The sequence below is a fragment of the Budorcas taxicolor genome, chromosome 15, assembly GCF_023091745.1.
Source record: "Budorcas taxicolor isolate Tak-1 chromosome 15, Takin1.1, whole genome shotgun sequence".
Classification (NCBI taxonomy): Eukaryota; Metazoa; Chordata; class Mammalia; order Artiodactyla; family Bovidae; genus Budorcas; species Budorcas taxicolor.
Window position 1 is genome coordinate 34,493,806 of NC_068924.1, and position 125,584 is coordinate 34,619,389.

General features: G+C 48.8%; 4 protein-coding genes across 4 annotated transcripts; 3 read left to right on the forward strand and 1 right to left on the reverse strand.

Moving 5' to 3' along the window:
* The first annotated feature begins 1,743 nt into the window (after positions 1–1,743).
* Positions 1,744–82,491, forward strand: ABCC8 (ATP binding cassette subfamily C member 8). Its single transcript, XM_052652230.1, has 39 exons — positions 1,744–1,891; positions 3,146–3,287; positions 6,909–7,030; positions 14,060–14,226; positions 15,855–16,097; positions 16,991–17,179; positions 25,001–25,165; positions 28,357–28,512; positions 34,159–34,293; positions 34,614–34,776; positions 44,284–44,324; positions 45,495–45,640; positions 48,153–48,258; positions 48,397–48,513; positions 48,893–48,968; positions 49,709–49,814; positions 58,544–58,579; positions 60,338–60,373; positions 61,083–61,181; positions 62,233–62,317; positions 63,291–63,371; positions 65,140–65,277; positions 66,792–66,917; positions 67,839–67,938; positions 68,161–68,402; positions 68,494–68,666; positions 69,739–69,808; positions 70,867–71,024; positions 72,727–72,819; positions 76,827–76,929; positions 77,480–77,593; positions 77,921–78,041; positions 78,194–78,324; positions 79,130–79,208; positions 79,404–79,512; positions 79,900–80,003; positions 80,782–80,915; positions 81,732–81,794; positions 82,315–82,491. Exons 1-39 carry the CDS (start codon positions 1,744–1,746, stop codon positions 82,450–82,452), a joined length of 4,755 nt encoding a protein of 1,584 aa, XP_052508190.1. The 3' UTR covers positions 82,453–82,491.
* A 4,365-nt stretch (positions 82,492–86,856) lies between these two features.
* On the forward strand, positions 86,857–89,780 carry KCNJ11 (potassium inwardly rectifying channel subfamily J member 11). The gene has a single exon (XM_052652579.1). It carries the CDS (start codon positions 87,559–87,561, stop codon positions 88,723–88,725), a length of 1,167 nt encoding a protein of 388 aa, XP_052508539.1. The 5' UTR covers positions 86,857–87,558; the 3' UTR covers positions 88,726–89,780.
* Positions 89,781–95,306: 5,526 nt separating this feature from the next.
* NCR3LG1 (natural killer cell cytotoxicity receptor 3 ligand 1) lies at positions 95,307–109,661 on the reverse strand. The gene is given in 6 exon segments (XM_052652777.1): positions 95,307–95,533; positions 95,536–95,639; positions 96,366–96,501; positions 98,066–98,392; positions 107,665–108,012; positions 109,426–109,661. Coding segments are annotated over 6 exon segments (1,242 nt in total). The 5' UTR covers positions 109,526–109,661.
* On the forward strand, positions 102,868–104,523 carry LOC128060377 (eIF5-mimic protein 2-like). Its single transcript, XM_052652778.1, is given in 3 exon segments — positions 102,868–103,260; positions 103,262–103,950; positions 104,053–104,523. Coding segments are annotated over 3 exon segments (1,155 nt in total). The 5' UTR covers positions 102,868–102,949; the 3' UTR covers positions 104,208–104,523.
* Positions 109,662–125,584: the final 15,923 nt, after the last annotated feature.

Here is a 125,584-nt window from a genome sequence, read left to right on the forward strand (position 1 = left end):
ATATACATATTCAGTATGACTATAATCAAAGGAAACATACAATTTTATTTCTTGATTTTTCACCTGACATTGTCTCATAAGCTTTTCCCACGTGGTTACATACATGCACTCAGCAATCACTTTTTCTGTGACTGCCTTCACCCATGTTAATTAACTCCTTTCACCGGTGCTGGACATATACCGCCACCAACTTTTCACTATTTTGGCTAATACGGCAGGCCTGTTTCAGCTTCATGGAGATTCCCCAAAGTCAGAGACTGTCCAAGGACTTCAGACTCTGATCTCCTACCCTTCTAAGCTCTTCACTCAGCCCCCCTGCCTTCTGCTCTGGCGCCTGGCTCTGCCCTGGCCTCTCTCAAGGCCTGAGGCAGAGCTGAGGCCCTGCTCAACAATGTTCTGGAAAGGCTCTGAGCCTCAGAGTGGCCTCAGAACAGGCTCAGAGAGGCTCAGAGGAAAAGGGACTGAAGAGTCCTTCCTTGATGACGCCCCAGCTCCCCCTGAGAATACATGCTTTATATTGCAAACCTCTAACTCAGAAAATTCTTCTAAAATCTAAGCCAAAGTCCCCTTTGTCTTCTTTCTTCATAGGACATAAACTGTTTTTGACCACAGACCTATGAGAATTTTTCCAAAAAGCCAAAAAGACATAACACTGTCTTTACAATTTCACAGGCTTAAGGGTTCTTGAGCTCCTTAAGCTTGTGTGTGTCAGGTTAAGGCTACAGCTTGTGTGCATGCTCACTCAGCCATGTCCAGCTCTTCGTGAGCCCATGGACTACAGCCCGCCATGCTCCTCTGTCCATAGGATTTCCCAGGCAAGAATACTGGAGTGGGTTGCCATTTGCTATTCCAGGGGATCATCCCCACCCAAGGATTGAACCCAAGTCTCCTGTGTCTCTTGCATTGGCAGGCAGATTCTCTACCACTGAGGCCCCAAGGATACAGCTGAGGGTGACATTGTCTTTCCACCTCTCTTGGCTGCCTTCCATTGCCTTCACTGGATACAGTGAGACCTTGGGTCAGTCATGTAAACTCCCTGAGCCTCAGTTTCCTCATCAGAAAAATGGGAGAGATTATAACCTGTACTTAGCAGGAGTATTGGGAGATGCCCTTTGTGAAAGAGTGGGGTAGGCTATAAGGCACCTGTGAACATCCAGCCCCTGGAAGGACTTCTGAAAACAATCGAACTGTCCCCCTGGATTCTGTTTTTCAATGCTTTTCCTATTCATGTGGGGTGGGATTTGTCCCACTCTGCCTCCATCAGGACCCTCAGATCTAACTTCATCCACCAGCACCAGGCCAGGTGAGCCCACATTTCAGACCCAGGGCAGTGAGACTCCTACAGCACTCACTCCGGACACACGAGGCCCCTCCTCTCTTCTGCACCCCTCAGCCTCCCCCCCAGAATCAAGCGCGCGCACCCACCCAGCCAGCCTGCCTTCTCCCATGCCCCAGCGTGCGCGCGCAGCGGGGCACCCACCAGGCGGCCCCCCGCACAGCACCTCGCGCGGGCGCCGCAGCTGGAACTCCCGGTCCCAGCGCAGCCGGGCGGGTCTGGCCTCCCGCCGCCCCCCGGGGGCCCGCAGGTCGCGGAGCAGGGAGGTGGGGGTGGGGGCGCGGGAGCGCCGGCGGGGCGGGGCCCGCGGGGTGGGGGCGGGGGCCTGGCTACAGGGGACAGAGCGCGCGAGGCGCGTGGAGCCAGCTGCAGCCGCAGCCGGAGCCGGAGCCCGAGCCGGCGCCGCCATGCCCCTGGCCTTCTGCGGCAGCGAGAACCACTCGGCCGCCTACCGGGTGGACCAGGGCGTCCTCAACAACGGTTGCTTCGTGGACGCGCTCAACGTGGTGCCGCACGTCTTCCTGCTCTTCATCACCTTCCCCATCCTGTTCATCGGTGAGCGCTCTGGGCGAGCGGCGGAGGAGGGGAGGGCGGAGGCCGGGAGGGAGGCGGAGGCGCTGCGTCCTGCCGCTCTCGGTGTCCCCTTGCGCGCGGGCGATCGCCGCTCGCCTCCCTCCGGGGTGCTCTGTACGATGCCCCTCGGTCCCTGCGCTCGCATACCCGCGCAGCCCTCACTACTGGGATGTCCCTGAAACCGCGCCAACCACAACGGACGCTCCTGACCCAGGGGACCCCCAAGTTTTGCCACCGCGGGGCTAGAGCCGGAATGGAGAAAGGGGGAGGCAGGGGGTCTCTTTCCGTGCTGGAAAGGTCGGGAGGCGGTCGGGCTATACTCTCAGAGGCGCTATGCAGGGAGCCGGGTCACCCCTCCCCCAGGGCACCCTCCTCGTCAGCCGCCACTGGGGCCAGGGAGGAGAGCAGCCTGCGCCTCGGAGGCTGGGATGGAGGCCCTGCGAGCCCTCGGGCTGAGCCGGACAGTGGTGGTCAGCAGACTCCAGAGATCCTGGGATCCCACTCGCCCCGAGGGAGAAGAGGCTCTGCTTCCCCAGCCAACCCCATCCGGGCGCGCGTGTGCCTAGAGGGCAACTTCTCAGGCTCCTTGCAGAGCCCATCCGACTTAGCAGCGACCCCGGAGGCCCCCAGCGTCCTGTTTGAAAACCCCCTGCAGAGCTGGGTGGAACCTCCCGGGAGGTTTTCAGTGCCTCTTTCCTGAGGTTCCTTAATGTCTCTCCAAGACCTCGAGTTTCTCAAGCTGGCTAGCTCTGTCAACTCACTCTGTCAACCCTGCTTCCCCCTAAACCTGTTAATTCCTTCTAATTAAGAAAAAAATAAAGCAAATCTTAACATTCATACACAGCTTTTGGGAAGAAAGGAATAATTGTCACAGAATTAAAAAGAGGATGCTGCAGAAGCAAAAAGTTGTTAGTTACTGACAATTAGGAAGGAAGCTATGCTCACAGATACATCAAAAATTGTACCAGCATTTACACTGTTGCTCTCATCGAGATGGTTTATTTACGCTGTAGTTTGTCACATGAAAAGCCAGATATAAAATGGGTACCTACACATATGGGCCTCCATGGGTCTGGGCTTCATGCAGACATTTAGTTCAAGTGAACAGACTGGGGCATTGTCCTGGGTACACTCCTCATCCCCATCATGGGCCCAGTGCCTAAGCACTTTCCTGGGGTTCATGAAACCTCCTCCAGGTGAGCCAGGCTTCCTGCCTCTTCTTGTGTCTCCTTGCAGGATGGGGCAGTCAGAGTTCCAAGGTGCACATTCACCACAGCACATGGCTCCACTTCCCTGGGCACAACCTGCGCTGGATCCTGACCTTCATGCTGCTCTTCGTCCTGGTGTGTGAGATCGCGGAGGGCATCCTGTCTGATGGGTGAGTGACTCGCAGAGAACCGAAGAGAGCGGGTCTCTTCCAGGGTGCCTCCCGAAAGGCCCAAGGAGACCCCAGCTCACCTGTATTCCATGAGCTGATACGGTTTCATTTGCTAATAAATTCAACAACCGTTTACCTAACATACGTGTGCCGGGCTCTCTGTGCCAGGCACTGGGCACTGAGAATCATGCCCTACCTGTATCTGCACACCAAGACCCAGTGAAATAATCCTAGAATTTATTAGAGTACCATAGCTCCTGTAGTTATACTCAGCCTCTCCCACAGACTGCTGGAGTTACCTTCTCAGGGCAAAAAATCACTCTTGCTTGAGATCTTTCCTTGGCTCCCAGTTGTTTTCAAGGTCCCAAGTGCTTAGCCTGGCACCCAGGTTCCTCACAGTTGGCCCTCCCTGTCTCGAGCCTCATTCCCAAAGGCGTTCTCCCCATGCCCACCTTTCCCAGGGCCTCACAGCATACTCTCCACACCTCTGCCACTGCACAGGTCATACTCTATGTTCTCATCTGTATCTATTTGCAAACTCTTTCCCCCTTAGCTAGAAAGGCCTCAGAGTTGGAAGCTGCGTTTTACTCATCTTTGTATTCACCGTGCAAGGCACATGAGAAAGTTCCATAGACTCTTAGTGACTCCTTAAGAGAATAAATGAAATAATCTTGCAAGTACTCTGGGAGGATAAAGGAAGGCAGATTGGGCAAGCTTCATGGTTGAGGGGCCTTCTGACCTGAATCTGGAAGGATGACTAGGGTTCTGAGGAGCAGAGGAATTCCAAAGAGGGTGGGAACAGTGAAGCAGTGCAGCGGGGCTAGTGTGAAACACACCAGAGCTGTGAAAGCTGAGGCTTGGACACTGAGGGCATCTCCAGGAAGGTTTCCAATGCCAGGCTGAGTTTTGGAGTTGAATTTTGCAGGCAGTTTAGAAGCGATGTAATCAGCACAGCACTTGGAGGTGAGAACTTGAGGGCAGGGTGGCAGCAGTGAGTAGCTGGAGGTAGAAACAGCACCTAGGAGGTGACTGCGGTAGTCTAGGTGAGAGATGACTGCAGCTGAAAGTGGTGTGTCAGCAGTTGGGGGTGCAGACAAGGAGGAGGTGAGCAGCCTTCGCATTAAGAAAGAAAGACTCCCTGGGTGAAGTGGTGGTGGAAGGTGGTGAGCATTTGGCTTAAATAGCTGAGGTCCAACCCTTCTGAGCTGGGGTTAGACTATGCCCAGATTCCACTCCTGCCAACCCTGGCTCCTGGAGTCGGATGGCAGGGGGAGGGGATCGGGGATCCCCACCCTCATCGATACACATACTCCCTCACCCTCCGTTCCCACTGTATCCTGGCTTCAGAGATAATCTCTGTGATAACTGCTTGCCTTGGGCTTCCTCTGAAGCCCAAGGGATGAGCAGGACAAGAATGCATACTGCCACATAACTAGCAGGTGAAAAGTCTGCCTCCTGCCTTCCATCCCAGCACCCTTTCCAAAACAGCGCAAATGCCAGAGAGGGGAGGGCTGCCTTGTGAGCCCTGGGGCCAGAAGATACTCACTGGGCTATAATGAACAAAGCAATGGAAAGGAAAACATCATTTCTGTAGAGAAGGTAGACCTCGGTCTTCACCAGCATATCTGCTATGCCACGTACCAACTGTGGGGCTTTGGACGAGCCACTCAGCCTTCCTGGGCCTCACTTTCTCTACCTGTGAAATGAGCTTCATAATCCTTGCCTGACCTGCTTCATAGGAGAGTCCAGGATGATATTAGAGCATGGAGAGGGTGCAGAGTGCAGAGTGGCAGAGCCCTGGGCAGAGAGCACACTCCCAGGATGTGGGAGACTGGAAAGAATCAGGCTGGGGACTCCTTCCTGCTGGCTGTTCAGCAGTCCCTCCTGTGTGGGCAGCACCTGTATCCCAAACCTCTCTACGCTCAGTGCAAATCGCCATCAGCTCCCCAGAGGGTGGGTCAGCTCCTCAGATGGGCACTTGTCGCCTGGTGTCTGCTGGTTTCCATCTGTAGCCTACACCCCTGGGCAGGCAAGCATGAAAGAGGGACATGGGAAGGGAGTCAGACTGGAGGAGAAGCCACAGCCCCTGCCTTCTGACACCCCCAATCCACCCACCCTGGGTTTACAGACTTGCTGGGAAGTCTACAGGGCAGATAAGAGAGGGGGTGTTAAAGCAGTGGTCTTCAAGTATAAGCCTCTTTTGGGCTTCCCAGGTGGTGTTAGTGGTAAAGAACCTGCCTGCTAATGCAGGAGACATAAGAAACATGGGTTTGATCCCTGGGTAGGGAAGATCCCCTGAAGGAGGGCATGGCAACCCATTCCAGTATGCTTGCCTGGAAAATCTCATGGACAGAGAAGCCTGGCAGACCACAGTCCATGGGGATACAAAGAGCCAGACACGAATGAAGTGGCTTAGCACATATGCAAGACCTCTTATACTGATGAATTAAGGTATAGGGCTAACCTATAGGGCTTCTTGTCTTCCTTTAAGGATTATTTCTCTGTGGTGCTCTGAATTTAGAACAGCCAAAGGTTTTTAGGTTATTTAGAAAAATTTTTTCTTAACATGGAATGTTTTCCCAGACCAGCATAAACTGGAAAAAGCCCTGTAGAAACTTTTACCTAATTTGTTACCTAAGTCAGTATGTATTATTCAATAAAGCAGCCAAAAATCTGTTTAAGTCATGTCATAAAATACTTATTTCAATTATGGCTATTCATTGTCATTTTATCTTATAAAATATTTATTATTTCTACCTTCTACTGCAAACAGAAGACTGTATTTAAACTTATGAAATAACATTTTAGATGTCACTTAAAATCTATGCAGGAGTACAGAGTTTTTCAAAATTCTTTCTTTTTAAAAAATGTTCTATGTATTTCTTTTAAAAATATTTATTTGATATATATTTGTCTGTGCTGGGTCTTAGTTGCAGCATGGGGCCTCTAGTTCCCCGACCAGGGATCAAGCCCAGGCTCCCTGCACTGGGAGTGTGGTGTTTAGCCACTGAGCTGCCAAGGAAGTCAGTTCAGAGTTATTTCAAGGAGTACAGAGGCAAGAGTTTTGAAGGCCCCCTGGGCAGGGTGTTGGCTGTTCCCAGCGTCCCCACTAGTGACTGCCTTGTACCTCCTATAACAGTGTGAGGACCTTGTGCTGAGACTATCCACTAATCAAGGCTTGAAGAATCTCAACATTTACAGTCTCATTTACCAAGAAATCCAGAGGCCACTTTTTTTAGTTGGTGTGGTGGCTTAGTGGTGGCATCAGGACCCCAGCTTCTCTGCATTCTGGTTTCAGGGTAGACGCTTTGCAGCTGTGACTGCCAAGGCCAGCTTCCCTCTGCCAGATTCTGTAAGCGTGAACCCAGGGAGAGAAGACCATGAATTTCAGAGCCTGGACACCAAACCCTCGTAGCATCTCCGTGTGATCGCCTGGGCCCCTTATTTGATAGACGTGTTTGGGGTACTGCCAAGCAGAGCTGCCAACATATAGCGGCCACGCGTGTGTTCTGGAGGCCACACTGCATGCTGCGCCCTAAACATGAGACCTGGGCTGCTCTGTCGGGGTATGGTGCAGCTCACCCGCATCTCCTCTCTCCTTCTCTCTTGCCCTCCCCTCAGGGTGACCGAGTCCCGCCATCTCCACCTGTACATGCCGGCCGGGATGGCATTCATGGCCGCCGTTACCTCTGTGGTCTACTATCACAACATCGAGACCTCCAACTTCCCCAAGCTGCTGATCGGTAGGGGAGCGGGAGGGGTGAGAGGGGGAGGGAATAGGGACTTCCATTTGTTCCTGAGCCAGGCGCTGTTCTAGGCGCTAGAAGTGGAGAAAAATCCCTGCCATTGTGGAGCCTCCAGTCTGGTGGAGGAGACCTACAAAGACAGTAGACAGACAAGTCGTGATGATGCTAAGAAGAACACGAAGTATGCTAAGGGGCAGAGAGGGAAGGCCGTGCTGCTGTCTGTATAGGATGCTTGGAGGAGGCCTCTGGCAAGAGTGGGCACGCAGACTTTGTGGGCACGCAGACTTTGGGGGGTAGATGTTTGCCGAGGTCCAGCCCCGGTGCATCCAGGGAAATCAAAGCGGAGACGGTGTCAGTGTCTGAGGAATTAATTGCTTAATTAAAGATATGGAGGGAGATTAGAAAGAAATAGTGTAGTAGGAAAATTAGAGAAAAGAGGCTGAATAACTTGGTTTATGCGGAGAACCAATAAAACTCCGAGACAAGGAGTTTGCACCACCTATGTAGGCCACCAGCGCCCGCTTGAATAGCGGAGGGTGCCCTGCCTTGGGCTCCCTCTTGCGTGGGTCTTAGAAGCCAGGGCAAGTAAGTAGACATGGCGAGCCTCCACGCTCCAGATGGGAATTCAGCCAGAAAAGAAGAGATCAGGAAAGAACAACACGGGGGAAACCAGTCTTTCCAGGAACTGGTCCGTTTCTTTATTTTCCAGGTCCACTTTTATACCTTTAGTTATACATAGAGATAAATGCAAGAAACAGAGTCACGCAGGGTCAGCTGCTCCGACCCTTATCAGCATATCTTTGTTCTTACAAGGGTCTTACATTTGTTCATGATATCTTCTGGTCTGGAGACCAATCAACATTTTATGGCCCCACCTGTCTTTCTATGGATAAAGGTTAATCGATCAGAAAACTTGTTTCCCCTTAAGACCTATTTAGTCTTGAGATAGTGATAAAGTTACATTTTTACAAAGCAAGGATGCAGTGATTTATAACAAAGAAAGAGGAGTACAGTGATCTATAACAAAAGAGAAAATTCATTAACTCAAAAAGTCTAGTATTGCTAACATCAAAACTACTATATTTCTTTTTCTGCATTCCAATTACATTGATTAACATACTCCCAGGTGCCTAAGGATATGGAGGCCTGGCAGCAATCATTAACTCAGCAATGAAACCCCTCACCAACATAATTTCTAACTAACTCGCTAATACTATACTAATAATTTTCTAACTTCTCAAAAGAATCTGTTTTTAGAAAGTTTAAAGCATCTTGTGCCTCTCACAGTTGGGAGGCTGTAAACAATCACATGTGGCCGGATAATCCTGTCAGGCAGGCTAGAGAGCCATCAGAGGAGTTTTTGGACCACACCCAGGAGATTTATTAACTGGAGTCCTAAGTTAACTCCTTTACAGAGAGAGGTGGTGGGGGATAGCCCCCCCTAATGTCAGAAGTGTAGGTGAAAGGCATAATGCAGGAAGGCAGGCAAACTCTGGTTTTGGGGCAGACGCACGAGCAGATTTACCGAGGCTCCCTTGAGGCCTGACTCGCCTTTGCCTGTTGGGCCCCTTAACCTCATGACCTTTGCCACGGGCGGGACTCCTCATGCCGGCTCCCGGCAGATGTTGCATGCAAATGGTAAAGCAAGTTCAAAGCCCTTTCTGATAGGAGCACACTTGTCAAAGAGGCTGGTGTGGGCCAAGGCAAATGTGAGGAGAATGGTTGAAGGTTAGGTCGGGGGCCAGGAGAGGAACAGAAGACTCCAGGCTCTGGGCCTGGGCACCTGCGTGAGCAGTGTGTTAGTGACCACCGTGGCAAAGGAGCTGGAGTTGGGGTGTTTAAGCCACACTGAGTTGAAACAGCCAGCTCAAGTATCAGGCAGGCAGATAACAAGTTGGGCACTCAGGGGAGGTCCAGGGCAGTCATGGCTTTGTAGGTGGCATGTAAAACTTGAGCCCAGATGTGGTAAGCTTTAGCAAACAGAAGGGCCCCAGGACCAGAGCCTGCAGTTTGCCAATGCTTAGGAGTGCCCGCTTAGACCTTCTGACACCGTGTGGCCGGGGTCCCAGGCAGAAACAACAGTGATGACTGCTGACCTTTACTGAGGCTGCACTGTGTGCCAGGCTCAATGCTGAGCTTCCTCCATGCATCATCTCACTTAACCCTCACTTCACTCTCCCTCTTGTACTGTTGCTGTCCCCATTTTACAGACGTGAACACTGAACTCAGAGCGGTTACACATAATGACAGCGAACACTCATTTAGCACCTTCTATGTGTCAGGCACAATCCTAACCATTTTACATGTGTTAACGCCATTTAATACTTACAACAGCTCTATGAGGGAGGTACCATTATTACTCTTTTGCAGATCAGGAGACCAAGACTTGGAATTTAAGTGGTTTGCTCTAGTCTCCCCAGCTAGTCAAGGGGTAAAACCCAGGTTAGAACCCAGGAGTCTGGGACCCAAGCAGGCTGTTAAAAAGAATGAAGCTGTGTGTCTAAAAGTCCTCAGACTGTGTTGGACCCGAGGTATAAATCCACAGATCTTCCTCTGTGTGGGGCTCCATCTGCATGTCTAAGGCCGGGCTGTACATCTTACTGTTAAGCTGTGGTCAGACTGTTAAGCTGTGTGTCATTAAGTCAGACCATGAGTTTCAGAAGTCAGCATTAATTGACATCTGGAGTGAGTCTGGAACCTGCTATGATAAGCCAGAGACAGCCTGGTGTCATGAGTGGGGAGGGGGTGCTTCCCAAGCCTGGCTCAGGCCTACCTTCCTGGTAAGGTGGGAGCTGCACTCCATCAGGATCGTCCAAGAGATGTCCTCACCCCAGTGGCCCCTGTGTGAGTGTGGTTGGGGGACTGAGGGGCAGCAGGTGAAGAGATGTCAAATTCAGGCTTCAGAGAGCCTCCCGCACCAGTGTCTGAAGCAGCTTCTCATGCACAGAGACCCCTCCCTAATCGCCAGGCCCGGCTGACCAGTGCCCCGGAAACACCCTATTTGGGCATCTGGCAAGTTCATTTTGTCATTCTCCAGAAAGCATATAATATTCTCTCCCTAAAGCACAAATTGGGCTTCCCCTGGCTCAGCAGTAAAGAATCTGCCTGCCAGTGTAGGAGACAGTTTCAATGTCTGGGTTGAGAAGATCCCCTGGAGAAGGGACTGGCAACCCACTCCAGTATTCTTGCCTGGGAAATTCCATGGACAGAGGGGCCTGGCAGGCTACATTCCACGGGGTCGAAAGAGTCAAATACGACTTAGTGTCTCAACAACAACAATGAAGCACAAATTACCACCCTTGGAGGGACCAGTCCTTCTCCAAGGAACAAGGACTAACTCCATCCATTCCCCTTAGGTAGAGTTTTGCTGGAAACTCTTAGGTAGAGCTGGAAGTTCTAGAACAGGGGAAAGTGAAGAGGATGCACCCATGGGCTGCAGGGCAGTGAGTATTAGAGAAAGAACTGTCCTTCTGTGGAGGCTACTGTCTGGTCACAGGTCTGGAGTCCTGCAGAAAGTGAACCGTGATGCAGCTTACAGTGTCCCGGGAAGTAACCTTGTTCATGGACCTGGGTGAGATCAGGAGGTGTTCTATGAGAAAGTCATGTTTGAGTTGAAAACCGAAGGATAGGTAGGACCTAGTTGGGGAAAGGGACAGGGAAATGCTTCAGACAGAAGGCGTGGCATGTGCAAAGGCCCAGAGGCAGAAGAAAGAAAGCACATTAGGAAATCTGGGGTAGGGGAGGGAAGGAGTTCTAGAGTGTGGAGGGTGGAAGGGAGCTGAGCTGTGAAGGCTAGAGTGGCAGATGGGGCGGGACCTTGAAGGCCACACCACAGGCGTTAGTCTTTATCCCAAGGACAATGGGAAGCCGTTGAGGATATGTATCATAAAACTTACCTTAATCACTTTTCAATGTATACTTCAGTGGCAATCAATACATTCACCTTGTTGGGTAACTATCACCACCATCCATCTCCAAAACTCTTTCATTTTCCCATTAAACAATATGCATTAAAACTGTATGCATTAAACAATAACTACCCTCAACCCTTCAAAGCTGGCATTCTACTTTCTGTCTCTGTGAATCCGACTACTTTAGGCTCCTCATTTAAGTTAAATCGTACACTATTTTGTCCATTCGTGACTGGTACATTTAACTCTGTTTTATATTCTCAAGATTCACTCATTTGTAGCACGTGTCAGAAAGTTCTTCCTTTTTAAGGCTGAATGACATTCCATTGTGTGTGTGTGTGTGTGTATATATATATATATATATGTTCCATTGTGTATATATACATACTGTTGTATATATATTATATATATACCATATTTTGTTAATACATTCATCCATAAGCAGTTGGGTTGCTTCCACCTTTTGGCTACTACAAATTATGCTGTTATGAGCATGGGTGGGTTGAGATCATATTTCATTAAATGTATTGGTCTGTGGAGGGCGAGAGGGGAAGTGGGGAAGCCCTGAGAAAGCTCTAAAGGTAGTCCAGGGGAGACACGATGGTGGCAACCCAGGTGGCCACCCGGATGGACAGAAGTGGATGGATTCAAGACAATTAGAAAGTAAAACAGAGTTTGGTAATAGGTAGGATGTGGGGGAGAGGGAGCGGAGAGAGAAGGAAGGAGCGGAGGTAATGAGAATACAGAGGGTTTCTTTTATCATTTTACTTTTTAAACCTTTTATTTTCTATTGGAGTATAGTTGATTAACAATGTTGTGGTAGGTTCCGGGGAATTCCGTGTTTAAAGCTCAGCAGCAGCCCCCGTGTTGTTTTTTCCCCTCTCCCGTTCTCTCAGACAAGCCCTAAGCTTTCACCCAGCGCTGCTGTGTCTGGCCATAGGCTGAGGGCTCAGCACTGTAGGGTAGGGCTGTGGGCTTAGTCCCGGGCCCACCGCTAACTCCCTGTGTGGCTTTGGGCAAGACGCTCAGGCTTTCTGAGCCTCAGTCTCCCCGAGCCTCAGTCTCCCCATCTGGACAGGAATAGTAAGTCCCTGGCTGAGACCTAGGGTTCTTATGAAGATCAAATCAGTTCATATCTGTCAAGCATTGGAGGCTAGACCAATCTGAGACGTATTTACAAGTCTGGTCCCAGTAGGAAACCCTCACGAAGGCCTCCAGAGCTTCTGGTGCCTGGGATAGAGTCTGTTGGGAGAGTATGGGTGTGGAAGCAGAGGTATGGCATCCAGCTAGGGGATTCCTTGTGACCCGGAGACCAGGCTAAGCTGAGAGACACCATCCAGACTTGAGGGCTGGGACCAGAAGCAGACACTCCTGCCCTCTATCCTGATGTTCTCACTCGGGGACCTGAGACAGGTGGCATTCACCCCCTCCCCAATTCAGTGTCATAAGCTAGTTTCCAGCCCAGAGCCAGGCTGAGACAGACTGCAGCTTTTGTCCCCAAGAGATGCCCTGACATTCATGTCCAGGCCCACCCAGGGATGAAAGGCAGGGTGATGGTCTTCTTCCCTCTCTGTGATTCCTCTAGAGAAGAGCTCTAGGTATTCAGGCTGACCTTATATCATATGTAAGATCCCATATGTCATATATCGTAAACCATATGACTCTAGGGACTAAGGGGGAAGGGCTTCCTGTGCTAAAGCACTCCCTAAAGGGGGACTTAATTACTGCTCTCTTTGGTTGTCACCAGTAAGCTAAAACTGGCTGGTTTATTGGTGGATTTGAATGGGGCAGATAGGAATTTAGAGGATAGACTCCACCGATGGCTTCTGATTATTTATGGTCCCAGGTCTGAAGTCTGGAGGTAATAAATATATTAACACCTGATATCCAAAGAGCACCTAGTGTGTGCCAGGCTCACTGTGCTAAATGCTTTCCATACATTGTTCACAACAGCCTTTGAGGTAGTAATATTATTATTCCCATTTGTGGATGAGGAAACTGAAGCCTAGATGAGTTAAATGACTTTCCCAGGATCATGTAGCTATTAAGTCACAGAATCTGAGCCCAAGCGTATCTGGCTGCAGGCCCAGCTCTAACCACAATATGCACTGCCTCACAGGACTGTGACTCACTTTTTTGTATCCCCCACTCCCCAGGCTCCCTGAAGAGCATCATTGTGCCCTCCTGGGCTCTGGGCAAGGTGGGCCAGGGACCTAGGCCTCCACCTTCCCTCTGTCATTAGCTTGCAATGAGCTTGGGCAGGTCCTCCTCTCTCTGGGCCTCAGCTTTCTCATCTGTAAAATTAAAGGACTAGATTGAAGGACCTTTTAGATATTCCCAGACTGGGGATTCCACAAGGAAGCCATTATAAGGTGGAGCCTACATGTATTAGGCATTAGGCTAGCCCAGTTATGCCACTTAATGTCTGTGTGACCTTGGATCAGTTACTAAACCTTTCTGATTCCTGTGTCTGTTTAATTGAGGGTGATGGCAGGACTTTGCTCACAAGGCTTTTGTGAGAAATAAATGAGATAAATATGTTTAAAGTGCTTATTTGACACAGTGCCTATAACTTAGCTAAATTCAAGAAATAATTTCACTATTTTTCTTCTTATTTATTATAAAGGAAAATTTGGCTGACCACCTAGACTTGTAGGATTATAATTATTTCTGAACATGCCTGTCATGAATGTTTTAATGTATGCACATTACTTCTCTGGTAGCTCAGACAGTAAAGAATCTACCTGCAATGCAAGAGACCTGGGTTCAATCCCTGGGTGAGGATGATCCCCTGGAGAAGGGCATGGCAACCCATTCCAGTGTTCTTGCCTGGAGAATTCCATGGACAGAGGAGCCTGGTGGGCCACAGTCTATAGGGTCACAAAGAGTCAGACGTGAATGAATGACTAACACCTTCACTTTCACTGTCCCAAAATTATATACTCTTATATTCATACACACAGACATCTCTCATACTGAGTGTGCTTGGCCACAGGTACACCTCCTCCTTGACACACTTTTCTGTCCTCTTGCACACACTTGTGCACACGTGAGTGCACATGCATGCACATACGTGCACACACGCCCTCCGTGCTCTCTCGCCTCTCCCTGGCAGCCCTGCTAGTCTACTGGACGCTGGCCTTCATCACCAAGACCATCAAGTTTGCCAAGTTCTACGACCACGACATCAGCTTCTCACAGCTGCGCTTCTGCCTCACGGGGCTGCTGGTGATCCTCTACGGGATGCTTCTCCTCGTTGAGATCAACGTCATCAGGGTGAGGGTAAGCAGGCCCCCCTGGACTGCCACCCACCTGCCGACACACCTGGGCCAGGGCGGTGCTGCTGACCAGGGTCCTGCCCCTGGATGTGGGCCACCACCCTGCTTCTTAGACAGGTCCTACAAGGAGTCAGCTTCTTTTACCTGTCCTCAAAAGGAGAGTTGAGGCCAGTGAGGGATGTTTCAGGAGGAACGTTCCATCCAGCCCAGCAGCCCTCCACCCCAGGCTTTCAGGGGGAGAGGAGGTGACAGCCAAGGCTATAGGGTTCGGGTTTAATAGAGAGGAAATGAAACTTCAGGTTCTGGCTTCTCTGAGTTTGATTTTTTTTTCTTTTTGAGGTGGGGGGGGCTTGTTTTATTTTAATGTATTCATATAATTACACATGAATTAGTAAATGTGGTAAGTGTGGCTGCATACATATCTTTTGAGTTTTGGGTTTTGTTTTTTTTTTTATCACTTTGGCTTGCTCCCTTTCCCTCTCTGTGATTCACACCTTCCCCTCTCTCAACCCGTCCCTCCCCAGGTAACCCAGATTAACATTCTAGTATGTGTCCTTCCATTCTTTTTATTAATATATTGTGCTACATACTTGCATCTGTTAAGGATATCTCCTTAACATAAATAGGTATTGTTTCTTTCGATGTTTGTTTTATAAAAATGGGATCATATTATATATAGTTTTTACATCTTGCTTTTCTCATCTATCAGGTATCTCTTAGGATACCCTCCAAGTCTAGTATGGTTAATTTAGTTTTCTTAATGGCTGCCTAATATTCCATCATGTAACTGAGCCATTACCTATTGATGAGCATTCACTTTGTTGCCAAATTTTTGCCATTACAAATAATGGCATATTAAACATACTTGTATCTATGTAAAGCTACTTCTGTTTCTATGGGAGGGAATCCAAGGAGCAGAGTTGCTGGCTCAGAGGGCCTGAGTATTTGAAATTTTAATTGTGCAGATTGCCTTTCAGAACTGCTGTGATCTACCAGCAATGAATTAGAAAGCCCTTTCCCTTCCTCCAACCAGCAATGTGGGCTATAGCCATTTCTAATTTGGACCAGTCTGATGAGTGTGAAGTGCTACTTTAATTTGCATTTCTCTGATTCCTCTGCTTTTAGTTGGTGATTTGCAGGGTACACAGGCTTTCATATTCTCTGCCTCCACTGACCCTTGCAGCATCACCGTGATACAAGTAAAATCCCCTTTTAAGATGAGACATTAGATGAGGTTTGTCCAAAGATACCTTGCTAGTAAGTGGGGGGGGGGGGGCAGAATTCGAACCCAGGTCTGCATGGCTCCACATTCTACAAACCCTATATGAACATGGTGGTTTCTTCAGATTTGTAGGAGAGAGAAGATGGCATATGGGAGACTCCTGCTCTTGCCCAACACAACCTAGCCCAGGGGATTCAAAGTAGGACCTCGATGAAGAGTTATGAGTCAGGAGGCCCTGGCACTGGTGGTCAAGAGGAGTTGGGGGGTTCTTTTTCCTGGGAAGAGGCAAATGATGGCCCGACCTGTTAGAAGTCAAGGGTGGGACGACACAATCCCAGGTCTCTGCTGGGACAAAGTAGAGGTGATGAGAAGTTGCACTTACCCTTCCCTGGTGTCCCATGTGCCCACAGAGGTACATCTTCTTCAAGACACCAAGGGAGGTGAAGCCCCCAGAGGACCTGCAGGACCTGGGGGTGCGCTTCCTGCAGCCCTTTGTGAACCTGCTGTCCAAAGGCACCTACTGGTGGATGAACGCCTTCATCAAGACTGCCCACAAGAAGCCCATCGATCTCCGAGCCATTGGAAAGCTGCCCATCGCCATGCGGGCCCTCACCAACTACCAGCGGCTCTGTGAGGCCTTCGATGCCCAGGCGGTCAGTGGGGGCATGGTCACACTGTCCGTTCCCTGCCCTCTGGTTTAGCGTCACAGACAGGGAGCTCAGAAAGCATCAGGTCAAACCCCTGATGGGACAGTGGGGAAACTGAGTCCCGTGAGGGAAAGAGGCTTGCCCTAAGTCACACAGGGAACCAGGGAGAAGTCCAAGACTGAAGACCCATAGGACAGTTGCAGCTGGAATGGTCCTCATGGTTTAGATCACCCAGTCTAACACTTTCATTTTCCATGTGGGGAAATTGAGGCTCTAAAGGGAGGTAACCCTACTGGATTTCCCGTGTCTTGTGGTCTTTCTTTTGGAGCTCAGTGACTGTACAGCTGGGGATGGTCACCCATTTGGAAAGCAAGGGCATTAGTGACCTAATCTTTGCAGTAACTCTATGAGTTAGGCCAGAAGGCATCTCCTCATACCACTGATGAGGAAACTGAGGCCCTGAGAAAGGCCATGACCTCCCCAGAGCTAGCCTACCTCTGGCAGGTGGCAGAGCCGGTCGCCTGACTCCCAGTCCGGTGCTCGTTCACTGCCTCTGCCCTAGCATTTCAGAGGAAAACACCAGGACAGACACGGTGGCATTGGACTGACATATGCCCCGCCCTCGTCATAGCACTATGCTCACCGCACAGTCCCTGCCCAGCCATGTGACCTTGATCCATCACCTGGCCTCAGATTCCCTATCTGGACCACATTAGGTCTCTATGTGGACCCACACAACCATGCACTTGGTGGCTCCATAATTTCTTCCCTGAGTCCACCTTTTTGCAGCAGACGTGGCCACTGGGTTTCTCTAGGCAGCAGGAGCTAGGGGTTCCCTGGGAGGCTGGGCCCTGCAGTGAATGGGCCCTCAGCCACTCTGACTCTGTCTCTCTGGGCAGCGGAAGGACATGCAAAGCACACAAGGTGCCCGGGCCATCTGGCAGGCCCTCTGCTGTGCCTTCGGGAGGCGCCTGGTCCTCAGCAGCACGTTCCGCATCTTGGCTGACCTGCTGGGCTTCGCTGGGCCACTGTGCATCTTTGGAATCGTGGACCATCTTGGGAAGGAGAATGGTGTCTTCCAGCCCAAGGTAGGCTCCCAGGGGGAGAGCAGGGCACCCTCGGCAAGGTTTTCACTCACTAGTGAGAACAGGCAAGAGGTTGATTTGTGTGAGAGTGGCTGCTCAGGGCAGTTCCTCACCATGCAGAGCACTTAGCAATATCTGTCTCTAGGAGATGTCTGCACCTGGTCAGCAGAAATGCTAGAAGGTAAGCTTGTACCTCTAGAGAATGTATGGTGCCCTACGCTTTTGACTTAGCAACTAAACAGCAGCATACCGTAATCACCATAATACTTCTCTCGGTTATGTCATCATTCAGAAAGTTGCAGGAGGTATCTAAAGCTTTTATTTGTTAGTTTTTAATTCATGCTGTCTTAAGACTCTCAATGACTTTAATGGGATCTCTCTTCTCCGGTTTTGTATGCGCACAGAACTTGAGGCTCTGCAGGACCACTTTGGTGGCTGCTGTTGTGGGGAGGAGAATGGGAAACCTCCATCTGTGGGGCTTTTTCTCCCTCCACTCCAAATTTTGTTAAAAGCTGCCCCAGTTTTATTAACATGTTAGAACTTCCCATTAAAATTTCTTTTAAAAAAAAGAATCCCGTGTCTTAAAAGTAATTGAAACCCACTGGACTAGATGATACCCAATGGCCTTTCCGGCTCTAAAGATGCTACAAACTGAAATTTGTCAGACAACAGAGACAGAAAATGTTTCTGGGGTTTGCTTCCCTTCCTTGGGGCAATAGCATTCACTCTGGGGATGAGGGTGGAGGGCCTAACTCTTTCATGTTTCTTTGCGGCTGCTGAGCTTTGTTGTTGTTCAGTTGCTCAGTCACATCCAACTCTTTGGGACCCCCACAGGCTGCAGCACGCTGGTACTTCCCTGTCCTTCACTATCTCCCAGAGTCTGCTCAAACTCATGTCCATTGAGTCGATGATGCCAGGTTTAGATGGCCACAAAATGGAAAACTTTTCGCCTCTCATAAGATTCAGAGTCTTATTTCCCCAGCAGGAACATCATTATAACCTTTTAACCACAAATAGACAGTCCAAAAATGATGCAGGTAATTACTGATTAGGGATCTGATTACTAATTTACGACTTCCCCTTGTGTAGTATTATCCGTCTCATGGGTTCCAAAACTGCAGATACCATTTAATTCCCAGGAGGTGCATATGAATTTTTTTCCAGAGACATAATTAATCAGCTGAGCACTTTTGGCCAGGAATATGAGACACTCTTAAGTCTGTCTGATTTACTCAGCAAACAATTATTGAGCCGTACCATGTGCCAGACCTGGGTAAGACTGTGAGAGTATAGAGACAATGGTTATGATGAGGAAGATTAATAATAACAACCACTGATTGACTGCTTAATACATATCCATGTGTTATCTCTTTGAATCCCTAAAACAGCCTTTTAGGGTAAGTTTTTTTTTTTTGAAACAGCATTTTGAGATATAATTGACAAACCATACAACTTATAAGGTAAGTATCTTTAATCCCCATTTTATAGATGAAGAACTTGGGGCTCAAAGAGGTTAAGTAACTTTCCCTAGGGTCTCTCAGCTAGTTAGTGACAGAGTCAGGATTTGAAATCAAGTGTCTTTTACTCCATAGTCTGGGCACTTACAATCATGATGTTAAATTGATTGTTATCAAGTCTTCATCTCTGGCCTCAAGGAATATGGAACCAAATGGAAGAGAGAGAAATCTAAATAAAATATTTTAAGTGTGCTAAGTCGCTTCAGTCATATCCAACTCTTTGCAACCCTATGGACTGTAGACCGCCAGGCTCCTCTGTCCATGGGATTCTCCGGGCCAAGAATACTGGAGTGGGTTGCCATGCCCTCCTCCAGGGGATCTTCCCAACCCAGACTAACCTGTGTCTCTTATGTCTCCTGCACTGGCAGGCAAGTTCTTTACCACTAGTGCCACTTATGTGTTAAATACTGCTACTTGGAAGTAGACACAAGGAACTATGGGAAAAGGAGTAATTAACTCAGCCAGTGATCATGACAGCTTCGAAAAGGAGAAGATATTTGAATGGGGCCTTGACAGATGAGTAGGAGTTACCTAGGCTAAGATGGGTAGATTTCTTATTCATTTAAGGATGTGAGAACTATTAACTTGGAAATAAATTTCATGAAAACTTTACAGTACTTCACAATTTTTTCACTTTTAAAAATGTTTATATAATGCATCAATTTCTTTAAAAGACTAACATGAGAAAGCCTTAAAAAAAAAGAAAAAAGATTATTAGGACTCTTTTTGCTTATTTAGACTTCAGGGGTTCTTGAGACCTTCTCTGGCTTTGAGCTGCTGAACATTATTTGGCCCAAATGGCAGGGAAGAGACTGTTTCTTTTGTAAAAAAGTGTCACCTTCAGCTTCAGTCTAACCTTAAATGAAAAAAAAAAAAGAAATGTTAGTTACTCAGTCGTGTCTGACTCTTTGTAATCCCATGGATTGTAGCCCGCCAGGCTCCTCTGTCCATGGGATTCTCCAGGCAAGAATACTGGAGTGGGTAGCCATGTCCTTCTCCAGGCGATCTTCCTGACCCAGGGATCAAACCCAGGTCTCCTGCACTGCAGGCAGATTCTCTATATCTGAGCCACCAGGGAAGCCCATGGGGGATTCCCAGATACTCCAGACTGATAAGCGTGCAGCAGTATGGAGCCGGTTGTTAGCACTAGGGGACAGTGACACCAGCCAGAGCCCTTATCAGCTTGCCCACATCATCTTCTTCATCCTGTGTTTCCCTAAACTCTTACACCAGTCCCCTAAGAACTCTGGGGCCAGATGTATCAGAGACACGGTGAGAACAACACTTAGAATACTAGTTCATTTGAGCGTTAGCGTTGCCTTCTCTCTCTGTTTGTACACAATCCCTGGGATTTGCTGCCCTCTCATTGGAATGCTCTTGTCTCAGTTACTTGCCAGCACATAAATCGCCAAGACAGATGGCCCTGCCTCAGTGGCAGCAGGTCTTATCAAATTTAATGTTTGTTCCCGGCAGCCCAAATGCAATCAGCAAATTACAGACATAGAAACAAGAGTTGAAAGTAAATATCGTCTCCAGTGTCAGCAACAGAGGGTCCTCAGTCGTGTGGTTGCCTGGGATATGCCCTAATTCTCATGTAGTGGGGGAAAGTGAAGTGAAATTGCTCAGTCGTGTCCAGCTCTTTGCGACCCCATGGACTGTAGCCTACCAGGTTCCTCCGTCCATGGGATTTTCCAGGCGAGAATACTGGAGTGGGTTGCCATTTCCTTCTTCAGGAGGTCTTCCCGACCCAGGGATGGAACTCAGGTCTCCCGCATTGTAGGCAGACGCTTTGCTGTCTGAGCCACCAGGGAAGGTATAGTGGGGGAAAGGGGTCATTTATTGAAGTTATTTGATTCACCACCACCCCCTGCCTCCCAGTGGCTCTCACCCAGAGAGACAGGTGCTATCCTGGTCTTCATGAACAGAGAAGGAAGCTCCCTAGCTGTGTTTAACAACCCTCTCCCTGAGAGAGCCCTTCTTCCCGTTCAACCTGGATCCATCCTGCTGCAGTCGGCGCAGCCGGGCACTCACTGTTTACTCTGTTATCAGTGGCTGCCCTGTCGTCTCTTCCCTTGCCAGGATACTCACAGTTGGCAAGAAATCTTGCCGCCCTTGGCATCCTCAAGGACAGGCATTTCTTATTTCTTCTTTTATTACTGGAAGTGTCATATGGCCTGCTAGGTCCTCAACACTCCTGTCCCCACTGTCACTCCCCAGGGAGCGCTGGGACCTAGGCCCTGCAAAACCCCTGATGGATCTCTTTCCAGCCCCCTCTCTCACCCAGCCCCCACCCACAATCTGTCACCTGCCATGGATGCCTCTGATCTGGCTGGAGGACAAGGGAATTGGATTCATAAAGCACTGCTGGCATCTGAAACCAGCCAGCACTGCTCTAGGCTGTCAGCTGAGCAGAGGAAGAAAGAACAGTTTGGGTTTGATCTCAGGGCCAAACAAAGCTCCACACGGCCTCTAAACCTCCACACAGCCTCTAAACCTCCGTGGGGATCGTGTGTAGGTTAGCGTGTGTTTGTTTCTGAATGAGTTCTCCTGGGACCTGCTTATGAGTCTTTGTGTGTGTCTTTCTGTTGTCCCGGTGTCTCTTGGTATGCCTGTTTCTGTGTGTATCTGGGTCCCCATCTGGACACCCATATTTGTGGCTGTCACTCTGGGTACTTTGAGAACTTATACACATTTCTGTGACTGTGATGGGCTGGTCTCTTTATGACAGTGTCCATGTGGCTGCTGTGGTCTGGCATGCCTCACTAACTCCCTCTGAACTTCGAAGACATGTCTTTGATGTCACCTCCTCCAGGAAGCCTTCCTCTGATTGAATTAGATGCTCCTCTTCTGTGCTCCTGTAATATCCTATGTTTGCACCATCAAAACACCCATTTTCTTTTTCTTCAACTTGACCCTGAGTCCCCTAAGACAAGATCTGCATTGGCTGACCTCTGTGTGCCCAGCTCCATGCCTGACACCCCAGAAGCACAAGAGAAATGATTTTTCAATGAAAAATGCAGACATTAACATATACTGAGTGCTTATACTTACTACAACCCACTCCAGTGTTCTTGCCTGGAGAATCCCAGGGATGGGGGAACCTGGTGGGCTGCCATCTATGGGGTCGCACAGAGTCAGACACGACGAGTGACTTAGCAGCAGCAGCAGCATACTTACTACAAATCTTTATTTTTCCACACCATGTAGCATATGGGATCTTAGTTCCCCAGCCAAGGATCAAGGCAATGCTCCCTGCGTTGCGAGTGTGGAGTGTTAATACTGGACCACTGGGGGAAGTCCTAAGAAAAATTTTTTACTTACATTGTTACACTGAATTGTCATAACAGCTCTCTGAAGTAGAAACCGTTAATAGCTTCATCTTACATGTAAATAAACTGAAGCTCCGAGAGGTTGAGGAACTTACTAAAAACACAGTCACTAACATAATGAGTCAGAACTTGAACTCAGATATGGGCTAACGTCAAACTCTAAACCACCATGTCAAATGGTTGTGGATGGATGGGTGGGTGCCTTGGTCTATAAGGGGTCAAAGACAGGTATCAACGTTTTCACCAGGGCCTTCCAGAGCTGGAACCTTACGTTCTGCATGCCTTGATTGGCTCAACTGTAAAATAGGGAAATGGATAGCTTCTATAAAAAGTAGATGGGAGATGAAGATCATATGCATCGATTACTTTAAAATATATTTATTGAGTGCTACTATGAAAACCCCTGGAAACAAACACAATTTCTTCCCTGAGAGCGTGTGAAAATGTGAGACAAGGGCATCTGATCTTCCAAAGCATTTTCCACTCATCAAATGTCAAGCTGTAAGTCCTCAGCCTGTCTCTCCAGCTGTCAAGGTGCTGGGCAATGCCAGTGCCCTGACAGCCATCTGAAGCGTCCCCGGGCTTGCCGTCCACGAGCAGTATCCCTGGCCTCTGTGGCTAGTCTAGTACCTACTTCTTAATCAAAAGGCAGCTACTCTGGCCTCTATCTCTTTTATTCTGTCTCTTTGAAGAGAGATAAAAAAAATGACCCAATGACTTACACCTGCAGGCAGATTTTCATTTTAACAGGTCACAAAACTCTTGACCCAAATAAATATGATTTCTGACCCTAGGGGGTGTGCATTTTGGGGAAAGGGAGCAAGGCTTTAGCTTTAGACCAAAAATTCCAACAAATTGTAAAAAGAGAATTTGTTGCTTTGTGGAAAATGTACAGATATTGATGAGTGCATTTAACAAAGAACACACACGCATCAGTAACCTAAACAATGAGATCGGTTGATTTTTCTAGCCCTCATTCTGCAGCCTATGTGCTTTCTGATCATTGTGATATAGTGAATGTGAGCCATTCCATGCTGCTTAAGAGCTTTCATATTGATTGGTGTTCTTGGGTACATAGTGTTTCCCATGAGTATCGTTATATACTTAACCATCCCTTGTGGTTACACATTTACATGGATTTTTGCCTGTTCTAACCCAGAGACAGTACATCTTTGCACATACAGCTATTTCATTACGTTAAATTATTTCCTTTGGGATAAATCCCCACCATGTCCTTTGTGGCTTTAAAATAATGGACTCCATTCTCCAGAGCTGGGTCTCTACAGAGGCTGGTAGAACAGAAGAATTCCAAGGCATGTTAAACAGGACCAGGTTTTCCCCTAAAGCAGATCCCTTCATTTTGGACCCAGAACGAGCCAAATGGCCAGGTTTCAGTCCCTGCAAGGCCACAAGCTTGCAGCTGACAGTAGGAGACTCAGAGTTAACAGGTTGGATGGTGCTCAAGCAGTGGATCTATGGGAGCGTTTTTGGCATCACGTGGTTTCATGTTCACATCTTTTCCTTTATCAGCATGTGACCCTGGGCCAGCCACTTAACCATGATGACGCTTCATTTCCTCATGCATAAAACTGGTCTAATAATGGTGTGCTCCTCATTGGGTGTTGTGAGCATTGCACCTGGTGAACACAGAGCGCTGCCCCTTGCTTCCCTGTAAGATCAGGTCTCAAACTCAGCAGCCCAATTTTAAGGTCCATTTTGCTGCTCCCAGCAACCCCCACTGTCTTCCTTCTCCCTCCCCCTCTGCCTTTCCCCCTTGTGCTTTAACAAGTGAGGCAGAATCAGGGCTTCAGGTTTCAGCAGGACCCTCTTTCTAAGAGGCCTCCGTTTTCTCTATGATTGTTTCCCGCTGACCCCACAAGGGAGCAACCCTGTCCCGCAGAGGAAGGGCAATATTGTTGTAACCAGAACCAGCTCCATGGGCCTGTGAGAGCTGGTGGAAGGGCGCTGTTGAACCAAGACACACAATCTTTCCTACTGCCAGAAAGGTCTGTGTCCAGGATGCAGGGATTTCTGACTCTAGAAAAGGCCTCCGCTTAGAATCCTGACGCTTTTAGCCTGATCCTGGTGTGGACACGCCCTCAGGCTCCTTCTCATCATTTTGTTCCCACCGCTCTTTACCCTGCAGCAGCAGCTCCCACAACCTTCCAAATCACTTGCAGAGCTCAGGGCAGAGTCTCAGAAAGGGGTGAGCTGTGTCTTCATGGAAACATTGATGTGGAACGATGGACTTAATCAAGATCAAAGTTTTCCTGGGAGCTGTTGACGCTGAATTTAGAAACAGACATGCTGTTGTTCTCTGGTATCTTTAGCAACAAAATCAAACCATTTGGTTTTTTTCCCCCACTGCTTATCATCTGAGATCTTGCTGGAGGTTCAGAAAGCCTTCCATTTGAAAGGAGGTCCCAGGAGCCCACAAGACTGGGGTGCTTGGGTCTGAAATGGTCCATTACAGGCGATGTGGTCCCATTTCTCCCTGGGAGCACTCCTCCCATGTTTTCTGCTGGTCTTTCTGCCCAGAAATTTCTACAGTGCAGGCTGTTGGTGAGTGTGAGACAAAACCTCAGCTGATTCCACTTTTGTAGCAGAGAATACATCTTGTGCGATCTGTTTTAGTGGTTCTAGTTTTGACTGCCTTATGATTTGCTCTATTTATTCTTGCCCCCATTCAGAGCGAAATCCCCTGGCCTCATGTCCACAAAGCTGAGAATCATATTTATGGACATAAGGTTAGAACTGGGTCACATTCTGTTTACTTAAGTGGGTTGATGGAGAGAGTATAGGCAACCCTCCCTATAGTTACAAGAATGTTTAGCCTGATTTTTCCACTCATAAACAGTTGCACAAGGCTCACAAGCATGGAGAGTCCTGTCACAATGGCCTCTGTGGCCCATAACAGGTATTAATGGCAGTCATTTTGCTGGCAATGACAGCTACCTCTGAATTTCTCTTTCCAACAGACACGGTTTCTCGGAGTTTACTTTGTCTCATCCCAAGAGTTCCTTGCTAATGCCTATGTCTTAGCTGTGCTTCTGTTCCTTGCCCTCCTACTGCAAAGGACATTTCTGCAAGCATCTTACTATGTCGCCATTGAAACTGGAATTAACTTGAGAGGAGCAATACAGGTACTTGAATGATTATCTTTTCACTATGCAATAAGGACCACATTATGTGTCTTCATGAACACTCAAGAATGATTTTGCTGTGAATGTATTGTTTTGTTGCCTTTTGACAGTGTTTTGAAACTAACCATTGACAAGGCAGTGTGACATGGTGGAAAAGTGCCTTGGGCTGGCCTTGGAACTGTTGTAGTTCCAGCCCTAGTTCTGCCTTGGACTCGATCTGAGATGTCAGCTGCTTAGCCTCGAAGTGGGACAGACATCACTAATCAATCACAGAACTTTTTCCTGCTGAATGCAAGTGAGGCCTCATAATCCTTCTATAAATACTGTTTCAGGGCTCTGCTGCTGGACAGTCTTCTTTGGCTACAAAAAAAAGCGTCTTTGACATACCGGGATTAGACAGACTGAGTAGCTCAGATGGTAAGGAATCTGCTTGCAATGCAGGAGACCCAGGTTTCAATCCCTGGATTGGGAAGATCCCCTGGAGAAGGGAGTGACAGTCCACTCCAGTATTCTTGCCTGGAGAATTCCATGGACATAAGAGCCTGGTGGGCTACAGTCCATGGGGTCACAAAGAGCTGGACACAACTGAGCGATTTCAGACCAGACCAAGATCAATTTGAGCTCTTAAGTCTCAGGCCATGATGAGAGGGACATATCTGGCCTGGTAGATCCCTGGGTCTAGGTTCTTGCTACTGCCTGCTGTGACTTCCTCCTCAGAGTCTGTTGGAAGGCTGATCAAGGTCAGGAAGGATTCAGGAGCCCTTTAGGCAAGGTAGTGATGAGCCCCAGTGTTTTCATTAGAATTTTAGTTCCACTGTTAGAATGGAGAGACCCAGTGTGATAGCTGCTTAAACAGGATGGAAGTTTGTCTTTCCCGTTTGGTCAGGACTGATACAGTCATCAGAGATCTTGGCTCCTTCTGTACTGGTGTGCTGCCAGCCTTCTCACATGACTTTGTCCCATGGTTTAATGTGACTATGGATATCGCCACTATTGTGTCTACATTTAAACCAACAATAATAAAGGTGGGACAGTAGGAGGGAAGGCTGCCTTCTTTTCAAATCATGATGCAGAGATCTTCACCCATCCCGTTGGGGAGCATTTGGCCCCATGGCTATACCTAGAGAGGCTAGAAACTGTGGCTGTATTCTTGACAGGCTTTTATACCCTGCTACAAATTCTTCTTATGAAAAGAAGAGAATGGATAATGAGGGACAACTAACAGATTCTGCCATACCCAGTAATTCCTATGAAGTCAGTAGAACACTAAGAGGTTGTGGCTAAATCCCAAAGCTGCCTCATTCTTCAGAAATGTTCCTCAAAGTCATTTACATTGACTGGTCCTCTGGGAGCCAGGATAAGAAGCACTGCCGAAAAGGCACTAAGGAGAAGGGTATAGCCTCAGCTGGGGACAGTGTCAAGGTCCAAACTCTGGTTATCTTGGTATAGTCCATGTGGATGGCGCCCCCTGGAGTTGTGCAGTACACAACTTGTGAAGCTATTCATGACGACACTCCATCTCCAATGCTTTTTTGTTGAAAAGCAGAGCCATTTCCTCATGAAGGTCTTCATGTGAAAATAATGGAAAGATCCCAGAAAAATCCAAGACCCCTAAGACTCATAGGGGTTCAGATCTAGGAGAACCAAGCTATTGCAAGTTCAGAAAACCTTTCTAAAATCCCAACCTCTGTTCAGAGCCTTCCAGTGATAAGCAGGCACATACCACTACAAACAACAGCCAGTTTTGTAGCCAAGCAGTTTTGTAATTAAATCTACTTTCTATTTCTGTCATAAATCACACTCTAACCTAATATTTTCCAATTATGCTAAAAGAGCCAAATATGGCTTTTTAATGTATTAGCATGTAATTGTTTTTATTATACTGTCTGAATATTTTGCATGAATAAGAAAGATTAATTCATTATGTCCCCCAAAGAAAATGCTGGCATGAATTATGGGAACAGATCAGAAAAAAATTCTTCCTTTGAAAGATTTACAGAAATCTATAGATAAAGATTTATGTCTTCGTGAGTTTGAGAACAACCACAGTTCTTGCACAGAAGGTTATAAAGCAAAATTCCTGTATTGTATATAATTTTTGACATATATCAGGTTTTCATTGTGTAATTCTGTGGATGCTTGTCTTTACTTAATAATGCTTTCTTTGTTAGTTTACTTATGTTCTTACTTCACTGAAACTAGATTTATTATTATTCTTTAAAAATTGATTGCATATAACTTAAGATAAGCCTAGATCTGTCAAAAAATGTCATTGCCATTATTTTAACCCTCAACCATGGTGTACATAAACTCAAAAAAGACAGAAGAAGTTCATGCTTTAAGCAGACCTGTCCCATGAAAAAGCCTGGCTTTACACAAAAGATGAATTAAGGGCTGGGAATCCACCTTACAACAGAATGCACAATAGAATTTCCTTCAAGAGCAGACATCCCCAGGTCATGAAGACAGAAATGCATTTTTCCTTGTTTCAGGACACATAGCCTGAAAATTGCCATCTTTCTGGGAGGCACAATTGCTCTGCACATAGAGCTTTTAGGTTCAGAGTTCATGGGAAGCCATTACCGTGGCTGTTCCTCATGTGCCCTGGAGAGACAGAACAAGGTCCTCGGGTGTGGCTGGACTCGGGATAGTGCTGGGCTGATCGACATACACATTTGTCTCACATAAGACCTTCCCAGGCTGAACCCTTGTGTTTATTTTAAGGCTCAATTAAGACAGGATTTAGCTCCAGAGCAAACCCCTTTCGCCATTGGAGAAACCACATTAAAACAGATGGCTGCCACCTTTCATCATTTTTATGGCTCTCAAGTATGTTCTCCACTGGCCTCCAGTAAATCAAGAATACAACTGGGCATGAAAATCTGCTTTTAAGATTTAAAAGCCAATTAAGTCCTGTCTCCAAGGGAAAGGTCTTGCTTGCTGGGGATTCCTCATGGGAATGCTGCCTCTCTGACTTGCTTGGACTGTAGTCAAAGCCCTTTACCTCTCTGAGCCTTAGCTTCTCCACTTTTAAAACTGGAACAGTCTCATGGTGCCCTTTACAGGGCTGCTCTGGGGCTCCATGGGGGGATGCCTGAAAAGCCCCTGGCACTTTAGAGACACCTGGCATCTGGAGAGGTGATTAGGGGGTTGATGATGACAAATGTGAAACGCCCTACTCTCATTTCCAGACCAAGATTTACAATAAAATTATGCACCTGTCCACCTCCAACCTATCCATGGGGGAAATGACAGCCGGGCAGATCTGTAACCTGGTAGCCATCGACACCAACCAGCTCATGTGGTTTTTCTTCTTGTGCCCAAACCTCTGGGCCATGCCAGTACAGGTAAGGGATATGTGCTTTGCTGGGAGTTGGGAGACACAAAATCGGAATCTGCTGGTGCATGCCTGGTGGCTAAGAGCCTGCCATTCCATTCCGTGTTTGCCTATACCTTTCACCTCCTTGGGATCTGCATGGGTGTATCCATGTATCCTGGGTGTCTACACTGCCTCACACTCTCCAAGGGGTCTAGGCGTCTCTCTTGATAATCAAAGAAGGCAATGGTCACTAAGACTTTAAAAGTGCAGCCAACCTTAAAAAAATAAAAATAAAAACTGAAGGATAATCATGTGTAGAGCACTTTCACATAAAAGTTGTGTTATAGCAAAGTACTTACTTACATTGAAAAGTGTTCATGATGTGTTTTTAAGTGTGTTTTAGTCATGTATCTAAAAGCATGATGTGTTTTTAGTATTCACAGTGTGCTTCCTGCTAAATTGGAATACACATATGTATGCGTTTGCACAGATCCACACAGGAAAAGAAGAACTAAAGGGCCTCGTGGGGGCTTACAAATGATTTTTTAAAGAAATGAATTCTTTTTATTTTTTTCACTTAAATTTATTAATTTACTTATTTTTTATTTTGCAATATTGTATTGGTTTTGCCATACATCAACATGAATCCGCCACAGGTATACATGTGTTCCCCATCCTGAACCCCCCTCCCACCTCCCTCCCCGTACCATCCCTCTGGGTCATCTCAGTGCACCAGCCCCAAGCATCCAGTATCATGCATCGAACCTGGACTGGCGATTCGTTTCATATACGATATTACGTGTTTCAATGCCATTCTCCCAAATTCTTTGTAAAATCTTATTTATTTTTAGCTGTGCTGAGTCTTTGTTGCTGAGCAGGCTTTTCTCTAGTTGCGGTGAGTGGGGCCTACTGTTCACTGCATTGCACAGGCTTCTCATTCTGATGGCTTCTCTTGTGGGCGATCGTAGTTGTGGCGTGAGGGTTTGGTGGTTGCAGCTCCCCGGGCCTAGAGCACAGGCTCAATAGTTGTGGTGCACGGGCTTAGTTGCTCCACAGCACGTGGGATCTTCCCAGATCAGCAATTGAACCCATGTCTCCTACATTGGCAGGTGTGTTCTTTATCACTGAGACACCAGGGAAGCCCTGCAGATTTTTAATTTATTCATTTATAAATTCTCCAATAAGCCTGTTTTAATTTTGGAAATCTTAAACACGGCATTTTCTAAAGCGAGACAACTTTTGAGATTGGCTCTGCAGGAGGTGCACTCTCCTCCAATAGAATGAGAGTCCTTGGTGTGATTTACTGACTCCTGGCCTCATCTGCTCCTTCTCCCATCCTGAGCTCTTCCACCACAGAGTCTGTGACCCCTGTCCTGTGCCTGGGGGTGAATCTTCATTCTGGCGCTCAGGTCAAAAGCCAAAATCCCAGATCCATTCCCAGAGAGTCTGCAGGCCCCCTGGGTTCAAGATACTTAACCTATCCTGAACCTTAGTTTCCTCATCTGTGAAAAAGGGGATAATTCCTACTCTCTGGAGTTGCTCTGATGATTCAGTTAGATAACGTAAGCAAAGCAGCAAGCAGGGAGCCCGACATAGAGTATTGTTTAGTCGCTCACTCATGTCCACCTCCTTTGCAACCCCACGGACTGTAGCTCGCCAGGCTCCTGTCTGAGGAATTTCCCAGGCAAGAATACTAGCATGGGTTGCTGTTTCTTTCTCCAGGGAACCTTCCTGACCCAGGGATCGAACCCACGTCTCCTGCTTAGCAGGTGGATTCTTTATCACTGAGCCACCTGGGAAACTCAAAGTTTTTATTTAAGAGACACTAAAGGAAAATGGAAGAGGCTTGTATAGGGAGGCAGCTAGACAAGACTGGAAGAAGTGTGTTAGTCACTCAGTCATGTGACCCCATGGACTCTATCCCCCCAGGCTCCTCTGTCCATGGAATTCTCCAGGCAAGAATACCGGAGTGGATTGCCATTTCCTTCTAGACAAGATTGGATGTAGGGCAGAAAATCTGATGGTCCTTTTTATGGTAACAGGCGTATATGCTATCCCCCACTTACTCACTCCCAGACCCCTGTGCCCCCTCTGCTCTGCTAAGATTTACAATTTTATCTTTTATCGTTTTACTTGTTTTCCCTTGAACAACTCATTTCAGGAGATTTTGTCCACCAAACTGCTACAAACCTGTTACTATTAGTAATAGTTTTTATTGCATATGGACCATTGCTAACAATACTAATACTGACTAACAGCTAATAACCCCTGTGCCTGGCCTGTCCAGCCTCTCTCACTTGTGTAATTAACCCTCACAACATAGTGGGAGGAAAGTTAGGTAGGAATCTTTACCTCCACTGATTACTTGCTGCTGCTGCTGCTGTTTAGTCGCATCAGGCGTGTCCGACTCCGTGGGACCCTATGGACTGTAGCCTGGCAGGCTTCACTATCCATGGAGGAGTGGGTTGCCATGTCCTTCCTCCTCCAGGGGATTGTCCCAACCCAGGGATCGAACCCAAGTCTCCTGCATTGCAGGCAGATTCTTTACTGTTGAGCCACCAAGGAAGGCCCCACTGATTACTTATCTATACTTATTTATCATGAAGTATCATTTGATTTTCTAGGTTTTTTACATTTATTTTCTAATATTTATTTATTCATTTGGCTGCACTGGGTCTTATTTGCGGCACATGGGATCTTCAATATTCATTGTAGCATGCAAACCCTTAGTTACAACCTATGGGCTGTAGTCCCCAAACCAGAGATAAAACCCAGGCCCCCTGCATTTATCTTAGCCACCAGACCACCAAGGAAGACCTTGATTTTTTTGTTTTTAATTCCTCAAAGACTGTACCTTTGCACTTAGAGCTTTGACCAGCCCTCCAGACCCAGTATTACCACCAGAACTAATATAATCCCTTCAACCAACTCAGGATTCCATATGCACCCTGGTTATCCACAGGGCACACGAGGCTTTTGATGGTGTTGAAGAGAGCTCAGGAGCCCCATTCCTTCATCCCCAAAGGCTCTCCCTGATTGGAATCTTTTTTTGATTACATATGCCTTTTAAATAACACTTTCATTGAGATATAATTCACCCATTTAAAGTGCACAGTTCAGTGGGTTTTAGCATGTTCACAGAATTATGCAACATCATCATAATTTTAGAACACTTTCATTACCCCAAAAAAGAAACCCATACCCATTGGATGAGTCACTCTTCATGCTTGCCCCCAGCTCTACACCGTCACTGATCTACATATACTTCTTTTATATAATTTTTATTGGTGTATAGTTGATGTACAATGTTGTGTTAGTTTCAAGCATACAGCAAAGTGAATCAGTTATATATACACCTATATCCACGCTTTTTTAGATTCTTTTCCCATATAGGTCATTAGTTTTGAAAACGTAATGAACCTTCTCCTCAGAAAAACAGAAGTCCATTCACATGTTTTGCCTACAATTTCGGGGGCTTTGTGGGCCCCCTGAAGCTTATGGACAACTATGTTAAGGAATTTGCCCATAGTGGGGACCTCTGTGCCACCTCATCCCATGAGCATTGGAAACCCGGAGAGGGCAAGGGCCTTACCTTGGGCAACCCAGCAAGCTGGTAGCAACACCATACCCAGGTATATCCTTTTTATGGTTCCCTAGTGACAGAGTTCCCATGAGGCTTGTTTGTTTATTTTAATAAGGAGGATCAGCCACCTTGTCTCCAGCTGTATGCCAGGTATTATATACGTGCTTATCATATATGCTCATTTAATCCTCACAACCTGGAGAAGGGCATGGTAACCCACTCCAGAATTCTTGTCTGGAGAATCCCGTGGACAGAGCAGCCTGGAGGGCTTCAATCCATAGGGTTACAAAGAGTCGGACGTGACTAAAGTGACTTAGCATGCAATCTTCCCAACAGTTCTGCTAAGTGGGCAGTTAAAATCACCACTTTAAAAATGAAGAAGCTGAGACTTAAGATTTCACAGCCAGTAAGTGCTGGGACTGCATTCAAACTCAGGGCTCCCGACTCTTGGACTGTGATCGCCCCACTACTACACGAGATTGCTCTCCTGGCCTGTGACTAGGAGATAAAATAGTCTTTTTATTCCCCACACTCGCTTTGTGCACTCCAAATCCCTGTTTTCTGGTGTGTTCTTCCACGTGGTCCATTCAGACCCCTGCAGAAGAACAGAGCAGACAGAGGGTCTGGGGAGCATGACATGGGGTGGGCGAAGTGTGAGGATGAGCCCGGCGGCAGCAGTGGTCACATACCCAGCAGCTGCCAGCCTTGGAGGTGGTGGTGGGTACAGATACCTACACCCAGCTGGGGCCCTGGGAGTGCTCTGGGAGTGCCCTAAGAGTTTTTGTGGTGTCCATCTTTAACCCAAGCTGCTGAACGACAACCTGATTGCCTCCAAATGAGGATGCCAAGGATAACTTTCCAGAATGATGTTGGGAGTGGGTTCTAGCAAGAGTAGGAATGTTCCCTAATGTGCTCCTCTGCCCGCCCGTGCCAGCATTTAACATCAGTTGAACACTGGGAGGTAGGTGGTGAAGGGGTCATTTACCAGCCCCTAAGAACCCGCTAATGGAGGAGGCTTTCTGTAATTAATAGATGTTACAGAGTCAGCCACCGACCCCTCTGTCCTTGAGATGGTGCAGGAGCTTTGTGCCAATTTGATGAGGGCTCAGGCAGTGCAGGGCCAACCTAACCTTTTTTTTTTTCTTTTTAATTAAGGAAGACAGCACATCTGTTCTTCTAGAATAAGCCCTGAATTTAGAAGTGTCTGCCTTTGAAGGCAACCTGCGAAATTGTCATCTTGAGGCTTTGGGGGCTGGCAAGAGTAATTTACACTTCTCATCCATATTCAGAAGCCGGCTGTCACTCACATAAAGCAAGAAGCAGAATGAATTCTCTTTTTAGAGAATACCTACCAGATTCATTAAAGATTAAAGACAGCAGGAACATTAGACTAAAAAGTAAACTCTCAGACCCTGGACTGGTCTTGTCGGGCACGGATGCAGTTCTTTTCCCCTTTTCTCAGGTATCACTTTTTTCCAATAGAGTGAAATATCAACTCGATAAGCAGCAAACTGCACAAAAGGTACCGTCACTCTTTGTGCAGCCTCAGCTCTGAGATGGACTTGCATCTGGAAGGTAGACCTGGAGAGAGTGAATGCCTCAGTCAAGCTTACAGATAAATGTAGCTAGTTGCCAGTCCAGAGACTCTCTGATTGTGTGCGAACCCATCATATTAATCCCTCCTTCTGAAATCACACTGTCACACCTCCTCTTCTTTCTCCCAGGAAACTTTGGAAGGCTGGACACCAAGGCATGTCCCACTTTAGGGTAGTGGGGTTGGGGAGGGTGGAGTGCAGACTTTGTCAGTACCCCCTGGCAGGGGCTTCCCTGGTGATTCAGTGATAAAGAATCTGCCTGTCAGTGTAGGAGATGCAGGTTCCATCCCTGGGTTGGGAAGAGTCTCTAGAGAAGGAAATGGCACCCCACTCCAGTATTCTTGCCTGGAAAATTCCATGGACAGGGGAGCTTGGGGGGCTATGGTCCACGGGGTCACAAAGAGTCAGACACAACTTAGTGACTGAACAACATCAACACGACCTGGCAGGGCAGCCCTCAGGTCAAAGGGAACTCATCTCTATGACCCTTCCTCAGATCATCGTGGGTGTGATTCTCCTTTACTATATCCTCGGGATCAGTGCCTTAATTGGAGCGGCTGTCATCATCGTGCTGGCCCCTGTCCAGTACTTCGTGGCCACCAAGCTCTCCCAGGCCCAGCGGAGCACGCTGGTAAGTATCCACAGTGTGCATGCGGCCCCCTCCCCATCCTTCCCCTACTCGTCTCCCCTCGTGTTGGTGGGTCTCCTCACTCTTCCCCCACGTGCTGCCAAACAGCCCCTCACACATCCACAATATGACTGGCCTTAAGCAGGTCACGTCAGCTGTCCAGACTTCAGTTTCTTTGTGAAATAGGGTTCATGCAGGGACATTCCTGTGGGGACAGAAGCTGGGCATCATCTGTAAGACGGCGAGGGCATTGACTCAGCTCCTTCCTCTTGGGTGGGATGGGGGCAAAGGAAACCCTCCTCTGACCTGGGGACTTCTGGCAGGAGTACTCCAATGAGAGGCTGAAGCAGACCAACGAGATGCTCCGTGGCATCAAGCTGCTCAAGCTGTATGCCTGGGAGAACATCTTCCGCACGCGGGTCGAGATGACCCGCAAGAAGGAGATGACCAGCCTCAGGGCCTTTGCCATCTGCACTTCCATCTCCAGTGAGTACCCTCCGCCTCTGCCAACCAGCCAGCACTGTGTGCTGCTGCCTACATGCCAGGATAGGGTGTCAGGGCTGGAGGAGGAAGTAGGGGTGCAGAAGCAGGAGCCTTTGGGACCATCCCATCCAGGGATGATCAGACTGTCTCTTAGAGCTGCCAGAAAGCAGTGTTCTCAGCCGTTGATCCAGCAACTGTATTGATCGCCTGCCACGTGCAGGACACTGGGCTGGCCCTCAAGATACAGTGATGAGAAAGATAGATGTGGTCTTTGATGTCTTACTAAACTGATATGTTATTGAGAGGCATCAATAAGTGAATAAATAACAGCAGTTTTGAATTCTCCCAAGTGTGAGGACTTTTTTTCAGTAAGTCAGGCTGAGCTGCCACTGCCCTAAGGGAGCTACAAGGAAGCTTTTGTCTCCCTGGAGCCATAGGAGTGAGAAGTTTTCTCTTTAAAGAACAAAAGCTCAAACTTGAGGTACTTACAGGTATAGGGACTGAATTTACATTAGCCAAGTGGTTTGGGAAGCCCAAATCCAGAAAATAGAGAAAAAAGCCCAAAACGCGTAAAACTCTTATGGTCCCAGAAGATAGACATATTAAAACCATTTTCCAGAGAACATAGGACTCCAGTGGCAAACATTCCTGTTAAATAATGAGCTAATAATAAAGAAATTAAAATCCACCAGAAAAAATGTACCATCAGAGTGAAAGTCAGCAAATGCAAAAAATAGAATTAGTTCTTCAGTACTTAGAGATGATAGAATAGTTTGAAAGAGATAATAAAATATATGTGTTAAAATAACTAAAGAGCTAAAGGAGGGCACAAGGCATAACAGTGACAAGAAAGACAAAAGAACTTCTCAAAATTAGAAATTCACTTATTGAATTCAGATGGTCCCTTGTCAGAGCGAGCATATAGAGGTCAGGCAGTGGATGGAGTCCTGGCCTAAGTTTATCTCCACAGTTGGTCTGGTAGCTCCACGGACTCACCTCTTTGCAGTTACTGCCCAAGTACATAATCAGGATGTAGATCCTTAGCAGCTAGAAGACCCCATACCGATTCCCTGATCTGCCCAGTTTAAGAGCCATTTTGGTAGGAAGGGCTGAAGGGAAGCCCCCAAAGAAAAAATTATTAAGGGCAAGAACTCAGTGTACAGGTTAAATGAATTCACATAACTGAAGAGGGGATTTGTGAATAAAGATATATCTGTGGAAATTACACAGAATGTGGCAGGGATAAGTAAATGGGAAATGTTTTTGCAAGTTGGGAGAACCATTTTACAGATGGGAAATTGAGGCCCAGAGTGGGTATCTCCCTGAGGTCACTTCTGAGGTTAATAGCATGGCTCAGACTAGATTCTCTGGAATCTCTGAGACTCTCAGAGCTGAGAACCTAAATGAGGTGAAGAAAACTTAGGACACAATGGAACACCGTTTTCAGGCTGTGGTCTCTGAATGGAAGAGAAGCAACCTAGAATGGGCTTTGATGAGAATGGGAAACAAAGAAGGAAATTAGGAGAGAGAGACACTACCACCCCCTCCGCCAGCTGAAGCTGGTTCTTTTGGTGTGCCAGGAAGAGACATATGTGTGGGCATGCCAGCAGTGGGCAGCAGTGGAGGGTGCACTGTGCTTCCCAGAGAGGCACGGGGGAGTGAGATGGGATTCGGGTCATCTGTGTGTTCCTGGCAGTCCATTGCCTAGAGAGAGGGTCTGGCGGGGCAAAGTGGCCTGCATTCAGCCTGAAGGTTCTCACAGGGCAGGGCTTGCACTGACACCTCCTTGTGTCCGCCCAGACAGCACAGGACAGATGGTACCGTGGTCCATGCGGCAGTGACCAGGCCATCCACCATCATGGCACCAGCCATGGCATCTTTCTGCAGGAAATCCTAAGAGCTGATTTTCACAGAATGGAGAGATGAGCATGGCAGGCTTCCTGGACTCCTCACCGAGACACTCCAGGTTCCTCTGCCATGACCCCGTGGCCTCCTCCTGGGCTGAGCACTTGATCAGTTCAGTTCATTTGCTCAGTCATGTCCAACTTTTTGCGACCGCATGGACTGCAGCCCACTAGGCTTCCCTGTCCATCACCAGCTCCCGGAGCTTACTCAGACTCATGTCCATCGAGTCGGTGATGCCATCTAGCCATCTCATCCTCTGTCGTCCCCTTTTCATCCTGCCCTCAATCTTTCCCAGCATCAGGGTCTTTTCAAATGAGTCAGTTCTTCTCATCAGGTGGCCAGAGTATTGGAGTTTCAGCTTCATCATCAGTCCTTCCAATGAATATTCAGGACTGATTTCCTTTAGGATGGACTGGTTGGATCTCCTTGCAGTCCAAGGGACTCTTGTGAGCACTTGATAGAACAGGAGAAATTGGGAAGGAGCCTCTGGGGAGCTCAGGGAAACCAGTGTCCACAACCCCAGGCCTTCTTCAGCCTGTCTATCAGCTCTGCCTACCCCTGGGCCTGGCCATGGTAACAGTAACCCACACTGTGTTCTGCTCCGTGAGTTACAGATACCTGGCTTCCAGACACCCCATTGGGAGGAACAGCTGTTGAGGCAGGGGAGGGCTTCTCCCTCCAACAAGAATGTGGCAGGGTGGAGTGGGGCAGGCTCACTGTTGCTACAGTGGGAGAGAGAGAAGGGAAGCAGTAAAGAAATTGGGGGCACCAAGTCCCCAAGATTCCCGGCAGCAAGGTAGAGGCAGCCTCGTACTGTATAGACGGGGGCATGTGGGAGCTCCTTTGCATCTAGGAAATGTATGCTCATTTCCTGTGATCTGAACTGCATCCCGCTGGGACATGGCTTCCTATGTAAACAGCATTATAAGATGCCTAGGTTTCCGGGCTAGCCCAATGAAGCCTGTCTAATAAATGCTCTTTGTCCTATGGGCCCCCTCAGGGCTTGGGGCAGGAGGACCTAGGGCAAGGAGACTGCTTGTTGTCTAGAGCTGAGATGACTCTGGAAGGAATCAGGGGCTCTGGAGCTATGCAGGGGTCTGCCCAGGGCCCCTAGCCTGTCCAGTACTTGGCGACTTAGAAAGATAAACAGAGCAGCCGAGGCTGGTCCATGGGAGAAGGCAGAGAGGGGAACAGGGAAAGCCCTCGGAGAGAGAGAGCTTGGAAAGCCAAGTGCTGCTCCCTGGGTGTTCTTCCTTCCCGGGATGGGTTTCTCTGTGTTGGCTGGTGGTGGGACGGGGAGAGGCTGGTTAGGGGCCCTGCCAGGCTGCAGTTATTGGCTTTGAGTGTGTTTTCATTTACGTCCTCCTGGACTTCCTGCCTTCTGCTCTCTGTCACCTGGAATTAGGACACAGGTGATTAGGCTTGAGGTAATGGGGCATCTTTCATTCTTGCTTCTGGCACCAACCATGGGGTCCTGGTGCCACAGCGGAGCCCTGGAGTCGCGTTTCCTGATGGGGCCCATCGGTGGTGCTGCCTGCTGGGTTTTCAGTCTGGTCATCGTACACCAGGCAGTCAGACTGTCAGGCAGACAAGGTTACCTCTGACACTCTATCTGATGGTCTCAATGTCAGCATCGCTGAGATCTCCTGTGTGTGGAGCCCTGAGCTGGTGCAGGGCAGGTCAGCACAGGGGGGTGACAAGGAAATGAGTACCGTTTCCCTGCTATCAAAATCCAGAATGGGTATTTCCTCTTGAAGAAAAACAGGTGTGAGTTACTCAGATGGCACTGAGCGAGCCCTGCCCTGTGTTAAGCACCCAAGAGGCCAAAAGATGTGCTCCTGTTCTCACGGAGTTTATACTCTGCTGAGAAGTCAGGGCTCACGTACATGAGACAGTGTGGCTGGGAGTTCTCAGCCACAGGACCTGCTCTGCACGGGCTGCTCAGCGAGCCTGACTGCACTAACCCTCACAACTCCGTGAGTTGTGTGCCCCTGTTGTCCCATTTTACAGCAGGAAAGACTGAGGCTCAGGAAAGTGAAAGGACTCTCTGAGGTCCTCAGCCAATAAATGGCAGAGAATAGAGAAGAAGGAAGCCCATGTGGACAGGGAGTGCACACAAAGCTTCATGCAGGAGGAGGTTTGGCTGCAGCTGGCACAGGCCAGTTTTTAGTAAGTAGAAGACCAAGTGAGGAAAAGCGGGGGTGAGTGCTGTGCCCCACTCCTCTTAGAAGTCAGTCCCACCCTTGTTTTCTTGCAGTACCCACGTAGCTCTAGGTGTCCAGTCCACCCATGAATTGGAGAACAAGCTCTGCAGAGGTGACAGAAGGGTCCCAGGCCCTAACCATCATCCAGCTGACATGCTGCTCGTTCATTCTGTCCTTTGTGCAGCGCTCATTCCAGAGCCTTCTCTCTCTTCCAGACTCTACTGAGGCCCTGGGTATTAGAGAGGAGCTGCCTGGCCTTTGCCCTCCGCGTCTTGTGGGAGACCATGACGTGAACAGGGGCCATGCCTGTGGTCAGTTCTAAATCCCTCGGGTTTGCTTTCATGGTGCACTCCTGGCCCTGGCCTCATTTATTTCATTCCCATATCTAATAGATACTGACTGAGCACCTACTATGTGTCAGGGCCTGGAGGACGCCAGGTGGTGAGAAGGAGTACCAGTCCCTGCTGCAGGCTGCTAACAGTGTAGCAGGGAAGCCAGATGTGCAACTGCGCCATGAGTGACAGGAGCAGAAAGGGGGACCCATCGGAATGGCACCCAACCTAGTCTTAGGGGTGGCGGGTGTCAAGGAAGGCTTGCAGTAGGTGAAACCCACTGCTGATGCCCAAAGAATCGTATGTCAGCCGAGTAAGGGAAGAATGTTCCAGGCCCAAAGGCTGAGAAGTGAAAAGGATGACAGTGTGTTTAAGACTGAAATACACTGCTGTGAGCAAAGATCACAGGGCCAGATAGGGCTGCATCTTGTGCGCCAGGTTTCCTCCTGAGGCAGGGAGGCATTGAAGGAGCTTAAACGAAAGGGGTTTGCTGTCTTTTCCAGTGTCTGTGGTCAGGGGCCTTCCCTCTTCCCACACTCTGGTGGTTCACGTTGGATAAATGTGACTGGCCTCACACTGTGTGCTGAAAAACAAAAAACAACCTCCCCCGCCAAACCCAGCTCTGCCATTCATGGAGCACCTAGCACCTGCCCCTCCTGGAAACCCAGGGCCTGGCTATTCTTGGCAAGCCGTAAGCTCCCTCTTTCCCCCTGGGTGAAGGCCCCAGACAGCCCGTGTCTGGAGACAAGGTGACCTCCAGACTTCCCCAGGTTCTCAGGACTTCTTCAGCATCTGCTTTTCCTCCGCCAGCTGGTGCAGCCCCAGTGGGCTGCTGATGCATACCCTGGCCTGCCTGGGGAGGGGGGTGCTGGGTGGCCGGGGGGGCGGTGTCGGGGGAGCTGGAGGCAGGACTCAGCTGGCTGTGAGCCTCCCGCCTCCCTTCCACCACCTCCAGTGCCGGACACACTGTGAACCTGCTTTCCTTCCCTCTCTTGACTTCAGACTGGCTATCAGACTGAATAGCGCTCTTCCAGGTGCAGCCTGCTTCACTGTGAGCCGACAGCTTCTCCCCTGGCCCTGGGTAGGGGGAGGGGGTGAACTTAACCAGAGGCACAAATGGCTCACTGTGACTCCCCGACGCGTGGCTTCTGAAATATTTATCAGTGCTTTGGAGATGAAAAGCTCCTGTTGTTACATTGTGGGGGCTGGCACCCGCGGGCCAGGCAGCATTCCTTGACCAAAGCCAGCGGGGAGCGGGCTGTCCGAGCCCTGCTTTGTGTTCAGTGGATGTGTTATTTTGTTTTGTTTGAGGGTCGACACCGTTGTTCACCACTGTGCCCCTCAGTAGTGAGGGATTATGTTGGTTGCCTGGAACACAATGCCTGGAACAGAGGAGACCCTCAATTTCTGAACGAATATTTCTTAAAGGAGGAGGGGGTTATTAAAACAATATCTGTCCTTAACTCTGTGCTGTTACAGAAAGGCTTTCCCTTTTAAAGGTGGCCTTTCAGGCCTGCCTACACACAACTAAACTTTTCCATAACAGCATCACACTCACACCTCGTTTCGTAATCTTCTGCTTTCACTTCGTGTTATTTAACAGTATTTCCTACTCCCCAACATTCAAGGTTTGAGCACTGTCATGTTTTTCTTCTTTAAATTTTTTCCTAGATCACATCAAAGTGAGTCAGCCCACCCCATGCCAAAGTCAGAGAGAAATCTATTCTTGGTCTTATTTCCCACTCCTCCTATAGGCCCTTATGTGGTTCAGGGAAATGGAGGCAAGGTCTCAGGTCTTCTAGCCATGACAGCTTGAAGGGATGCCCAGCTCCCTTCCCGCCCCACCCCATCATACCTTCATCCCAGGCACAGGGGGGTCTGCTGAGTGCAGAGAGATGCCAGACCTTGTAGCATGCCTGCAGCTAACACCTCCCAGTCTCTAGCACCGACACCCCCAGTTCCAGCTGTGTTCACCCCAGGTCCTAATGGGCTGATCTTGCAGCTGGTGAGTCTATTCACCCAACCCCCACCCCTGAGAGTGACCCAGAGCTCCCTGTAAGAAGGCCATCCTTCCAAAAGAGAGTGAGGACAATGGGGAATGACATTTTCATTCTTAGCGTCTCTATACAATAGCCAGAACGGGACAGAAGCTAATTATATATCACTTGTGTTCTCCGTGTTGCTGCATCAGCTTTGGAATGCTCCTTTTCAGATTTATGTATAGCTGGTCTCATTCCTGAAAGGAGTTCAGGCAGCTACAAGAATGAGGACAATAAAGTAGAAATATATATATATATATAAATTTAAAAATCACGATCAAGGAAAACACGGAGTAGAACAAAATGTCAATTGTCACACATTTCCTGACTGTAAAGTCTGCCTGGAGTTGCTGTCCCTTGTTTACTAAAACAGCTGCTCCTGTTAGAGGTTTCCAGTTTACTTCGTTTCAGGGCTCTTTGCTGTGGTTGCGGTTTTCATTTTGCTGTGACAGATAGTGCTGCGGCTAACACCGTCTTACTGAGAGCTTTGTGCTTCTCTTGAGTGATTATTCGGGATAAATTCCCAGGAGAGAGATTACAGGCTCAGAAGGTCTGAACTTCTGTGCAGCTCTAGCTATGAAGCACCAGAATGCTTTCTGAGCGAGCCATACCGGTTTATAATCTAACTTCCTGGCCTGTTCTTCAGCTGGGAGCTGGGCCCCCGCATGTGTGGGCGGGGTCTTGGCCTGGGGCAGGGTGGGGTGCACAAGTTCCTGTTGACAGGATGGGCAGGAGAGGAACAGAAGGTGCCATCTGCCCTGAGGGAGCTCCGAGGGCGAGGCTACCTGTCTTTCGAGCTGTATGGTGATGGTCCAGGGCCCAGGCCCGATGGGCATCGTCCTCTCCCTCCCTCTCCCCAGCCAGTGATGACCGTGCTGTGTCCTGCGTGCCAGATCTGGGTTCCCTGTGCTGTGGGGAAACCAACACTGCTTATATCCTGCCCCCTGCAGTGTAAGAGGGCCATGAGGGAGGGCTGTGGCATTGTGGTGGGCACCAGGAGGCCGTGGAGCCTTCATCCGGGAAGGGCAGTCAAAGCACCGTCATGTATGACATTAGTGTTGATAAAAAGCCCTGTGGTCAAAGACATGGGCAGTGCCCCTAGGGCTCCAGTCATATCTTCTCCATGAGACAGGGAGCCCTCCAATGGCAGGGCCCGTAGGTCAGGAATTCCCCAAAGATGGGAACAGTGTCTTTCCTATTTGCTTGAGAGCCCCACAGGGGCATGTTCCCTGTCTCCCACCCTATAAGGTGCCTCCTGGGAGCATAGTTCCTTACCTCCTTCCTCAGACCGGGAGCCCCGTGAGGGCAGGGGCCACATTCTGCCTCTCCCTTGGGGTTCCACATCTCCAACACACACAGTGGATGTTCTCGCTGGTGCTGGACTCTTGGAGTAAGTAGACAGTCAGCTTGGAATGGTGTTGAACATCTGGAATTCTTCAGAGTGTCAGACGCTTCACCATTCATTGAACAGGGGCCATGTGCATAGGCTTAGCCCTTGGCCTCTGGCTCCTGGCCCCTTCTGCTTTCATCTGGCTAATTGCAGCACCAGACTCTTGGCTGGTCTGGAAGAGGCTCCAGGAAGGAAGGGGGAGGAGGTGGGAAGATGGCAGCTAGAATGGGCATCTCTTACTCCAAGAGGGGTGCTCTCTCCAGAAGTTTGGGCCAGGGGTCAGGGATGCCTTGGGCATCTCACAGATTGGGCCAGAGGAGCAGGGCTAAGCTAGCCGCCTGGGGGGTGCAGTACTTAGGTAGCACTAAGGCTTCATGAAGCCTATTCCCTACATTACATGCTCTCACCTTGGAGAATGCCTGAGTGTGGGAACAAGTCGGTACAAGTTAACAAACTCAGGGGAAAGAAACTGAGGTCCAGGGAGGTAAACGATCAGCCCAGGATTACACAGGTTAGAAAAAAATGAGGACTCCACCCTTCTCTGACTTTAAGTCCAGACCTCTTTGCTCTTTGGGGTCCCTGTGAAGAGTCTGAGGACTGCTCTGTAAACAGAACAACAAAGGGGCCTCCGTTGCAGGAAACCTACTGCCCCACCTAGGCATGGACTCTCAGCCTTAGAGCTAAGGCAGTCCCTGCTTCGAGCTGGGAAAAGTCAAAGTGAAAGTGAAGTCGCTCAGTCGTGTCCGACTCTTTACGACCCCATGGACTGTAGCCTATCAGGCTCCTCCGTCCATGGGATTTTCCAGGCAAGAGTGCTGGAGTGGAGTGCCATTTCCTTCTCCAGGGGATCTTCCCGACCCAGGAATCGAACCTGGGTCTCCCGCATTGCAGGCAGACGCTTTACCGTCTGAGCCTCCAGGGAAGCTTCAAGCTGTCCTCAGTCACTAATACCTCAGTGCGAACGAGTTTGAAATCCTTCCTAAGAGCTATGCGAGAGTGAAAGTGTTAGTTGCTCAGTCGTGTCCGACACTTTGCGACCCCGTGGACGGTAGCCCATCAGGTTCCTCTGTCCATGAGGATTCTCCAAGCAAGAATATTGGCATGGGTTGCCATTTCCTCCTCCAAGGGATCTTCCTGACCCTGGGATTGTACCCAGGTCTCTCACATTGCAGGCAGATTCCTTACCATCTGAGCCGCCAGGGAAGTTCTAAGAGCCGTGGGAAACTGGGAATCCTCTAAGCCTCAGTCCAAGGAGGTTCAGGGACCAGAGACAGAGGAAGGAGAAGCAACTCGGTGCCCCCAGAAATGCATGCTGCTGACCTCACGTTTGACCACAGGCCGCCAGCTCTCCAATCCTTCCCCTGCCATTTTCTCGTAGGGCTTTCTTTACACTGTCCACATGGAGCAAAGTAAGAGCATTTCATGCTTTCTTTAGAGGCTTATGTGACTCAAGGACAGGGGATAAGCATCTTGAGGGCACATGGTAAGGAGCTAGAGGTGCCACAGGGCCAAGATTTCTGCCCCTCCCATGCCCCAGCTCCATCCTGCTGACTGGGTAAGGACCTCCAGTCCAACCTGGGCAGCTTCACCTCCAGCTGCCTTCTTCATCTTGCTAAACTCCCTCTGTGCTTCTTCCGCAGTTTTCATGAACACGGCCATCCCCATTGCAGCTGTCCTCATCGTAAGTGGATCCTTTCCCCATCTCCCATTGTTGAGGGGAGGGCAGTGGAGATTTCTGGAGTGAGAGATTCCCAGGGTTTTGCCTTTCTGCACAGGGGCTTCAGAAGCTAGGTTCAGCAGGGGCACTGAGAATAGGGTCATGGATGGCAAGTCTGTCTGTATATGGAGCTGGTCCCTTCTCCACACCCCATCTAGGCAGACAAGACCTCTGCCTCCCAGCCTGGAAGACCTGATGCTTAGTCTCGAGAGCCATTAAACTTTCTTTAAAAAATTGCCACCAAACTTCTTCATTATAAAAGTGAGACACGTTTTTGTAGAAATGTTGGGGAACTCAGAAGGGAAAAGGCAAAGAGAACTTAAATCACCCATAATCCCACTGGCAACAACTTCAATGTGTTTCTTTCCAGTCTTTTCTTGAGTCACTGAATACAGCATTTTTACAAAAATAGGATTGTGCTTCACATGCAGTTTTGCAGCCTTTTTAAAATTTAAGACTATGACACAAACAATTCTCCATGTCATTAAATATCACAGTGGTGGTTTTCTAAAGCAATTTTGGCCAAAGCTGTGTGGGAGCTGAGTAGTGGGGGCCAGCAGCACGCCCCTCCAAAAAGGCCACACGCCCACAGCGCCTTCTCTCAGGACTCCCATCCTTGGCTTCTGTGACCACTGCTGTTCTTTAAAAAGATGCATTTCTTTCCCCTCGGGCCGGAGTCCCTGAACTGTGTCAAGTTCACAACCTGTCAGTCACGCTTGGGAATTCACTTTCAACACGATTTATTGGGCTGGTTCCCAGCCTGGCTCTTGAGGAACTCTGGGTAACAGAGGCTGCCGAGCCAAGCCAGGTAGCCAGAGACTGGGGGGCACAGCTGAGGAGGTGGTTTTGTAATTAGCATGTTTACATTTTGCGGCTGAGGACTCTTGTCTGAGAGTGGGCAGAGCTGACCTAACCTGAGGGCTCCTGGTGTTCCTGGAATGAAGGAGGCAGGGCCAGGAGGGACGGTTCCATGAGATGACCCTGAGGATGACAGCATCTCCAGCCAGAAGTTCTGCCGGGTCCCTTGCTCCCCGCTTCTGGTTTCCTTCCCTGGGGACTGAGGGCCGCCAGTGTGGGAGGGGCCCATGCCCTGAACCCCACTCTGCTCCGCCTCACTTCTGCCTCTGTCCACAGACCTTCGTGGGCCATGTCAGCTTCTTCAGAGAGGCCGACTTCTCCCCGTCGGTGGCCTTCGCCTCCCTCTCGCTCTTCCACATCCTGGTCACGCCGCTGTTCCTGCTGTCCAGCGTGGTCCGGTCCACAGTCAAGGCTCTGGTCAGGTGAGAGGAGGGGCCCGGCCAGGGCGACAGGCTGCTCACGTGTCGGGCCCAGGCTCGCTCCGGCGACCACGGCAACCACAGCTGTTTGGTCCCGGGACACACCTGCCCGTTGCTGTGGGCTTCGCTGAAGCTGGTTGTGGTTGCTCAGGGGGACATTGTCCATGTGTAGCTCCCCTCTACACCATCCCCAAGGAGGACTAGCCGAATTTCTTATGTCCTCCAAGGAGAGGGAACTCAAGGTCACCTTCAAGACAACTCCATAAAAAAAAAAATCAACATTGAGCCGAACTTGGTATATCCTCATAAATTCTAACCATTGCTCCAAGTTCTGCCTTCCAGAGCCACTCAGAATGAACGTCATCCCTCTCCCACGTGATGACAGCCCCGCAGATGTTAGAAGGCATCCCTGAAATCCTTGTCTTCCCCAAGCTGAACACCTGAGGTCTCTCCACGGGACTCAGCGCCTTCACAGTCCCAGTCGGTGAAGAGGCTTTCCCCAAGCACCTGCACCCCCCGTCTCCAACTGGCCTGCGCGCTGGGAGGCCCCACTTAAGGCTCAAGAGCCCAGTGGTGACTCTGCCACTCTCCCAGAGGCATCGCCTTCTTGGGAGTGAAAGCCTGGAGGTAGAAGGCTGAGGCTCTGGCTGGGGAATGCCACAGCTGGAGTGTGAAGATCTCCCGAGGCCTCTGAACTAGCTTTGTGAAAGCAAGGGCCAGGCGTGCCTCTGGGGAGAGCTGGCTATGTCCTTCCTTATCACCAGTGGGACCAGACAGGAACAAACGTCCTCTGTACTCAAACCCCTCCAGCCTTGAGGGAAGTGACATCCCTCTCCTGGACCCTGGCAGGTCCGAGGCACCTGGCAGGAGGGGTGGCTGTTGGAATGAAGTAGCTGATGGAAAGAAGGTCGAGGATGGAGGGGCATAAGACAGCAGAGCTGTGGTCATAGGAGAATCTCACTAGGGAGTAGCTGGCTGGAACGGGATTAGCTCCCATTTCCAGGGTCAACTGTGTTGACTCACTTTTAGTGACATTGTGAAACTACTAAGGGTCAACCCTCCTCCCCCACCCTTACCCCAGCCAATGATTCTGTGTAGAACCCATATATTCAAAGGTGTTATAGCTATGGGGAATCTCTTGCCTGACCCAGAAGCATTTGTATATAAATACTCCTCATCTCACCTTAGGATAGCTACAGCCTTTTTAAAAAAGGAGACCAGACTCTGGGCTGAAAGTGGGAACATGACACAGCCTGAAGCTTTACCCTAAGTCAGCTCCATCTCCCACTCCTCGCCCCCGCACCACCCCACCAAGGTGTGTTGGGGGGGACAGAAGGAGAAGCAGGCAGAGGCTGGCATTCTGCTCCTTGTATGGGGAGGGAGTGCACGCTCAAAATAGAAATAGGGGTGGGGTGGCCCCAGGCTATTGCAAATTTAAGCAAAAGTTGGGATTGTCTGAACAGTTCTCAAGATTCCCCAGACACCTTGCCCACCCCTAGGGATAAGAGAGAATGAATCAAGTGAAGCTTCTGGAACCCCCTCTGAGTTCGTAAGGAAATCCTTGGGGTGGAGAATAACCTTTTCTTCCTTGAGTTGGGAATAATACCTCTTCCACACCTCCCCCAGCAAGATCAAATTATTTAATGGGGATTCAATTATGTGCTTATAAAGCATTTAACAGTGTCCGCTGTGTAGCCTGCCAGGCTCCTCTGTCCATGGAATTCTCCAGGAAAGCGTACTGGAGTGGTTAGCCATTCCCTTCTCCAGTGGATCTTCCTGATCCCAGGATTGAACATGGGTCTCTTGCATTGCAAGCAGATTCTCTGCTGTCTGAGCCACCAGGGAAGCCCCAACTCAATGGTTAATAGCCAATCCTAATCCTAACTAACCTGTCAGAACTCTAATAGTAACCAATAAAGCCCAACACCAACTATCCTTCAGTCTAATAACCAGACTAACCAACTAACGTTAAACTAACCCTAAAACTAGTCTGCTGCTGCTGCTAAGTCGCTTCAGTCGTGTCCAAATCTGTGCGACTCCATAGACGGCAGCCCATGATGCTCCCCCGTCCCTGGGATTCTCCAGGCAAGAACACTGGAGTGGGTTGCCATTTCCTTCTCCAATGTATGAAAGTCAAAAGTGAAAGTGAAGTTGCTCAGTCGTGTCCGATTCTTAGCGACCCCATGGACTGCGGGCCCACCAGGCTCCTCCATCCATGGGATTTTCCAGGCAAGAGTGCTGGAGTGGGGTACCATTGCCTTCTCCGTAAAACTAGTCAGTCCCTCCTAATCCACGCCCTAACCTACTCCAGCTGACTAGTCAACACTAATAACCCTAGTAACTCCTATTGCCCCCACGGAATGGCCCTGGTCTCTCCCCTCCTGTGTGGGCTTTGTGGGGCCACAGCTGGAACCTGAAGTCTTCTCAGAACTGCCCTCTCAGGCCTCGCCCTCCTCCCTCTCCCCTCCCCTCTGCCCCCCCGGCAGGGTGAGGGGTGTCTGCGCTTCCTCTGCAGTGTGCAAAAGCTGAGTGAGTTCCTGTCCAGTGCAGAGATCCGTGAGGAGCAGTGTGCTCCGCGAGAACCTGCGCCCCAGGGCCAGGTCAGCAAGTACCAGGCGGTGGTGAGTGCCCCCCTGCCCTGCACCCCCACCCCAGTGTATTTCCCCAACGCCTGCAGCTCGAGCCCTGCTGTTGTCCTGCCTCAGCTTCCTTGCACAGCTCCCAGCCCCTGGGCCCTCACCTCCTCTAATCAACTCCAGCCCCTCAAGGTTGTGAACCGCAAGCGTCCAGCCCGGGAGGATTGTAGGGGCCTCACAAACCCGCTGCAGAGCCTGGCCCCTGGCACAGATGGGGATGCTGACAACTGCTGTGTCCAGGTGAGTCCTAGACCCTGCACCTCCATGCCCAGCCACCGAGCACCATCTCCACAAGGAAGCACAACATCTGAAGGACCAGACCCCGGTGTCCTGAGCCCTCTGCCCTGAATGGAGGTCACCCTGCAAGCCTGTAGTGTCCATAGGAGTCCTGAGACCGGGGCCAGTGCTTCAATCTCCACCAGCTGGGGGGACCTGTGGCCATCCTCTGGGGAGGGTGCCTCAGGTAGAGGTCTGCATGAGAAGGCCATGCCCCCACTCCCCTGCCTTGGAGGTGGTTTTCTTAATCTTTGCTTTCATGGGGGAGGGGAGGCAAGACTATTCACACCAAACTCAGCTGCCTTTCTGCTCTCTTCTGGTTGGTGGGGTGCCCCTCATGAAGATCATTGGAGGCTTCTTCACGTGGACCCCTGATGGAATCCCCACACTGTCCAACATCACCATCCGCATCCCCCGAGGTATGGCCCGGCCCACCCTTCCATCGTGATCTAGGCGTGTCCCCCTCGGAATCATGTCTGAAATGCCCCCTCCCCATGTTCCACTGAATGACAAGGAGAGAAAAAGAAAAATCAGGACCGACTGAGCAGCTGCTGTGTGTGCACTCTTGGTGGGTGCTCTGGGTATGAAGGCTAGAGAGGGGCTGGGCTCCTTCCCCGGGGAGTCCAGGTGCTTGGTGGGAGAGCAGCAGCAAGAACAGGGCAAGACAGCGGGGCCTTGATGTCAAACCATCTGTTGCAGACAGAGTGGGTGCTTCACAAAAGGAAAGGTGATCCCCAGTAGCCAGGGAAAGCGTTGTGAAAGAGCTGGGGACTCCAAGAATGGGCAGGGTCCTTCAGGGCGTGAGCAGGGTGGACGGTCCAGCAGAAGCAGCAGCTTAAGCAAAGCATGGGAAGGGGAAGGATAGGGTGGCCTTTGTGGGGACCAGGAGGCACTGAGCTCACACTGGAGAGCGCTGGAGAGAGACGTAGGCCCTCAGGAAAGGGCAGGGAACTAGCAGTAGGAGGACGTGGGGAGCCAGGGATAGGGTGTGGGTTTCCAGAAGGAAAGGCTCAAAGGAGGAAAGGACTCCCTGGCGATTCGAGGTAGGAGAAGAGCATGTGGGGGCCCCAGAGTTGGGTGTGTCTGTCTGTCTTTCTGGGTGGTGGTTGTTCAGACTCCCTCTGGCCTCCGCTCCCCCTGCTGCCCTCCCTGCCTGCAGGCCAGCTGACCATGATCGTGGGGCAGGTGGGCTGCGGCAAGTCCTCGCTCCTCCTCGCCACCCTGGGGGAGATGCAGAAGCTCTCGGGGGCCGTCTTCTGGAACAGGTACTGTGTGCACCTTCCGGGCTCAGACAGTGGAAAGACAGCGGGCAGGTGGGCAGCCCTCCTTGCAGCCGTTCTCAGTGCGGGGTACGTCATGCCTGTGTTGAGTGTGTTCCACAAGCACTCACTTTCTACTCTTGTTACCATCATTAGCATTAGCCTTCACATTGTGCCAAGGACTTCCCTGGTGTCTCAGATGGCAACGAATCTGCCTGCAAAGCAGGCACCTGGGTTCAATCCCTGGGTCAGGAAGATCCCCTGGAGAAGGAAATGGCAACCCACTCCAGTATTCTTGCCTGGGAAATACCATGGACAGAAGAGCTTGGCGGGCTACAGTCCCTGGGGTCTGAGTGATTAACACTTTCACTATGTGCCAGGTACTTTGCTAAGTCCTCTGCACACACTATTTATTTCATTTAATTCTTAACGAAAACCACAAAGGTGAGTACTGTTAACAGATCTCATTTTGGACAGAAGGGCCAAACTATTTGCCCTAATTCACCTACCCAATTAGTGGCAAAGCTGGAATTCAAACTCAGTTCTGTTTGACTCCAAACTCCATGTTCACTCAGCTGCACTGCCTCCCAGCATGGGGATCCGTAACACGAACGTTGGTTTCTGGCTTGGTCATCAGCAAAGCTGATACAGACCAGTCAGTGCGTATTTCAAAGAACCAGAGATAAATCAGGCAAATGTGGGATTCTGGGCAAAGATTACTATCTCAATTAAAGAGCCGAACCCCAGCCTGAGTCAATCTTGAAACTAGTTGATTAAAGATACATATATGATAAAAGCTTTTTTGAAAGTAAGAAAAGAAGAGCCAAGAAATGAAGAGGGTGGGAAAGCTGTTCAAAAACCTGGGCAGAACATGGCTACGGCAGTCAACAGGTAACCTGGGTTGGAGTCCACCACCCTCTGCCCCCCAACATCTCCCTGCCCCTAAGTATCCAAGAGAAAGAGGGATCTGATCAAGGTTTCAGAAATAAAAGTCGAGGCCAATTCAACAGAGGACAAACTTTCCCTCGCAATCATTTCTAGGGGCAAATTAGCATTCAAGATGTCAGGTTTTTTCACCAACTTGAGAGCAGGCTGAGCAGAGAGAAAGGCCTTGGAACAGGCACCCCAATTTTCTGCTTTTCCAAAATGCCCCTGAACAGTGCACCCAACAAATGGCAAGTTTCCTTCCTCAACAGGTCTATGGGCTGGCAATGAGCTCCTTGGGTTTCCTATAACTTCAGTCTCAGGAACCTTAATTCCACTGGGAATGTGGTGTGTCTGGGGGCACAGGGTCTCTGCCTCCATTTCCCATCTTATTCAGGTGTTTCTCAACACAGCCTGACTGGAAAGGTCCAGGCATTGGATTGCCAGACCCTGGTGCCAACTGCCTCTCAGGACTTTGGAGGGAGGAGCCCTGCCATTGGCTGCCTGTGTATATCTGTGACAGGAAGACAGGAAACCCCAGTGAACTGTGAGCCGAACAAAACTACTGATGTCACTGCGCACCCGCCATGCGGAGGCCTTTGCTAGGTGCACTGCACACACGAGCTCATTGGATCCTCCGGCTGGGTGCTATTACCCCATTTCACAGAAGTAAGAACTGAGGACAGCAAGGTGGGGTGACATGCTCAGCGTGTGGACCAGAGTCCCAAGCCTGGACTCTTTCCCTCAAGCCTGCCTGCTGCCTTGGGCTGGGGTCCCTTGGGTTTTAGCTCCAGAGATTATTCTCCAATTTCCATGTAGAGGGCAAGCTGGATCCAGGCCCTCTCTCAGGGCAGGGTGGGATTTCCTGGATGGGATTACACTGCTCAGAGACTGGGGTCACTCCTGGATTCCCGTTTCTGCATCCGGCTCAGCCTCTGTGATCCTGTCCCCTTTGTCCCACTTCCTTCATCTCCTCCCCACCCGCCTCACCCTTGCGTGCCCTTTTACACCAGCATCAGACCTCTCTGTCCTCTGCAGAGGCCTCAGCCTCAGCTCCCACCTCCTGTCTAAGCTCTCAGGGTCTGACTGCTCCTCCTTTCTCTTTGGAAGCCTCTGCCCCAGCCCTAGGGGGTCTCTCCAGGGAGTTGGAGCAGCTCTTTTGTGCAAGATTACTGCGTAAGGCACTTTATTTCCTTCATTGTCTTGGTCAGTCTTCACCAAACTCTATGAGGCAGGCGTTCTCAATATCCTGATCTAACAGATGAGAAAACTGAGGAGAAGTAGGTTGCCCTGGGCCACCCAGCTCTTAAATGGCAGAAGTGGAATGTACACTTAAGTGCTCAAGTGCATGGGCTTTCCACTGTGTGCTGAGAGAGAAGGGGCTGGAGAGCAACATGAAGAAACAGCCAGCCTGACGGTCAAGGCCAGCAGCCGCTATGGCTGTGATGCCCTGCCCCCCGACCCCCGCAGAACCACCACATCTCTGCTCACAGCTCTGTCTGCATGGACACTCACTCTCCCCAGCAGGCAGCTTGGGCCCCACTTCCTGGTTCTGTTTGAGGCTCAGGGAGGATCTCGTGTCTCCAGAAGCTACTTTGCCCTCTTCCATGGCTCGGTTTCCCTCCCAAGCATAGCGAGCACGTCAGGGTAGCCTGCAGCCCACCCTGAGAAGCTGTGAGAATTCGTCCGTGACTCAGCTTGTGCTCTGGTTTCTCTGCATTGGTCTATTTACTCACCCCATACTTATCGAGCGCCTGCTGTATGCCAGACCCCAGGCACAGCAATAGGAATGCAAAGATCGTGAAGACGTGGTCCTGCTTCCAAAGGAGGGGAACAGATATCCAGTGCCATGGTGCCACCTCGTGCCACCATCAAGCACAGAGGAAGAGTGAACTCTGAGGTCAAGGAGAAAAGACTCATGTGGACATGGTGTCTGAGTTTTGAGGGACCCTTGTGGCTTCATCAGATGTAAGAGGCAGGGGTGGGAGGGGAAGGTGTTCCAGGCAGGGGTATCGGGGGTGGGCAAAGGCATGCTGATGTGAGAGGATGTGGTTCTGGTGCCCAGAGCAGTGGGTGTGGGGGCTGCTGGTGAAGGTCAGAACTGAAAATGTAGGCTGAGCTGAGGTCAGACACCCTGTGTACCAGGCCCAGGAAATAAGATTTAGTCTGAAGGCTGTAGAGGAAAGGTAGTGATGATACAGGATGAGGGATGGGAGAGAGAGAGGCCACAGGAAGGGAGACCAGCCCCAAGCTCATTATAACTGGAAGAAGGAGTAGGCTGGCCAGACATGGCTCATTGGCTTCATATGCTCTCAGAATCCTGGCTTGTACACAGCTCTGCCTGGCCCACCTACCCTGGCAGGGAGTTAAGTGTAGGGGCTGTATGTTAAGGGCCCTTCTCCATTTCTTGCAGGAGCTCCATGCCTCAGACCTCCCTAGGTCTGCAGGGAGATGATACACTTGCAAAATGAACCAGGAGCGAAATAGCGTTTGATCCAGCAGCCCCTCCCAAGGGCCTGCCTGTTTGCAGCCAGAGGTGAGGGCAATGCCAGGTTGCTCCCATATTTTTTTTTAATCCATACCAGGGCTGAGACCTGGTAACCAGGCAGCCAGAAAGAGTCCCAGGAGGCCCAAGACAGGGATTTGGGGGAGTAGGAGGCACACAACAGAGAATGCTCTGGGAGAAGGGTTTGTGTGTGCACCATTCATTTATTCCTTCCTCGAAAACGATGAGCAGTACTGCTGAGCGCATAGGATCAAAAGTTCAGGAGGCAGGCTGCCCGAGTTCAAATCTGGACTCCATCCTTTGGGAAATTCTGTGACCTTTCTGCACCAGTTTCCCCTTATTACCCACGGAGTTAATGTGAGGCTTAACCTGGCACATACCAAGTGCCCTATAAATATTAGTGTAAATATTATTCTTTGACAATGTACTTCTATGCCAGGAAAAAAATTCCCCTATTGCTCTTTAATTATACCCCAGCCTGTCTCCCAGGAGAGACTGCAGTGAGCTCCCTGGGGACAAAGATCATATCTTATTTGTCTCTCTGTATTTACAGTGCCTTTGCTAAATGAATTCATTTGCTAAATGAATGAACTGGGAACAGTTTATGACCTTTAGGAGACTGCCATTAAATACGTCTTTATGTCTCTCTCCTTCCCACACACCTTGGCCCAGGCTGTTTCCCTCACCCATAATTCTACCACCCAACTTCTCCACCAACATTTAGAATGTACAAATCCTCTTTGTGTGGCCTCATATCACATGCTTGTGTGTCTGCCTCCTCCAGGACACTGAGCTCCTTGGAGGTGGGGCTGGAGGGTTAGTCCAATGCAGTGTCCACATGGGATGTGTATTTTGTGAGCCACTCTGTGTAAGCTACAAAGGAGAAGACCTGGCCCCACCCTCAGGGGGCTCACCAGTCTTAGGTGGACAGAAGCCTGTGGGGCTTCTGTCCGGAGTTCAGGGGTACCTCCCTGAATTCCAGGCTGAAGAATTACTGTGGCCGCCCTGAGCAGATCCCACACATCAGCTGTTGGGCTCCAGGTCTCTGGGAAAACTGTGCAGCTTTCAAAATTCTCTCTGATGATACTCACCTGCCCCAGCCCAGCTCTGTGCTCTGATGCACCATTAACCTGGAATTTGCAAACTCTCTCCTTGATCATTAAGAGGAAAACATTCTTTTTTTCTTGTTTTTTTAAGAGGAAAACATTCTGATAAGCGGTCGAAATTAGCAGATAGAGTCTAGTGAAGTTCTTTCCTTGGAAATACAGAAGAGGGCCATTAGTGTCCACAGTAGATTGATTTTAGATGTCCCCTGGGAGCCAGCAGGAAGCAGGGATCCGAGAAAAACTTAGGGGTGGGAGAAAAATCCCAGCTCCCCACCAGGAACTGGCCTCACTGGAACTCCCTGCTGCTCATGCCACCCGCTAGGGTGTGGGCCCAGGCCCTGCTTGCTCTCAGACACTCGCAGAACATTGCTGCCTTGTGGTGGTTGGGTGTGAAGGCTGCTTCCTGAGAAGCCTGATTCCCCAGGGGTGAAAAACAACTCCTCTTAGATTTCCCTGGTGGTCCAATGGTTAAGACTCTGTCTTCCAATACAGAGGGTGTGGGTTCAATCCCTGGTCAGGGAACTTAAGATCCCACATGCTGCAGGGTGTGGCCAAAATGCAAAAAAAAAAAAAAAGCCTTAGTTTCCTCATCTGAACAATAGCAAAAAACCCTTTCCTCCCTCAGAGATTTGGCATTAGGACCCAATGACCTCAATTGGAAAGGGCACTGTGGGTAAAAGGTTACATTTCAGAGCAGCAAGAAGTTTCTCTGAGGCAGGATGTATGGACCGTGGAGACTTGTAAGTCCTAACTTGCCCTTCCAACCTCAGTCCCCACAGCTTTCCTCTTTGTTTATTGTTGGGGTCTTAAATGAGTGTTGGGGCCTTTGGATTCCACCTCTGCCTGCACCTTTGAAACCAAGCACTGAGCTGAAAGGATGGTCTCCCCACGCCCCTACTCCATCCCTCATTCTCAGACCCCATCCTCATCTTCCCCTCCAACCAGCTCTGAGCTGTGTCCTTAATACATTCTCCCGGTGTCACAGTGACGTTCCGACCATGACCTCAATTTTATAGATAAGGAAACAAGGCTACCTTAGTAAAGGGACTTGCCTAAGATTTCACAACCAGTGGGTAGAGAAGCCCCTCAGATACAGACTTTATAGCCCATGTTCCTTCCACTTCTCCCACTGCCTGCACTCATGCCAGCTCCTCCTCCAGCCTGGGATTCCCTTCTTCCACTCCCAGTCCCAATCCTTCTCTCTTTGAGGTTCCATTCACCTGTAACTTCTATGAGCCCTTCCTCACTTTCTCAGATTTCGTCCTCCTCCAAACTACTTGCAAAATATGCATTTGGACTTACCTGGTGGTCCAGTGGTTAACACTTTGCCTTCCAATGCAGGGGGTCCTTGGTCCTTTGACCCTTGGTCAGGAAGCTAAGATCTCACGTGCCTCGCAGCCAAAAAGCCGAAACAGAAGCAATATTGTAACAAATTCAAAAAAAGACTTTAAAATAGCCCACATCAAAAAATAATCTTTTAAAAAATATATTTTTCTCTGATTCTAAAAGAATGTACATTGAATATGAGAAGAAGCAAGTGTAAAGAGGGCAAAAACCACCTAATATGAACACATACAATATCCCACCTCCCAGAAGTTTCCAGTCTTTTTTCTGCATATTTGCATATGTGTTTGTATACTATTCTCCCAAAGTTCTATAGCACCTTCTTGCTCCTACTTTTCTTTTGGCCTCTATAGCTTTCTGACTTCTGTACATGTCGGATTCACTCTGCCAGTCCATGAGCCATTTGAGGGCAAGCTCTGTGCCATGATTTGGGTTGGTGTGCACACAGGGACCCAGCTCACAGCTCGTTGCAGAGAAGGAGGTGGGTCAGAGAACTGGAGAGATTATCTTGTTAGCTCAGTGTTTGGTCCTGAAATTGCAGGCAGAGGAGGAACACTCCTTTAAGAGCCCAGCAATCAATGGGCGGAAGTGCATGCCATGTGTATCCTTCTTTACTTTTCAGATTAAGACATACATATACAATGAGGAGGCTCATTCTAGGAAGGCTGGAACTATGCTGGAAAGAGGAGACGATGAACCTGGATTCACACCACAGCGTCCCTTCTCCCTAGCTCTGAACTTTGGGTACATTAGGCAAACTCTAAGCCTTGGTTTTTTTCCTAAGGTGGAAAACCTCTTTATAGAGTTGTTGTGAGGATGAAACCATGGATACAAACAACTGTACACAATGCCTCATGTAGAATGCCAGCCCCCCTCCCTTCCTTCCTCCCAAATAATTAAAGATGTCTGTTATCAACCTCCACTTATAACAGATCTCCCATATGCTAAGCCCTGTGGGGGATAAAAAAGATGCTCTTCCTGCCTTAAAATCCCACTGGGGACAAAGGACTTACACAGGAACTTATTAGAGGGGAAAGTAGCCCATTATAAGGGCTAATTGAGCAGCCCAGATAATGATGCAAATTGAGTTAGAGCCGAAGGAGCTCCCTGTGTCCCGGGGTCCTTGGGGAGGCCACAGATGTGCTTCCCTCTGGATAAACAACAGCGTTTGCAACTCTGGAAGCAGTCAAGGTGGAAGACTGCAGAGACAAGCTTCTCTGGGCTGTGGACGCAGAGTTGGAATTTGGAAGCTTGAGTTTTTTATCTGTTTCATGTTACCAGCTTGTCCATAAATCACAGCAATCTGATGATGAAGCAATACGAGTTAGGTTGAATTGAGAGAATGAAGTGAAACTAATAAAGATCAAAGAATAAGATCATAGGGAGTTGGTGATTATATATCCATCAAGGTCTCAATTAAGTTCTGCCTGCTGCTGCTAAGTCGCTTCAGTCGTGTCCGACTCTGTGCGACCCCATAGACGGCAGCCCACCAGGCTCCGCCGTCCCTGGGACTCTCCAGGCAAGAACACTGGAGTGGGTTGCCATTTCCTCCTCCAGTGCATGAAAGGAAAAGTGAAAGTGAAGTCGTTCTGTCGTGTCCGAGTCTTAGCGATGGGATTTTCCAGGCAAGAGTACTGGAGTGGGTTGCCCCAGAGGACAAAAGAGAATTTCATCTGTCTTCTTCCCATCCCTGTTTCTATCCATCCTGATTTTCCTTGCAACAAATTTATCAGAGCTATGGCCTGGCTAGTCATAGTGAGGCAATATAACATAGGCATTACCAGCATGGAGCTTTGTGATCAGACAGGTCTATTTCCTCTGCTGTTTGCTGAATGTGTGACTTTGGACAAGTTACCCAGACTCTCAAAAGTCGCCTTGTCTTTAAAGAGACATTCCTTGTCTATAAAGAGACCTCTTCCATATGGTTTTTTTGAACTTTAAAATAGATAATAGTATTGCAGTGCTAAACTCCAGTAGATGGTGAAGGCCAGGGAAGCCTGGTGTCTTGCAGTCCATGGGGTCGCAAAGAGTCGGACACAACCGAGCAACTGAACTGAACTGATTGCAGGGTTTATCACTGTGCTTGTCAAGATTATGATAAATGTTAGCTGATTTTATTAAAGTAAGATCTGCATGAAAACAGGACAGATTGATTTTCCCCAAATGTGCATGTCAGATGTACACACTTCGTTGGCAGAAGGCTGCTTCTGGAAGGTTGAAAGGTGGCCTGGGGCAAGAGAAAGAGCACTAGTAAAGTTGGCACCCAAATTCAGGTCACTTCACACAGTGTTTTTCAAAAAAATTTTTTTACTATAATTCACAGTATGAAATGCATTTTATATCACAGTCTGCTACATTTATGCATTGATATGCAAGAAAAAATTTTACACAAAGAATATACAACTTGACCACATGTGGTACAAACTGGTTTTGGGGTGGGGGAGTTGTATGTTTGTCTGTTTTAGCACAGTTGCAGATTACTTATTTCAGACCCTATATTGGGTCCCAATCCACAGTTTGAAAACACTGTATGAAATGATTATGACCTTGGGAAAGTCACTTTCCCTCTCTGAGCTTTAGTTTTCCCAACTAAAAGCCCATCCTGACACCAAACCAGCCTCGCTGCTGCTGGGAGTGGTGCCAGGAGCACTGATGAAGCCCTTGCTGCTTGGAGGAAGCCCATCCAGGGGCTGTGGGAGGGACAGAAATTGAGAAGCCACTTGGGGACACTGGGGATGGGTGGGAGGGGTGGGGACTGTGGAGGCTGCTTCTCCCCAAAGACACAATGTGATCTAAATAAAGGCAATGGGCAAGGGAGAAGTAACTGGTGGTGTTCTTTCCCATTTGTGCCCCAGCAGCCTTCCTGACAGCGAGACGGGAGAAGACCCCAGGTACAGCCTTGGGACTGGGTTGGAAGTGGGTCCCCAATAAAGGGAAGGGGCTTGGGGGGATTCCCTGGTGGTTCAGTGGCTAAGACTCCACGCTTCCACTGCAAGCGACACAGGTTCAACCCCTGATCAGGGAACAAAGATCCCAAATGCCATGCCATGTGACCAATTTTACAAAAGGAAGAAGAGGGAATACAGGGGAGGAAAACAGTTTTTAAAAAAAATGGGGAGGGGAAGGGCTAGGCAGGGTGTGTGGGGCAGGGAGGGGTGCTGAGTATAGATTCAGGGCTGTATAGTCCACATACACTTAGAGACATGAAGCCCTATAATACGTGAGGCATGCATTCTCAAAGAGGGAAAAATCTGGTGCTGGAGAGGAAAAACTTAGATATTCCAGTGTTTTGTGGCTCTCCAAAGGGCCACAGTATATGAGCAGATGTACACTAGATCTGTGGTTTTAAAACTTCATAGTGGATAAGAGTCAGAAAGTGGATTAGTGGGAAGGGAGGAAGGCGATGACTGCTAATGGGTACGGATTCTTTTAGGGGTGATGGAGATGTTGTCAATTTAGACAGCAGTGGTGGTTGCACAGACTTGTGAATATAATTATTTTTTAAAATTCACTGAATTGGGAAATGAATGTGGCAGGGAAAGGACAATTAGAAAAAATATGTCTAAAATGGCCCTGGGGTGATCAAGAAAAAAAAGTTGAGAAACAAAGCTATAAGGAGAGGAGGTGGTTATCCCCCAGGCCAGACAGAAGCTTCAGCCTTGTTGCTTTATGTTCTATGTGCTTTATGTTCTGGTTGTCTAAAACATCCAAGTGAAATAGATTAATGTGGCCGTAAGACCTTCAGAACCCTCCCTAAGCACACTTCTTTCAAGACAATCGAGACACACTGGAGGAGGTGGGAAGTCAGAACTGGGAAGGTTGACTTGACCTTGTAAGTCAGTGTAAGCGTCTGGCCTTCACTCTCCAACTCCACAGAGGTCTCACGTCCCCACATTTTCTCCGCCGTGTCTCCTGCCTTGGTGAGTGCCAGGGCCTGATGGCAGCCTAGCCTCTCTAGCCATAGTGACCATAACTGTTGAGCCAAAAAGCTGACCTCATGGTATGTGGCAAGTGAGAACATGTGGACGAGAGCAACAGGACAGAATATTTGACCCGGAGCAGCTGGGGCCTGTCCAGGCCGCACGGCCACCGCAGCTGACCCTGTCCCTCTGGGGGAATCTCCTAGGCCCCATGGCTGTCTTCTGGGAATCACACTTGGAGCCCTTCTCAGCCCTGCAGGTGCCACCCTGAGTTGCATCAGCCGTGGGTTCCCGCCCCCGGACTCTCAGGCACCCATGGTGGCCTGTCCCACCCGGGCTGGCCGCTGTCAGAGTGCACTCCCTGCGCCAGCTGTCTGTGCAGCCGTGTCAGCCCACGAGCTCGGCCAGTGCATCCGAGCCCTGACTCAGAGGCTGGGTCTGCAGGAGCCACGAGTTGGGCCTCAGACTCCCCTGACATAGGAAGACCCCCACCACCGTGAGCCTACACCCAAGGTGCCTTCCCTCCACTCTCCCTTGTAATTTCACACACCCCGATTGTGTTCAGGCAGTGGAGGCACCCCAGGAGGACCTGTGGCATTTGTGGCTGCAGACTCCGTCTCAGGGGTTATCAAGGCCCTTGCGCTGGGTCTGAAGGAGCTGAGAATGTCTATAGAGTGCTCGGTCCATGCGGGTGAACCCTGAATGTATGTTTTTCCCTCCCTGCTGCAGCCCCGAGCGGGAGACGGTGACCGACGCGGACGTCAGGTACTGTGATCCCGAGCACTGCCCCCTGGAGCAGACTTCCTCAGAGGGGCTGTGAGGCCTGAGGAGCCACAGAGCTCAGGCAGGCAGCCCCCCAGGTCCAACCCAGCCGCAGAGGAGGCCAGGGAGGGGGCTGTGCTTCACAGGGTGGCTGGGAGAGCACTGTTGCTTCTGGGCATCAAGCCCTTCACACCAGATCATTTTTATCCCTGTGGTCATCCTTTCTTTTTCCTTTTTTTCTTTCTTTGTCTTCAGAAACCATACCACGCTAAACATGATTTCCTTAACAGTGCTCTTTTTAAAATTTCCATTTGGAGAGTTAGCTGCTGACATCAAAGTTGAGTGGTTTGAGGGCTACCCAAGGAAGGAGATCAGGGTTCAAGTGTTCACTTAGTTGGCTTCTCCCAGGCTCTGAGTAAACCTGGGAAAGGGAGCAAACTGCAGAGGTGGGACAGGGAGGGGTGGAGAGCAGGGAGGGGTTGAGGTCCCTTATCCCCCAGTCAGCTAAGGCCCAGCACCCAAGCCTGCCTCAGGCCTTGGGGGATGGAGAGGCCACCAGGAGCCACACACAGAGCAGATTTCAGCCAGCTGCACCTCCTCATCTTCGCGGTGCCCCCACCCCCTAGCCCCAGTTTTATCCATCAGCTTGATAACCACCTCTGACAGTGGCCCCCTGAGAATGCCTCCCCTCCTCCTGCCCTGCTTTTTCCAGGAAGAGAGGCCCAGTGGCCTATGCTTCTCAGAAGCCGTGGCTGCTAAATGCCACCGTGGAGGAGAACATCACCTTTGAGAGTCCCTTCAACAAGCAACGGTAAAAGCCTCCCAGAGGGAGTCAGGCTGAGGGTGGGGAGAAATTGGTGATGCTTTAGTCTCCCTCCCCAGCCCCTAAGCACAGCCAGCTGCCTGCTCCTCTATCCATCTCCCTCACCCCGCCGTCCTGTTCTCCAGCCCGCTGATCGAGATTCCAGCCTGTTCCATATGGTCCATCTGGAAATGATCCGGATGTTCTGGACTTCGGGGCAGTCCACCTCCCGTGGTTGAGAGGGTAGGAGGGGAGCGAGGTGCGGGCACACTGGTGCCCCCTCTTGAGGTTGGTGAAAAGGCTCCCCCAGCGCTCTGCCCTCTCCATTCTCGTGATTCCCCACCCCCAGCTCTGCAGCTCACACACAAATCCCTCCAGGGCTAATGACCGCTGACATCCATGGACCTCTTTCCAGAGGCTCTCGGTATTCATGATTTCTTCTAATGCTCACACCAATCCCAGTAGGCAGGTACTATTATTATCCCCACTTTATAGATGAGGAAACCAAGACTCAGGTAACTTGCCCAAGACCACCCAGCCAGGAAGTGACAGAAATGGGTTTCAAATCCATCTTCTAACGCCCAAGTGCCTGTCACCAAGACACTCTGATGCCTCCACGCACCCTGGCTGGCACCCACCCAGACTGAGAGCTGACCAGGGGAGTGGGAGGGGAGCAGGCTGGGCAAATATTTGAGTAGCCATCATCATTTGCTGCCTCAACAAAGCAGCAGTGATTTTTCCCTGGCAGTGCCCCAAGCGTGGGCTCTGGCTCTAGCTTTTCCCACCGTACAGGGGCCACAGGCCCTCTCTTGTCACTTACATGGCTATTTGCTCCCATCCAATTTCATCCTTCAAATATTTAACTTGCCCCAAGATGGTGTCAGGTGCTGCCCTCAGCTCTTTTTGAGCTCACGTGGTGTTTGCTCACACCCATCAGGAGGCCCATTAAAGCCATCGCTCATCCTGGCACAGCTGTCCGGAGGGTAATGACCCTCTACAAAAGCTCAGGCCCACCCCCGGCCAGGCTGCTCAGCTGTGTCCCCACCCTGCCCCACTGCAGGTACAAGATGGTCATTGAAGCCTGCTCCCTACAGCCAGACATCGACATCTTGCCCCATGGAGACCAGACCCAGATTGGGGAACGGGTTAGTAGCAACCTCCAGGGGAGTTACTCAAAGCTGGGGCCCTTGGCCTCCCCTGCTCCCCACCCATCACCATCACCACTCCCCGAGATCGTTCTCAGGGAGAGCAGGGAATGCGAAATGAAAGAGGAGTAAGGCTGCAGAGTGCCTGCCATGGGATCAAAATGACCTCCTTAAACCCTAGACTGGTGGCTGTCGTGGACAAGTTTCCAGTCTTGCTGGGTGCAGAGGTCAGCTTAGCACTTTCTCAGGCTGGGGAGGACTTGACCTCTCTACAGACACCCCGAGTATGTACTGAGAGCCCACCCAGCACTGCACCGGGCTCAGGGTTATTCTTCCTGTTTCATCTTCAGGTGGGGTCCCTCCTCCATAAGCTTAGATGAATAGGATTCTCCCATGGCTTTCCTCCTGGTGTGTGATTTAAATCCCCCCTTCCTATGGCTTCCCTGATAGCTCAGTTGGTAAAGAGTCCACCTACAATGCAGGAAACCCTGGTTCAATTCCTGGGTCAGGAAGATCCACTGGAGAAGGGATAGGCAATCCATACCATTTATTCTTGGGCTTCCCTTGTGACTCAGCTGGTAAAGAATCCACCTGCAATGCAGGAGACCTGGTTTTGATCTCTGGGTCGGGAAGATCACTACCCACTCCAGTATTCTGGCCTGGAGAATTCCATGGACAGAATAGTCAATGGGGTAGCAAAGAGTCGGGCATGACTGCGAGACTCTCACTTTCCTCTGTCCTGGTTTTCATGGGTCAGATGGTCCCTAGCACCTGCATGGTGAATTGTCAAAGGCTGGGGATCATTCTCCCCACTTCTGAATGAATTCAGTGAACGTGCACAAGTTCCTCCTCTCCACCAAATGAGGAGGGTGCAGAGAGGTGACTGAAGCCAAACGCTCACATCAAGTAGGGGCCTGGACAGTCTCTGCTGAAGGGCTGTGCAGGCCTGACCTTTCCTCCCTTTTGGCGGCAGGGCATCAACCTGTCCGGTGGTCAGCGCCAGCGAATCAGCGTGGCCCGAGCCCTCTACCAGCACACCAATGTCGTCTTCTTGGTGAGTGCATCAGCCCGCAACTTCCTTGAGGTACTTGTGTCTGGCTGCCCCCTTCGCTCAGACAGACAGACAGACAGGCAGACACACACACACACACCCCATCACCAAACAACATCCCTCTCCAGGAGCAAACTTCTTCTGCCAGAGATATTACCTACTGATCTTTTTAAAAATTTTTATTTATTTATTTTAATTGAAGGCTAATTACTTTACAATACTGTAGTGGTTTTTGCCATACATTGACATGAATCAGCCATGGGTGTACATGTGTTCCCCATCCTGAACCCCCCTCCCACCTCCCTCCCTACCTACTGATCTTATTCATGGAAAAACTGAGACAAGATTAGTCCAACTAATCAATATGGACTTCACACAGCTCTGCAGTAGCCATGAGGGGAAATGAGGAGTTATTATAGGCCCCTGCTTTGTAGAACATCCCCAACCTATTAATACTTATTTAGCCCAAATATAAGAATCACAAATACGTGGAAAGTGAGTTGCCATTTCCTGTTTCAAGCCCAGAGCAGACATTGCTAATTGATCTCAGTTTTCTCTCCCATGAAAACTTAACTTGGCCTCAGAATCCTTAACACAGCACTCCAGGTAACCTCTAATAATCAAACATGAGATAAAACTTAGCTGTACCCACCCTCCTTCATGCCAAGTTCTGTGTAGTGTGCCTTAGTTGATACTGAAGAATTCCAAGACATAGCCCTTGGCTTCAGAGGTTTAGAATCTAATTAGGGAAACAGAGCTCGCCAGTACTCAAGAGCCTCAGCCCACTGGAAAGCCAAGCTGTGTGACAGACTGTGAAGGGCCTTGTCTAGGGAGACAATTGTGAGGACGAGAGTAATCAGGGAGGGCTTCATAGAAGAGAGCATTAAAGAGTGAGTCAGTCAAATGGAAGGAAAGAGGGAGCCATTTGGACAGACCGCTGGCAGAAGGACTCTCACTTCTCTGATCCTGGCTTTATTCTCCACCCTGCCACCTCCCCACTAAACTCACTGCATAATGGAAAGGTTCACACCGTTTGTTACCGTCTGACACAAGCATAGCATTTCACAAAGTACTAGTTTATTCATGATCCCTTGTGAGCTTTAAACATCCTTGTTAGAGAGAAATAAAGTGGATACTTTAATTTATTTCAGCTAACTTTTAAGCTCCTACTCTGTACTAGGCACGGGCACAGGGGATATCAGTTCTTCAGGGCCCTACGGTCCGGGGTAGACAAATAGCTATCAGATCTGACTTCCTGCAGGGTATCACAGAGGGAGGGAAGACTAGGCTCAGGCATCAGGAAAGGACACAGGAAGAGCTGGTGCTTAGGGGAAGTGCTAAAGGATGAAAAATAGTTCACCTGACAGACAAAAGGCAGATCAGCACTCCAGGCAGAGGGAAAAGCTTGGGCAAAGGCCTGGAATGGCAGACTCCCTGGAAATCAGAGCGTAGGGAGCTTTTACAAGACAGATGGGAAGTGAGGCTGGAAAGGAAGACTGAGCAGGTGGGAGAGGGTCTGGATTAGGGTGCTAAGGAATTCGGACGTAACAGACTATGAGGAGTCACTGGAGGTTCAGGAGTCAGGAAGTGCTTGTAATTAGACCTGTTTGAGGGTGATGACTGATGGCTGAAGTCCAGAGAGGCTAGGTACACTGTCCAAGGCCACACAGTGAAGCGGTGTCAGTCACTAAACCAGAGCCGGCACATCCACAGCTTTACACCCACTGCTACCCACCCCCACGCTCGGCCCTGTTTTCTCCCATCTACCCAGGACGACCCCTTCTCAGCTCTCGATGTCCATCTGAGTGACCGTCTGATGCAGGCCGGGATCCTTGAGCTGCTCCGAGATGATAGGAGGACAGTGGTCCTAGTGACCCACAAGCTACAGTACCTACCACATGCAGACTGGGTGAGGGGCCAGCAGCGGTCAAACTGTGGAGGGCTATGGTGGGAGAGGCAGTTGGGTGTCTCCAAAGGACTCCATCAGATGTCTGAGCAGCAATTGCTGAGGGCCGCAGAGCAGCAGAGAGCAGCACTGGGTGGCTTCACTCAGGCTGGGCCCATCAGGGAGGCCTGGCATAGTCCACATGTTGGGCGTCACCTAGAGTTGCAGACATCTGCATCCTGACCGGGGGCCCCGTGGGTGCACACAAGGTCAGCACCAAGAAGTCTCAGAAAGAAATAGACACTCAGTTCCTACTTCCATTTCCTACCCAGTTTGATGACTCATTCCCCTGTCCTTAGGGAGTGCCCATGTGGACAGGAGAGCCATCTTCCTGCCCACTAGTGCGTCAGATTCAAGTTAGGATCAAATGGGAAATATGGAAACAAACCTTGGCAGTAGTAATAGAAACGTCACTGTTATCAGTAGAATGAAATATCACATCAGTTAAATCCCCATATTCCTCAACATGAAGACAGTAGTTATTTTTCAAATAATTGGAAAGCATTTAATTCTTAAAATGGAAATCATGTGACTTTTGAAACTGAGGCCTTGCCTGACTCGTACATAAAGTTGCCTGTGGAAATGAGGCCCTTCCTAAGCTTCAGGTCTGTGTTAAATGCCCCTGATAATTCCCCTCAAATAATTCTTCCTTCTTCATGTAGTAAGGTCTTCCCCTCTACTATGAATAAAAAGGAAAAGATCCAGACTTTTCAGAAAAGCTATTAAAGCAGAAAAAATGCAGGGGGCAGGGGATGAGGGGGAAGTTCCAGATTTTAAAAATAGCTATTAGAGGAGGTACAAGTTTGTGTCTGAGTTTCTGCAGTGACCCTGGTGAGACAATTCAGGACAATCCTTAGTCCAAAGAAGGCAAACACAGGAGTGCCTGGTTCCTTAAGTGAACAGGACTTCGGGGCATCAGCCCTTGAACCCCAGCATGGGGTGAGTGGGAGTGAGAAGAGCAGGTTGGGTTTCTGAATTAATGATGGGTCTACGTGAGTATAACGCATTGACTGTTTCAAATACATTTTATTGATCTCAAAGAGGCCTCACACATTTAGACCAACAGGTGCTTTGCCAAACACTGGTGGAACCTGTCAGGCCTGATGTGAGGAGGAGTTGAGGGTAATGAGCTGTTAGCCCATTAAGTGCATGCAAACAGCTGTCATTGCTGGAGTCCTTGGGGACAAGCAGACAACTTGACCAGGATGCATTAATTTGCTCTGCAAACCCTCCTATCAACCACGGGGCAACCATTGAGAACTACCCCTGAGATGTACCAGATTCTAAATCCTGGAGTGTCCTGCTGAGGGCAGTGGGTGAGCTGGAGCCATCTGTGGTGGGGAAGGGGTGTGTGCACATCTGTTGTGAGTACATCTGTTGTGAGCACATCCGTCTCCAACCCCTCGGTCAGGCAGGGGTATGACCTCCACTCCCCCACCTCAGCCAGCCCCCCACTGAGTTTGTTTCTGCCTTTTTAGATCATCGCAATGAAGGATGGCACCATCCAGAGGGAGGGCACCCTCAAGGACTTCCAGAGGTCTGAGTGCCAGCTCTTTGAGCACTGGAAGACCCTGATGAACCGGCAGGACCAAGAGCTGGAGAAGGTGGGTGTAGCCTGGGGGTCAGGCAGCCTGGCCCCTGAGGATAAGGTTCTGCTAGAACCTGAATTCATAAAGGCCTTCCTGCCCTCATTGGCCCTAGGAAGCCCCCCACAAACACACACAAAGGACAGATGTGGGAGCTGGGCGTGAAATTGCTCCGACTAGACAGCCACTACCTGTGCCAGCTACCCAAGGCAGAGTCAGGCCAATGCCTTCCCCATGTCCTGAAATAGGCAGATACCATCTAGTTACAAAGCTTCAGATAACCAACTCAGACCAGCTAAACAAAGAGAAAAAGGGGGTGAGGAGTTAAGGATTTACTGGCTCAGGAAACTAGAACATCCAGTGATGCTATAGCTTCAGGTGGAGCTGGATCCAGGTGATCAGGCCATATCATCGGGAATCTAATTCTCCCCACCCCTTGGCTCTGCTCCTCTCACACCGGCTTCATTCTCGTGGAGGCAGTGAGGGCCATCGGCATCTCAGGCTTCCATTCTTCCAGGTCAGCAGCTCTGCCAGAAAGACAGTGCCTGTTTTATGATAGTTCAGCAAAAGTCCCAGGGCTGACGCCTGTTGGTCCCATCCTGAGCAAATCACTGTGGTCAGGGATGTGGAATGTGAAGACTGACCAATCCTGGGTCACATGCCCACTCTGGGAGTCAGAGAGAATGATTAGCCCACCTGAATCACAGAGGCAGAATAAGGGAGAGGTGGTCTCCCACAGGGATACTGGGATGCTAGTAGCTGATAAAGGGGAAGGAGTAAATTCTGGCAGGCAAACATGTGTCCATCTGGACCACCCTCCAGGCAGGGGCAGCTCGATAACTGCCAGTGGTCATTACCAGGGGCAGTTCCCCCCTACCCTCCTCCCTTTTCCCCTCTGCACACCCTGAGGACATTAGCCAGGCCCCATCTATCTTTCAGGAAACCGTCATGGAGAGAAAAGCTACGGAGCCACCCCAGGGCCTACCCCGGGCCATGTCCTCAAGAGATGGGCTCCTGCAGGATGAGGAAGAGGAGGAAGGTACAGGCCACGGGACTGGAGTGGAATCATGGCCTGAGGTGTGCTCCACCATGAGGAGACTAAGAGTTGGGGTTCTGGGAGTGGGGAGATGGTGTGCCTCTGATGCACACCTTCCCCCCTGTGCACCTCAGTCTCCCCATCTGTAAGCGGGGCTGATCCAACCCCTGTTCTCTTCAGAGGGGTGTGCAAGGTGACTCTATAAGGGGGTTCTTCCACCTGCAGAGGAGGCGGCCGAGAGCGAGGAGGAGGACAACCTGTCGTCGGTGCTGCACCAGCGCGCCAAGATCCCATGGCGGGCCTGTGCCAACTACCTGTCCTCGGCCGGCACCCTGCTGCTCTCGCTGCTCGTCTTCTCCCAGCTGCTCAAGCACATGGTCCTGGTGGCCATCGACTACTGGCTGGCCAAGTGGACTGACAGTGCCCTGACCCTGAGCCCCACGGCCAGGAACTGCTCCCTCAGCCAGGTGGGTCCCGCAGCCCCAGTGCCGGGGCCAGGGGCCGGGGAGGGCTGAGCACGGACCACCCCCACAGGATGCCAGCCTCGTTCTCTGCCAGGCCCAGGAGTGTCCCCTCAACCAGACCGGCTACGCCATGGTGTTCACGGTGCTCTGCAGCCTGGGCATCGTGCTGTGCCTCATCACGTCTGTCACAGTGGAATGGACGGGGCTGAAGGTGGCCAAGAGGTTGCACCGCAGCCTGCTGAACCAGATCATCCTGGCTCCCATGAGGTAACCCTCTCCCCTGGCTGTGCCTGGCTGTGGGCGAGTCATTGTTCTCTGGGCCTTAGCTCTCCCATCTGTAAAATGGGCATATATCAATACATCCGATCTCTATTAATAGCAGGTCGCTAGATGTGACTCAAGGATATGGGGTGGGAAAAGCCCCCTCCTTGGTGCAGAAAACAGGGAAACTGTTATCTACTCAGCTAGACAGGGTGCTAGAAATGTCACACAGCTTATCTAATTCTCACAACAGCCCTTCAAAGGGTCTGCAGGCGCTGCATGAATGCTTTCCCCTTCTAGGCAGGTACCACCCCTGGTTCAGCTCTCCCCTTCCCTGCCTCTCCTTCCTCATTCAGCCATCCTGCAGGTTCTGACCCCAGGGACACACAGGGTAGTTATTCTAATCCTCTGTAATGGGATCAATCAAAACCCCAAAGGCTGCTTGGTGTGAAAGACAGTTAAAGCTGTCACAGCCTGATTGGCTGCCAACTCAGTTTACAAACCCAGCAGGCAAACCGGCTATCTGATCCCTCCTCATCATCCAGTCACAATCTCCTCTCTTCAGTTTCATGATCAGTCTGTGGCCCACAGACACAGCCTCCAAGTTTACTTATCCTCTGTTTGTCCCAGGTCTATGGTTCTGAAATTCTCTGGCTGGGGTTGGGCCGGTTCCGGGTCACAGCCAGAGTGCTGACAGCTGGCGTGGCCTCACAGGGTCAGCCAGCTGACAGGCTGTCCCCAGGGCCCGTCCTCTGCCCTCCCTGCCCCATCCCCTCCCCCAGGAGAGTCTCTGGAGAGAACTCTACGTCCCCAGGAGGACAGCTGCTGAGTGAGGCGGGCCCAGTGAGAAGCAAAGAAGGGTGGCAGTGGTCACACATGGGCTGGAGGGTCAGTGAGGTTGCAAAGGGGCCAGCACCCCTTTGGGCGGCCGCGGGAATTCTCGGGGACACAGGCCAGACACAGGCAATCGCCCTGGGAAGGCAGACCTGGGGATGACTCCAGAGATGTGGAAACTCTTTCAGTAAACAGGAAGGAAATCAATACACGGATGAGTAACTGCCCTCTGATCTCCTCTTAGGTTTTTCGAGACCACTCCCCTTGGAAGCATCCTGAACAGATTTTCATCTGATTGTAACACCATCGACCAGGTACACAAGATTGCGATGATGTATGTCCCCAGTCCAAAGAGAAGCCAGGTCCCCAGGAGCTTCTCCTGTCTGACGCTGGCTTCCCCAGATCAGCTGATCAGAGCCTTGGGCTAAGAACCTAGTGGGATCCATCTGATTACAATGCTGCCTCAGGACCTGGGGCCTCCCCTGGGAGACTCTCCTAATGAGGCTGAAAGAAACCACATCCCTTTGGCTTCTGGCCAAGCCCACTCTGGCTCACAGGAAGGTTCCAGCATACTCTGCACCAAGGTGACTGATTTTCTGGAGAACAAACATTTTGATTCTGCCTATGTCCTTTATTCTTCATCGTACTAAATGGTGAAAAAGCAAAGTCCTAATGCCTGGCCTCAGGGAGCCCACAGTGTAGCTGCAGGGATAAGACACGGACCAGTAGTAAAGGAAGAGCAAAACCTGGCAGCAGGTAACACGCTGAAGATAGCCAAATACCAAAACGCACCTCCCAGAACTTCCCTGGTCCAGTGGAAGAATTCGTCTTCCAATGCAGCAGCAGCTGCTGCTGCTGCTAAGTCGCTTCAGTCGTGTCCGATTCTGTGCGACCCCATAAATGGCAGCCCATCAGGCTCCGCCGTCCCTGGGATTCTTCAGGCAAGAACACTGGAGTGGGTTGCCATTTACTTCTCCAGTGCATGAAAGTGAAAAATGAAAGTGAAGTCGCTGAGTCGCAACCCCATGGACTGCAGCCCACCAGGCTCCTCCATCCATGGGATTTTCCAGGCAAGAGTACTGGAGCAGATGAGGGTTCAATTCCTGGTGGGGGAGCTAAGATCCCACACGCTGCAGAGCAACTACGCCCACGTGCCGCAACGGCTAAGCCCAGAGGGCCTCAGCTAGAGAGCCTGTGTGCCACAAACTACAGAGCGCAAGAGCTCTGGAACCCGCGGGCTGCTCCCACATACCACAACCAAAATCCCACGTGCCACAACTAAGACTCAGTGCAGAAATACATAAATAAACATATATTTTTAAAAAGGTTTAAAAAAAAATTCACCTCCCTTTCTCACCCTGCCTTCCCGCAGCACATCCCGTCCACGCTGGAGTGCCTGAGCCGCTCCACCCTGCTCTGTGTCTCAGCTCTGGCCGTCATCTCCTATGTCACCCCGGTGTTCCTCGTGGCCCTCCTGCCCCTGGCTGTCGTGTGCTACTTCATCCAGAAGTACTTCCGAGTGGCATCCAGGTGATGGCAGCACTTGCCAGGGGGGTGAGGGATAGGAGCTGCTCTGTAATAGTCACTTCAGCTCTGTTATCAGAATCATCATAGAAGTGGTAGAGTCATGTCCCCTTCCCCAAAATGAAAATAGAAATATTCATATTCCAGTATCCTAATACAAGCATCTGGCAGCACACACACTGCAGTTACTATCTGCACTATTTCCTGGGGTGATATGCTCAGGAATGGAATTGCTAGCTCAGGGTGTATACATGCGACTATGCCCTTCATTCATTTTGCCAAAATGCTGTCCAGAAGGATTGTATGAGTCTAGTGTCCAGGCTGATTGCTGATGCACATCAGAGGGCACCTGATGTGACGGTCTGATGGCAATCAGATCTCCCAGCTCACATGGGTCCAAAGGAAGGATAGAAAAATCCTTGACTGGAGGGAGCCTCTCACCGCCTTTCTCATTGATCACATTCACCTTCATGGGCCATGCATGGCTCTTTCCTACTCAAAATTTTCTAAGAACATTTTCTAAGAAGTTCTTTCTGGGAGCAATTCTATTAAGCTCACAGATTCAAAGATTTGTAGGGGCAGTTTTTAAGAGCCTCTAGGCCAGTGTTTCTCAAACTGCCAACCACAAGCTATCAGTGGGTCATGATATCAGTATCATAGATCATAACCAGTTTTTCAATGAAATAGAAAATATATAGAAAATATCAGACTGTATTCGCATATAGTAACAGTAAGCTTTGCTTGATGAAACCTTTGTTTTGGCTGTGTATGGGTGTGTGTGTGGGGGGGGGTGTGCATGTGTGTGTACTGATTTGTAATATAAAATGTGTTTGTTACTGGGGTTGTGGTCAGAAAGGTTATGGATGTCTCTCAAGTACACAGAGTTTGTTAGAAATGAGTCAAAATACTGATTGGGTATAATAATAATAATTAAATTTAGATACATTTTGGCTACAATTACCTTGCCCGCAAGGATCAAAATCTGTATAAATGGCTTTTTGCCTGGTTGATCTGGAATCCCTTGGTACCCACGAAGAACAAAGTGCATTGATATCCACAAAATTGCAGAGGCTTTTTAAACACTATACAAGCTGTTCTACAAAGTTCATTTCTTCTGCCAGAGACACCACCCTATTCCCCTGGCATCCTCTCTGGCCGTGGGTGTGGTTTGTCCAGGAAAGCTGCTTCCTGCATTCCAACCTCGCCTCCGGGGCACTAATACACTTGTCAAGGTGCAGCTGTGGGGAGCAGGAGCAAATTCTGTTGCCATGGAAACCACTGGCCTTTCCCTCTCAAGGAGCTCTTTAGCCCCTGGCCTGTGATGTGCCAGCACCTGTGGTGGTTATTGGGGCGTTTGGTCCTCCTGTTCCCTTGCCTGGCTGTTAAGGTTGTTCACCTCTGAAAGGGAACCAGCACTGCCTGTAGAGCCTCACCACAGAGTGAGGCGCTACAGCAAAGCCAGCGGACAGATGCAGACATGAGGTGGATGACATGCAGGCTAATGGTAACCGTTCAACATGCTCAAGCATCTGCATGAACGAGATGGGGTGGTACCCTCCTCTTCCCTCTTCACAGGTGAGAAACTGAGGCCCAGAGGGGTGAAGCCATTTGGCCCCACAATAGTAGGGGTGGAGCTACGATTCAGACCCATGCTGAGCCCCGAGCTACCCTCTTAACCATTTGGCTTTGCTCCCCACTTCCCCCACAGGGACCTGCAGCAGCTGGATGACACCACCCAGCTCCCGCTGCTCTCTCACTTCGCTGAAACTGTGGAAGGCCTCACCACCATCCGGGCCTTCAGGTACCAGATTCACCCTGGAGGGTAGGGGGGTGGGGATGGAGCCAGAGTCACGGGTCATGGGATTTGATTCTCAGGGCTCCGCTTAGGAAAGCCCAGAACACATGTCTGCCAGCCCCTCATCAGGCCCTGAGGCCGGTTCACACGAGGGGTCAGGTCCACTGGGCTCCAGCTGCATGATCCAGAGGGGAGACTCTCAGACCTGGAGCCAAGCCCAGGGCCTCTGTAAACTAAGGTAAAACGTGAAAAGAGACAAGGCCAAGACAGTTCCTCATAAATCTATGCTGGAAAGGCCCTCACAGGGTGTGGGCCAGCCCTGAGGCCATCTTTCAATGAGACACTACTGTGAGCCAAACACTAGTAGGCTGAGTACTTTCCAGGCCAGTACTCATTCATTCTGCCCTGCAATCTGACATGGAAAGCTTGATGATTCCCATTTCTCAGGTTAGAAAATTGAGGTTCTCTGTAAGGTTCCACAAAGTCCAGATTTGAAGCTGGCTTGTTCATTCAACAAACATTTACTGAGTGTTCACCCAGCCCCTTGCCAGGCACTGAAAAGATGGAAATAATTCAGATGAGCCCATACCCTGGAGGCATTTACAGTCTAGGCTTTGAGCAGGCCAGGACAAACCCATGTGCCAAGTACTCCGAAAGAAAGGCTATGGTAGCATAGCAGGGAGGCAGTCGTGGAAGCCTTCACTGAGGAGGTGGCATTAGCGCTGGGACTCAAAGAGTGAATAAGCGTTCACCAGGCTACAGAAACTCCCCCCAAACGTCAGTGCCCTGCCATCCTCTTGATACTCTGAGTTGTGATGTTCAGCTTGACAGGGGCACCTGAGGCTGCCTTGGGAGTGGGGGTTAGGGCTGTTGCTCTCCACCTCAGTCTCTGTCTGAAATATTAGAGCATCTCTCCTCTGGAGAGACACGTTAGAGACATCTGACCCAGATTCTGGGCTCTGGTCTCTAAGCCTCAGAGAGTGACTCTAGGTTATTTTTAGGATGACACAGCTGCATGGGGCATGACAATAACCATGCGACACGGGCCTTGTGTCCAGGAATCCTAGGGCTCAAGGAGAGGGTCTGAGAAGGCTTGTATCTCCTCCATTCAACCCCCAAAGTCCAGCTGCCTGGACTCCTGGTGCCACACCACAGCCCCAGTTCACTCCTTGGGGATCTGGGGCCAATGGGGTCTCATCTGAGTAAAGCAAAGCTGAACTCTGCCCTGGCCTTGGCCCTTCTCCCTGGACTTCCCCTGCCTCTGTGTGAGCCTGTGCTGTCTTCCCCACGGATATTCCCTGGAACCTGGCCTGACTCCAGGGTTTCCTCCCAGCTTTGTCCTCTTCTCCAGTCTGAACTCCCCAGTTCTTCCACTCTTTGGATCCCTCAACACTGCCAGGCCAACCTCTACTCTAACTTTTGGTGATGCTCCTCTTAGAATTGGTATCCTGGAGGCCTTCAGGCTGGGCCTGGGGCAGAGAGATTTTGACTTTCCTCGAGTGGACCAGACCCCCTCGACAGGATCTGCGTGGATGCCAGCATCCTGCAACTCACCTCAACCAAGCCTATGGTCGGCTAGAGAAACTGCTCCCCCGGAGGCCTACTCCACCCTGCACTGACACAGTGGATGGTTTTTAAATTTGAATGAAGGACTTTTTAAAATCATCCCTGAAGGTGTTGAATTCATTGGCTTTTGCCCAGCAGCCTGCCCTGCCAAGAGCAAACTAGTGTTTATTTATTGATTGTACACTTCCTGTGTGCCAGGCATGTGTGTGGATTATACCATTTAATCCTCACAAGAACCTTGTGGCATAGGTCAGAGAAGCCCCGTTCTACAGATGAGGCTGAGTAACCAGCCCGAGGTCACACAGACAGTGAGAGCTGGTTCTGGGCTTGGGACCCAGGTCTGGCTGACCCTCTGGTTTTCCTAGAAGCCCTACTTTTTCTCCCCTCAAAAGTTTCAAGGATGCCCAACACTGAGTGATGGTTTCAGTTCACGGAGGAACTATTACTAGCCCCATGAGAAAAACTTAGTTTCAGTCCTGAAACATAGCCAGTAATAGTAATACTCAGACTCTAGCCTGTTTCTGCATGACCCCAAATCTGGGGCTCTTTCCACATTCCTTACATCATCACACACCTATCACAGAAGCCCCATCTCACATGCACCTTCATGCACACCCACCCCTCAGGGCAGTCACACACGCTTCAGACTCTCCAGTCACAGGAGCACTCACACGTACACATCTCCTACATGCACTCACTCACTCAAGCCCTCAGACATGTGGTTTCACAGTCCCGAAGGACACATCACCCCGCCACACACACATCTACCCTGTGGTTGGGCAATGACACCCTCTCACACCCCAGATATTCACTTTGCTCTCCTCTGACACATGGTTCTGATGCAGACCCTTCACCCAGAAATAATCAAAGCAGAACAAACATCTTCTGGGAGTGAAAAGCAAATGCCCACCAAGATCCATCTTGAATCCCTCTGAGTCCCCTCAGTTGTTTCCCTAAGACCATGTTGAGATGGTTTTCCTTTATTCACCATCAAACAAGCACAGCTGCCCCTCCTGTAGGCCTGGCCCAAGGTCTGAAGAGGTGGCCAAGGAGAGTGATACCAGGAGCCCAGGCTGGTCAGAGAGAAGAGGCAGGTCCATACAGAGTAACACAAGGGAGAATATGAGGAGGGCACGAGAACAGGGAAGAAGCCTCCAGAGTTCCTTGCACAGAAAGATCCCATCTGTCTTAGAGGGATAGGAGAAGGTTCGTTCATTCAACAAATGTTTATTGACAGTGCCAGGTGCTGGGGATAGGGTTTCCCAGGTGGCTCTTGTGGAAAAGAACCTGCCTGCCAATGCAGGAGACATAAGAGATGTGGGTTTGATCCCTGGGTTGGGAAGATCCCTGGAGGAGGAAATGGCAACCCACTCCAGTATCTTTGCCTGGAGAATCCCACGGACAGGGGAGCCTTGAGGGCTACAGTTCATAGGGTCACGAACAGTTAGACACGACTCAGCCACTGAGCACACACAAGTGCTGGAGATACATTTGTGACCAAAACAGACAAGGTCTCTATCCTCATGGAGTTTACAGTCCAGTGAGGGAGGTCGATGATAAACAGCTAGGGAAATTAATGAGCAGAGATTATGAAACAAACAGGCTGCAGAGATGGAGAACAATAGGCCAGGAAAGGCCACTCTGAAGAGATGTCATTTAAGGTAAAGCCTGAAGGTTGAGAGGAATCAGCCTTGGGTAGACCAGAGGAGAAAGCATTCCAGGCAAAAGGAACAGCATGATAAAAGGCCTTGGGTGGGGAGGAACTTGGCACTGTCGCAAAACTGAAAAAAAGGCAAGCAGTGTAATAAATTACTTCACTGTCATTTCTGTGGCTGCAACGCAGTGAGCAAGGGGATTTATGGCATGGAAGGAGGCTGGTGAGGTTGGCAGGGGCTGGTTCCCACAGGCAAGGAGGAGGTTCTTTATCCTAAAAAGTCTTTCATATTCTTAGCATCGGAGAGGTAGGATGCGATTCATGATTTGGGAAGCTTATGCTGGCTGCTGTGTGGAGAGTGGACTCTAGAGAGATGGCAGGTAGACCTGTTAGGAAGCTGATGCTATAGTCCAGGTGAGTTTGTGGTGGGCAGGAAGCAGGCGAGAGGCAAGGGCAGTACTGGAGGTAGTCATAAGAGGACTGAGGGATTGGATGTGAATCAGATGATTGGATGTGAATCAGGTTTCTGGCCTGAGCAACGGGCTGGGTGGAGGAGCCCTTTAGTGTAAGAGGGAAGCCCTACAGAGGAGAAGTGGTCTTGGAGTGAAAACAAGTCTGAGGAGGTGGCGCTCTTGACAGGTATGAATAAGAAGGGAGCTGGGAAGGCATTCCAGAGAGGAGTGGCGTACATCAGGTGGCAGAGGTGGCATGTTTCAGGGCTGCAGGCCAGGAGGGCCCCAGGGGCTGCGTGGACCAAGATGATTCCCCCTCACCCTCCTGATGCTCCCTCCAGGTACGAGACCCGGTTCCAGCAGAAGCTCCTTGAATATACAGACTCCAACAACATCGCCTCCCTCTTCCTCACGGCCGCCAACAGGTGGCTAGAAGTCCGCATGGCAAGTGCCTCCCCCTACCCCCCAGCCCGGGACAGGGGGCTCTGATAGCACTGTGCTGCCAGAGCAAGGGCCAAACAGGGGCCGGAGGGCAGGAAAGAAGGATGGATGCTGACTCAGGAGTGCACCCCGGGGTGGGTGTCGAGCCCTCCTGCGTCTCCCAACCCTGGGGGTCCTCCCTGTGTCTGCCCTTAGCCTCCTCTTCCCTCTCTCACTGCCTGGAGGCTTGTGTGTCTGAGAAAGAACAGTTGTGCATTGAGCTGTGACAGGTGTGTATGTCTGCGGTGGGCCATATGGCACGTGGGGCCAGCTGGTGAGCTGTGCGTGTTGAGCATGGGGGTGGGGGAGCACTGCTGCGAGCACACGATGTCTCCCGGGGCTCCAGCCCTCACGCCCTCCTGCGTGTCTGACGATGTGTATGTGCAGTGTGGGGCTGGTGTTGAGTCTCAGCTGAGCTGCTCTCTGTCCTAAGGGAGCGAGTGTGGGTTGGGGCGGGGCATGCTGTGGCCGAAGCGCCCACCGAGGGCCCAGGCCAGCCCCGCTCCCTCTGCAGGAGTACATTGGTGCGTGTGTGGTCCTCATCGCGGCGGTGACCTCCATCTCCAACTCCCTGCACAAGGAGCTCTCTGCCGGCCTGGTGGGCCTGGGCCTCACCTATGCCCTAATGGTGAGTGATGACAGGCGAGGCAGGGGAGGGGGTAGACACCAGCAGACATCAGGGCACTCCCTCCCCCGACTGAGACACTCCTGGGCCTTCCCCCGCCCCCCGGCTACACCGAGTCTGATGCCAGAGGGACTGTGTGGGCAGGAGGGTTCCCTGCAGGTCCCCACCCCTTCATCCAGGCCTGGGCCCCAGATGGGTGCTGGGTGAGGATCCACGTTCACTGTGACCCCCAGGGAAGGTACCCTGGGCTGTAAGAAGAGCCATCCCAGGGCCCAGGGACAGGACCAGGGGATCACCAATGGGACCAGGTGACTGGCTTGCTCCCCACAGGTGTCCAACTACCTCAACTGGATGGTGAGGAACCTGGCGGACATGGAGCTCCAGCTGGGGGCCGTGAAACGCATCCACGGGCTGCTGAAAACCGAAGCGGAGAGCTACGAGGGACTGCTGGGTGAGGGGCGTGGGAGGACTCCCGGAGAAATGGCCCAGCGTGGATGTGTGTTTGGGTTGAGGAGGCATGAGGAACCTGGGGGTGGGGGGGGCACTCCCGGATACCAGCTGTGGCCCATGCCTGGCAGCTGAGCCCCCCACACCGGTCCCCAGCACCATCGCTGATCCCCAAGAACTGGCCGGACCAAGGCAAGATCCAGATCCAGAACCTGAGTGTGCGCTACGACAGCTCCCTGAAGCCGGTGCTGAAGCACGTCAACGCCCTCATCTCCCCCGGCCAGAAGGTAGGGGTGGGGAGAGCTGGACAGCACCCCTAGGGTCACCTTCTGACCCTCAGGGCCCTCCAGACCTCACACCCATCCAGACCCCCAGTCTCCCAGCCCTGGGCCTCTCCCCTTCTCCTCCTGCTGCCCCCACTCACCCACCACGGAGACGGACACCACAGACTCTGCAGGCTCAGAGGCACTTTGTCAGGGACCCCTGAAACGGCCAGGGGCTCTCCCAGGACACTGGTCCCCGAACTTCAGGGCAGAGTCCTGGGGCAGAGAGCGAGGGCCTGTCCTGGTCTGGCACTCTGATCTGACTTTGATTGACCCCCTCCGCCTCTCCTCCTGTCTCTCTCACTTCATCATTGTCTGTGCCTGCCCGTCTTACTCTCCCTGACCTTTCAATATACTCTGTCCCTGCCTCTCTGGTCCTTCTGTATCGCCATCTCTGTCTCTGGGTTGGTCCCTGATGGTCCTTTCTGTAGGGATCCATGGGCAGGAAGCTATGGGGTAAGGGATGAGTCCAGTTTAAGGGGAGGCACACCTTGCACACCACACTCGGCCACCCCTGTGCCCTCCCGGCACACCCCACTGAGAGTGCCCCCAGTGCCCGCAACTCCCCTGAGGCCTTTTACCCAACAGAGCCACAGCCACACGCAGCCAGGCAAGCTGGAGCCCCCTCTGGAGCCACTGAAGGAAACAAGCCCGAACCCGGGACCAGCCCTAGCTGAAGAGACACTCCCATGCCCGCACAGCCCAGAGCCAGCCCTCACGGCTCCCAGCCACCCCAGTGCCCACAGCATGGCCATTTCTCTCCTTCCAGATTGGCATCTGCGGCCGCACAGGCAGTGGGAAGTCCTCCTTCTCTCTCGCCTTCTTCCGCATGGTGGACATGTTCGAAGGTGAGCCGTGTGACAGGCATCCCACAGCCACCAGACGGGATCTCAGTCCTGGGTTTGCTCAGAAGTCGCAGGAGGCCCAGCCATCGCTACCTTCCTCTGCATCCTCATTGGGACCCATGTCCAGGCGGACCCTGTCCGCAGTGCCATCATCTCCCCACTCCCTGGTGCCCCGCCTGTGACACTGTCTGCACACAGGGCGAATCATCATCGATGGCATCGACATCGCCAAACTGCCGCTGCACACCCTGCGCTCACGCCTCTCCATCATCCTGCAGGACCCCGTCCTCTTTAGCGGCACCATCCGGTGAGCCCCTACCCCACTGCCAGGCCCACCCCAGCCCCAGGCCCAGCTCCACTCCTCTAGATCTGGGCAGAGAGAGGAGGGAATGGCAAGGCCAGGGGCAGCCCTGCTCCAGCTCTGGCATGAAGGGTTGGCACTGGTTCTACAGAGCTGCACCTTCATGCCTTTCTCTTTCCTGCTGGGCCCAGGTAGGGGTCTCCCACTCCTCAGGCTTGGGATGCTTTTCTTCCTACTCCCACAGCCAGCAGCTTGCTGCCCCCTCCCAGACAAGCCCCCAAGTCAATCGGGTCCCTCACTGCTCCCTTTTCCAGCCTTGCCCACTGCATGTACCCTGGGAATGGAGCCAGGACCCTGCTCCCCTCCCGAAGGGCTTTGTGTGTCACTCTCCAGATTTAACCTGGACCCAGAGCGGAAGTGCTCCGACAGCACGCTGTGGGAGGCCCTGGAGATAGCCCAGCTGAAGCTGGTGGTGAAGGCGCTACCAGGAGGCCTTGGTAACTACTCCTGGCTGAGCACTGGCCAGGCACTCACGGACACCTGTAAAGGCTAGGGACGGACGACTCACACCCACATCTTAACTTCACCCAGAGTTTAGAGTCTAGGGTCTGGCAGGACCCCAGAAACCATTGAGTTCTACCTCTTACCATACAGAAGCTCAGAGAGGTCATGTGACTTGTCCCAGGTCACACAACTGGTCAGTTCAGGATCTGGCCCCTCCTGCAGGGCACAGGGGGGACAGTAAGGGTCACTGTGACACAAAGCTTGCAAGTCCCTGATACCATGCCCTGCCTTCCCAACCCACCTGTTTGCCCTGTTCCACCCTGAGGAAGGAGAGACCGACTCAGGGATCACAGGCACAGCTTATTCATCAAGGCTACTGAGAAGAGTCTGTCCCCAACCCGGCGGGTGGGTTGGGGGGTGAGCAGAGCCTTGGTGTACCTGCTGCAACCCCTGGGGCAGTGGAGGCCGGTCAAGCCTTGGCTTCAGAAAATTACCCCACCATGGCCCACACATATGCCTGATGTACACACTCTGCTCACACCTCCTCCCAGTACTGCCCAGGGCCACAGCCACGCATAACTGCAGGGCATGCTCTTCTCTTTGTAACTCCTGGAATTCCCGTGTTGTGTAAAGTGCAGCCACCCTGCACACACCTCTACCCATGATACACACCTACATGTTAGCTGCTGTACACACGTTCCCACACAAGCCACTCCATCCACTCAACTCACAACTCAGGGTTAACTCAGAGCTCCCTGGGGCTGTTTTCAGATGCCATCATCACGGAAGGCGGGGAGAACTTCAGCCAGGGCCAGAGGCAGCTGTTCTGCCTGGCCCGGGCCTTCGTGAGGAAGACCAGTATCTTCATCATGGACGAAGCCACGGCTTCCATCGACATGGCCACGGTTGGTGCTGGGCACACCCATGGGGCCGGGGTCTTGCAGAGGGTTTTCAGGGGGTGTTAGGGAGAAGTTCAGAAAGTAGTCTTGAAGTTCAGGTTGCCTTTAGCATCAAGGATCATTGGGGCAGAAAAGACAAAGACTGAGGGACCCTGATTTCAGCTAGTCTACAGTTCAGTTCAGTCGAGTTCAGTTCAGTCGCTCAGTCATGTCCGACTCTTTGCGACCCCATGAATCACAGCACGCCAGGCCTCCCTGTCCATCACCAACTCCTGGAGTTCACTCAAACTCACGTCCATCGAGTCGGTGATGGCATCCAGCCATCTCATCCTCTGTCGTTCCCTTCTCCTCCTGCCCCCAATCCCTCCCAGCATCAGAGTCTTTTCCAATGAGTCAACTCTTCTCATGAGGTGGCCAAAGTACTGGAGTTTCAGCTTCAGCATCATTCCTTCCAAAGAAATCCCAGGGCTGATCTCCTTCAGAATGGACTGGTTGGATCTCCTTGCAGTTAGTCTTAGGGCATGTTTATAACACACATATACACAAGCTGCACAGGGACCCACAGACTTCACACCGATCCCCCACCAGACAGCACATCCAGACACACAGCCTGCATGTACGCACACATGCACACACACAGCTGAACTCCCAACAGGCAGAGCCCAGCCCCTGAATGCTGGGAAGCAGGTTGGTCCTGCGGGGACTAGAGCCCCAGGGAGGGGGCAGGGCTGGGTTTGGGGTCACATGGGAACTGGGCCAGTAGCCAGGCCAGACCCCACCCCCTGGGCAGGTAAGCCAACAGCTGCTGCTCCCACCCGGCAGGAAAACATCCTCCAGAAAGTGGTGATGACGGCTTTCGCAGACCGCACCGTGGTCACCATCGCGGTAAGGGGCCCACTGATGGGGTGCAGGGGGGACACCCAGAGAGAGGGCTGGCCTCCTGAGGCTATCATCAGTGGGGCAGCCTCTGGGCTCACCTGCACCTGGTAATCAATAGAGCGCCCTAGGCAGTGCAGGGCAAGCAGTCTGGCAGGCTTGCAAGGAGTCTGGATTGCAGGATTTGGAGTGTAGGAGGGTTTGCACCCACACTTCCCTCAGACTTGCCCTCTTTCTCCAGGTCCCAGGGTCCACCCCTGCCCCAAGGCCCTGTGAACTAGGCTAGGGTTACTTTTCCAGAGCAAATGGGAGATGCAAGTGTTGGGGATCTCTGAGCAGATCTGAGACCTGGTGAGGGAGAAGGTGGCATTAGTGGATGGAGGGTTTGGAGTCCCACCTTGGGAAAGGGCAGTCACCATGGAGACAGGACATTCTGGCCACATGCCTGCTCCTCCAAGATGCAGGAGGGATGCCTCAGTGGCCCCAGCCCTGCCTGCACCACCCTGACAGCCCCTCCTGCCTCGCCCAGCACCGCGTGCACACCATCCTGAGCGCAGACCTGGTGATTGTCCTGAAGCGCGGCGCCATCCTTGAGTTCGACAAGCCAGAGAAGCTGCTCAGCCGGAAAGACAGTGTCTTTGCCTCTTTTGTCCATGCTGACAAGTGACCTACCACAGCCCAAGTGCCATCCCTGCCGCACCCTCCTGCCTGGATTTTCTAACTGTAAATCACTTGTAAATAAAGAGATTGGTTATTTCCTACTGGAGGCCAGAGGTCGTGGGTCTGGTGGGCAGGGACTGGGGTGGGCCATGGGTCCCATGGGTCCAGTCTGACTTTAGCATCAAGTAGACCTGAGGGAGCTGTGTGAGTGTGGCCGAAAGCACTTTCCTCATCTGTGAAATGAGGGCTGTCTTCATCTGCTAGGTTGTGTTCTGCCGTAGTAAAACACCATAGCCCGGGTGGCTTAAACAGCAGAAATTTACTTTGACAGTGCTAGAGAGTGGAGGGAGAAGGCAATGGCACCCCACTCCAGTACTCTTGCCTGGAAAATCCCATGGATGGAGGAGCCTGGTAGGCTGCAGCCCATGGGGTTGCTAAGAGTCGGACACGATTGAGCTACTTCAGTTTCCCTTTTCACTTTCATGCATTGGAGAAGGAAATGGCAACCCACTCCAGTGTTCTTACCTGGAGAATCACAGGGACAGGGGAGACTGGTGGGCTGCCGTCTATGGAGTCGCACAGAGTTGGACACGACTGAAGCGACTTAGCAGCAGCAGCAGCAGAGAGTGGAAGTCCAAGATCAAAGTGTCACAGGCTTGGTTTCTCCCGAGGGCTCTCTCCTTCTAGCTGCATCTTCACATGGCCTTTCCTCTGTGTGCACACCCCTGGTCTCTCGTTCTCCTTATTAGGATACTAGACATATTGGATGAGGCTGTACTCCTGTGGCTTCATTTAATCTGATTACCTCTTCACTGGCCCTACCACACTGGAGGCTCCAACATATGAATTTTGGGGGGATGTAAGTCAGTCCATAACAAGGTTATAGTATTTTTGTGATTATAACATCAGATAAAGTGGCAGATCTCCATACAGTCTGGTCCCTTTTCCTTCTTACTTTAATTCTTGGGTTAAAATTGTGATCCAGGTACCCTGGATCAGTGCATTTTGATTACAAATGACAAGAACCCAACTCAGAGTGGCTTTTAAAAAACTGGAATTTCTTATCCTATGTGACTGAGAAGATCAGGAGGTGTACTACTTCAAGCATGGCTGGATCCAGGTGTTTGCCACCAGGGCTGATGGATTCTGTCTTCCTGTCTCGCCCATGACGGATGGCTACTAGCACCTGCGGCGTACATCCTACCCCTCTGAAAAGGAGAGGGGCCTGAATCACATATCCCCCACTCCATCCCACACACAGGGACATTCAGAAGTAGGGGAAGGGTGGCCCATCAGAGGGAAAGCACAGTACCTATACCACAAGTCAGCCAGGTAGTGACTGGAAGATGCTGGGCGCAGACACTGGGGAGACTACAATAGTTGTCCTCAGACTCCACAGGCATCATGAGACAGGAGTGCACACCTGTTCTGGCAAGAGAGGAAGTGCCCATTTCCATATTGCTTTATTATCATTTTATGTTTCCTTTAGTACTAGCTGTACTGAGTCCTGGGGTGCAGACACAGGCATCTTGGACCTGCAGCCTTGTCAGTTGCCAGGGGGTCAGAGTCAGACAATGTAAGGGAAACCCAGCAGTCATTGGAGAGGGGCCCAGGACAGACCCTTCTGGCTGTTGTAGGAGCCAGAGGAGCTCAGAAGGAAGAGCTCTGTCAGGCCTGGCAGGGTGCCTGGGAGAGGCAGGATTGAAGTTGATCATGGGAAGGGTAGGAATTTTATGTAAGCAGAGAGGTAAAGAAAAAGGCCCAAGAGGGGGAGGGAGAACAAGATCAGAGAGCCTTGAATGCCAAGACCAACCCAAGGTCTGGGACAAGCCTATGCACAATAGGAAAATGAAGAAGGTTTCTGAGTGAGAAAGAGACCTGACAAATGCAGTGCTGGGGGCAGATAAGTATGAGGAGGTGATGGATGGAGCACAGCAGGAGGCTGAGCCCTTCGGGTGGGGAGCAAGCCTTCCTGCAAAGGGAATAGCTGAGGCCTCGGGGCCACCCACGTGAGGCAAGTCCTAGCCTTTCCAGCTCTGAGATGACTCAGAGATACCACCAGGGGCCCAGCAACTCCCTCCGCTGGGAAGGAGCAGAGTAGAGCCTGAGGAGGGAAAAAAGGGTTCCCAATCCTCGTGTCTATGACTTCCCCGCCTCACCGAGGGATTAAAGGAAAGTAGCATAGACACGACTGAAGCGACTTAGCAGCGGCAGCAGCAGCATAGGCACCGGGGCACATCACAGCTCACACTGATGTCTTGCAGAGATGCCCAACGTCATCTTAACCTAAATCTCTCTATAGCACCCCTGATGGTCCACCAACCATGATATGGACACCCCACAGATGAGGGTCATCTCTGGTTATTAGAACTGACTTTTCCATACATGCATGATGATTCCCTGGTGGCTCAGACAGTAAAGAACCCGCCTGCAATGGGTTGGGAAGATCCCCTAGAGAAGGGAATGGCAACCCACTCCAGTATTCTTGCCTGGAAAATCTCATGGACAGAGAAGCCTTGTGGGCTACAGTCTATGGGGTCACAAAAGAGGTGGACATGACTGAGTGACTAACACTTTCTTTCGCTTTCTTTTCCATACATGAAATCAAAGCCTGCCTCTGTTCCACTCCGTGTCTATACCAATTCTATATTTTGAGCCACACAAAATAACTAGTCCATCCTCCTTGGACACCAGGGGTTTCTGCAATAGAACACAAACTCCCTGGGAAGGCTCTCCAAGTCTTCTTTTCTGATGGCTGAACAGCTGTAGTTGCCCCAGAGAATTCCTGTGTACCTCTGTCTCCTTGAGCTCCCCTCTCTGCTCATCCTGTTTTCCCCTCCCCATCCTAAGCATTGCATCTCTGGTCAGTTCAGTCGCTCAGTCATGTCTGACTCTTTGCAACCCCACGGACTGCAGCACACCAGGCTTCCCTGTCCATTACCAACTCCCGGAGCTTGCTCAAACTCATGTCCATCGAGTTCGTGATGCCATCCAACCATCTTATTCTCTGTCGTCCCCTTCTCCTCCTGCCTTCATCTGCACCTCTGGTAACACAGCCCAAATCATGCTTACCATGAGTAGTAGAGGGGGCCCAAGCCACAGAACAACCCGAGGTAGATGCCTGCAGTAGAAACACCATTCCTCTTCAGGCCAAGACCTTGAGCCCTCCCTACACCCCACACACACAGTGCCCAAAACAGCCCTTTGACACAGCTCCTAGACCTAAGTGCCTCCCATAACCTAACGCAGACAAAATCATGTACCCCAGGAGGTGTAAAGCAAACACCAGTAGCTTAAGCGAGTGCGTGCTCAGCCGTGTCTTTACAACCCCATAACTGTGGCCCGCCAGGCTCCTCTGTCCATGAGATTTTCCAGATAAGGATACTGGAGTGGTTTGCCATTTCCTTCTCCAGGGGATCTTTCCGACTCAGGGATCGAATCTGCGTCTTCTGTATCTCCTGGATTGGCAGGCTGATTCTTTACTGCTGAGCCATCCGGGAAGGCGCCGGTAGCTAAAACTCCCTTTAAAATGCAGGGGTGGTTTTACAAGGATGGGTCACGACTGAAGAAGATGCAACCACCCAGGCTTCTGGGCTTAAGCATCCAGCATTCCCTTTAGTGGGTGTTAAACTGTGTTTCTACACCTACTAAGGTACTTTTTTTTTCTAAGGTACTTTTTTTCCGGGGAGGAAATCCGTAGCTTTTATCAGATTCCCAAAGAATCCGTGACTCAGAAAATACTAAAAAGCATCGCCAAGGAGAAGTGGTCTGTTGAGAAGTCCTCCGGCCGCCTAATCTGCCCCCCGCCCCAGTACCAGGTTGGTGACACAGCTCCTGTATCTCCTATCGCGGGGAACCCACAAAGCCCAGGCAGATACTGGCACAACCGAGGATGGGAAAATTGGAGTATGAGAGCCAGGACAACAGGGCATCTGTCCCCAGAATGGGAGATCGGGTCGCGACTCCCTTCACTCCCCTCACCCCGCCCTGATTTCATAGTGTGAGGGCTGGGAGGAACCTCTTCGGACCATCTGATTGGGCAAAGTCCCCAAGCCCGACCGAGAGCTCCGGAGAAGGCAGGCGGGGGAGGTGAATGGCGAGGGGCGGGGCCTGCGCCGGTGCCCGCCCGCCCTCCAGCCCAGGAATAGGTCGGGCTCCCCCTGGCGGCCCCCGGCCCCTACTCCAGGCCCCGGGCGCCCGGTGTCCTCAATCCTCTACCCCGCCTAGCACTGGTCGGTCTCCGCGGACCGACTGACGGACAGACGGGCCGCAGAGCGACCCGCCGCGGGCGCCCGGGCAGCAGGAGGGGGCGGGGAGGCGAGGACTGCGGCTTGAGGAGCAGGAGCAGGTGCCGTGGCGACGGGCGGGCGGGGCAGGGACGGAGCGGCGGGCGGGGGCGCGGCGCCGGCGTGCGTGCGGCGGGCGCGGGGCTGGGAGGCCGCGACTCCGAGTTGAGCCCCGCCGCGTCGCGCCGGGGCGAGGGGATCTGGAGTGGCGCCGGGTGGACTGGCGACTCTGGAGGGTGCAGGATCCCAAGGAGACAGAGAGGACGAGAGCTGGAGGGGGATCGCAAATTGGCGAGAGCGCTTCGTCGGGTGGGGTAGGAAAAGAGGGAGCGTACCTGGAGGGGAGACCGTGTGAAACTGGAGCTTGGAGGGGAGCCCAGGGCGGGCATGGGCGAGACGGGAGACACGGTGCACGTTGTGTGAGGTCTGGTCAGTCGGTAAGATCCGGAGGTGTGACTTTCCCAGCTGGGAGAGGTGGGTTGAGAAGATAGGCTCGGTGGGGAGAAGGGGCCCTAGGAAGACGCCTAGGGGTCGCCAGCGGGTGGAGGAGAGTTGGGATCCAGCGCCAGGTGGCGAACAGGCAGAGCGGAGGTGATTGAGTAGGCAGTGGGGCAGGTGGGCTGAGGTGAGAGGCTGGTATAAGGAAGTGAAGCAGGGGCCAGGTGGAGGTGAGGATGAGTCGAGTCTAGCTGGAGAGGCATCTCAGAAGTAAGACCAGTGCAGACAGAGTGGTCCCAGGGCGGGAACCCCACACTAGGGAGAAGGCTCAGTCAGGGGTTGTCTCCCTCCTCCATGGGGGAGGCCTCTACCTGGTGGTCCCTGGAGCCATGCTGTCCCGCAAAGGCATCATCCCTGAGGAGTATGTGCTCACGCGATTAGCGGAGGACCCCGCAGAGCCCCGGTACCGTGCCCGTGAGCGGAAAGCCCGCTTCGTGTCCAAGAACGGCAACTGCAACGTGGCCCACAAGAACATCCGGGAGCAAGGCCGCTTCCTACAGGACGTGTTCACCACGTTGGTGGATCTCAAGTGGCCATACACGCTGCTCATCTTCACCATGTCCTTCCTGTGCAGCTGGCTGCTCTTTGCCATGGTCTGGTGGCTCATTGCCTTCGCCCACGGTGACCTGGCCCCTGGCGAGGGTGCCACTGTGCCCTGTGTCACCAGCATCCACTCCTTTTCGTCTGCCTTCCTTTTCTCCATTGAGGTCCAGGTGACCATTGGTTTCGGCGGGCGCATGGTGACCGAGGAGTGCCCTCTGGCCATCCTGATCCTCATTGTGCAGAACATCGTGGGGCTTATGATCAACGCCATCATGCTGGGCTGCATCTTCATGAAGACGGCTCAGGCCCACCGGCGGGCCGAGACCCTCATCTTCAGCAAGCATGCAGTCATCGCCCTGCGCCACGGCCGCCTCTGCTTCATGCTGCGCGTGGGCGACCTCCGCAAGAGCATGATCATCAGCGCCACCATCCACATGCAGGTGGTGCGCAAGACCACCAGCCCTGAGGGTGAGGTGGTCCCCCTCCACCAGGTGGACATCCCCATGGAGAATGGTGTGGGGGGCAATAGCATCTTCCTGGTGGCCCCGCTCATCATCTACCACGTCATTGACGCCAACAGCCCGCTCTATGACCTGGCGCCCTGTGACCTGCACCACCACCAGGACCTTGAGATCATCGTCATCCTAGAAGGTGTGGTGGAAACCACGGGCATCACCACCCAGGCCCGCACCTCCTACCTGGCCGATGAGATCCTGTGGGGCCAGCGCTTTGTACCCATTGTGGCTGAGGAGGATGGCCGCTACTCCGTGGACTACTCCAAGTTTGGCAACACTATCAAAGTGCCCACGCCACTCTGCACAGCCCGCCAGCTTGAGGAGGACCCCAGCCTGCTGGATGTCCTGACCCTCGCCCGCGGGCCCTTACGCAAGCGCAGTGTGGCCGTGGCCAAGGCCAAGCCCAAGTTCAGCATCTCTCCAGACTCTCTGTCCTGAGCTCTGCTCCCTTGGGCTCCCTCTTTATGTGTGCGCACGCCAGTGTGGCATGGTATGTAGAGTGGACATGGTGTGGGCCCCTCGGCCAGGCCAGGACCTGGTGTGAGGCTGGGCCCTCCAGCTCAGCCTCCCTGCCTGCTGCTCACCCAGGGTGTTACAAAGCACTTGTCACTACTCTATTTCTGGCCTCAGCAGGAGCCTGCACTGGGTTATTTTTGTCCCTGCTCCTCCCAGCCCCAACTCAGGACTGGCTTGTCCCCTTCCCCTGCCCCAGACTGACAGAGCTGTGGAATGGGTCAGGCCCTAAAGTTGGGTCTTCATCTAGTCCTGGGCCCCCACGACTGACTGGCCGCAAGGTGGGCAAGGTGGCTGGGGAGAACAGGCGCCAAATTGGAGGCCCGCTGCCCTGTTTCTGTGGCCCCAAGAGATGCCTGTGGTGAGGCCCCAGGCCCTACTTGGTCCCTGAAAAAGTGATGGCCGAAAGGGTGGGCCTGGTCTGCTAGGGAGGGCAGGCGATGAGGGAGCACAGTCGAGCTGGAGGGTTGGAGATGTGGAGCCCCCGCCCCCCGGGCAGGCTCTGCAGAGAGGAGATGGCACTGAGGGGCTTAGCTTTCTGAGCCCTGCTCAGGCTTGGGGAGGAGCGATAGGCCTCTTGCCTCTGACCTCAAAGCTTCTTTAACGGGGCTACATGGCCCAGGGCTGCTGCACCTGCCTGTTCCCATTCTGTCCCCCACCCTGGGAGGCTGTGGACTGAAAGAGGCTGAGAGAGACGGGGGTCCTGGGCCCACCACAGGCCTGGCTCCCCACCAGTGGCTGCCACTCACTTTGTCAAGAGGGTGGCCTTAGAGAGCCTTTGGATTGCTAGGAAAGGAAATGTTGGAAAGCACAGGATGGTGGGGGTGGGTGAGGTCCCTGAGGCAAAAAGGTCGTTGATTGTGACCGGCTTGACCCCAAGCCAGACTCTTGGAGCAGTGCTACGCGTACTTGCCCAGAATTCTGCCTTCTTTGTCGTCAATAAAGCCTACCCCTTTGTGACCTAAACTCTGGGCTGTTCTTGCTGGTGGGCAGGGAGGGCAGGGGCTGGTCGCTGCCAGCCCACATTTCAGAGGCTCTGCTAGCTGGGAGGCCAGGAAAGGGACCTGGGGTTGGGCATCTTCTGCTGTTCAGGGACACTTCCCTTCTCTGCCTCCGGTAGTCCAGCCCTGCCAGCCCGTCTGACCATCTCGACTGGGGACTCATCAGGCTTACAGCCCTGAGCCCTGCCTCCACTCCCAGGGATCTGCTGGAAGGCTGAGGTGCTCAAGGAAGGAGGCGGGGATGTCACCGGCCTTAGTGGGGCGACTGGAGCATTAGCTCTCAAAACAAGTGCTTTCGTTCACACCCTGAAATGAGTCCTCAGACTTCACCTGACCTAACTTCTCTGTACTTCAGTTGTCTCATCTATAAAGTGGGGCTACTAATAGTACCCACCTCATAGAATTGCTTTGGGAGTAAATGAAGAGCACATGTCAAATGCTTGAGTGCCTCGTCTATAGTAAGTGAAGTGAAGTGAAGTCGCTCAGTCGTGTCTGACTCTTTGCGACCCCATGGACTGTATCCTACCAGGCTCCTCTGTCCATGGGATTTTCCAGGCAATACTGGAGTGGATTGCCATTTCCTTCTCTAAGGGATCTTCCCAACCCAGGGATCGAACCCAGGTCTCCCGCATTGTAGACAGACGCTTTTACCGTCTGAGCCACCAGGGAAGTCCATAGTAAGTACTCAATAAATGTTAACTGTTGAGACTGCTGGTGAATCAGCTACATGGTGAGACAACTGAGCAAGTGAACACCAAGAGAGAAGGTGCTATTATACGTCCCCTAGTGAGGAGTTTCTCTGCCTGGACTTACCTTCTACACTGTGTCCCCATCCAGGTCAGACCCTGATGACAGGGGCTGTGGCAGCACCTATTACCTGGGCTTCTTTCTCTATCTCAACCTACCATGTGGTCACCAGAGTGGTCTTATTAAAAGACTTCATTCTCTCCAATGTCAAGTGCCTCCAGTTGTTCCCCATTCCCTTCTGGTCAAGGCTAGACCCATAACCAGTCATTTCAGGCTTTGCCTGACTTCTAGTCATTTCAGCCTACTGTTCTCTGGCCAGGACCCTATGTAACCACCTACCACCCTGGCAGCCTCAATATCCCCTCCCTGCATACAACATTGATCTTCCTACCTCTGAGCTTTAGATGATGTTATTCCCTTTGCCTGGACTGTCCAGGCCTCATCTCTCCCTGTGGAAATCTATAAAAGTCCAAGCCACCATGATGCCTCCTTGAAGCCTCCTCTGATTCCTCTAGAAAGTGATGGTCCTGTCCCTTCCTCTGTGCTTGTGGGCATTCTACTTTTGCCAGTGTGTGTGGGTCTGTCTCCCCATTCCCAAGTCCATGGCTCCTTGAGATCAGGGACTGTGCCTGATTGAGCACTGTGACCATCTCTGAGTAAGTGCTGAATGAGTGAATGATGAATAATGTACAGGACAAGTCAAGGTCAATGGTGCAGTGTGAGGCCCGTAGAGGGCTTTGGTTGCATCAGTGAGAGTTTGTCCCAGGCTATTCCAGAGGCAGGGCTGAAGGACTATGGAGCTGCTGGTTCAGGCTCTAAGATGCCCCATCCCTTCTGCTGCTGCTGCTAAGTCGCTTCAGTCGTGTCCAACTCTGTGCGACCCCATAGACGGCAGCCCACCAGGCTCCCCTGTCCCAGGGATTCTCCAGGCAAGAACACTGGAGTGGGCTGCCATTTCCTTCTCCAAGCCCCATCCCTGTACCCACAGAAACACACCCCGCCCCCCCATCCGAAAGCTGATTTTTTGCTGTGCTGACTTGTTTCTGGCTTAGAGGAAGATGAGAAAGCTGTTCAAAGTTGGCCCAGGGTTCTGCGGACAGTACCTGGTTCTTAGTCTAAAGACTCAGCTTACCTGTCTTTAAGACCAGAGGAGGTGAGACTCACTAATGAGAAGCATCTGGGCAGCACCTTCCTTGGGGACCATTCAGAGTAACCTTCCTCCACTCCATACACCTTTAAACAGCTGGCGATAGTGAAATGGCAGAACTGAGGGCTTAGCGCCACCTGCTGGCCACAGACAAGACCTCCTTGATCCCAGAAAATCAGAATCACTGCTGCTGCTAAGTCACTTCAGTCGTGTCCGACTCTGTGCGACCCCATAGACGGCAGCCCACCAGGCTCCCCTATCCCTGGGATCCTCCAGGCAAGAACACTGGAATGGGGTGCCATTGCCTTCTCCTAGTCCTAGGCTCTTCACCCTGTGAGATCCCTAGCATTTAGGCTTAACTCAGGGAAAAGCTGAAAAGCTCCAGGCATGGAAACAGCAGCTACAGCAGACCTCCTTTGACCACCCCACAGAGGTTCTTGTCCACCAACAGTGCTCCCATCCTTTGGGGCCACCCATCTCTTTAAGGCACTTGTCTAACTACAGACAGAAGAGCTCCCCTGACGTCCCCTCAGCCTAGCAGGAAATTCTGTGAGAATTGTTTCTGAGATTCTGCCTCCAGGGCATCATGTGGAAACAGATGGAGCAGTCTAAGCTCGTCCACACCCCGTGTGCAGATCCTGCAGAAAGGATGCGTCTCATGTCACTGTGGTCCAGTGCTGAGGAAGGCGCTCCTCTCCCAGTCTGCAGATGAGGAAATGGGATTGGACTCAGGGGTCACTTGCTAAGATCATACAGCTAGTAAGTAAGACAGGCCCAAGATTTGGGCCTGAGTCTGTCTCACACCAAAGCTCTCTCCCTTCCCACCGCTGCACGATCCCAATGACCTGAGCATCACCTTTTACTAGGGTTGCCACCTTGCTCTCGGTTGTCAAAAACCACCACCGGCAAACAGATGTCTCTAGACCAAGAACAAGAGGGAAAGCATAACTCAGGAAGGTCCCAGATTTGAGACTGATGCCGACTCACCTGTGTCAGCCCAGATCATGTCCAAACACCAAAGGAGCCAGAGGGACTGCTACTGAGTCCAAGCTCATATTGCTCGCCACACGAGAGGCCAATAAATCAAGAGACGAGTCGTTGGGGCAAGGAATAGCGACTTTATTTAGAAAGTCAGTAGCCCAGGAAGATGGTGGACTCATGCTCCTCAGAACCATCTTGCCTGAGTTAGAATTCAGGCAACAGGAGGAAGTAAAAATCAGACATCTTTACTGGTTCTGGTCATCCTCCAGAGGAGATGTGTTCATTGCTTCCTTTCTGCAGTCATTCATAGGTCATCAGGATGTTTCCTTTGAGCTAAACAAAGGTATTTTAGCTCAATACTTGTTACCTGGAAGGCAGGCTTCCCAGGGATGGGCCATTATGTATAATTCAACCTCATAGGCAACAGCCCTTTATTGGTTAATTTGTAATAGAATACAAAGTTTCTTTCCTATTGGTGGGGAAGACACTTTTTCCCGCTGGTGTCTATGAAGAACACTCCATCTTCTGCCTTCTTCATGTGGACTGGGGTCCCTACCTTGCAGGCTCCCCCAACTCCAGCCAGTCAGGTGGCAGTGCAGACTGACATTGCACATCTCCCATCCCTGTCTCCAACTCACACAGGTGTTGTGACATGTGTCCTGGGTCTCAGTCCTGAGCTCAGCAGAGAAGGGAAGCCAAGCCACCCTCTTCCAGTAGTGGAACTGAACTGCTAGGCTGGAGAAACTAGCCTGCTTAGACATTCTGAAAAACTGCTCAGGCCTAACGCCTCTGGGTTTGGTATCTCCAGCCAGTCACCACTCAGCCCACCTGTGGCCCACCTAGGTGGCCCTCTGGTCTTTCTGCTACGGAGGACTCAGCCAGTTTCTACGAACCCACTCTCCTCGTGCATCATCCTCTCAGCTCTGTCCTGCTCTTGAGTTCCTCTCCAACATCTTTTCTTAGGGAGAACTTTCCTAGAGTGCTTGCTGCAAAGAGTAGCTCTGGATCCCCATTCATCTCTGGGTTCACCTCTGAGGTCTCCCCAGGGCCTGTGTCAGACACCTTATTGTACTAAGACATGCAGAAGACCTGGAGGAAGAAGACATGATTGCTGCTGACCCCAGATTAGGGTAGGCTTGAATAACAACAGATATGTTCCAACTTGAAAGGAGCTGGGGAATGGCCAAACAATGGGGTTAGAGTCAGAACTGGGTTCCAGAGGGTGGCTTATTGCATTAGAACCCAGAGTATTGCTGTCGCGCTGTATCCTGCTGACTATACCAGCTGTCCTGCTGTAGCTCACTGTGTGCACTGCTGAACCCAGAGTAGGGGACGCATGAACTAAGAGGCTGGAAGAAGATGCAGAGAGCCATAGGAACTGCAGACACATTTATTCTCTCCTGACTGGCACAGCACCCATGGCAGCAGCCATAACATAACTTTAGCATAGCCGTAACGTAACCTTAATGCAGCCTCCAGGGCTTTTCAGGCGGAGCTTATATATACTTACAGGACAAAGCAGCCTGTGGCCAAGAAGTACCTCGTGACATGCATGCACAGAGCTATAAGTGATCTCAGCTCTTACATAATCATTTGCCAAACGTGGGGCAAGAGTGAGAGGCTGTGGACCGAGAGAGCCTGACTACTGCCACCGCCAATTGCTCTTTCCCTACAATTGGCATCCTCTCTGCCAGGTACACCTGGTGGGGCATTGTATATCTTCATCTACCTACACCCTACTCTATTTCCACTCTGGAGTGATGTGAAAGGCAGGCCACCTAAACTGGCCACCTTAGGTACAGAAGTGTAAACTTCTGTCTTTCCACAGTCCTTAGGTTCTTCCAGGCACTGATGTCAATAATTGAAGCAGTGATACCAAGTGCATATGCAACTGCACAATTCATTACAGAACCCTGCTTCTACGTACTCTTACTTCACTTGACCAATTCCAGTTTTTCTCATTATGCCATTGTTATTGGGGAAGGGAAGATCAATAAATACAGGAAACTCCAGTACTTTGGCCACCTCATGAGAAGAGTTGACTCATTGGAAAAGACTGATGCTGGGAGGGATTGAGGGCAGGAGGAGAAGGGGACAACAGAGGATGAGATGGCTGGATGGCATCACTGACTTGATGGACGTGAGTTTGAGTGAACTCCGGGAGCTGGTGATGGACAGGGAGGCCTGGTGTGCTGAGATTCATGGGGTTGCAAAGAGTCAGACACGACTGAGCGACTGAACTGAACTGAAATCAGAGGGAAATAAGCACAGTTCTGACTGAAACTTTGATACAGGTCCGCTATCTGTGAAGGGAGGCAGAAGGGATAAGTGAGGGAGAACATCGCATTAGCTTTCAAGTAAGCTTGAAAACTATAGCAGATGCCTGAGATGCCATAGCTGGAACATGGTCGCTAAGTACCCTCTTCACAGCAGCCTCTCTCTTGAAGGGGGTCTCAGCAGCACATCTCCATGGCAACCATGCTTTTGGATTAAAATCCAGCTTCCAGAAGAGCTGTATCAGTCAGCGTTCGCTGTGAAACAAGCCACTCTATTGCTTTATTTTTCAAGTGGCTTTGAAAAATAAGTCTCATGCACTCAAGAGTCAGCTCTGTTGGCACTGATGATCTTAGCTAGATTTGCTGATGCATTGAGGAAGCGGTCATCTGATCCAGTTCCAGCTTCGAGGGTCTCTTATCCTCCAGAAGTCTCTGATTACAGTGTCTCTCACCCTCCAGCTTCCCCAGTGGCTCAAGCAGTAAAGAATCCACCTGGAATGCAGGAGACTTGGGTTCGATCTCTGAGTTGGGAAGGGCCCCTGGAGAAGGAAATGGCAACCCATTCCAGTGTTCTTGCTTGGAAATTCCATGGACAGAGGAGCCTGGCAGTCTATAGAGCTGGACAACATGAGCACAGACCCTCTCTCCTCATCCTCCTGCAGGCACCATTTCCAGCATTTTCCTGACCTAGGTTAAATCAGGAGAGTAAATCCTATGAATCAGTTGGCCAGCTTTAGACAAACAGCCTTTTTTCTTGATGAATGGATTGGTCTGCTTTTCCAAAAGCGTTTATAATGAGATATACTAGCTATTGCACAGATTCTGCATTGGCAGGCCTGTAAATAGTTGGGGGCAGTTTTATTACCCAAAAGCATTTAACTAATGCATTTAAACTGGCCTCAACCACAGTTTGAGTTGTTTTATTTGCTATTTGGACCATAGGGAATAACATGTTTGGAAACATGTTTTAGATTGGAAACACCCTCACTAGGGTTGGAAATTCTTAGTTAAACCAGTATAATTTGGGTGGTAAGTTATCCCATTGAGTTATTAACAAGACATGCGGAAATGGTGGGGTAGGAAATCCCCTCTCTGAGCCAAGGACTCTATATGCGACAGCAATACTGCAGCTCATATATCATTCACGGGCCTGGTGTGAACAACGAGGTCAGGCCTGATTCAGTGAGCTGGTTCATCAGGAGGAGACAGAGGGGCTTTACAGTGCATCTTCCCAGAGTCCCAGGCCACTACATGGAGACCAGATGAGACAGTTCGTCCCCAACACATCAAAAAGAGCCATACATCATAAACATACTTAGAACACCCCAGCATCAGTCCTGAGGGCTCTCCAACACCATGCGCTGGCCACGAATTCTGAACTCCCAGAGCCTACTCCAAAACACAAGGCTAAACTTTGCTTTGGAGCCCCTTACCTTTTCTTAAGAAAAAAAACAAAAAAAAAGTATGATCAGTCCAATGATTAATATGATCAGTCCAATGATTAATACACCCATTCCAATATAGAACCAGTCAGTTTTCTTCTCAGATTCTGCAGAAAGAAGGAAGAAAACGTTAAGAGGAAGCCTACTGGCAGGGGCCAAAGAGACCACATGGCTGCTTCTAGGCTCTGTGTGGTTGCATGTCATCTTCTGTCAGAGACAGTACCACCAACCTTCTGCCACATGTCTTTGCCCTCCTCTATCCTATCACTTACACTTCCAGACGTCAAACAGTCTGTTTGGCACTTATCAGAAATACAGCAATATCAAACACCACATACGGTATGCACATGCTGTGCACATGTTTAAAGCTTCCACACCACTATACCATCCCGTATCACCTGTATACTGCTAGAGACGGGATGTCACTCTCCCCTCAAAATCTGAATGCTGAAATCTTAATGCCCAGCATGACAGCATTAGGAGACAGGGCTTTGGGGAGGTGATTAGGTCATGAGGGTGGGGCCCTCAGGAGTGAGATCAGTGCCCTATAAAGGAGGACCCTGAGAGATCCCTCACACCTTCCACCTTCTGAGGACAGGATGAGAAGTCTGAAACCTGCCAAAGGGCTCTCACCCAACCATGCTGGCCACTAATCTTGGGACTCCAGCCTCCAGAACTGTGAGAAGTGAAGTTCTGTTGCTTATAAGCCGCCTGCATGCATGCGTGTGCGTGCTCAGTCATGCTGAGCACTCCAGTCACGGCTGACTCTTTGCAATCCCATGCACTGTAGCCTGTCAGGCTCTTCTTGCCCATGGGATTTCCTAGGGAAAAATACTGAAGTGGGTTGCCATTTCCTTCTCCAGGGGATCTCCCCAACCCAGGGATTGAACCCACATCTCCTTCTTTGGCAGGTGGATTCTTTACCACTGTACCACCTGAGGAGGCTCTTATAAGCCACCTAGTCTGTGGCAATTTGTTACAGCAGTCCATATGGGCTAACAGGGCTTACCTGGTGACTGGTGATAATAAAGAATCTGCCTGCCAACCTACTTCCATATTCTTACCTAGGAAATCCCACGGACAGAAGAGCCTGGCGAGTTACAGTGCATGGGGTCACAAGGAGTTGGATACAACTTAGCGACTAACCAACAGCAATGGGCCAAGATATATGTATATATATCACCCAGCCCAGACAAATCCCTGATACCAAACACACAAAGCATATTTCAATTTCATAGTCCCCTGTTTCTGAGGTACCCTAAACACATCTGTGCAAACACTACCCACACAATCCCTGGTCTTTACTTCCAAGAACAATTTTTCTCTCCCTTCAGGATCATCTCAAGCCCCACCTGGCACACCCAGACCACATCCCTCAGGGCCACCAGTCAGCCTCTGCTTTCATTACCTCTCTCAGCTCTATGCAGATGCAGTGGAACAACAGGGTCATCCCCACCTAGGACCAGAGCCATGAGCATAGAGGCCACGTCACCTAGGGGACCATCTGTCCACCTAGGGGACCATCTGTCCTGGCTTAGGGACCTAATCTGGACTGTCGACTCGGGCTGAGCTAAATCAGACCAATCTTTCTCCCCTTCTCTATATAACCAAAGTTTATATGATACTCCCCTCAAGAGGAAGAGTAAGGGAGATGTCCAGGAAGATGCTTACCTGGATGTAGAATCAAGCGGAAGTTGAAACTCTGGATTGTGGGCAAGGATACATGCCATACCACACACTGATAGATGGTCCCATTGTCTTCCAGAGATGGCTTCAGCCTCAGGTGGCTAGTGATATTAAATGTACCATCCTCATTCTTGACCATGTGGTCAGTGGTGATGTTCTTAGAAAATTCCCGGAAGTGGGGATCATTCTGGGTCCACTTTTTCCACGTGATGTTAATATGCTCTGGGTAGAACCCACTTGATGTACATAAAATATGTTTGTCCCCGCTATCTTTCACCATGACTTGTTCAGACAAGTTGCTGACTGGCTGAGCTGCCAGGGGAGAGAAATCATTCTTTGAGGGTAGGTAGAGATTTGCTTATCATCAGCTCAATGTCAGACCCATGGCAAGCCTTCAGGAAAGCGAAGTAAACTGAATGGTATTCTGCTTAGACTAAGTGTTCTGGGTACGTTGGTCCCAGTGCCAGCGGGGTACTGATATGCTGTGACCCCGAATCTCAGGCAGTTTTATAAAGCAGAGTTTCTTAAGCCCCTCTGTGTCATAGATACCTTTGGGAATCTGAAGAATCCCTTGGAATAAACACTGATGTGGGCAGAGGCTGCTAATTGCTGCCAGTCTCCATTCTTCCATGACACCTCCAAGTTAAACCTGCTTCTCCCACCCTCCTCTGCAGCTGGGTATAGTCATGTGACCTAAGGGTCTGAAAGTCTGATTGTAATCAGAAGTGGTGAGAGCAACTTCTAAGAAGTATCCTGAAATAACAAGGGTATCTTAAAGAAAAGAACAATGTCTCTCCCCCTCCCCTTCCTTCTTTCTACAGAATGGCTGGAATAGTATGTCATGGCTGGGGAGAGAGAAGCTGTTTCTAAACACAAGGTGGAAATGCAGGTTGAGGACAGCAAAGTGACAAGATAAAAGGATCCTGGGTCCCAGATGATCAGAGCACTGCCATATCTGCCCTGGGTTGGCTACATTTTTGTGAAAGGAAAATAAGCCGCCTTCTTAAAAGCACTACTGACCTCTGGCTTCCCCTCTCACATGTAAAGATCTTGAAAGTCATCATTTCTACCCTTGGAACAGGAAAGAAAGCTGAGCTGAACAAACTGAAAATCCACGGCTTTCTTTAGATTCATCGAAGAATCGAGGTGACAGGGCAAACCACCACCCTGTAAACCAGAGACACACACAGGCAGATTGAGAGAATCACAGCCAAGATCATAAAACCTTAAGCAGAACGTACTAGAGCAATAAACTGGTTGACATACATAAGCACTAACTCTGACAAAATGCTAAAGGATACGTGTGGACTAGGTTGAGAGTAATAATCTCCTAGAGGCCCAGCCTTAGAGGGGGCCACACACTTTCATGAGTTGTACCTCCAAGAATCGCACCAGGCTCTCACTGTGAAGATCCAAGAAAAATCCCCTCTTGTTTTGAGCAGGGAAGAAAAGAAAGGTAACTATTTCAAAATATACCCAGGACTCCCTGCTGGTCCAGGGTTTAAGAATCCACCTGCCAATGTAGGGGACACAGGCTTGATCCTTGGTCTGGGAAGATTCCACGTGCTGCAGAGCAACTAAGCCCATGTTCCACAACTACTGCAGCCTGTGCGCCCTGGAGCCTGTGTTCTGCAGTGAGAGAAGCCGCCGTAATAAGCAGCCCACACACCACAGCCTGGGAGTAGTGCCTACTTGCTGCAACTAGGGAAAGCCGGTGCACAGCAACAAAGACCCAGAGCAGTCAGAACTAAATAATTAAATAAAATTAAATATATATATATATACACATATACACACACACACACCCAGTGCATTCTCCACAATAAAGGATGCTCTCAAGGGAAAAGAATTTGCCAAAGTCTTATCTGGCTTCCCTGGTGGCTCAGAGGTTAAAGCGTCTGCCTCCAATGCGGGAGACCCGGGTTCGATCCCTGGGTTGGGAAGATCCTCTGGAGAAGGAAATGGCAATCCACTCCAGTATTCTTGCCTGGAGAATCCCATGGACGGAGAAGTCCATGGGGTCGCAAAGAGTCGGACATGACTGAGCGACTTCAACTTCACTTCAACTTATCTGACCTGGGATAGTGATGTTTAGCCAGCTCCAGCCCCCTCTAGCCTTCCTGTCTCACCTAGAAACACTTGTGAAGGTGAGACAGTCTAGGGGCTCAGGCAACTCAAAGAATGAGAGTTCATCAGAAAATTATAAACAGCTTCCCCTCTATGACACCGTACCACTACATCAACAGAGCCCTAGAATGATAACAGCAGATTACAACTGAGAGAGCTGTTAAACACAGGCTCGATTTCAGAAGGAGTTCATGAGGAAACTCAAAGAAAACAAGGCAAGGGGCGGGAGGAAGACACCAGAAGGAACTGAAGTCTCTGACAGGCATAGCATTAACATTAAACAGAGTGCAACTCCTAGCCAAAGAAACCCAGATCCTCATACCAAAAGCCTATTCACCTCAGTTCCTATTATCTGATACGTAAGATCTAGTTTTCAACAAAAAATTACAAGGCATGCCAAAAAGTATGAAAAGACAAAGCAAGCATCAGACCCAAACTCTGGTATGACACAGATTTTGGAATTATTAGATAGGGACTTTTAAATAATGATTAGGCACATGTGCCCTAGAGCCCATGCTCCACACTGAGAGGACACTGTAATGAGAGGCATCCCCTATTTGCCACAACTAGAGAGAAGTCCGTGGAGCGATGAAGACCAAGCACAGCCAAAAACAAATAATTAAATAAAACTATTTTTGAAAAAATAGTAGCCTTCAGAGCAAAGAAAATTATCAGGAGGAAAAAACTAAGGAAATCTGAATAAACTACGTAAGTAAGTGTTAGTCACTCAGTCGTGCCCTACTCTTTCCGACCCCATGGACTGCAGCCCACCAGGCTCCTGTGTCCATGAGATATTCCAGGCAAGGATACTGGAGTGGGTTGCCATTTCCTTCTCCAGCGGATCTTCCCGACCCAGGGATCCAACCCAGGTCTCCCACACTGCAGGTAGATTCTTTACCGACTGAGCTACAAGCGAATAAACTATGGACTTTAATAAATAATAATGTATCAATATTGGTTCATTAATTATAAAAATACAGCATAAATGCAAGATGTTAATAGGGCAAGTGGGGTGCGGAGGCAAGAGTAATATGGGAACTCTGTACTATCTTTGCAATTTCTCCATAAATCTAAACCTCTTCTAAAAAAATAAAGTCTATTTATTTATTTAATTTTTGAAAGACAAAAAAAAACCTTTTATTTTAGGCTATCAGTTGCAGAGGAATTCTAATATACATCCCTACCTCCAAAATTGATATGTACAAAACATTCCAAGTCTTCAGTGAAATTGTGGAGGGCTCACAGATACTGCCCTCCAGTTATACTGAATTGTACCCCCTCCCAAATTCATATGTTGAAGTTCTAAATCTATTCCCTCAGACTGTGACTATATTTAGAGATAGAGTTTTTTTTTTTTAATTAATTGGAGGCTAATTACTTTACAATATTGTAGTGGTTTTTGCCATACAATGACATGAATCAGCCATGGGTGTACATGTGTTTCCCATCCTAAACCCCCCTCCAACCTCCCTCCCCATTCCATCCCTCAGGTTCATCCCAGTGCACCGGCCCTGAGCACCTTGTCTCATGCATCAAACCTGGACTGGCGATCTATTTCACATGTGGTAATATACCTATTTCAATGCTATTCTCTCAAATCATCCCACCCTCGCCTTGTCCCAGAATCCAAAAGTCCGCTCTTTACAGCTCTGTCTCTTTTGATGTCTCGCATATAGGGTCATTGTTACCATCTTTCTAAATTCCATATATATGCGTTAATATACTGTACTGGTATTTTTCTTTCTGACTTACTTCACTCTGTATAATAGGCTCATTTCATCCATCTCATTAGAACTGGCTGAAATGCATTCTTTTTAATAGCTGAGTAATATTCCATTGTGTATATGTACCACAGCATTCTTATCCATTCGTCTGCTGATGGGCATCTAGGTTGCTTCCATGTCCTGGCTATTGTAAACAGTGCTGCGATGAACATTGGGGCACACGTGTCTCTTTCAATTCTGGTTTCCTCAATGTGTATGCCCAGCAGTGGGACTGCTGGGTCATATAAGCACATGCGCCGTGAGCTGGGGCAAACCCAGTGTGGTCCATACACTGCGAGCACTCCCCACACACGCCAGTGACATTTGTTTCCAGTGTTCCTCCCCACAGCACAACTGAACAAGTGAGCCTAAATAAGTGACCACCTTCACCCATGTCAGGGCAGAAATTAGACACTAAAGAGACTTGCAAACAGAAGAAGCCAAAATAAACAAAGAAGAGGGAACCGCTTTGGAAGTGACAGGTGTAACACATTAAAACGCTGTAGTGAGCATTGACTAAGCATTGGAAGGGGCCTATAAACCTTGAGAAGTATAAGCTGGAACAAGGAACTATCTGAAACTGAACTGACCCCACACTGCCCTCAACAGCTCCAGAGAAATTCCTAGATATATTTTACTATTATCATTTTTTAATTTTTATAAGTTCTTTATTACTCCTTTAATTTTCATTTTTATAATCTATTATTACCTTGCAAAAAAGGACCCTATTTTAAAGCAAATTTCATATATATTTTTTATAATTTTTGTGATTTTGTTTTATATTTTTAATAATTGTATTTTTGAGAGTCTAACTTCTAGATTTTTAATATTTGCTTTTTGGTATTTGTTATCAATTTTGTACCTTTAAGAATCTAATCTTCAGGCGTTAGTTCCGGTAGCAGAGGAGACACCGCCGCAGTTGCTGCCACCTCCGGGGTTTCTGGCTCTTTTCTCATCGCCTTAAATTCGGGTGTCTTTTATGAATAATCAAAAGCAGCAAAAGCCAACGCTATCAGGCCAGCGTTTTAAAACCAGAAAAAGAGATGAAAAAGAGAGGTTTGACCCTACTCAGTTTCAAGACTGCATTATTCAAGGCTTAACTGAAACTGGTACTGATTTGGAAGCAGTAGCAAAGTTTCTTGATGCTTCTGGAGCAAAACTTGATTACCGACGATATGCAGAAACACTCTTTGACATTCTGGTGGCTGGCGGAATGCTGGCCCCAGGTGGTACACTGGCAGATGACATGATGCGTACAGATGTCTGTGTGTTTGCAGCACAAGAAGACCTAGACCATGCAAGCATTTGCTCAGGTTTTTAACAAGTTAATCAGGCGCTACAAATACCTGGAGAAAGGTTTTGAAGATGAAGTTAAAAAGCTGCTGCTGTTCTTAAAGGGTTTTTCAGAGTCGGAAAGGAACAAGCTGGCTATGTTGACTGGTGTTCTTCTGGCTAATGGAACACTTAATGCATCCATTCTTAATAGCCTTTACAATGAGAATTTGGTTAAAGAAGGGGTTTCAGCAGCTTTTGCTGTAAAGCTCTTTAAATCATGGATAAATGAAAAAGATATCAATGCAGTAGCTGCAAGTCTTCGGAAAGTGAGCATGGATAACAGACTGATGGAACTTTTTCCTGCCAATAAACAAAGCGTTGAACACTTCACGAAGTATTTTACTGAGGCAGGCTTGAAGGAGCTTTCAGAATATGTTCAGAATCAGCAAACCATAGGAGCTCGTGAGGAACTCCAGAAAGAACTTCAAGAACAGATGTCCCGTGGTGATCCATTTAAGGATATAATTTTGTATGTCAAGGAAGAAATGAAAAAAAACAACATCCCAGAACCCGTTGTCATTGGAATAGTATGGTCCAGCGTAATGAGCACTGTGGAATGGAACAAAAAAGAGGAGCTTGTGGCAGAGCAAGCCATCAAGCACTTGAAGCAATATAGCCCTCTACTTGCTGCCTTTACAACTCAAGGTCAGTCTGAGCTGACTCTGTTACTGAAGATTCAGGAGTACTGCTATGACAACATTCATTTCATGAAAGCCTTCCAGAAAATAGTGGTGCTTTTTTATAAAGCTGAAGTTCTGAGTGAAGAACCCATTCTAAAATGGTATAAAGATGCACACGTTGCCAAGGGGAAGAGTGTCTTCCTTGAGCAAATGAAAAAGTTTGTAGAGTGGCTCAAAAATGCTGAAGAGGAATCTGAGTCTGAAGCTGAAGAAGGTGACTGAATTTTGAAACTACACCGTCAGTAAAGCAAACAGGAGTTGTAGATAAAATGTCATGTCTCATGTGTCCTGGTTCTTACATCTTCCTACCTCCCTATATCAAGCATGATATAAGGGCTTTCATGGCAAATTTTATTTTAACTGTTTCTATGGTTACTGGAAATGTTGGATTTAGTTTCTAAAACCATGTTTTAGGTAGCTACAGGAGCTATAGATTTGAATCTGATGTTGCATTAGTCTTTTCAGTTATCTTCTACCTCCTGTATTTTCTACTGTAATAATGTAATTTAAGGCCTTCCACAATGAACAGTTCACTTTATTCCCTGGGTTTTCTATATAAACAGTTTTCAAGATATGATTTGGTTAAAAATAATTTGTTATAAAAATTGTTTGCAAATTAAACTGTAAAAGTAAAAAAAAAAAAAAAAAAGGAATCTAATCTTCAGTTCCCATTTTTACTTAGGCGTGTGATTACTGGCTTGATTGCTCTCTCCCCTTTTGACTCTCCTTTTCCTCCCCAGGTCACCTCTATCTCCTCCCTCCCCCTTCTCTTCTCTAGTTAACGCTGTGAATCTCTTTGGGTGTTTCCGGCTGTGGAGAACACTTAGGGAACTGATCACAGACAGATTGGTCTCTCCTTTTGACTCCCTCTCCTCTCCTCCTGGTCACCTCTGTCTCCTTCCTCCCTCTTCTCTTCTCTGTGTAACTCCATGAACCTCTCTGAGTGTTCCAGACTGTGGAGAGCAAATAGGGACTTGATTACTGGCTAGCTTGCTCTCTCCCCTTTTGATACCCCCTCTTCTCCTCCTGGTCTCCTCTATCTCCCTCCTCCCTCTTCTCTCCTTCATGTAACTCTGTGAACCTCTCTGGGTATCCCCCACGGTGGAGAATCTTCTCACATTAACCTAGATGTTTATCATCGGTGCTGTATGGATGGAGAAGTCTTGAGGCTACTGTAAGAATAAGACTGAAAGCCAGAGGCAGGAGGCTTAAATCCAAAACTTGAGAACACCAGAAAACTCCTGACTCCAGGGAACATTAATCGACAAGAGCTCATCCAAAAGCCTCCATACCTACACTGAAACCAAGCTCCACCCTAGAGCCAACAAGTTTCAGAGCAAGACATACCAAGAAAATTCTCCAACAAAACAAAAAAATAACCCTGAGCACAAAAAAACAGGTGGCCAAAAGTCACACCAAACGCACAGACACCTCAAAACTCACTACTGGACATGTCATTGCACTCTCCAGAGAGAAGAGATCCAGCTCCACCCACCAGAACATCGACGAAAGCTTCCCTAACCAGGAAACCTTGACAAGCCACTCGTCCAGCCCCACCCTCAGGGAGGACCCTCCACAATAAAAAGGAACCACAAACGTTCAGCATACAGAAAGGCCACCCCAAACACAGCAATCTAAGCAAGATGAAAAGCCAGAGAAATATTCAGCAGGTAAAGGAACATAATAAATGCTCAGCAAACCAAACAAAAGAGGAGGAGACAGGGGGTCTACCTGAAAAAGAATTCAGAATAATGATAGTAAAGATGATCCAAAATCTCAAAAACAAAAATGGAGGTACAGATAAATAGACTGGAGACAAGGATTGAGAATATGCAAGAAAAGTTTAACAAGGACTTAGAAGATATAAAAAAGAGTCAATCAATAGTGAATAATGCAATAACTGAGATCAAAAGCACTCTGGAGGAAACCAACAGTAGAATAACTGAGGCAGAAGATAGGATAAATGAGGTGGAAGATAGAAAGGTGGAAATAAATGAAGCAGAGAGGAAAAAAGAAAAAAGAATTAAAAGAAATGAGGACAACATGAGAGACCTCTGGAACAATGTTAAATACCCCAACATTCAAATCATAGGAGTCCCAGAAGAAGACAAAAAGAAAAGGCCAAGAGAAAATACTTGAGGAGGTAATAGTTGAAAGCTTCCCTAAACTGGGGAAGGAAATAGCCATCCAAGTCCAAGAAACCCAGAGCGTCCCAAACAGGATAAAGCCAAGGTGAAACACCCCAAGACACATATTAATCAAGTTAACGAAGATCAAACGCAAAGAGCAAATATTAAAAGCAGCAGGGGAAAAGCAACAAACAACACACAAGGGGATTCCCATAAGGATAACAGCTGATCTTTCAATAGAAACTCTTCAGGCTAGAAGGGAATGGCAGGACATCCTTAAAGTGACGAAAGAGAAAAACCTACAACCCAGATTACTGTACCCAGCAAGGATCTCATTCAAATATGAAGGAGAAATCAAAAGCTTTACAGACAAGCAAAAGCTGAGACATAGGGTTTTTACTGAGGTTGTTGGTAAGTTAAAAGAGATCATTAGGTTGACCCCTAATCTGACTCATGTCTTTTTAGAAGATTAGGATGCACAAGCACAGGAAAAAGACAACCAGCTACAAGCCAAAGAAAGAGGCCTCGGAAGAAACCAACCCTGCTGTCACCTTGACCTCAGACTTCTAGACTCCAGAATTGTGCGAAGATTAATTTCTGTTGTATAAGCCACCCAGTCAGTAGTGTTTTGTTATGGCAGCCCCAAGCGCATCCACAGAGAATCCAACCTACTTATAATAGCAGAAAGAGGAGTTCAAAAAGGTGTTTAGGGAAGAACGTTGCTGTTGTTAAGTCTTGACTGAGCACCTGCCTTAAAACAGCACTGGCCGAGCATTTTCATACATGATCTTATGTAATCCTCAGAACACTGTGAGGCAGGTAAGACTTGTTACCTCATTTTGAGTGGGAAAATTCACAGGCAAAGATATTAAATGGCTGACCAGTCACTCAGTTTGGAAGCAGCAAAGTCAGACAGAATAGGATTCAGACCCATGAAACCAGAGTGCAATCTCTCTCCTTCCCCAGCTACCTTTCAGAGGTATCTCTTCAGTGAAGGCTAACTCTAGACATACCAGGGAAATTATTTAATTACTGTGAGTATCTTTTACTGCTACTTTAAATGGACCAAGCTCTATTCTGAGCATTTTACCTGCATTTAAAAAATTTTTTTAATTGGAGTATAATTGCTTTACAATGTTAATTTCTGCTGTGTAACAGTGTGAATCAGCTCTAAGTACACATCTATTCCCTCCCTCTTGAGCCCCTTCATCCCACACCCCCATTCCACCCTTCTAGGGCATCTCAGAACACTGAGCTGAGCTCCCTGTGCTGCACAACAGCTTCTTACCAGCTATCTTACCTGCATTTTTCCGAGCCACTTTCCTATAATCAATTCTCAGAAAAAATACTATTACATGTGTTTAGAGTTTCAGCGTGATTAAAAACTTGCCCAAAGTTGTTTAGAAGTCCATGGAAGTCCTGGACTCAAACCTATGCCTATTTGACTCCTAGGCCCATGCTCTAAACCTCTGCTCCACTCAGCCCACCCACATCTCCACCGCAAGCCCCATCACCATGAGAATCACAGGGCACTGCCCTCAGACACTCACCTACAACCTCCAGCCAGACAGTCCCCTGAGCCTTCTGAGGAGTAACCACCAGCTCACAGCGGTACTCCCCTGCATCCTCCAGCCGGACACCAGGCAGCTGCAGTGAGGCATCTCCCATCTCCAGACTCCGTAGAGACACACAGGCTCCACGTTGGGATGCCTCCCTGTGGTTCCCGAAATACTCAAACAGTTTGGTGTAGGTTTCAGACTTTTGACTCTTCTGAAACCAGGTGATACCCATACTTTTGATGTCCAGCTGTGCTGAACCAGCGATCTTGCAAATGATAGTCACATTTTCATTCAAGAAAACCATCTGAGTCCTCCCTGCCATCTCCACTTGCAGTAAACCTGTGGCAACAAGAGAAGGTTATGGAAGACCCTTGAAAGAAACATAGTCCTGGTACTCTAAAACACAATCATGTGATTGGAAACATCTTCCCCTTTTTTTTTGGAGGGGGAGGGACAGGTCCAGAGGGGTGGCAGGTCCAGGGGGACATCCTCAGATACAAAACCCCTTAGTTCATGGCCCCTCATTAACCCACATAAAATCCTGGAACTTTGTTTTTTCCTTCCCCCAACCAACCCCACCCCCACCCCATCCACCCAGCCAATCCAACAATATCCAAAATAAAGCAGTTTCCTTTCCACCAACCTGGCCTCTTCACTGGCTTTTGAGGGACCAACAGATGGAGCCCACTTTCGGTTACACCCATGCACTCTCAGTAAAGACTTCAGTGAAGTCAAGACATGCAGGTGGAGTCTATTTCCTTTTCTTTTTAAAGGGAATTTCAGGGACTCTCAGCTAGAATGATCCATGGCCCAATTCCTTCTCCCCTGTTGAAGAGGTTTCTGTTGAGTGTTTTCTGTTTTTGGCCACCACGGGTGGCATGCGGGATCTTAGTTCCCTCCCAACAGAAATTGAACCCCTGCCTCCTGCAGTGCAAGTAGAGTCTCAATCACTGGACAACCAGGAAAGTCCCGGAGTAATCTCATTTCACATTTTTTATTTTTTCCCTCAGTTCCAGCAACTAGCATGATGCAAGGGAGAAAGAAGTTTACAGAACACCAGAGCACAAACTTGAGGAAACACTTCTCCGGCTCCTACACGAGGGGACTCTGCACAAAGCAGAGATTCAGTATGTAATTGTTCAATAAATAAATCAGCATTTTCCGAAAGCTACCTGGGGGTTATTCACGCCCCTATACTGAAAAGCAGAGATACTACTTTGCCAACAAAGGTCCGTCTAGTCAAGGCTATGGTTTTTCCAGTGGTCCTGTATGGATGTGAGAGTTGGACTGTGAAGAAAGCTGAGCGCCGAAGAATTGATGCTTTTGAACTGTGGTGTTGGAGAAGACTCTTGAGAGTCCCTTGGACTACAAGGAGATCCAACCAGTCCATCTTAAGGGAGGTCAGTCCTGGGGTGTTCATTGGAAGGACCGATGCTAAAGCTGAAACTCCAATACTTCGGCCACCTGACGCGAAGGGCTGACTCATTGGAAAAGACCCTGATGCTGGGAAAGATTGAGGGCAGGAGGAGAAGGGGACGACAGAGGATGAGATGGCTGGATGGCATCATTGATTCGATGGACATGAGTTTGAGTGAACTCCGGGAGTTGGTGATGGACAGGGAGGCCTGGCGTGGGATCGCAAAGAGTCGGACACGACTGAGCGACTGAACTGAACGGAACCCAGCCGACTGCGATCTCACGGCCTAGCGACCGCGACCCCTCCTCCCTCCTTCCTGCTCTCCCGCATCCTACCTGCGATGTGCTGGAAGCGCTCCAGCACCAACACCGACAACCGAACCCAGAGCAGCCACCCGGAGCCCCACGGCACGCGTCCAGCAGCCCTCTTCGACATTGCAGTAGCCTAGCTTTACCGGCGGCCTCGAACTTCCTCTTTGTTCCTTTTTCCTCTTAAGAGTGAGCAGTGCCTAAGAAGTGGGTGGAAAGTGTATTCTCTCGCGTCCAGACCGAACTACAGGCGTATTTAACTAAGGGCGCACGTTCACCTCCTTAGGTCTCTGGGCCCCTTCTGCGGAACTCTGCGATGTCGTCTTGGTCACTCCGTTCACGAAGAAGGAAAAGTTTCGCCGAGCGCCTGCTCAGTCGCACCTCTGCCAGCCGCGCGAGGAAATGGGTTCCGCTGGGAGCCGCGGACCGGGGAACAGGCAATCTCCACCTCCCAGGGCGGGGCGGACTCGCGGACGGGCGGCGGGGCGGAGGGATGCGCGCACGGGCGGAGGGATGCGCGCACGCGCGGAGGGGCAGCGCGAGGAGGGATGCGCGTTCGGGCGGAGGGGCAGACGCGCAGAGGGGCGGAGGGATGGAAGGATGTGCGCATGAGCGGAGGGACGGACGCGCGGACCGACGGACAGGTGGGCGGACGGGCGAGCTGTCTCTAGGATCGCTTTGTAAACCGGGCAGGATCCGATTGCCCCGGGCGCTGCTCTAAGGAAGATCCACTTAGGGTGGCATGATAAACTTGCTGTTGCTGCTGTCACTTCAGTTGTGTCCGACTCTGTGCGACCCCATAGACGGCAGCCCACCAGGCTCCCCCGTCCCTGGGATTCTCCAGGCAAGAACACTGGAGTGGGTTGGTGTCCGACCCTCAGCGACCCCATGGAGTGCAGCCTACCAGGCTCCTCCGTCCATGGGATTTTCCAGGCAAGAGTACTGGAGTGGGGTGCCATTGCCTTCTCCCTAGGGGATGCCATCTCTGGGACCGAGTTCACCCCTTGCCTTCCGGCTCTGGCTGTTGCCCACCCGCCTGTCTGCCTCCGGTGGGGAATGGGCTGGTCAGCAGCCGGCTAGCTCTGCTCTGGTGTTTGCTCAGTCCTTTGTTCTGTGAGCGGGCCTGGCAGTACCTTATGTTAGAGCTTTTCACGGGAAAGTTCTCACTCTCTCTCTCTTTCCTCTTTTTTTTTTCCTCTCTGGCTATCCCATGGTTTGGATTGCTATCTCATGTTAGCTCCCTCAGATTGCCCTCGCATTCAGGCCTGCTCCTTACCCTAAGCAATGCAGCCTGAGCCTCCCTATTCAGCCCCTCTTGCTGGTGGCGCACACGAGCGAGCGTCTGTGCTACTTCTCTGCTGGGAGTTGCAGTTAGGCCTGTAATCTGCGGGTTTTATTTATTTATTTTTTCCTCCTGGTTCTGATGCCCTCTGAGCTTCCAAAACTCCCCATAGACCCGCCTGTGAGAGGGTGTCCTCGTGTTTGGAAACTTCTCCTCTTTTATGACGCCCTCCCCGGGAGGGTCTCCATCCCTAACTCTTTTATCTCTGTTTTTATCTTTTATATTTTGTCCTACCTCCTTTTGAAGACAATGGGCTGCCTTTCTGGGTGCCTGGTGTCCTCCGCCAGCGTTCAGAAGTTTTCTGTGGTATTTGCACAGCGTTCAAATGAACTTTCAGTGAATTTGTGGGAGAGAAAGTGAACTCCCCTTCCTATTCCTCCGCCATCTTAGGACCGCCGCCTGCAATGTTGAGTTTTAAGTCAGCTTTTTCACTCTCCTCTTTCACCCTCATCAAGAGGCTCTTAAGTTCCTCTTTACTTCTTGCCATTAGAGTGGTATATCTGCATATCTGAGGTTGCTATTTCTCCCAACAATCTTGATTCTGGTATTACTGACATCATTAAATAACATCCTCTATGGAAATGTATGATAAATCCCTATACCTGCCCCAAATAATGCACACAGTTGTGACATATACATATCACCCTGTAGAAAATTGGAGAAATTGCCTCAAAAAGTAAGCAGAATAAAATTGGCAGCTTTCACCATTTTTATTAGCATTTAAAGATTAATCAAATTTACATTAAATAAGTCTACTTATGTTATCTTCTCCAATTTCACATATTTTGAATTCCTGCAAACACACAAGAAAACATATCTTCTGTTTGCTAGTCAACCCCAAAGCACACAGCAGACGCTTCACAAATGTTTCTAAAACAAATGAGTTTAACATCGTAAAAAAAATTATATTCCAATAAAAATAAAAGAATAAGGCATATTATACTATGCACGGATCCACTGATTATGAAAAGAAAGGGGAGAATGACTTTGTTCAGAGCCCTTTGACAGAGCAGAGGCTGCGCATCCTCAACTCCTCTTGACAGCTAGGATTTGCCTCACTCAGCCTTCCTGAAGGGTTTTCTGATGACTGACTCACATAGCCTGGCCCCATTTTCTCCCACTTTCTCTCTCTGAAACCAGGTTTCCACTGGGAGAACTTGCTTTCTCTGCTGCTCCAAGCAGGGCCATTTTTGCAAAGATTTGTCTCTTATGTGGTAGTCCAGCACAGCTTGTAATGGGATGTATAAGGCTGTATATAATTCTGGAGTTTATTGTAAGAAATCTCAGCTTCTCATAAACCTAGCTTTTACTAGTAATAAAGTTATTGTTTTATCATAAATAAATAAGTTAGTTTTATCATGAATAAATAAAACAAATGAGCTTACATTCTTAGACATCTCATGTTGAGACATGGTCCTCAAATGCTGGTTAATATTGAGGCCATTTATATAAGACACATCCTGTCCAATGTGTTTTTGGAAGTCACATACAACTTGGAACCATATTTAAATTCAAGAAAACATCCAACAAGAAATAAAAACACTGAAGAAGAGACATGCATACGAGGACAAAGAGACTGCTATTTGTCAGTCCACTATTTTCTCCTTCTTCATTAAAAAAGTCACCAATTTTTTCCCTGAGTAGCGAGATCACCAAAATAAAAGACTACATTTCCAAGCTTCTCTTGGAGCACACTGTGGCCATATGACAAAGTTCTGACCCAAGTAATATAAGTGGAAATTCAGTTCAGTTCAGTTCAGTCGCTCAGTCATGTCCGACTCTTTGCGACCCCATGGACTGCAGCATGCCAGGCTTCCCTGTCCATCACCAACTCCTGGAGCTTCCTCAAACTCATGCCCATTGAGTCGGTGATGCCATCCAACTATTTTATCCTCTGTCATCCCCTTCTCCTCCTGCCTTCAGTCTTTCCCAGCATCAGGGTCTTTTCCAATGAGTCAGTTCTTCACATCAGGTGGCCAAAGTATTGGAGTTTCACCTTCAACATCAGTTCTTCCAGTGAATATCCAGGACTGATTTCCTTTAGGATTGACTTGTTTGGTCTCATTGCAGTCCAAGGGACTCTCAAGAGTCTTCTGTAATACCACAGTTCAAAAGCATCAATTCTTCAGTGCTCAGCTTTCTTTATAGTCCAGCTCTCACAACTGTATATGACTACTGGAAAAACCATAGCTTTGACCAGATGGACCTTTTTCGGCAAAGTGATGTCTCTGCTTTTCAATATGCTGTCTACGTGGTCATAGCTTTTCTTCCAAGGAGCAAGCATCTTTTAATTTCACGGCTGCAGTCGCCATCTGCAGTGATTTTGGAGCCGCAAAATATAAAGTCTCTTACTGTTTCCATTGTTTCCCCATCTATTTGCCATGAAGTGATGGGACTGGATGCCATGATCTTGGGTTTTCTGATTGTTGAGTTTTAAGCCAACTTTTTCACTCTCCTCTTTCACTTTCATCAAGAGGCTCTTTAGTTCTTCTTTGCTTTCTGCCATAAGGGTGGTGTCATCTGCATATCTGAGGTTATTGATATTTCTCCCAGCAATCTTGATTTCAGCTTGTGCTTCATCCAGCCCAGCATTTCTCATGATGTACTCTGCATGTAAGTTAAATAAGCAGGGTGACAATATACAGCCTTGACGTCTGTTGTTCCATGTCCAGTTCTAACTGTTGCTTCCTGACCTGCATACAGGTTACTCAAGAGGCAGGTCAGGTGATCTGGTATTCCCATCTCTTTCAGAATTTTCCACAGTTTATTGTGATCCACACAGCCAAAGGCTCTGGCATAGTCAATAAAGCAGAAATAGATGTTTTTCTGGAACTCTCTTGCTTTTTCGATGATCCAGCGGATGATGGCAATTTGATCTCTGGTTCCTCTGCCTTTTCTAAAACCAGCTTGAACATCTGGAAGTTCATGGTTCACGTATTGCTGAAGCCTGGCTTGGAGAATTCTGAGTATTATTTTACTAACGTGTGAGATGAGTGCAATAAATGGAAGTGTTTTGTGTTATTTTTCAGAAATGTCCTTAAAGGGAGGGATATGCTCTTTACCCTTTCATCCGTCTGCTGGAAGGAATGCAGATGTAATAGCTAGAGCATAAGCAGACATCTTAGACCACAGCGTAGAAGTCACTCACTCGGGACAATGCGACAGCAAAACAGAGGGGTGCTGGGTCCCTCATGAGTTGTGAAACTTCCCTACCAGACCTAGGATGACACCCCAGAACTTGTGGAACATGAGAAACAAAGTCAGTAAGTCATTCTTATTTGAGGTGTTCTTATTTTCAGCAGAATTTAATCCTAATCACTACAAATGGTAAAAGAAATGGAGTTACTTTTGTTTAAAGTAGACTGAGGCTTTAAGACGTGTCTCGGTTTTTTAAAGTCTTCGAAAAGCTAACACCTAAGGATATACATAGACGTGTTATATGATGTTTTTCCAGGCAGAAGTAAAGTCCCTATGTTGAATTTATGGAGAGACAGATTTGAACTCAGCATAAGAAAAACTTGTCCAATAAAAGAATGGTCATTTTAAGTCACCCCACAGGCAACCATTCACTGAACTCTGACAGGTATGGTCTGAATGTAATGGATTCAGGTGACTAAAGCACAGTCCTTAGCCTCAAAAGGCTATTCTAGACACTGCTTGTCAAAATAACTGAGACAAAGGACCTTTGTAAAAAAAGAAAATTCAACCTAAAATATTGTATAACATCCCTTATATGCAGAATCTTTAAAAAAATGATACAGATGAACTTATTTACAAAACAGACTCACAGACTTAGAGAATGAACTTAATGGTTGCAGGGGTGAAGGATGGGGGGAAGAAGGGATAGTTAGGGAATTTGGGATCAAGAAGTACACACTGCTATATTTAAAATGGATAACCAACAAGGACCTACAGGATAGCACAAGGAACTCTGCTCAGTGTTATGTGATAGGCTGAATGGGAAGGGAGTATGTGGGAGAACAGATACATGTATGTGTATAACTGAGTCCCTTTGATGACACATGAAACTATCACAACATTGTTCATTGGCTATACTCCAACGTAAAAGAAAAAGTTAAAAAAAAAAAGAACGAGAATATCCAACCTACTGAGGACTGATATTTTGTAAAATACAATAAAAATGAATTCTTAGAAAACTGAAATCAAAAGACAAAAATTAAGCCTCCAATTTTTACTATAAAACAAATGTAAAATTATTTTCAAAGGCACAACTAATTTCAGTTTCTATGTTTACCCCTCATTGTTGGGTGACACTGGTGTATAGACAGCATCAGTCACAGAACATACTTTGAAAAATAATGGTCTAGACAAATGCAAGTTGAGGGCCATTCTATAAAAGAACTGGCCTGTACTTTTCAAAAGTGTCAACATCATGAAAGACAAAGAAAGGTTGAAGAGCTATTTTAGATTAAAGGAAATGAAAGAGATGTGAAAAGTAAATGCAAAGCTTGATTCTGGATTAAATCCTAGATTACCAAAAAAAAAAAAAAATTGACCATGAAGGACAGTATTGAGACAATTGGTGAAATCTGAATATGGACCAGATGTTAGATCAATACTTTGTAATGTCAACTGAAAAAAATACATAATCAAAAAATTGAGAATTGTGTTTTATTCAGTGGTCTTACTGAGGACTAAAGCCCAGGAGAGAGCCTCTTGGAATAGCAAAAGATTCCCATTAACTAAAGAAAACCATACATCTCAAGTAATGAATTTAGTGCTTTTCTATGTACGGAAAGATTCCAGAGTCTGGGCTCATTGAAATCAAGTCTTTGATAAGCACCTCAACTCGCTAAGGCTGGTATCCTGTTTATCTCCTTCCTGAGTTCCTCACGGGATGAACAGCTGCACAGAGGGCAGCTATGGAGGCTGATGATGGTGGCAATGCAACATTCTTTATTTACAGAAGTGGCAGACCACATTCTTTGTCCACAGGAAATTTCCTGAATTTGACTAAGATGATAATTTGACCACTTTTAAAAGATGGTTATTATAAAAGAATGTCCTTGTTCTTAGGAGATGCTAACTCACAGATTTAGGGTAAAGGATCAGTGTCTGAAACTTCTGAAATGCTTCAGTAAAAAATCAGAATTGTAGAGAAATAGACAGCTTGATGGCAAATGTGGCAAGCTGCTAACAACTGATACATCTAGGGGAAAGGCATTCTAGAATTAGCTGACCTATTGTTGCAACTTTTTTGGATAGGCTTTTTTTTTTTCCCAAAGTTAACAAACACACCCATATATACAACTAACTGCAATGTATGATCCTGAATTGGCTCTTTAGTCTAGCAAAAGTGTATTAGTGGGATAATTGGCAAAATTTAAAGATTAGTTGATAAAATTATATTAATGTTGACTTCCTGATTTTACGAACTCTGTTTAAGGTGTTAACATTTGAAGAAGCTAGGTGAAGGGCATATACTATTTTTGCAAGTTTTTTGCAAACCTGAAATGATTTCAAATGGAAAAGTTGGGAAATTTTAGTAAAATTAGTAAAATCTCACAGTCTAAACTTTAGAGGTTTTTCTTAAGACTCTAGGAGGGGGAAAAAAATCATATAGTTGGAGAATGACAGAGCCAAAGTCCTAACACCCAGACCCCAGAACTTTCCACTACCCCATAATCACAGATTCTTTGTCCCTGTTCTTGAATATAAGTGGAAATGTTTCCTACATGTTACAAACACTGGTGTGTGCATGCAGGTAGCTGAAAGTGAAAGTTGCTCTGTCAAGTCCGACTCTTTGAGACCCATGGACTATACAGTCCGTGGAATTCTCCAGGCCAGAATACTGGAGTGAGTAGCTGTTCCTTTCTCCAGGGGATCTTCCCAACCCAGGGATCTCCCACATTGCAGGCAGATTCTTTACCAGCTGAACCACCAGGGAAGCTGGTAACTGAAGTGACATTTAAATGCTTATAGAACCTTCATAACATCAGGCAGCTTTCCTCCCCAGCGTAGATTCTCTAATGTTGGTTGATTTCCACATAATTTACCAGCAGTTCCCAAACCGGTCTGCACATTAGAATCACCTGAAGATCTTTCAAAAATTTCAAAGCCCAGATCGCACTCCAGAAGAATGAAATCACAATCTCTGGAGATGAGACCCAGGATCAGTCTTTTCTGAAGCTCTTAGGTGATTTCAATATTGAAGACAAGCGCCTAGAAACTACTGTGATTTTCACTTCAGTCCTGTCCCTGGAAGCATATATGTGAGTGGTAAGTCATTTCAGTCGTGTTTGATTCTTTACAATCCTGTGGACTATAGCCCACCAGGCTCCTCTGTCCATGGGATGCTCCAGACAAGAATACTGGAGTGGGTTACCATGCCTTCCTCCAGGGGAATCTTCCTGATCCAGGAATCAAACCCACATCTCTTATGTCCCCTGCATTGCCAGGCAGATTCTTTACCACTAGTGCCCAGATGATCCTCCACTTCAATCCTATCACTGGATAAAAGTCTACTAAGAAATATAGGAGAAGAGGTCCCCTCCAGGGAAACAATTTCTAAGACCCTGAGGTTCCATGACTCTGCAACTTTAATGTTTTGCAAATAATTCATTCTTTCAATGTTGTCAAATTTCTTTTTCCCCAGAAAATTACAACAAATAATACATATTTTTCTGATTTTACATTTAATATAATTAAATATAAACCTATACAAATGATGACAAGAATAATATTTTCTGACAAATATTTCTCTGGAGGAATTCTTACAACATATAGCCAAAAAACAAATTCAAATATAGCAAAGTTTTATAAAGTCTCTGTGTCTTCCTAATTATCAAATTAAAATCCAAGTATTTATTTATAGTCTTAAAAATAGCCCAAAATATCTAAATAAGCCAGGAAGAATTACATCTGAAGACACTTCAAACTAATAAAATTTCTTCCCAAAGTTTAAGATCAATAGAACATTTTTGGCCACATACTTATAAAAGGTTATTTTTTAACATTTAATTTTTGAAAACTTCAAAATCCCCCCAAATTAATTGTAACAAATAAAAGGTCTTTATAATCTTGACCTTAAATAGGATATATAAACCATTATTATTAAATGGTTTTTAGAATAGAATAAATGTTGATAAAATATGGGTTATGCAATATTGGTCTCCTTCATGAGAAGAAAAGGCAACAATGAAAAAAAATGTTTTTTTATGTTTTAATTCCAGAAGACAGTTTTTTTTCAAAAGACACAAGGTAACTAATGGTCTTCTCTCCAGACCTGTTTTAGGCACAAGCTTACACATAAACACATATTCCTTCCAAAATGAACTTTCGGTTAGAGGCTATATAAATGAGTACACATACAGATACTTTGAAAATTGCAAGGGCTTGGAACTTTCATGTGCTAATAGATCCTGGATTAACCACCTCAGAGAAAGAAATACCTTCAGTGGGAAGGGGGCTCCTTCAGCCTCCAGGGCCCATCCATTCTTAGGCCCTTAAACTGGATTGACGGGAAAACTGAACTACCTGTAAGTCACCAAAGCCATCGCAAATGAATGAAGGTCACTCTGGTCATTAACTGCCTCCAAATTGTTGTCCTTAAAAGATTTAGCCTCTATTTTATCTTTAATATAATTTTTTTGAAAATTAATCCTGTTTTAATAAAATCACCTCCAAATTTTAATTAGTGATACAATAGACTCCCTTAGAGAAAAGATTAATAGTTTGGAATTACAAGGGAAGAGGAGAATTTATTTGAAATACTGGATAATAAGTGCCATGCAGATGGTGGCCATGAAACCTTAAGATTTTAACAATGGTACTACAACTTTCTGTATCCCTCTAAGCTTTCTCTAATGATCAAGGAGGTGCACTGGAAATACAGTAGTGGAAAAGTCAATAAGCCTTAGTGTTAGTCACTCAGTCGTGCCCGACTCTTTGCGACCCCATGGACTACAGCCCACCAGGCTCTTCTGTCCATGAGATTTTCCAGGCAAGGATACTGGAGTGGGTTGCCATTTCCTTCTCCAGGGGATCTTCCCAACCCAGGGATTGAACCCGGGTCTCCTGCACTGCAGGGAGATTCTTTACTGACTGAGCTACAAGGGAAGCCCGGAAAAGTCAATACAAAGTGGAGAAATGGTAGAGTACTTAGAGAGGAAAGAACTCAATTAAAACTCAGACCATCCAGGCAAAAGTAATAATGAAACAATACACTATGCTACTTCTCATCTAATCAGTGAGTGCATGTGCTAAATCACTTCAATTGTGTCCAACTCTTTGTGACCCTATGGACTGTAGCCCACCAGACTCCTCTGTCCATGGGATTCTTCAGACATGAATACTGGTTGCTGTGCCCTCCTCTAGGACATCTTCCCAACCCAGGGATCAAACCCACATCTCTTAAGTCTCCTGCACAGGCAGGTGGGCTCTACCACTAGCGCCACCTGGGAAGCCCCTCTCTTCATATCAGAGATTGTCAAATTTATGTCCCGGTCTTCCTGTTCCCCAAAATACTTATTTTCCTTTACTAACAACTGTAAGATGGAAAATGTCTGTTGGGATGAACAAAGTATTTTCATAAACACTATTATTATTTAAGGAGGGTATCAAAAAGCTAAAGAACTGGACAAGGGACATTTACAGTAGTCTGAACGGATGCTTTTGCTCCATAACCTGTTTCACTCTGTTAAAGGGAGGGAGTCAGGACATCTCTACTCGTGAGTCAGAAACTTTCTTCAGAGTTAGAAGCACTCTCTGCAGTGCTCAGAAACCACTCTAGGAAGATTGCCTTGTTGCCTAACGAGCCCTAGAAAACCTGACTTTTCTGCAAACATGGTTTTCTTTTCCCCAAGATCAATTCTTGACTCTGAATGAAACAGAGATGTGTATGTGTTTTCAGAGAATGAAACACATCAAAGGAAACAAGAAATGAATACAGGATTAGGACTGAGTTTTAGTCAGGAAAAAGTTAAAAATACACATTCTAAGATAACCTTACTCAATGCTAGAGAACAAGAAGGAAAAAAATGGTTCAATACTACCATTAAAAATGTTTAAAACATCAAGGGACATGGCAAATATGTCTCAAAAAGGAAATAATCTGTAAAATATCACTATTCGAATAAGGAAATATTTATGAAGTAACAACACCAAGAAAAGAAAGGATAAAGTTCAAAAGTAAAGCAAACTTAAATCACTTTAACAAATGTAGTGTAACAGTGGACAGCACAATGGGTAAAGTCACATGGAACAAAACAAATATAGAATGGCATAGGCTGAACACATGTTTCTTACTCCATACACAGGGAATCTAAAGTAAGGATAAGGATTTAATTAAAAGGCACATATTCTCATATCACTAAAAAAGAGCATTTTAAACGAACTAAAATTTAAAAGTAACATTTTAATACAATGATTCACGGGAGGTGGCAAAGAATACTAATAGATGGAATTTTACTTTTTCTCCCTTATTTTTAAAACACTCAGACAAGGAAACTTTAAAATTAGAACTTTAAAATCACATGAAAAATAAGTTATTCATTAAAAAATTTCAGAGTAGCAAAATTTTAAGAATTGTAAAATGAAATTTTTTTTTTTTTGCAAGCGAATAGGATTTATTAGGAAGGAAAGTACAAAGCTCTCAACATACATACTGAGAGGGGGTAAACAGTCCCTTAAAATGAAATATTTTAACAATTAATTGCAAGATATATTTTCATAATCCTGGACAGTCTTAGGAAACATACTCATCACTAAGGATAAAACAAAAGTAAGAGGAATTCCCTGATGGTCCAGTGGTTAGGACTCAACACTTTCAAGCTGTGAGCCTGGGTTTCATCCTGGTTGGGGAACTAATATGCCACAAATTGTGTGACATGGCCAAAAAAAAACAGGAAGGAAGAAGATTTGCACCGCTAAAGTCGTTATCTATTGCTTATAGTAGATTGTAAACAAATTATAAACAAAACAAATCTTATTTTTAAAGTTTTTTAAAAACAAACAAACAAAAAAAACCAAAAACCTTGTTTAAAGGCAGGCAGAGCTTGGAAGGCAACTGGAACAGTGAGCCTGTAAGAAAAATACACAGTCAACCGCTGGCTGACCAAGCTGGTACATGGCATTCATCATCCAGACTATGACTAATATCAATTAAAATACAAAATAAATTTGTGAAAATTATAGACATCTGTAAGCATGAAAAGTTTTATTTGGAGGGGCTCCAAAATCACGGCAGATGGTGATTCCAGCCAAGAAATTAAAAGACGCTAGCTCCTTGGAAGAAAAGTTATGACCAACCTAGACAGCATATTAAAAGCCTCTGCTTTTTACTTTGACAACAAAGGTCTATCTAGTCAAAGCTATGGTTTTTCCAGTAGTCATGTATGGATGTGATAGCTGGACTATAAAGAAAGCTGAGCACCGAAGAACTGATGCTTTTGAACTGTGGTGTTGGAGAAAACTCTTGGCAGTCCCTTGGACTGCAAGGATATCAAGCCAGTCAATCCTGAAGGAAATCAGTCCTGAATATTCACTGGAAGGACTGATGCTAAAGCTGAAGCACCAATACTTTGGCCACCTGATGTGAAGAACTGACTCACTGGAAAAGACCCTAATGCTGGGAAAGACTGAAGGCAGGAGGAGAAGGGAATGACAGAGGATGAGATGGTTGGATGGTATCACTGACTCGATGGACATGAGTTTGAGCAAGTTCTGGGAGCTGGTGATGAACAGGAAAGCCTGGCATGCTGCAGTCCATGGGGTTGCAAAGAGTCAGACATGACTGAGCGACGGAACTGAACTGAACTGAAACATGAAATGTAAGTTTTTTCTACATAATTCTAATAGGAAATATTCGGGGGGAAATCCTAAATTTCTAAAATGTAATAAAAGGTTTTATTGGTTTTGCTTTGTTTTTGTCTCAATAAACAGGTTGGTAGTGCTGGTAACCATAAGTCCAAATTTTCAATTTGGTGTCTTCACCACTTGCTGCTGCTGCTTGCTCTGGCTCAATTCTTGAATTCTTTAAGCATGGTTACTAATTCATAACAACTATACAATCATAAAAAAGAATGAAATGCCATTTGTAGCAACATGGAAGGACATGGAGATTGTCATACTGAGTGAAGTTAATCAGATAAAGACAAATGATGTCACTTATATGTGGAATCTAAATACATGATACAAATAAACTTATTTATAAAACAGAAACAGACTAACAGACATAGAAAACAGACTTATGGTTACCAGGGGGTGAGTGTATAGAGAGATAAATTGGGAGGCTGAGATTGACATATACCCACTGCTGCTGCTGCTACTGCTGCTAAGTCGCTTCGGTCGTGTCTGACTCTGTGCGACTCCACAGACGGCAGCCCACCAGGGTCCCCCGTCCCTGGGATTCTCCAGGCAAGAACACTGGAGTGGGTTGCCATTGCCTTCTCCGATATACCCGCTACTATACATAAAATAGATAACTAATAAGGACCTACTGTACAGTGCAGGGAACTCTACTCAACACTCTGTTATGGCCTATATGGGAAAATAATCTAAAAAAGAGTGGATACATATATAAGTATAACTGATTCACTTTGCTGTACACCTGAAATTAACACAATATTGTAAATTAATTATACTCCAATAAAAAAATTTTAATGGAAAACAACAAATAAATTATAGCAGCTCTATTTATAATAGCCAAGCAATCTAAGTGTCCATTAACAAATGAATGGATAATGAAGATGTGGCATATAGAATGGAATGGAATATTACTCAGTCATAAAAAAGAATGAAATATTGCCACTGGCAGCAACATGGATGAACCAAGAGATTATCATACTAAGTGAAATAAATTAGAGAAAGATAAATATATAACTCATATGTGGAATCTAAAAAATAATACAAATAAACTTATTTACAAAATAGAAACAGACTCACAGACAGAAAACAAACATGGTTATCAAAGGAGAATAGAGGAATGGAGGGATAAATCAGGAATATGGGATTAACAGATACATAACACTATATATAAAACAGATAAACAACAAGGATTTACTGCATACCACAGGGAATTATATTCAATATCTTGTGAAAACCTATAATGAAAAAGAATCTGAAAAAGCATATGTATATATATATATATATATATATACACATATATAAATCAGTTTGCTATATACTTGAAACTAACACAATACTGTAAATCAACTATAGTTCAACATAAAATTTAAAAAACTAAAAGCTGGAAAAAATTGCCGTTTATTAGATCTAAGTTGTTGGATTTTCATTAACTAATTGATTAATTAAAACAGTATGGAAAGACTGAAGTCCTGCTAATGATATTGTGTTAAAGAAAAAACAAAAAGCAAAGAAAAGATCTGATTTCCTTCAAATCTCATACCTTGAAAACAAGCTGTCCTTACAGTCTTCCATTTTATCATCTACAGGAACTCCACATTTTACTGAATACACCTTAGTCTCTCAATTCCAACAAAACAAATGCATTAAAGTATCAAGTGGACGTACTTGGTTAAGGGTAAAGATGATCTTCTCTAGCAGCTTTTTCAGGAGACACAAATCTTGCATGAAAATTATAAAAATCATCATCTAACTCTGCCTCTTTTTCAATTTCTTCTTTATTTACTGTACAGCTATAAAAGAGAAATTAAACTTTAGGCACTAACAAAAACTAGACTTGTCAATGTGCTTAGTCACTCAGTTGTGTCCGACTCTTTACAACCCATGGACTATAGCCCACCAGGCTCCTCTGTTCATGGAATTCTCCAGGCAAGAATATGGGAGTGGGTTGCCATGGCCTTCTCCAGGGGATCTTCCTGACCCAGAGATTGAACCCATGTGTCCTGCGTTGCAGGCAGCTTCTTTACCATTGAGCCACCAGGACTCGTGGTAGACTTGTCAATATTTCTCCCTAAAAAAACATTTTGGCCGTCCCTGGTGGCTCAGTGGTAAAGAATTCATCTGCCAATGCAGGAGACATGGATTCCATCCCTGCCCAGGAAGATCCCACATGCTGCAGGGCAACTAAGCCCACGAGCCACAACTATTGTGCCTGTGCTCCAGAGCCCAGAAACTACTGAGCCCATGTGCTGCCACCAGTGAAGCCCGGGCACCCTAGAGCCCACTGCTCAGCAACAAGAGAAGCCACCACAGTGAGAAGCCCCCGGGCAGCGACTAGAGAGTGGCCTCCTTTGCTGCAACTAGAGAAAACCCAACACAGCAATGAGGACCCAAACTGGCCAAAGGATAAATAAATAAATATTTAAACACACACACATTTCTCATCACCTCTTTTTTTAGCTTGACTATCTTAAAAAAAAGTCACATTATCACAAATTTTTTCTTTTTCTTTTTCCTCATGTGAAAAACAGACGTGCTCTTAGATTTACGGTAATACAAATATGTCCAATTAGCATGAGAAAATGCTGTTGTAAACAAATCTTGGTTAAACAAACAAACAAAAAAGAGCCATCTCTCAAAAAGATCTTTTACCACTACTTCTAAACTTCTAAATTTCAGTTGCCTTCAGGGAGAGTCAAATATTATAGAGGACTATTGTCTTTGAAAATATAGCTTTAATTATATATAGCTAAGTATGCTATAGGGCTTCCCAGTGGCTCAGTGGTACAGAATCCGTCTGCCAATGCAGGAGGCACAGGTTTGATCCCTGGGTCAGGAAGATTCTCCTAGAGAAGGAAATGGAAACCCACTCCAGTATTCTTGCCTGGTTAATTCCATAGACAGAGGAGAATAGTGGGTCACAGTCCCTGGGATCGCAAAAGAGTTGGACATGATTTAACAACTAAATAAAAACAAGTATACTATAAAATGCTTCATGGAAATTCATATGTGAAACAAAATTCCAAATTACTTATACATACTACTAAGTCAACTAAGCCAAAGACTTTTTAATATCTAAAGAATATAAAAATGAATGGGGTAAATCGAACAGAGGACAAATACTTTGTAAGAGAGCTGGAAAGAATAGGATTAGCAACTCTTTAAGAAACAACCCTCAGTAATAAATGCCCAACACTCATATCAACTGGAATTCCTTATGTCCATAAATAATCTTAGGCTAACAATTCTATTTTTAATAAATTATAATTTATTGGAAACTAAGGTATGTCTACATTAACATCTGTCCCTTATCTACTCATGCCAAAAAAGCATTTTGAAAAAGTTCTCTATGCTCTCCTCCAATTAATTTTATTTGAATATATTTGATATATGACATTGTGTAAATTTAAGATGTAGAACATGTTATTGTTTAGTTGCTAAGTCATGTCCAACTCTTTGCAACCCCATGGACTGTAGCCCACCAGACTACTCTGTCCATGGGATTCCACCAAAGTGGGTTGCCATTTTTCTTCTTCAGTAAAACGTGTTACTTTGATATATTTAATGTATTGCAATATGACTGCTAGGTTTCCCAGGTGGTGTTAGTGGTAAAGAACCTACATGCCAATGCAACCATAATAGACACGGTCTCCATCCCTGGTTCAGGAAGATCCCCTGGAGAAAGGCATGGCAACCCACTCCAATAGTTCTTGCCTGGAGCATCCTATGGACAGAGGAGCCTGGCAGGCTGCAGTCCATAGGGCTGCACAGAGTTGGACATGACTGAAGTGACTTAGCACATATGCAATACGACTGCTGTTGTATTGATATTTGTCACATAAAAGTACAATATCATTGTCTCCATTACTTTCTGATTTGACCCCAGTCCCCCATCTAAAAAGTTTTATCCTATGTGAATCCCTGTCTTATCACAATACCAGTTACATATAAAGTCATCAACAAAAGGATACCCCAGACCATTTAAAAATATTTCCTATAATTTAAACAATAGAGATAAGA

What these genes read in the sequence shown, in the direction of transcription:
- ABCC8 (XM_052652230.1), top strand. Translation starts at nt 1,744, where the DNA reads ATGCCCCTGGCCTTCTGCGGCAGCGAGAACCACTCGGCCGCCTACCGG. An exon ending in AGGCCCAGCGGAGCACGCTG is followed by an intron (nt 34,294 to 34,613) that starts GTAAGTATCCAC and finishes GACTTCTGGCAG; the next exon opens with GAGTACTCCAATGAGAGGCT. An exon ending in GTGACCGACGCGGACGTCAG is followed by an intron (nt 60,374 to 61,082) that starts GTACTGTGATCC and finishes TGCTTTTTCCAG; the next exon opens with GAAGAGAGGCCCAGTGGCCT.
- KCNJ11 (XM_052652579.1), top strand. Translation starts at nt 87,559, where the DNA reads ATGCTGTCCCGCAAAGGCATCATCCCTGAGGAGTATGTGCTCACGCGA.